Source organism: Cyprinus carpio, chromosome B3 (genome assembly GCF_018340385.1).
Source record: "Cyprinus carpio isolate SPL01 chromosome B3, ASM1834038v1, whole genome shotgun sequence".
Classification (NCBI taxonomy): Eukaryota; Metazoa; Chordata; class Actinopteri; order Cypriniformes; family Cyprinidae; genus Cyprinus; species Cyprinus carpio.
This window is the reverse complement of record NC_056599.1, coordinates 38,372,294-38,516,472: the sequence shown is the minus strand read 5'-3', so window position 1 is coordinate 38,516,472 and position 144,179 is coordinate 38,372,294. Positions and strand designations below refer to the sequence as shown.

Here is a 144,179-nt window from a genome sequence, read left to right as displayed (position 1 = left end):
ACCAAATAAGCAATATAAGAATGATTTCTAAAAGATGTATGAATGACACTGAAGAATGGAGTGAATGACATTTTAACTAAATTGTACATATAAAATAGACTAAAACACAATGATTTGAAAATTGTAATCGGTTATGTAATATGCTATATTGTAATATCATATATTCACGGTAATCATTGCAGCAAAGAAATGCCGCCGTCTTAATAACCCCAACACTTGTGGAACGGTAGTGTGGCGATGCAATTTCTATATAAACAGAAAGATGCATATGCGCGTGGTTGGTACTGCCATACCGTGAAACGTTTTCTCAGGTTGACGCTTCAATCATGCCACGGAGAGAGCCTGGCAGTCCTGGAGGAATGAGTGAGGCATATGAAAAAAAATACTCCACTCCACCTTCTCCACAGCTGCCGCAGGTTATCATGGTCAAAGGGCAACGCTCCCTTGTGAGGTGATATGTTACAATTCACACACATTTCTGAGTGCAACTGACTGCAAAGCAAATCTGCAATATGCACACAGTCAATGGCAAATTTTAGACATAAAACATGTATTTTCCAGCCATTTAATTTTTAATAAGGCATGCAAGGAAGATATTAAAAGTGGGTGGAATTTCGGAAATGACAAAAAAAGATGCCAGCAAAGCTTCTTACCACCAACAGAGCAAAGAGAATAAACCCCACAGCTCCACACATCTGCCCGACGGTCCATCATATTTTCTCCCTGTGAATAAAACAAAAAACACTAAGTACAGATAAGCACCGGCTGTTTTGTACAATATGAAATCTATGAAGACTTATACGTTAAATTAAAACTCTATGGTGCTTTTTTGCTCTAAGAGCTTTGTCCCTTACCCTGATTGACCTCAGGACATGCATAATGGGGTGATCTGCAGATACATAATGAGAGAGCATTAATATTTCATCGTCTTAATCCAGTATTAAAAGCACAAAAACACAAACTACTGACCCACAGCTGGTCTCCAGTAGACTGGTCCCCAACCTGTAGGGAGGCCATGCCAAAGTCAGCATCCTGATATTATTCTCTTATCATCCAGCAGGAGGGTTTTCAGGCTTAAGATCTCGTTTGAGACAAACAAAAAAAAATGTAATGACAACATTGTAATATAGTTTTGTGGATTGTAATATTTTTCCATATGTTATGAAACCAGAAGTATTTTTACAGAGTGAGAATAACCTATTTTTGTGTTTGCATACCCTGGCCAGAACCACGTAACAAGAATAAATCACAAGTTTTGTAACACATTTATTACACATGCTTCACTTTTTTTTCATCTGCATCATCACTCACTACGTTCAACAGTTTGGGGGTTGGTAAGATTTGTTAAATGTTTTGGGAAAAAGTCTCTTAACTGCTCACCGCACTGCTGCATTATTTGATCACAATACAGTCGGAAACAGTAATATTTTTAGACATAGAAATATGATTACAAATGAAATTTGGAATCTATTCTAAAATGTAAATTTATTCTTATGATGGCCAACGGGCTGATTTTCACAGCATCATTGCTACCCAGTCTGCAGTGCCACCATGACCTTCAGAAATCATTCAAATATGCTGATTTACTCTGCTCGAAGAAACATTTCTTATCTAATGTTGAAAACAGTTGTGCTGGGTTGTGCAAGTCAGCTTGGGGCTTCATAACTTGGGCCGCAAGTTGTCATCCCAACTCAACACATCCACAATAATCTACAGAATGCTGATTATGCACAAATATTATGAAAAAAATGTGCCTGTACAAAGAAGACTGTGTGTGCCGCCACATTAAATAGAAAAAAGTCAAAAAGAGACATCTACCATATAGAGTGACTTGTGACAGAAGCCAGAGCAGATATGATTTGTCTGAAGACCTTTTTCTAGCCTCTTTAAGGAGGCTCCAATCTGCCTATTCTTTAGCCAGGTAGTCAAACAGCTCCCCACCAGACTAGCATGTTCCCGCACTAGATACCTGAGAGAATGAGAAGACATTTATGAAACAAATGCACAGAGATAGATGTACACCATGAAAGGGACACACAATCACACCTCCAGACGAATGCAAGATGTAATAATAAGTCTAGACAAGACCGAGGGACAAGGCCAGACATGATTCTTCGATGTGTGGAGAAAACAGAGCAGTACTTACAAGATATTTGTTATTCTCTGTACACATCATGCAGTTTTAGGACATGAGGGTGCTTCTATTAGTTTAAAATAGCGATCTCTTCTCCACCTGCAGAACAACGGTGGGGAGAGCGAGGGAACTAACTGAATGAGAGTTGAATCGGGAAAACGGAACAACTTTGATGAAGGACATAACCGAGCAAAGATGATCACTTTCATTAGAAGTGAATTAAATATAGTCAATATATTTAACAAGAGTCTGACAATCAGACAGTAGACACAGACACAAATGGCTTCGCGGAAGAGTCTTGCATTTCTTTAGCCACAGAACATTAGGGCAGATGCAGCAAATACTGTGGTTAATAAAGCAGTGGAGTTTTATGCAGCTGCTGTGCTATGAAGAGTTACTGTAAATAAGAACATGCTGCGTAAGCAGGAGGTGACTGAGGAAAACTTGTGTAGAATTTTTAGACATTTCCGTTGTAAATTCATAGTACGCAAAACTTACTTTCATAAGAACAGACCTCTGATAGCTTTTCTCTGTTAACTATCTTTATGGCCACCTTCTGTCCTGTGATACAATGAACTCCTAACTTCACCAGACCCTGCAAGAGGAACACAGATGGTCATTCTTCACAGAAGCATTTAAAAGTGGACAACAATTAAAATCCAGATTAGACGTGCTTGTAAAAACTGAAAAGCAGACAGCATATGTCTGGCAACATTCAGACAGCACAATTTTAGGTAATCAATTCCCATTTACAAACCATTACCACCTGAAAAATGCAGCACTACCAAAAACACTACTGACTTACGCACAGTCCAAAAAAAATAGCATAAAAACACCAGTACATACTGCTCATATAGACCGTCTCATAAATCGTCTACTTCTTATATGTATGTAGATCTATATCATTCTTGTGAACATTCATATCCTATTTACAACAATGTACTAACAAACAGGATCTTAGTGGCCTTTGCATTCAGACCAGATCGGGTTGCAAGCCATTAATTATACCTTAAAACTAACTAGTATCTAGGTGTACATGACATTTGTTAATTAGGCTACTAGCAATCTAATAGTGATAGGAATTCTTTACATTTTAACTTTTTACACTAGTATACTACAGATACTCATTAGTCGCTTTACCTGTTTTCATTCTTACTGGTAACAAACTGCAATTTGTTGCAAATTCATCTTATAGTTACTAGTATCAAGTCAAGTTTTTCTAGTAGCTTAATGATTACACGACCTCGTATGTATTTAAGTTGTTACTTGTTTAAATTGAACTAAAGTAGCAGACTACAGTAGTCATTACCTACAACCCCTACAGCCTACAAAAAAAGAGTAACTGTATCTAGTGCAAAAAAATAAATGTTACAAACAGTTTGTAGTTTCTAGTTTTCATAATATCAAATAAAACTGCGAGAACAGATATAACTATTGGAAAAGTAACTGGTAAGAAACCTATTGAACAGTTACTTGTAAACCCTAATAGGTTTCCACTACAATGGAAAGTGACAAGTTGAACCACAGATTCAAGTAACAAATGACTTGTCTCTAATGGGATAGCAAAAGAGTAGCCTACTAGCAACCTTAAATAATTAAATAGATAGGCCAAGGAAAAGTACTAGCATCTAATGTACGTTAGTAAAGAAACTGAGTCACTATTAGACAACAAATTCAAGTACTAGTAACATATATATTAAGAAATAAAAAAAAAAACAGCTTGCAATCCCATTCAAGTTTCGAAACAGCACGAATGAATCACTGCCACTCATGACTCAAAAACGCCAGAAAGATGAAATAATCTTCCTTCATCAAACGCTGCCCTTACACTGTCACTTGGCCTGCGCGTGCCTCATTAATTTCATCAGCTGAAGCACCCACGTTATTGCCGAACCAGCCTTTCAATAGATTAGGCTACTTCTTTAATGAGACGCGCGAAGTAGAGCAGAATTTATTCTAATGCATTCACCAAAGAGGAAATGCTCTTACCTGTCTGGCCCTTCCCCAGCGTCTTCTCCAGTCGGTAGGGCCCGACGTACTGAGCTGCCTGACTCCCAGACAACTCCTTGCTGGACATTTCGTTCGACCGCGGTTTCGTTGTCTCAATATAAAGGGGGTAATCAGTGTATTCTCACAATGTATCCACTGGCGTCTGTCCTGCTCACGCAATAGCTCCGCCGTACAGACATCACAGACGGTGAGCGATGACACAGGGATGCTGAGGCGTGCTGTCAGTGCCGTGGCCTACTCCCAAACATCTGCCGTGACTCCTTAAACTTCGTGGAAACGGATCGGTAACATGTTCCTTTAGAAAATATCAAAAGTGAACAGAGAAATGCGTGTCCACCGAGCCTACACGCCAAACTGTAGCTGTTATTGCGATTTGCACGGCCTGTGGTTGCAGCTGCTGCTTGAAGAATGATGAGGGGACACGATTAAATCTGTCAGTATAAGGGAAGATACTAGGACTAGATCAGATAATAGCGGCGAACGACACTACAAATGATTATGATCATTAGGTATTAGGTAGCCTGGTTCAATCATCGGTTTATTTTCGAGCCGTTTTTTATCTTTAAAATAAATATTCGTGTAGCCTCCCGTTATTGTCAAACTGCAATTGACCTATTAGTATTAATAAAAACTTGGCCACATTTATTCTGCGAAAGAAACCGCGCATCCGGTTTGTGACACCTTACGCGTATTATTCTAAGTCCCTTTCTTTTGTCACTGACTCTTCACAATGATTCGTTTTGTTTTAATAAATGTTTGGATGCAAAGGATGAGCGTCCCGTGCCTGATATAAACTACGGTATCTTCCAGGCCTCACATCCGGAAATATGGGAGAACTGTACGGGAGAAAAAACAGCCACCCTTTCGGGAAAGAAAGCCTCTGCGTCTTCCGTCACATGAATCCGTCAATTAATCCAAGAGTGCATTGCGCTATTGCAAGCTATAGTGTTTGCGCAGAAATCCCTGGCTTTATTCGCGCGGAATACATTCCTGGTCAAAAAGCGAGCATCTTTAACTAGCGTAGGAGCGTCCTCTCCCTCTCCTCTCCCCTCCCTCGCTCGCGCTCGCGCTGGCTATGTGCGGCGCATCACAGCATCTCCTCGCTCTCTCCTCCCGTCGCCTCGGACACCGCGAGCGGAGTCATCCTCTCGAGCCGCCTGGCTTTAATCCGTTCGCTTCTCTTGCCTTGTGGCCGCGAGGATAGCAGTCCCTCTGTCAGCGGGGCCTTTCTCTGTTTTTTTAGCTCTCACTCGCCCTGTATTGCTTCTTCTCCCCCATCCGACACGAGCAGCATCAGCAATCCGGGTTCTGCACTGCTTGCGGCCCCTCCCTCACGCGATTCCCACTGAACATGCTCGTCATAGCCCCCCCACCCCACGTCCGCCCTCACGTTATTATTGAACCCATTATTGTCATTGGGCAGCATCTGTAAATTGTTTGATAAATACCGTACATATTTTCAGATAATTTGTTATCATAATATTTATGGATTTTTTTTGGAAAAAAAAAGACGGTCACAGGCTTGCAGGAATATCTTTGATGGGCCTAGTTGGGTTTTTGCATAGTAATTTTCATTCTTTTTACATTTTCATGTATGCATTTAGCAGACTTTTTAAAAAAAATTCCAGCTGTTTACACACATTTTCAAAACGGTGCCTCTTTTTTTCAAAACTTTACACACAAATCCAAGAACTGCACACACAAAATTCAGAATGCCTCACATCTCTTGCAAAATGAAGCACTGCATTCAAAATATCACAAACACATCTCAAAAGAAACATTTGCAAACACCTTTGCCATAATATTACGGGTTTTTTTTTTTTTTTTGCCATTGATAATACACAAAATCTTTACGTGTCACCACACTTTCTGAAACACTCAAACACCAGAACCACACACCAAATCTTCCAAAATCATACACTAATTCTCGGCCTTTGACTCAGTTTTCAATTCCATAAAACACTTTGTGCAAAACACAACACACAGCACACACACACACCATCATGGGGGAAGGTGGACCTAACGGTTGCCCACTGCTCCGGGTGTGTGTTCACTGCTGTGTGTGTGTGCACTTTGGATGGGTTAAAAGCAGAGCACGAATTCCGAGTATGGGTCACCATACTTGGCTGTATGTCACGTCACTTTCTCACTTTCTCATAATTCTTATTTTTCTCTAAAAATCTAACAGGATTTAATATTATGGCAAAGGTGTTTGCAAATGTTTGCTTTTGAGACGTGTGCAATTCTTGCATTTGTGTGTAAAGTTTTGAAAAAAAAGAGGCAATGTTTTGAAATGTGTGTAAGCAGTTGAAAAGAAATGTAATTCATGTTAGATTTTTGTGTATTTCACAGAGAATTGTATGTTGTGTTTTCCACAAAGTGTTTTATGAAATTAAAAAATGAGGCAAAGGCTAAGAATTAGTGTATGGTTTTGCAGATTTGGTGTGTGGTTCTGTTGTTGGAGTGTCAAATAAAGATTTTATTATTTTATTATAGTATAAAAACTGTAACCAAGCGACTTACAGGAACAGAATTCGTCAAAGATTCAACAGTTTTCAATGTCAGGCTTATTAGAAAGTTAGATTAGGGAGCAAGCTAGAGCAGAAAAGAAAAAAGAAATGAAAATGTAATGAAATTCACTTTTTGCCTACTTTCTATTGCTAAAATTAAAGCACCATCCCTGCAGTTTTATATTTGAACACAGGGTGGCAGAGACAAACACATAGGGCGTGTTCTGCAGGCAAGAAGTTATCGAAAAATCTCCCAACAATAAAATGTGCATTTATGTTGGGGTTTTATTTCTTAATCTCACCCAAAAACATAGGCATAGTGAAATACTGGGAGTATCTTTTATTTCAATCTGTATCAGGCAGTTTTTAGACAGCAGGGGGCGTTGCTTTAGAGTCTAGCTCGTTGAGCTCTTAACCCTATATTAGGCACGAACTGTTCATATATTACGTTAAAGTACCTATGTTATGTTAAGTTGAGTCATTACAAGATTACACGTCTGCTGATAAAATTCAGGGTTTCTAATTGTGTGTTTTCTGACAGAGATCAGCAGACAGAGGTGATTCCTGCAGATTCGCCTGGATATTCAACTCTCAGCACTTTCATATCGTCCCTCACGTGATGTTTTCAAACACATTCAGTGACCTTCATACATGCCTTTTGGAAAGTTTTGTAAAGTTATCCCCCTATTCCTACCTGTCTGGCAGCAGCACACCCTACTCCCTTTTATTTTCTTAGAGTCTTATGACAACCGAAATCTCTCCTCAGCATGGAGGAGGACGCAGGAGGATGTCGGCTGGAACTGTGGTAAAGCCAGGTGTAAGTATAAACAAGTGTAACAAGTGTAACAAGTCACGCATTTAGGTCGTAAAAATAAGGTAGCCTAATCAGTTTTATTTATTTTTCACATTTTACACTTTAAAATCATTTTAATTTGTGTTAGGCTACTCATATGCATGAAAACAACAAAGACATTTAGCCTATCTTAAATAAAGCAAAACCGTGAAAGGTGAGTGATTAGCCTTTTGTCTGTAAGCTATTTAGTAAACAGCGCCTTAAGATTACTGAAATAAGATTTAAGTAAACCCTTTAATAAACTATTTTACAACAGACTTTTTGCCACGTTTCACACTGAAGTCACAATTCCGGTATCATCTCGATTAGGGATTCTAAACCGTTTTTCACCAGACCTTTTTGACCAAAATTATTTACTTTAAGAGTTACTTTAATGTTCATGGTTCTGAAAAACAAAATAAAAGTCTGATTCTAAGTAGCTATTCTAAATTATTCTTTATTTAATTCTGAAACGTTATAATTTTATATTTTTATGATTTAATTAATGACTAGCTTTTCATCAACTCATGAACTCCCCAGTTTCCTTATGAACCCCCAGTGGTTCACCAACCTCAGTTTGGAAAATCTTTGTCCAATATTTCCCAGCCTACTTGCTCTGATATTGGTTGAGATTGTTGCATGATCTGATCACATTTGAGCAGTGATTCATGGAGACATCACCCAAAATTTTCTCTGCTTATGCAAGCGGTAAAATTTGGTGTGACAAGACTTTTGCATTGATAATTAGCTTGAATTTCTTGTTTTGTACTGCTTAAATGACACCAAACCAGCATGTGTGAGCGTAGTCCAAACCCTGGGGATTTTTATTCTTGGTTATAGAACAAGTCTTCACACTTCTAGCTTTGTTAATAGATCAGCTCATGAATGAGCATAAGATCTGATTGATTGACTGCTGATGAGACGAGTGCACTTGGTGATTTGGGTGGGTGTATTTGTGTGCCTCTTAACGAGTCAAAGTGAGGAGTTTAGAGTATTAGTGACACTGGAAAGCTTAATCTCCTACTTTACTTCACCTAAAACCCATTACAGAAGCCTACATAATCCTTGCCTACAGTCCACTTCACTGCATCCATCTTAACGTTTTGGACTTTGGTATATAAATAAAACCACAGGGGCTCATTAGAAGTCACTTTTGGCAAGACAGGATCTGCTAAGCAAGTTAATGAAAGCTGTTTTTAAGAGTTTACTTAAAAACCAAAACAAACATTGTCAATTTTTTTTTTTTTTTTAAATCTTTATTCCATTTGAAAGCATCATTTACATCAACTCTCAAACTGTCTACAGGTCAGATCAATACAATCAGCCACAAACGGGGAGGGGAGGTTGGTGGTTGGAGGAATCCATTTAAGCTTCACAGGAGGTAGAGAAGGGAAAAGACACAAATATGGTCTTCTGCTGCCAAACCCCAAACCCCATCATTGAGTCCAGTGCCATGAGCTGCAGGGAATGCTGGGAAGGTGGAGGACTCAGTGCAGTAAAACGCTAAAAACAAATAGAAATACAGAGAATCATACATTTCAAATGATAATGAAAAAATCATGCAGGCAGTCATAAAACAGAGCAGAACAAATGTGTTTAAGATTAAATTAAAAGCCAATCAACTGATAATATTAAGAATATTAAATATTTTTTCCAGTTGACATGGTTTCACTTGATACAACAACATAAACGTGTGGAGTGAATTAGTAATGAAATAACGCTGACTTTTTAAAAAAGGTTGACTATACTCTAAAATTAATTTTATCTAAAATAATCTAAAATCTAAAATAATTGTCAAGTTAACATAATTTTTAATAATTTTTGAAGTAACAAGGAAAACTTGACTTGAAATTTAAACAATATTGAATTTTTTAAAAATATGATTTAATATTATAGTCTATGTTGGACATTTATTCTTGCATACTTATTTTCCCCATTACATTTAGTTTAAATTTGGCATGATACAGTACTCATTAACTTATTTTTAACAAAACTAATTATTTCATGAAAACAGTTTATTCTTCAGCTAATCTAAAAATGAATATAAATATCAGCCAATTATCCATTCTCACCCATGACATGGAAATAATGTTTTTGTTGTTGTTGTTGTTGTTGTTATTTTTTTTTTTTTTTTTTAGATATGTGCATCCTAAATTATTAGACCATTCCCAGCTAATTTGAAATACCGATCAGTCAGCCATATTCACATATTTAGAAAAGAAAACATAGTACATAATGCATCTGCTGATCTTACATAAATAAAATGCTCATCTGACCAAGTAAAGGGGAATGAAGCAAGTGAATGTGCATTACTTTTCCTGCATGTTGAGCTCCTCATGACGCCTCAGCATTGCTCTTCACACAGGCAGCAAACGCCTCCATTAGCTCCTTACACGCTTCCTCACCATTCGCCTTTACACTGTAGCACACAGAAAACACGCTCATTACTCCAGCACACACACACACACACACACACTGATTCACATCAACATATCACATATACAACACAAAAATGCAGATTTGTCCCTCTGAAGCATGCAAGACTTCATGATCAATATAAAGGTTCTGTACCACACACTGTAAAGAAATTACGTAACTTTGGTTGTGTCTTTTGTTTCTGCAAAGTTGTATAAAATGTGCACTCATGAGAGGCTGGATCTGCTGCAACTGAATGAGACAGTATGTACGCATTTGTATGAGTGAGATTATTTTGAGCCTCTCTACACCAAACAACGGCAGACACTGACACACTGCATCAGAGTGATGGAGCGGAAAACAAGGGTAGGAATGACATCGCAAAGGGGGGAAAGAGATGCAAAGCGAGGGGAGGCGGATAAGCCAGCTGAACCAGTGAAAGATAGAGCCCTAGAATCACATGACAAAGCAAGCAGGTAATGGAAAAGAGACATGCCTCCTGCTAAAAGAGGGAGATGTCGTGACTTATGAGGAAAAGAGCCCCTCCCCCGGAGAGAAAATGATTTTAGTCTCCCTCCCCCACAGATCATCTGCTGCATCTCGCATGGTGACATAAGCATGCTCTTCCTCGCTTTCGGTTTTTTCTCAGAGAGTGGTGATGTAACACACAGCTGGTCAATTTTAATATAAAGCGCCTTATGCAGACTGATTCTGATGAGCCATGTGACGTTGGTGTAAGGATGTATGGGGGATTTCACTAGCCAAGGGCATTTTCCTCTTCATAGGCAGCCATTTTTAATACTAATACTTGATTCAGAGAGAAGACATGCAAAGGGAGAATGGCCCATTGTGAAGCACAAGACTTACTGACAAAAAACAATTAGGGTCAGATTATGTCTTTATCCTCATCAACCAATAATTAGAGATCAAAAAACCATTTCAACTGGAAAGCCACCCATGTTTTGTGCTCGAAGAAGAATGGTCCATTTAAAAAGCTAATTTGATTTCAGAATGTGTTGAATTTCTGGAAAACTGTGTCAAATGAACCAGAAAATGGGTGTTAAAGACCTTTTGATTTGAGAGACAAATGCTGAAACACTCTATATACGTGATGTAAAATTGGTGGCAAAAGCACAGCCATTTTAAAAGCTTTTTTTTTAGGGATAGTTCATCATTTACTCACTCACACCTTGTTCCCAAATTGTATGACTTTCTTTCTTCTGTGGAATATAAATTATTATTATTTTTTTTTTTATTTATTTTTTTTTTGAGAAAGAACTTTCTTTTTTGCCCATAAAATGGAAGTCAGAACTGTTTGGTTGCCAACATTCTTCCCTACGTTATCATTTGTGACCCTGGACCACAAAACCAGTCATAAGGGTCAATTTGTCTAAATTGAGATTTATACATGAAAGCTGAATAAATGAGCTTTCCAGTGATGTATGGTTTGTTATTATAGGACAATATTTGGCCGAAATACAACTATTTGAAAATCTGGAATCTGAAGGTGGAAAAAAAATCTAAAAATTGAGAAAATCACCTTTAAACTTGTCCAAATGAAGTTCTTAGCAGTGCATATTATTACTAATCAAAAATTAAGTTTTGATATATTTACAGTAGGAAATTTACAAAATATTCATGGAGCATGATCTTTACTTAATGTCCTAATGAATTTTTGGCATAAAAAAAAAAATCAATAATTTTGACCCATACAATGTATTTTTGGATATTGCTACAGATATACCCCAGCGACTTAAAGGGATGCTATTATGCTTTTTCACTTTGTCAACTTTAGTTAGTCTGTAATGTTGCTGTTTGAGTATAAAAAAGATCTGCAAAGTTACAAAGCTCAAAGTCCAATTCAAAAGGAGAAATTTAATTTAATAGAAATCACTTTTCAAAAACTACAACGGACGACTCGTTTGGATTACAATACATATTTTCCGGGATTTGTGATATCACATTATCGACGAATGGGACGAGACCTGGTTTTGTGATCCAGGGTCACATTTGTGTTCTGCAATAGAAATGGTTTGTAATGACATGAGTGTGAGTAAACAATGACAGAATAAATCGTAATAATAATAAAATATAGGTAAATTGGTCTTAAAATGTGCTACAGATGTGAATTAAATGAACCAAACCATAATTATTTGCCAGTCAAATATTGAAATCTGTCAGTCTTGGAGGTGTAAAATTAAAATGATACCAAAAAGCATCAGAAAAATAGGAAGGAGATGATCACCTTCCCTAAATGAAGACTGAATAATTCACATGATGGCCAGTCCTCCACATATATAATGCAAAAGGAAAAGGGCACGGCTCAGGAGTCCTCTGATCTTAAACACAACAAATAGGAAATAATTTTATTTGACCCAAAGAATAATTCAACTGGAATCTAATAAATACTGAATCCATATGGAATTGATTTATTTCCACATGGAGCTCCTGTAACAAAGCTATTCTATGTTGATAAAGCAGATGCTTTGTTTATTGATAGATTAAGTACACTGTTTACCCTGAGGGGGGCTTCTACAAAACTAGAACAATGCATTCCAACCACTACAAGAGCAGGCATGCTAACACAAATGAGAGGGAAAAATCAGCTAAAAGTGTAAAAGATTAACTTGTGATTTGCATTAACATTCTTGAAAGGACACCCTATAGGACACAATGGTGGTACGTTAACTCTGAGGATGATGTTCAGTCACAGACTTTGAAACAATACAAAATGGAGAACATCTCAAGGTCATAAGGTCACAAATTGTACACTGTTCACAACAAGCAGTCAGATGCATTCTCCCAGTGAATAACTGCTAGCTTGTGGGGTTAAACCTGTAACATTAATCCTATTCTGAGTTTAAAGCCCAAGCATGATGAATGAATCCCCATTTGTGGACTAGCATTACAAAAAAAAAAAAAAAAAAAGACAAGATGGCCACTGTGACATGCTTAGGCCAGGTGTAAAGTGATCCAGTGAATAGTACATGTCACACTATAATGGATGACACACACACACACACTTATGCACAACCATGTACGAAGGCACTATAATTACCAGTGTGGTGTATGTTACTTAAGGTCGCCTTCTGTAAGGTTAAACATTCAGCTAGTCAGCAACACATGCATGTTGCTGATCAAAATGGTCACAGAAAGGTCAATGACAACCTGACCTGCTAATAGCGTGTTAACTGTTAACAGTTCTGCCATTCTCCCAACAGTCTTCACCATGTCTGTCCTTGCAGCGTCCCAGCCTCGCTTTGTCATTTTAAGCAGTGACTGCTCATGTAAGAGGAAACTATTAATGTTTACAGATGAACCGTTTCTCCATTTTTCACTGCCCTCCCTCAAACCCATTTTGGCTTACAGTGGATTTTGTTGGTTTTATATCCGCTAAAGCAATGTCCCATCTACCAGAATGATTTAGATGTCTCTCTAATTAAAACACCTGATTCATCTCATCAGCTTGGTGATGTGTTGAACAGGGAGACATCTGAAATATCTTGCGAGGTGGGTCTCAAAGACTGGAGTTGAGAAGCACTGCTGTAAATGAATGTGACTGTGATGGCCAGTGCTTCAGATGAAACAGTGACACTTTATTCAACCAAATTCTCACCCCCACACACCCTTCCCCTATCTAGTCCTTGCACACCAAAGGTCAGCGTATGTGCAACCTTATCTCCTTTCTCAAGCTGCCCAGGCCTGTCGACACTACAAACACCAAAAGCAGCCAGCCTACATTTTTTTTGGGTGGGTGTGGGGATTAGGGTCAAAATACAGCTTGAGCAATGGCTGGTGTCAATGGTCAAAAGAGAGGGAACACATTGAAACCCTACATAGGAAGAAGGACAGCATATGCATACTGAATAAATGTTCATCACTGGCCACTGGCCACAATCTCCTTCATTTGCAGGATATAAAACCAGCAAAACCCATTAGTGGGAGGGCAGGGAAAACCGGTGAAAAGGTTCACCTGTAAACATCAGTGATTCCCTCTCATTTAAGTGGTCAAAACTCAAATATGACAAAGCGAGGCCAGGGAGGCTGCAGGGACAATAATGGCGAAGATTAAGAGAGGGAATCAGGGATGGTAGGACGAGCAAGAGGAAAAGCATGATGTAGACACATTCCCAACAGCCAATCAGCCGTGAGGAAGAACTGAAGTTGAAGAAAAACCCCAGAATGCTCTTAATGAGCGGCCCCACTGCTGCTGCCAACTCGCATCAAACTGACACCAATCAAACCATTTTAAAAAACTCACTAAGCTTAATTAAGTTTCATCTTATTAAAAACACTGGATCCCTCTACGCGAACCTTCCACCCCTTATTCGGCGCAAGATCCTTTCTTCCCTCCATTTTGGATCGCCATCACGATGCAGTGTTTACTCTGTGTATCAAAATTCTCTTGAATATCACCAATCTTAACTAATTAAGAACTATAATAAATCTATTAGGAAATAAATCCACATTTTGGAGTATGAGAATTTAAAAATTTTTAATTCGGTCTATAAAGAGTATTATGGACCATACATGACTGCTGCTCCAGTCACTTACCATTTGTCTAGATCTGCCTTGATGGCCACACAGGGGTGCTGGGACAGGGGTCTCGGCAGGAGCTGCAGTCTCTGAGTCCGACATGGTTCTGTGGCGTTGGTGTGATCCGTGCGCTCCTGTGGTTGCATGTGCAAGAGAAAAAGAGAGAATGGAGAGTTAGAGTTGTCAAGAGGGAGGGGTAGTGTACATAGTTCACAGGGGAGGAAGGAGGGGGGAACGTGAGAGGGTACATATGTACATGAGCAAGAGATCAAACAGTAATCGGGTTCAACCCTTACTCAGCAAAACAATAAATAAAAAAAATTTAAAACATAAAAAAATAAAAAACATTTTGAAAGTATGGCGCTTCATATGCAAAAAGCAAATAATTGTGTTTTTTTTCTGCACCTAAAGCAACAGTGTGTAATGAAGTGTGCTGAGCCAATGGAAAGTATGTAGAGTAACTTAACTTGCATTCGGACACAGAAAAGCTGCACTACTTCTTGTGTGATATCACGGACTGTGCATGGACGCCCACTAATGGCAACATGTTTTCATGACATGCTGCAATTTACACTTTTTCTTTCTTTGTTAATCATTTAAATTGCATCCAATTTCCCTTTTTTATTTTATTTTTTCTTAAAGATTTAAATGAATACAGCCAGGGTGTACACTAGAATAAATACAAAATAAATAAAATTCCTTCCCTTATTCCTTTATTCCTTTCCTTTCCAGCTTGTACTTATTTGAACAATGCCTGACACTTGGTATTTCAAGCACTTCCTGTGTCTGTTTGCCTCTTTAAGAAGAGTCGCTTTATGTATTCCCCAATTCTAGGTCGCTTTGGATAAAAGCATCTGCAAAATGACTAAAATTTAAATGTAAAATCGAGATATATGAATAAATGTAAAATGGTTAAACGAAAACATTTAAATTAACAAATTTTACAACTTTCTTCTTCTTCCTTTAAAATGAAAAACAAAAGGCTTACCCCCCCCCCCATTTACATTTATGTACACTAAATAGAAGTAGCAGATTAATTAATGAATTAAAAAGCGAATGCATTTTCATGCATGATTTTAAACAGTTAAAAGCATCACCACCAGCCACTTTAGAGCCCATCACATTGTAACATAACTTTCCCTTTAAACTTTGTTTTTATTGTGAATTGTGCACTACATTCACTAACCCATCCCTCTAAATGGATGTCATAATTAAAATTAGTGTTGTCAAACTATTAATCGTGATTAATTGCATCCAAAATAGGTTTGTTTCCACAATATATGTGTGTGTACTGTGTATATTTATTATGTATATATAAATACACACACATGCATGTATATATTTAAGAAAAATATGTTATGTTTATATATTAAATATATTTTATGTAATATAAATGATCTGAATATAAATATAAACGTCTGAACGTAATATAAACGTAAATATATGTCAATATTTTCTAAATATATACTGTATGTGAGTATCTTACAGTACACACACATATATTGTGGAAACAAAAATTTTTTATTTTGGATACGATTAATTGCGATTAATCATTTGACAGCACTAATGAAAATACAATAAGTTATTTCTATATGAATAAAGTTTCAATTTGAATTTAATTCCATCCCTCAGCTATATGGTGTGCAGACCAGTCTGACTATAAGCTTAATCAAGCAAATCCATTTGGCTTTTAAGAGTTTTGATGCCAGAAAGGGGGTCACATTTGAATCAATATTCAAAATAGTGGTCACTTCATAGGTTTTAATATAGTAACCTATTTACATGTAGGTTTTCGAGAGAAAACTGAATAAAAACAAGATGTCACAACATACTATTATTCGACGGCAGGTGAGAGTCTTTCATTGCTCACCGGCCCCTTCATCTGTTCTACCCCTTCACAAAGTCAAGGAGTCGTATATAAATCAGACACTTAACTTTAAAAAGCAATCGGTCTAATCCTTTCATTGTTGGTTAATGTAAATTAATTTACAGCTGGATGCATAATAATAAATTGAAATTCCGCGGGACGAAACGTATCCTAAGGTAACCTATGTGCATGTTTTATAGTTTTTTTATTTTAAATATTTGTTAGAATTGTTTTGTAACCTTTTTATTACTGCAGTTTATTTTTAGTGTTTTGTATTTTTATTTTTCCTCTTTTATGAACTTTTTATGCAAAATTATCCCTCTTTTTAAAATGCCTGTGTCATTAAAGTCCAATTCGTAAATGTACCTATCTTTGTATTACTTTTAAAACGTAGCCTATTCGATTGTGTCCGTGAGCATGTGGATCCGTTTAACTGAAACAAAAGCATAGTTGTTACTTTCTAAAGATCTGAAACTTTTGCGGATCTCTGCGTCGGTTACTTAAAAAGTTTGGCTAAGCCTACCTGTCTGTCTAAATCAAGATGTTACGCGATTAAAGCTGTAGGAGCAAATGACTGAAAGTAGCGCGCGCATCTGAAAATGACAGAGGTATTTAACGGTGTTGTGTAATATTCGGTTCCTGTGAAAAACTGTTCCCCTGGGTGGAGTTCACATGAATATTCATTAGTTCTCGTGTTGTGGGCGTGCCCTTGACACAACGCACAAACGAATGGAATTGAAAATATCAGTGCATGCTCCTCAAATCGCTACTTGTTTAATGGATTATTTTGAACAGGCAATGAAGTGTCAGTGTTACACATTAATTAGTATTAACTGCCACAGTGCCAAAACAATGCATAGTTTGTGTAATATGATAAATTGTCTGTAACGTTTTGTTAATGGATTACAGGCACACAGCAAAACAATCATAAGCTAATAACCTATCTTACCTAATAAAGTTTTTACTATTTGGTGTATTTAGCTTTTTATATATTTTTATATATTTTATTTGTGGTGCTTTATTTTTAATAGTTTGGTTTGATTACCCTACCTGGTTGTCATTGGAGACTAATACAGTTTGTATACAGCTATGCCTGAAACAAACCACTACAAATGTATCTGTGGCCTAATAAAGTTGGTGTGAGCATCCTGTGTCCTTCTTTCTTTAATCTATTTTTTTTTTTAAATAACCAGTTTTTACCAGCCTCCACAGACCCATCAGTATATTTTTTTAATTATTCTGAATATCAGGTAAAATTATAATTAAAGTCACACTAAATTCGCATTTACTTCTGTCACATATTTTCTCCTATTACTACTACTACGATTATTATTATATTTGATTTTTTTTTTTTTAGCAACATCAAAAGCTTTCCAAATAAGCCTGTTTGGGAATCACTTATCTCAAAAGAACTAATAGATTATAATATATTGAAGGTAGAAATCCACCCAAAAATGACTATTCTGTCATAATTTACTCACCTATTTGAAACCAGTATGAGCAAAAAAAAAAAAAAAAAATTAAAAGTATATTCTACAGAAGGAGTCATACAACACTGAAACAACATGAGAGTGGGTTAATTTTTATATGGTCAATTTTTATTTAAATGAACTGTTTCTTTAAAATGGACTTACACAATATGTCATATTAGCATAGCATATCACATTTTTCTTTATTGTATTTAGTTAACAGTCAAATACAGAGCTTAACAGTTTAGAGAATCTGAGAAAAAACTACTACTAATAAATACTATAATAATGAATAGCATATATAAGCATACATTGTGTCTGTTTTTTGACCATATGTTGCACTGAAAAAACACACCTCATCATGTCATGTTTAAGAATAGTGTGTGAAAACATCCAAACTTTCATGATCCATTGTGTTAATGTTTAACATTTGAACATCTTATTCAAAATTGTTTTTCACATTTTACAACTACTACATGCAATAAAACCCAAATGTTTTTTTGTCAGCCAAACTCTGTTCTCCTGTCTCCTTAATCAAAGTTAATTTAACAACACACTTTAATGTTGACAGTTCTCTGAGTTGGGTTAATAGTAACATGACATGCAGGTTAACAAATAACATGTTATCTTTATAGTAAGTGTTTTATTTTTACTGTTTAAAATTATGCTAAAAATGATATTGTAGATCACATAAATATTAGTTATATTCATTAAATGTTACTATGACAAGTACAGAAGTAATTGCTTTATGAATATAAATCAAATTGAAAAGACAAGGAAAGTTGTGTGAAAGTATGCATATGGAATGAAGCAATGCAAAATTAAGTGTCTGAGATATTTATTGGCACTCGATGAGAACAGTCTCCATGTATGTCCAGTTCATACAATGATCAACCTCTGTACCAGTGACTTAAACGCTCTCATCCATCTGAAACAGACAGTGACTTTTACATGATGATGAATATACGTGGAAACATTATAAAAGCAAATCAAAGCCATATTATAACATTGTTGATGATGAGACATATGATTTCTTATCTAAATGTAAAAATAATATTCTTGAAGTAGCTAAACACATCAAAAAATAAGAAACTATATTACCCAAGGTTAGCATAGGTTATTCGCTTATTGTTTTGCTGTGTGCCTGTAATCAATCAAGCAAAACAGCTTACAGACGATTTATCATATTATACAAACTGCATTGTTTTGACGCTGTTGCATTTACATTTACATTTCATTTAATCATTTAATCATTTAGCAGATGCTTTTATCCAAAGCGACTTACAAATGAGAACAATAGAAGCAATCAGATCAACAAGAGACAACAACGGTATACAAGTGCTATGACAAGTCTCAGTTAGTCTAGTACAGAACACGGTAGCCAGGGTTTTTTTTTTTTTTTTTTTTTTTAAGAATATGATAGACAAGAAAAGAAAAGGTAAGTACTAGTATTAGTTGATTAAGTGCAGGTGAAAAAAAATGAGTCTTTAGATGTTTTTTGAAAATGAGTAAAGACTCGGTTTTGTTCGAATTGAGATCGGGAGGTCATTCCACCAGCTGGGCGCAGTCCAGGAAAAAGTCTGTGAGAGTGATTTTGAGCCTCTTTGTGATGGCAACCACAAGGCGTCGTTCACTTGCAGAGCGCAAACTTCTGGAGGGCGCATAAGATTGAACTAATGAGCTTAGGTATGTTGGAGCCGTGACAGTGGTCGTCTTGTAGGCAAGCATCAGTACCTTGAATTTGATGCGAGCGGCTACTGGTAGCCAGTGTAACCTGATGAGGAGAGGAGTAACGTGAGCTGTTTTCAGCTCATTGAAGACAACCCTCGCTGCTGCATTCTGGATCAGTTGCAGAGGCTTGATAGTACATGCAGGATGGCCTGCCAGGAGAGCATTGCAATAGTCCAGTCTGGAGAGAACAAGACGCTTGGACAAGAAGTTGGGTGGCTTGCTCTGACAGGAAGGGTCTAATCTTCCTAAGTGTATAAGGCAAATCTGCAGGACCGGGGTCGTTGTAGCAATATGGTCTGTGAAGCTTAACTGATCATCCATCACAACTCTTAGGGTTTCTGGCTGTCCTGGAAGGAGTTATGGTTGACAAACCCAGCTGTACAGAGAAGTTGTGATGAAACGATGGGTTAGCTGGAACCACCAGCAGTTCAGTCTTAGTAAGGTTGAGCTGAAGGTGATGGTCATTCATCCAGCTAGAAATGTCACTCAGACAGGCTGAAATGCGAGCACCTACCGTCGGGTCATCGGGTTGTTGCAATGCTTCAATGCTTAACATTGACACTTCATTAACGGTTTCAAAATAATCCATTAAACAAGTAGCGATTTGAGGAGCATGCACTGATATTTTTCAGTTCCATTCATTTGCACGCTTGTTTCATGGGGAAGTTGTGGCCTGGTGGTTAGCGAGTTTGACTCCTAACCCTAAGGTTGTGGGTTTGAGTCTCTGGCCGGCAATACCATGACTGAGGTGCCCTTGAGCAAGGCACCAAACCCCCAAATGCTCCCCGGGCACCGCAGCATAAATGGCTGCCCACTGCTCTGGGGCTGTGTTCACGGTGTGTGTGTGTTCACTGCTGTGTGTGTGCACTTTAAAATGCAGAGCACATTTCTGAGTATGGGTCACATCACTTTTTCAATTTCACTTTTTTCAAGGACACGCCCACAACAAGGGAACTAATGATTATTCACGTAAACTCCACCCACGGGAACAGTTTTTCACAGGAACCGAATATTACACACAACCCCGTGACCTTCAGACAAGAACGTCCTGTTTTCTAAACAATCAACCCACATCCATATGCATTTGCACTGCTGCCAATGAGCTAAAGTGCAGATAATTAAATTAGCATAAAATGTCATGCAATTACTTTACCTGGATCTGCAGTCTGGAAAGTTCTGGCAAGATTTACCTGGAAAACAAAATAAATATATTTTTGAACTGGAACATGCATTACGTAGCAACTAGATCCACGCCTCCTTCTCCAGGAGACTTGAAGGAGGAGAAACGCCCTAATGCACATGCATACAATGCTATTCTCTCTGTAATGAGACTATAAGGTTGTTTATTGGATAAGTCGTCCTTATGACAGAGTTCTTATGACAGAGTTCTTATAGGAGTTGGTCAAATGAAATAATAAAAAGTAGGCTATAGGTTCGCTGAAACAGGCTGTATGTGAAATTTTGAAGTTCCCAAAATATAGAAAAATATATTAGAAATTTTGGAAAGACTAAAGACAATTTGAGGTAACAGAGTGAATCCTTACAAAAAGTAACTATGGTTCTACAAAAACCAAAAAAAAAAACATGCTAATCCATGGCAACCAAAAAAATGGTTTTGCTGTACTAACCATAGTTTAACCATGGTTTTTGTAGTGAGACGGTAATCAATACGCCAAAAACATGCTTACAACACTTTTACTACAAAAAAAGGTTAGTTCTCATACGGGAATGAATGAATGATAACACTATTACACAAAATGTTACAAACGTCCTGTTATTTCAAGGTCCTATAAGGTCACACACTGTAACTAACTAATAAGTCAGAAAACATTAAGGGAACGGGAAACTTTCATAAGAATTGGACTCAACCAGCACATTCAGATATAAATAAACAAGGAAAGAACAGAAAGAAACAAATAGGGTTAAAACGCTCTCAGTTCACAGCAGGTCATGACAAATGAGTGTTTCCTCATTGCTGGGGGAAGGGGCTCACAAGTGAAGACTTTTTTTAAATGGCATGTAGCTGTAAGAGCATAGAATGGGTACACATTTACGGTACACCTCCATAGAAAGGAAAAGAGCTGGAAAAATCAACTCGGACCCTTCACACCTGGCCAACTTTCTCTTTGAACTGGCGCTACAGTACCACCGGCCACTACTGAGCACCAAAACAGCTAGTTTATTACAAAAAAGGCCATTTCATTAGCTTAAATTCAGTTCAATTCAAGTTTATATGTATGTCTTCACTTTGCCTGTACCTTTTTTTCTGCACTGGAAGCTCCTGTCACCAAGACAAGTTCCTTGTGTGTGTGTGTGTGTGTGTGTGTGTGTGTGTGTGTGTGTGTGTGTGTGTGGTGTGTGTGTGTTGTGTGTGTGTGTGTGTGTGTGTGTGTGTGTGTGTGGTGTGTGTGTGTGTTTGTTTTTGTGACATATCAGGACACAACTTGTATAATGACATGGGATGACACAGGTATTACAAAAGTGAGGGTGACTTATGAGGACATAACCCATGTCCCCATTTTTCAAAACGCTTATAAACCATACAGTATTAGTTTTTTTTGAGAAAGTAAAAATGCACAAAGTTTCCTGTATGGGGTAGAGGTAGGTGTAGTGTTGGTGTAGGGCGATAGAATATACAGTTCGTACAGTATAAAAACCATTACGTCTATGGGATGTCCCCACTTTTCACAAAAACAAACGAGAGAGTGTGTGTGTGTGTGTGTGTGTGTGTGTGTGTGTGTGTGTGTGTGTGTGTGTGTGTAAATGCTCTTTCTGATTCTGATAGTGGTGCAGTCTATTAGAATCAATTTGTTTTTCCATTCAGAGACCCTAAAATAATTGCATCACGCCAAGAAAAAAAAAATTCATTAAACGTCACAAATATCATAGTTAAAAGAGAAAGACTGTTTTACATTTATTTAACTGGTACATCATCTGACTGTGTGATCATCATCTGATCATCTGAGTTTGTGCCTTCGTGTCCTGTATCTACTCAGACAGCTTATAAACATTGATCAGCCAAACCCTCACATCAATGTTTTTCATTAGTTCAGGATTTACCTAATACACCTGGAGTGCAAGATTTATTGCATATGAAAATGAGAGGCCCAAGAAGAGCAGGGCTATATAATGGGGAAGAAAAATAACAGAGAGCTCAAGAGAGACTGCAAAGATTCAACCGAGACCAGTTAAAACCAGTTAAAACCAGTTAAAATGACTCAAGGATCTCGACTGTGCTTTGCAGGTAAGCAAACCTTTGTCTTTCCCAGACTAACCTTTCCCTGCCACATTTTGCACTCTACTTCTCTTCCTTTACATTCCCTTTTCCATTTTCTGTTCATACTCACTGGACTTCAGATGACCCTAATGTTATTTTTGAATGGGTTTCTTTTTCTTTTTGCATTTCAGTGGCTGTTTGATGTGTGCATTTGTCTCCATCAATGGAGTTGGTCTGAATGATTTACTGGAGCGAGCCTCTCAACTTTCCGACAAACTTCACTCTCTCAGCACCTCTCTCACTAATGACCTGGTCAGTACCAAACACCCTGGTGTTGTATGCCCTCTCACCGGGTTATTTGCAATATGTGACTTTAGTTTTATCCAAGCAGGTATTTAATTCATTGATTTGATGTTGGTTGTTTAATATTAATGTTGCTTTCATCCACAGGATTCTCACTTTCCTCCAGTTGGAAGGGTAATGATGCCCCGTCCATCGATGTGCCACACATCCTCCCTTCAGGTTCCCAATGACAAAGACCAAGCCCTGAAAGTCCCGGTAAGAGCATGCTTTACTGCATCCATCCTCATCTCTATCAAATGTAAAAAAAATTCTCTTGCACTCTCAGAAAAAAAGTGTGACAGCTGTCACTCGAGTGATACCTTTTCAAAAGATATACTTGTAATATGTACACTTTAGCTATGTACCTTTAAGCAAAGTCATTTAAGACTAAAGGTAAGGATATTCTATAGTCTTTGCTTTAAGGTAACGATAAGGACCCTTTAAGTTCAAAGGTGTACCTTTTGAAAAGGTATCACCCCTGTAACAATTTTCATACTTATATTTTTGAGAGTGTGTTTCCAGCTTATTTTTCATTATTTTATTATTTAAACAATTTTATAATTACAAATATATATATATATATATATATATATATATATATATATATATATATATATATATAAAATTTAAATACAAATATAAATTTTTATCGTATACAAATGTATTATTAAATTGTTGTAACTGTAAATACTTTATATAAAACAAAATATACTAATATATTTAATTTTTAAAAAAATGAATATGTTTAAAAGATTTTTAAAGAAATGCAAGATTTCTGTTCGTCTATTGAATGTCCATACTACCAAAACTAAAATTTATAAAGATTTTTATTCACATATGAACAATAATCAAAACACATACATAGAGCACATTAAATATGATACATGTGAACTCAATTATACTTGCCTCTCTGACTCACTGGTTCTTGCAGAATCACAAGAATTCACTTTTGTGAAACCTCATTGGTTCGAAAGCCTTATGGACTTGGAACAAATGAATTTACTTTTTTATTTTATTTTTTTGGGTGAACCAACTAACCCTTTAATGTGCAGTGTCAAACTATGAGTAAACATTTCCTACTTGTGGTCACAATTGTAGTTAGAGAGCAAAACGGACCAGCAGTGAATGAAGTTTTATCTGATTGTTTGTGCAGGAGGATGAGTTGCTGTCTCTGGCTCGGTCTCTGCTGCTGGCGTGGTCTGATCCCCTCGCCCTTCTCTCCTCTGAGGCGTCCAGCCTGGCACATCCAGAACGCAACACCATTGACAGCAAAACCAAAGAGCTACAGGAAAACATCAACAGCCTGGGAGCAGGTCTGGAGCACGTCTTTTAACAAGGTGATTGCACTTAAAAGAACAGCTCACGGTGTGTATATTGTGAATGATGTTTGTAGGAGGGAAGTATGAAGTAAAACTAAATGATGTTTGGATAAAAACATTGAAAGAAATCTTTTTAAGCAGGGTTGGTTTATTCATTGTCCCTGTCTATGTTTTCTTCTCGACAGATGGACTCAACTTCAGACAACCTGTCCTCTCTTCCTTTTTACACCAACAGCCTCGGCCAGGATAAAACCTCCCGACTTGTCAATTTCCATTTCCTGCTGTCCTGTTTCCGCAGGGACTCCTCCCACAAAATTGACAGTTTTTCCTCAAAGTTCTCCGCTGCCGGGCAGCCAAGAAGAGACCTGAGATGTGTTAGAGAGGATATGCTGTCCAAATGCAAAACAGGCCCTTTATTTTTTGTTTCTAAGGTGTAGATTTTTGACTCACTTTCTTATATGCTTAAATAAATTTCATTGGACCAATACAAAGATAAAACAAATTAAACAAAAAGGCATTTAAATGGAATAAATTAAACATTTGTATGAAGAACACATGCCTACAATTTATTTGAATGTTTGACCAGCTTAACAACATTTGTATGTTAGGCAACCTAATTTTATTAAGGAATTTATGTTGTATCTTTAACCATACTTTTCTGTAATGCAATATTTAAAGCCCTGCAGCAATATCAATACATTTCTTTCAAGCAAATTTATATTGACTCTTACACTGAATACTTTATTTACACATGTGGATAAGACTTGCAAATCATTGTTAGGGGCCCAAGCACAGAAAGTGATTGAACCATGATGCTCTAAACCCAGGTCCCTCTGTATACTAGGTAGCACTATAATAAGGCCATTTACTTTGCAGTTCATAAACCTGCAACTTTAGGGACTAAAATCTGACTCAGACATTTGGCATGTCTAAACATTGCAAATATATAAGCCAAAGAAAATTAGCCTTCTTGTAATTAATAGTCTTATATCTTCTGAATGCAAAATTCAAAACTTGACACAAATACACATAGACCAGAGGACATTCTGAGGATGCACATCTGAACAGGTCATGTCAGATTCTGCCCATAAGGGGTGCTACAACTTGCAAGAATAGCATGTATTTCTGCAAACTGGTTTATCAAAACTTTTCTTATCAACTGAGATTCAAGACTGTTGAATTTGCAGTAAAGCACTTTATATTGAAAGAGATACAGGGCAATTAAATCACCTAATCATGCGCATATTGGTGCTTGGACCATGATGATTAAATTTTTTGTTGTTGTTGTTTTCCAAATTATTTTTCATTACATTTATTGTAGCAGTTGTGGTTGCATACAGATCATAATGAGATCAATATTTTGTTTTATAATGAGAAACAAGGAAATGTGATGTGAAGCACCAACATTTCCCCCATGTCATAAAAACCAATGAAATATAAAACACAAAACAAAGACCTGCTGAATCTATTGAGTTCCAGTGTATGGGGCTCTTGAGAAACCTGTGCCTGAGTCTGTGACATCTTCAGATGGAGGTGGAGCATCCAGTCAGAGTATAAATGTGCTGCTCAGTCATCAAGCACTTTCATTATAGCAGAAACAACAGAACACAGAGACTGAAAGGTACTGTTATATTTTTTGTAGAAAAAGCTATGAAGAACGTTGTAATGATAACTTACTTTACTTTGAATACTTTGTTCAGCAGCAGGCTACATGTTAATTTTGGCTTGCAAATATATTTGTTCTTTTTCTTTGTCAATGAAAGGCTGGATATGGAGGAGCTGACAATTATTCTGTTGGGAAAGCAAGGAGCAGGAAAGAGCGCATCAGGAAACACTCTTTTGGGCAAACATGCATTTCACACAGCGCCCAGCTCAGAGCGCGTCACTCGAGCCTGTTCAATGAGCATGTCCACTGTGGACAAGCAAAAAATCAAAGTGATTGACACTCCGGGATGGTGTGATTCTTCTCAGTTTGAGACTGAAATGAAGCAGGATATCATTGAATCCGTCAACATGTACAATCCACATGTGTTTCTCTTAGTGCTGACTACTGGAAGATTTACCAATGAAGAGATAACAACAGTCATGAATATCCTGAAGGAGTTTGGGGATGAAGTCATCAAATACATGATTGTGCTGTTCACCAAAGGGGATGAGCTGGAGGAGCCTATCGAAGACTACCTGAAAGAACTTCACTCAGAACTAGAGCAAATCATTAAGATATCTGGAGGAAGAGTTCATGTCTTTAACAACAGAAACGAAAAAGATTGCCAGCAAACCTCTTTACTTCTGAAGAAGATAAATGATCTGGTGAAGGAAAATAAAAATAAATGTTACACTGAATCTATGTATAACAAGAACAAGAAACAGTGTAGGAATGAAGCAGAGAATTCAGTGGCAGAAAATAGAAAAAGTCCTGCTGAAGATGAAAACAGAGATGATGACGATGACCAAGTGAGTATTTGTGATGCTGACCAAAAAGAAGAAAAAGGACAAACAATGATTGACAGAAAGGAGTTTGAAAAGGTAAAGGAGAAGGTGGATGAGCTCACTAAAACCATCCAAGACCAGCTGATGGCAGACATGAACAATCTGCGAATAAGAATGAACACGGTGCAATTTCTAGTGTTTACGAAAGCACATCACACACAAAAAGAATTTACAAAAAAAAATTAATTAAATCCTTATCCATTTAAAGTAATATGTTGCCTTACACAGAAGGGGATTTAGTGCAATGAAATTTGGCATCTTTCATCATTTACACAATTAAAAAAAAAAATACTACATTTAATTTTAAAAATCTGTCTATCCCATATGATCATGAGTTTCATCACAGATTCTGAGGATGGGTCCTATTTCAGTTGAAAATTAAACTATTATCTTGTGTATTACATTGTTCTTGTAAAAAAAAAAAAAAATAAATAAATGAACTGCATTGTCCAGATACTGAATTCTCATGTTTTTATTGCCTTATATTTTTTTCCAAATAATCCCTTAACAGACAATTCGAAAATGCACATTTATCAAACATTTCAGTTTATTGTCAGCTTAGTGCAAGAAACTAAATCAAAAACGCATCCTTAGTTTTCACTAAACACTAAGTGTTTCATGTAGCTAAACATTTATGCCCTTCGTCATACTATATTGTTAAACCATTTGTCTATAATTTAATCAAACTGATCTTTAATCAGTGAATCATTTGGTACATTTCTAGATTCAGATTTGGTTTGCAATTTCAAACAGATAACCTATAATTAAAATATTTTTTGTTACTAGCCAATTATCTCAGATGATACACTCACACAGTGTTCAAAGTTTGAACCCACTCAGCAATTATGATCATAGAGCAGGATAAAGTACATACATAGATTAAACCATCAGTGACTGCACTCTGAAAAATGCTGGGTTAAAAACAACCATTTCTGGATTACTTGGCAACCCACTGCTAGTTACTGTACAGAAGACATGCTGGGTTATTTTGGCCCAGCTGGTTGGGTTAAAAGTTTTTACCCAATATGTTGGTTGTTTTATTTAACTCAAATATTGTTTAAAATTAACTATATTGCTGGCTTAAAATGGGTTGGAAATTAAAAATCACACACAGAAATACTAGAAGCAACATCAAAAGGTATTTAATAATAAGCAAGAACACCCATGGAAAAAAATATGACAAATTGAATACAATTGAATACAATATTACATACATTTAAACTCGTTTAACAAGTATTTTAAAAATATTATTACAGATTTGGTCATGCTGTATTGGCAGGAAACTGTATTCTAGCAGTGTTATATCTTTATCACACCTTTGCTCTGGATACAGGAATCAATAGTACATCAAAATAATTTTTTTAAAACATTGCACAAAACAATTCAGAGAGACAATTCAGGGAAATTGGAAAGAGAAGTGATCCTGATAACTCATTTAAACTTTGTAACCAAATGCAATAATTATCATTAAATTGATTTAAATATGAGTGCAATAATCATGCAGGCAATAAAAGGGGCAAATTTCCTTAAGATAATGGTGTGATTTCACTTATATGACACTGGACAACATCTGATAACAATAATTATATGTATTATTTCATATTATGATTTTTTCACTTATTTCATATTATTTTTCTTTTAGAAAACATTATTGCAGTTTCTCAAAATCACTGATGTGGGGAAAAAAATCATATTACAAAACATGTACATAAACACTCAAAAAGCATAAGCTTATTTACAAATGAAACATTTCAGAATGTGTCATAGAATAACAATAACAAGAAGTTTTATAAGCTTCTGTTCACTAAACATTGTTCTTATTTGTGAGAACATAAAAATGGTCAACAACATAATGTCATAATGTGTCATCTGAAAGGTAATGTTCCGTGTGTATGTGTCTAACTGGAATTCCCTAAATTATGTGGACCTATAATGTACCAGTCATTTTTATCTTTGTGGGGACTCTTTTTGGTCACCGTGATCATGAACATTTTTGAAAATCTAAGTTGATACAGTATAAAAATCATTATTTATATATGTCCCCATAAAGCATAGAAACCATTGTGTGTGTGTGTGTGTGTGTGAAAGAGAGAGAGAGAGAGAGAGAGAGAGGGAAACTTATTTCTTTAGGTGGGTGCAGGTGCAGACGAGGTGCAGGTCCTTTTGGTTGAACCTTAATGGCCCAGGCATACCTGGTTCTCAGAATTCGTACTCCTCGCAACAGCCCCTCCCTGGCCAATTCCTCTGGAGTTGGATGTTGTTTTTCATATGGTTGGCACCCTCTGGCACCCGCTTCCCAATCTTTGGAACCTACATGTGTGGGTCCTGGATGGGTCATGGAAGGTTTAGGTACCTTTCCACCTCAGGTGGTAGCTACCATCACTTCAGCTAGGGCCTCCTCTACCAGACACGCCTAAGCTCTGAAGTGGAACCTATTCATTGCTTGGTGTTCTTCACGTCGTGAAGACCCCTGGAGATGCCCGATCAGGTCAGTGCTTTCCTTTCTTCAGGGAGGATTGGAACGAAGGGCTGTCTCCTTCCACCCTGAAGGTCTATGTGGCCGCCATTGCGGCTGACGGTAAGGTCATCAGGTTCCTGAGAGGGGCCAGGAGGCTCAATCCGCCTCGCCCTAATCAAGTTCCCTCTTGGGACCTTGCAGTGGTTCTCTCTGCACTGCATAGGGGTCACTTCGAACCCTTGCTCTCAGTAGAGCTAAAGTTTTAAAGAGCTAAAGTTTTAAAATTGCACTCCTGACAGCTTTAGCTCCGGTTTAAGAGGGTCGGGGACTTGCAAGCATTTTCATTTGACGAAGCATGTTTGGAATTCGGGCCAGTCAGCTCTCATGTTATCTTGAGATGCCGGCCCTGGTACCTGCACAAAGTTCCCACCGCTCTTATTAGAGATCAGGTGGTGGACTTGCAAGCACTGCCCCTGGAGGAGTTTGTTGTATTAATAGTCCTCTTCCTTTTATACACCCATTATAAAAAGTATCATCCTGATAACTCTTCAGACCTAGATGTTGACATTTATTACTGCTTATCATGATATGGTGAACTTTGCAACCAACCCCAATCATCATTTACTGTAAATCAAGTTATTCCAGTTTATCTTTCCATAAGATAACGTTACCCCCCCCCCCCCCCCCCATGAGATATACTGTAAATGAGTAAACAATAAATATAACACCTTTCAGTCTTGCTATAATAGTCTATGTTTGTTGAATCATGAAATAAGTCAGGAATCTGGTTTTGAATGAAAAGGTATGCATAAATATATTTATTAATCATTTATTTTTAAAAATGGCTCACTATTTGGCGGGCATTGCATTAAAATCACCCTTTTTATTCATGGATTTATTACTGCTTGTCATGATTTATAATACATTTGTAAATTAGTTCATAAACACCAAAAACACCTTAAAGGAGACTTTAATGTGTTACTGCATTATATTTATTTTGTTTCTGTTGTACATGAGCACACATAACCCAACACACACATACACAGGTAAACACTCATTTAACATATAAGCACACATAAGTCACTGCAATCATTCAAAAACACACATTGACATTCATGGTAGCTTGTATTATTTTTATAACCAATTTATAGGGTTTATACCCTAAGCCTAACCTGCATTCAAATCTTTCTGCATTATTATTATGAATTTTCAATAGAAGCTATCATCATGTCATATAGTGAATTTTACAACCAAATATCATTAATGAAAGAAAAATATCATTACATTGATGTAAACATGAGGGCAATAAGAATGTTGGCACTAAATCTAACCCCACACTAAAAGTCAATCAAGTTAAAAGAGAATGCCATGAATTAACGTATCAGACACTGACAAGAGTAAATAACAAATAATAAAAGGTGGATTACATTGTTTTCACATTATTTTTCCTTTAGAGCTAATTTTAGCAATTTCCTACATTTTTTTTTTATTTCAAAATCACACTTGTGAAACTTTTTTTTTTTTTACATAGCATGAACATCTACATACAAACCTGCATCTCTTACTTCTTGTGTAGAAATTTGCTAAACACGCATTGGTTTGGGTTTTGTTGGCTTTCAGTTTTTAGTTGAAACAATAATCTGTCAAACTGCCAAGATAGGGGCTGGAACAAGGAAGCCCTTATAAGCGCTCTTATAGTGTCTCTCCTGAATACTCTTGTTCTAGGTCTCTGTTAAACTGAGCCAAGATGAGTGCACAGCTCTCAGGTATGTAACAGATGTTTATATATATATATATATATATATATATATATATATATATATATATATTTTTGTGTTTGTGTGTGTGTGTGTGTGTGTGTGTGTGTGCGCGCGTGTGTATATATATATATATATATATATATATATATATATGTGCGCGTGTGTGTATATATTACACATTATGAGTTGTTGTTTTTATTTTTGATCTTATCCATTAATGCCTCACATTAATAATCTGATACTGTAATATTGTAATGTTATATTCTCTTTAATAAGTATTTAGTCCATTAAATGTTTAGGAATTGTTTTATTTTCCTGTCACTGCTGTAAAGGTCTATCATTTTATCTAAATAAAAATACATACTAAAAAGTATATTATATTAGTATAAGTATATTATTAATATTTTATTACATACTTGTTATTTTATTTGATACAACTGCATTTTATTTCTTGATCTATATAGCACAAGAAATTAGGATTGTCCTTATTGGCAAAACAGGCGTAGGGAAAAGTGCCACTGGTAACTCCATCCTTGGAAGAGATCATTTTCACAAAGCAGCAAGCTCTAAGTCTGTGACAAAGCAATGCAGTGTGGCCACCACTGTTTTTGATGGAAAAACAATCAAAGTTTTGGACACTCCAGGCTGGTGTGACACAGAGCTCTCTGAGGCTGAGCTCACACAGGCCATAGTGAAATGCATCGACATGTCATACCCTGGTCCCCATGTCTTTCTTTTCATCCTGGCGATTGGCAATCGTTTCACAAACGAAGAGAAGCAAACAGTCCAGCAGATTCAGGAGATCTTTGGGGAAGGAGCTACAAGATACACATTGATTTTATTCACAAAGGGGGATGCCCTGGAGGACACAACTTTTGAGGACTATCTGAGAGGGGCTACAGCAGATCTCAAAGCCTTAATTGACAAATGTGGTGGCAGATGCCATGTTTTCAACAATAAAGATAGAAACTATTTACAAGTGTCCAAACTCCTTAAAAAGATCCAAGACATGGTTCAGGACAATGGTGGTGGATGCTACACCAACACAACATACCAGCTACTGGAGCAATATAAGAAAAGAGAAGCTAAGCTACAACAGAAAGCTGAAGCTACTAGAAAGGAAATGAAAGCCAGAGAGCCTGAGTTTCAAAGATTGATTAAACTCATAGAACTGGAGCAGCAGTGCCAAAGCTTGAGAGAAACACAGCTGCATGAACAGCTGACAAAGCAAAACCACATGATAGTTACTATGCTAGAGCACATGCAAACTGAAAGAAACGAGAGGAGACAAGAGGTAGAAAGGACACAGAAAGCATTAAGTGGCCAGGCTGCAGAACATCAAAAATTGATGGAGCTAGAGAGGCAAAAACAGAGAGAAGAGCAGTTAAAACATCAGCAGTACATGGAGAATGAGGAGATAAAGAGAAAAAATGAAGAGTCCCAGCATAGACAGAGAACGGAGAAGGAGTGGCAGAGGTTAGAAAAAGAGAAGCAGGAAATGTCAAAAAGATATGAAAAAACAATTCTTCAGCTGGAACAACAGAAACAGATGAGAGACACTGAAATGCTAGAATTGTTGAAGGAAAAAATGAGAGAAAAAAACGAAAACCTGTATTATTTCATAAAAACCTCTACTTAGACAATATTATGAAGCGTCTTATGTTTCAAAGACTATTGAAAATTATTTCAAGTTTTAAAAATGTAATTGTAAATATTCTTATGCAATAAATCTGAATAGTTCAGATGTCAAATGTTTTTACAAGATCTGCCACCTAATAAATGCATACAATTTTAAAAGAGACATTCCTCATGAAAATTGATGTTGATTCACATATATTTTGGGGGTTGTCAGGACACTAACCACATAATTATATATATATATATATACATATATATATATATATATATGTGTATATATATGTGTGTGTGTGTGTGTATTAAGATTACCTTATCTTTTCAGATAGATCTAGATACAGCTAGTTAACTACTCTAAATCAATCAGACTATGAAAAAGTTCCTGCGGTGCAAAAGGCCCTAATAAGGACCGAGTCACAAGAAAACTCTTGCATGCAACTGAAAGTGAATTACACATTAGACTTTTATTATTTTATTTGCAAACAGACCCAGAAACATATTCAGAATGGTGAAGGGAAAAAAAATCATTTTATGATGCCCTAATGGAGATTATAAGAAATCCACATGCTGATAGAGATTCTGAGAAGTCCATGTATTTAAATTAAACCCAAGTGTTGTTGAGAGATTCTGAGAAGTCACGTACTCAGAATGTGTTCTATTCATAATGATAAGTTTCATTTCAAAAGTTAAAAATTAATATTTCATGGTAAGGATCTGTCTCATATATATATATATATTAACAGGTTTCATTTTTATATTCAAAAATGTTTTTGGTAAACTTTATGGTATTTTTGATATGTAATTTTCACAGTATTTCTAACTGCGTAGTCAGCTGAGTCTGTTTTTGCATATGAAGTTGAACTGCATGTATTGTTCTTTTGTATCAATATTTCTTAGAATTATCAGTATGATACTTTGAATCTAAAAGAGGAAGAAGTCCAAAATCGAGACATTGACTAGACTATTTTTAAAGGTCAGGTGTTGTTAGTGATAGCCAGATGACGACTTATGTCTAGAACAACAGTATATAAGATAGACTCTGCAAAATAGAATAGGGTTTTTTGACTTTCTGAGACTCTGGTCTCTCTATCTTTTCAGCTCACTTCCTCTTCTTTGGCTTCACGTCGACAACTCTTAGACTCAGACTTAGAACTCTTACAGGTTTTTATTCAAATTCAGATACCTTGAAATTCAGATACTTTGATACTTCAATATTTTAATATTTTAATACTTAATACTTTGGTACTTTTGATTCAAACAGAATAATTATTTATGTTTTAATTACAATTGTATTAATGTTTTGATTAATACTGGTTGGGTTCAATCCATCATAAATGGATTGTTATTAAAAATGTACATTCATTGGATTTGCATTTTCTATATTTGAAGGTTGTTATTATTATCCAGAACTTCATTTCCAAGTTATGATTTGTGGTTTCTGTTCTCTATATTCTTTTTTAATAAATTTACATATTATTACACCTTGACCGTCTGAATTGGATTAAATTTTGCATCAATGCTTTTTTACATTTTGAGTGTGTGTTTTGTGGTTTAAGAAAAAGCTTATTTCACACTAAAATTTGTATATTGGCAGTTTCTAAACATTTGGTGGTTTTGGATAACTTCAATAAATAAGTTGCTGGAAGTTCCAATGTGATGAGAAGCTACCACAAAACATGGGAAAAAAAAAAAAACTAAATACTATATATATATATATATATATATACACATCATATATATATATATATCCTACTGAAACCATTAATAATTGTAATGAAAGATATTACAGCACAGTTGGATATACTATTTTTACTTGCAATATGTGTGTAAAAATGGCACTCCCATTCGTAGTATCCATTCATTATATCTCATTTGCATATTAACATGTTCTTGGGGTAACGTAATGAAAAGAATTGTAATAATGTAATAACTTGGCAACAATACAACAAACAACTTGAAAGCCTAAGTGCTAATTACAAAATATTACACGTATTTCCATAAGAGTATTACAATTGATAATTTGGTCAATGTCAGTCATTTTTTAAAGACCCAAGTAGAGGGAGTTTTAATGGTTAAACCATAGTCTAACATTTGGCATCTCTAAAATTCTTAAAACTGACACATGTATGATCTCAGTGCAATTCCCTAAAATATAACGTTCTCTACAGAGGACATACAAATGCAGTAGCTGGTTAGTCTATTGAGAAGTCAGTTTGCATTTTTGGTCATTGAAAAACCACGCAGATTCAATTTACGGTTTTTATTTAAAATAAAAAGGGGGGGGTCTATGGTGCCAAACAAACAAACAAACAAACAAAAAAAATACTTCCTAGTGGACAAATAATCCAAACCAGTGCTAGACACAAGGCATGTGAACTTGCACCCCTCGACAATAACAGTACTACACAACAGCAACACATATGAGAGATGATCACAATATGAAACAAATGTGAAGTTACTCAAACACAGGATAAGCATCACCTTCAATAAAAGCACTCAAATGGAAAATGTAGTCTGAAGGTTTTCCTCCATGGAATTAAATTGTAGTTCTGGGTCTGAGAAACTTAGTTTTAAGTGCTTATAGTGCAAAAGAGCAGCAGATAAGCTTAAACTAAATGGTCATGAAGATTCCTCCTATATGACATTAAAAAGATCAACGGATCTAAAATGGTGCTCATTAACACCACCTATGAGTTGCACAAGAGATTGCTATGCGGTCTCATCCATAACATGATAATATCCTCTGATTAAGTTATTGTAACAAGTTTAAGAAAAAAAAAAAACTAACAGATGAGGACATGGGAGCCCTACATGAATTAAAACTGTTACTCCACAGAAGACAAACTGCACATAAAGGAGGCGCCCTCTACTGATGGTCCAAAACAACTTCCTCCAAGTACAGAACAAATAAAAAAAACAATATGGGCTCATTCAGCTACTACTGGGCAGAGCGCCTGTCCACAGTTAAACCTGACAAGTTTTACCTACATAGAAGATGCTGTCTTAACCAGATGGAATATCAAAACATATGGCTGCTTTGCATTTTTTACAGTGACCAACACAGACATGTCGGCATGGCAGGGAAAAGAAAAAAAAGATACATGGCAGACATGTCAGACACAGACAACCAGGCAAAAGAGAGCAGTTGCACATGTGTACATGCATAAACCTAAGGGATTTCATCCAAGATGGTGCACCTAAAATTTGGAAAAAAAAAAAAAGCAAGGCAAAAAAAAAATAAAAAACCTTGTTTTGCCATGTTTAGTCCCGTTGGGCACATTTTTAAAGAAAAGGAGAAGAAGTCAGACAATATTCTGTAAAACAGAATCTCTAAAAATGTCCATCATGCACAGTTTGGAATAATGTACACGGTTTCATACACACAAGCGTGAACTGCTCTCCGAGATGCCTCTCACACACTTTTGCTAAAGAAATCTAGCGCATCCTGTACTCTGACGTCTTAGACACCTCACAAAGTTGACCCTTGAAGTCGATGTCGACGTTGAAGTCCAGGTCTCTCTGCAAAACAGGGGGAAAATTATATTACTATTTAATTATGAAATATCCTCTTAATGGTCAGGAATGTTATCCCTGTATAGTTCTGTGGAACCATACCAACATTCTCTTATTAACTTGGGACATTCAACAGGTCGAATTTTAAAATGAAGACTACAGCTTAACAAGAAGAATAAATTCTTAAATACCGAAATATAAAAGGTTTAATTATAGCTTTAAAATAGCACAGCACTTGCTGGAGAAGAAAACAAACAAACAACCAACAACACACCTCTAAAAGAAAGAAAATCTTAGGCAAAATTTTAACAGTAGAGTAGGCATATTTTTAAAACTTATTTCAATATAATGCAGAATTATTTAATATACACATTTCTCTTTAAACTTTCATGTAAGAATCTATTCTAAAAGTGATCGTTTATAATATTAAGTGCAGATGGGGCTTACATTATTCTTGATGTTGGGTTTCATGCTGATGGTGCCAAAGATCTCTTCTCCGGTCTTCACAGTCAGATAGTCATCAAGGTAGAACACAGTCTGCTTCCAATGAGTGTAAGGAGACTCTGGGCCTAAAGGATAAATGCACTTTGTTTTCCAAGGGTTCATTTATAACTTAAATTGTGGTAGAGAGAGGGGGAAAACAAAGACAGCACTCACTAGTAGAGAAGCCTGTCCTTCTTGTGGCAGCGAGTGAACTCAATGTTGAAGTAGGTTACCAGCGCATGAATGTAGTCATTCCTTTTCACCTGCAGGCAGAAAGGTGACGTGAAGGACAAGTCCTCGATCTTCACTGTGTAGATGTCCACCTCCTAATGAACCGAGAGAATTGGTAAGGTTGAATAAGCAAGCATGAATAAATGAATACATGCATGCATGTATGTATGTATGTATGCATGCATGCATGTATCTGTGTGTCTGTGTGTGTGTGTATGCATGCACACATACACATATATACATATACATATATATATACATATACATATACATACATACATACATACATACATATATATATATATACACACATATATATACACACATATATATACACACATATATATATATAAAAAATAAAAATTTGAAAGCACACTTTTGTGGAGTAAACTACACCTTAATGAGGCAGGCAGTACTAACAAGCTGTTTGGGGTCAACAACATCCACTAGTGGTTCCTTAATGGCCACTTCCTTGATACAGGACATATCAAAGCCATAAACATTCTCCCACCCTGAAAATGCAAAACACAAAACAAATGAAATGGTGCCCAGACACAGCAGAAAAGACCCCAAATGCATTCAGAAATTGACACGTACAGTGAATTTTGTAGTCCTTGTACTGTCGGTCCTCAATGGCAGTGACGTAGAGCGTGGCTCTGTCAGGGAAAATCAGGCCATCAGGTTTCTGAAAAAGAAAACAAATGGGCAACATGAGCATTAAATCAAATAGTGAATAGTTATAGTGAATAGCTTCAATGCTTTAAAAGGACATTAGCATACACCCACCAGCCATTTGTCTCTTGCATAAATGACAGTGTTAAGCATGGACTCGTAGAAGAGACAGTAGCCCATCCACTCTGAGATGATTATGTCTACCTTTTCCACGGGAAGCTCAACCTCTTCCACTTTGCCCTTAATGATGGTAACGACTGGACAAGGAAGATGAGGTTACACAGGTATTTGAGGTACACAACTCATAATACAGTAAGTTCAGTTCAAAAGAATCACAGATGTGGTGTGTGCAAATGAGGTCTGTATACAATAAGGAAGCCAAGAGCTATGAGAAGTTCTTACTGTGATCCAACTTGTTGGCCTTCACAATCTTCACAGCATAGTCTGATATACTGCTGCACTCAATCTGGGGAACGAATGACAAAAGAATGCAAAATCAGACAAAAGCACAGCATGAGCACCTTGACAGGACGGGCAAGAGCCCACATTTAAACTAAACCAGTCGGTATCCATAACAAAAACTCAGCTGCTGAAAGCAATGAGGTGACATTTACATAAACAGGCAGGATTTACACTCACTCCAATAACTTTCTTGGCCCCAGCTTTGGCTGCAAACATACAAAGGATGCCGGTTCCACTTCCCACATCCAGCACCACCTTATCCTTGAAGAGATGCTTGTTGTGGAACATGGAGTTTCTGTACGTCAGAGTACGAACTTCATCCTTTAGCATCTCCTGTGGACACAGAGGGGGTTTACATTAGTCACAGATATGAAGACGTTTAATTGTACCGCTCCTCATGGATAAACAAGACCTTACCTCGTGAATGCCAAAGTGTGCATAGGAATCGAAGTAGTAGTCTTTGGAGGTCATGTCTTCTGCTGCAGGTTTTGCAGAGCTCTCTCCCTGGGACAACCTAAAAAAAAAAAAAAAAAGAAGAAATCAAATTATACACAGAGGAAAAAAAGCACGAGCTTCTACATTCTATGTTGCATAAAATTTTGAAAAGTTGTCGTAAGACCCAAAACCCAGCTAGACCTGATTTTAACAAAGGACAAAACTTGTTTCGGTCACGCATGACTCATTTTACCGAATCAAATAAAAGATTCAATAAGTGCTAGCCACAAAAGAATCGCTTGTCACCTAACTTACTGTACCAAAAGGATGTAGTTAAAGATTCACTGTACGAAGAACGAGTCTTTTTGGTAAATGGATTCAAAAGATTCAAGCCACCGTGACCAATCAAAACCCGTCACTATTACTATTAACAGAGCTTGTGCGGACTCAAGACCAGCATTGCCTCTTTAAAAGCAGTTTAGACGATTCAAGGCGGGTAAAACCGGGATATAAATAAACGAGTTTTCTCACACACACAACATTAAAATTTATTAGAGAGAGAAAAGTCGCGTTTAAAATAATTCGCCTTTTAAATTAGAAAAAATCTTTAAATAGCGTCCTCTGAAGCGTTAATTTAAATAAATGCGGGCAACAACGTGGTTGAGAAAAAACGACTGAATTAATTGGACCACACCGCAAACTATAGCAATCAGCTCACTAATAACTAATTAGGCGTGGTTTGGTGAACAAAGCTGTAAAAAAGTAGCAAGCACATCCCATGCGGTCTGCACCCAACAATAAGTGACTGAAGCGCGCCGCCAGCGTGCTCTGAACGACCCTCGTGGAAACGAACGAGGAGCTAGCTAACAGGACTCTTATACCACTGAATCCAACTCCATTATACATCAAGTGGTTACACGTAACAATTTAAAAACTCGGACCTAACTCGTTTTAGCCTATTAGCAATAGCAGACACGTGATGCTAAATGAATGAAATATTCGCGGCAGGCTAAAATGGATGCTCAAGATGCGCGAGTGCGCACATTTCCAGCCACCTGATAACGACATACGCAGCACAACACAGCCGTTCAACGACTAAAGCGTCGGAGCTAGGAGGTAATAAATAAAGCTGGTATGTTGAGTCTAACTCTCGCAAATAGCTTTGTGGCCTCGGATGTGTGCCAGCCGATATGGCCTTGAGTAACTCAAGCTTACCTCCATTGTGTCCGCTGTCTCCGCCCCATTTCGGTAAAACTGGATTGTGAGACGACTGCAGCACAGCTCATGTAAAACCCACTTGTTTTGCTCCGCCCCTTCGCCTTCACTGAATGATTTGATTGGACGACAATCACGGGATTTACGGTAGGCCCCGCCCACTTTCTTGCGGCTCTCCGTCATAGGCTCAACTTCACTGCGTTTGTCCGCTGTTTTGAAGCCGTGGCTTTCATTGGACCAAAACTGCAGCGCGATTACTGATTTATTCTTTCACACAAGTTTTATGTTACACGTTATTGAGAATCATGATTTCGTTGTTTTCAGGTAGGCTTGTAGTCTCAGCCTCAGATGTCACGCCCACGGACCGTTAGCTGAACGTCTGATGCATATGAGACACAAAAGTGAAACACTTCAGGAGTGTCGAAGTCTTCATCGGATTGGTTGAACTCTACAGGATTTAGGGAGACGTGTGGTAGACAGACAGACAGCTAGGTAGATAGATAGATAGATAGACAGACAGACAGACAGCTGGGTAGGTAGGCAGGCACACAGACAGCTAGGTAGATAGATAGATAGATAGATAGATAGACAGACAGACAGACAGCTAGGTAGATAGATAGATATATAGATAGATAGATAGACAGACAGACAGCTGGGTAGGTAGGCAGGCACACAGACAGCTAGGTAGATAGATAGATAGATAGACAGACAGACAGACAGCTAGGTAGATAGATAGATAGATAGATAGATAGACAGACAGACAGACAGACAGACAGACAGACAGCTGGGTAGGTAGGCAGGCACACAGACAGCTAGGTAGGTAGATAGATAGATAGATAGATAGATAGATAGATAGATAGATAGATAGATAGATAGATAGATAGGTAGACAGACAGACAGACAGACAGCTAGGTAGATAGATAGATAGATAGATAGATAGATAGATAGATAGATAGATAGACAGACAGACAGACAGCTAGGTAGATAGATAGATAGATAGATAGATAGACAGACAGACAGACAGATAGACAGCTAGGTAGGTAGGTAGATAGACAGATAGATAGATAGATAGAATAGATAGATAGATAGATAGATGATAGATAGATAGATAGATAGATGAGACAGACAGCTGGGTAGGTAGGCAGGCACACAGGACAGCTAGATAGATAGATAGATAGATAGATAGACCGACAGACAGACAGCTAGGTAGATAGATAGACAGACAAGACAGACAGACAGATGGGAGATAGATAGATAGATAGATAGATAGATAGATAGATAGATAGATAGAGATAGACAGATAGACAGACAGCTGGGTAGGTAGGCAGGCACACAGACAGCTAGTAGGTAGATAGATAGATAGATAGACAGACAGACAGATAGACCAGACAGACAGCTAGGATAGATAGATAGATAGACAGATAGACAGATAGATAGATAGATAGACAGACAGACAGACAGACAGACAGGTAGATAGGTAGTAGGGCTGTGCAATTAATCGCATTCGATTGTCGTGCGCATCTTGTCAGTAAAGACGGTCCCGTGATTAGTATTAAATCAGAATCACCTGCTTTCAGATGGAGTGGCTTTCACTACACAGAGCCGTATTTCAGTGACAATTAGGCAAAATCGCCCTCATAATCGCAAATGAATCACATTCGATTTGTCAGTGAACTACGGCTCAGTGTAATGAAAGCCGCCCAATCTGAAAGCAGGTGATGCTGATTTAGTACTAATCACGGGACCGTCTTTACTGACAAGATGCGCACGACAATCGAATGCGATTAATTGCACAGCCCTAATAGTTAGGTAGGTCGATAGATACGATAGATAGATAGATAGGCAGGCAGGCAGGCAGACAGACAGCAGGACAGACAGCAGACAGGCAGGCAGACAGACAGACAGGCAGGCAGACAGACAGACAGACAGGTAGGTAGACAGACAGGCAGGCAGGCAGACAGACAGGTAGGCAGACAGACAGGCAGGCAGACAGACAGGCAGACAAACAGACAGACAGGCAGACAGACAGACAGACAGGTAGGCAGACAGACAGACAGACAGGCAGGCAGGCAGACAGACAGGTAGGTAGACAGGCAGGCAGGCAGACAGACAGACAGACAGGTAGGCAGACAGACAGACAGGTAGGTAGGTAGACAGACAGACAGACAGGCAGGCAGGCAGACAGACAGACCAGGTAGGTAGGTAGGTAGAAAGACAGACAGTAGTGGCAGACAGACAGACAGACAGACAGGTAGGCAGACAGAATAGAAGGCAGGCAGGACAGAGAGAATGTAGGCAGGACAGACAGACTAGACAGACAGGTAGGTAGACCGGACAGAAGGGTAGGTAGGTAGATAGATAGATAGATAGGAGATAGATAGATAGATAGATAGACAGACAGACAGTGACAGACAGACAGACAGGACAGACACAGCTGGGTAGGTAGGCAGTGCACACAGACCAGCTAGGTAGGTAGCTGGCTAGGTAGATAGATAGATAGATAGATAGACAGACAGACAGACAGATAGATAGATTCATGACAGAAAGATAGGTAGATAGATATATAGAATAGTCGATAGATAGTAGATAGATAGAACAGGCACGACAGCTGGTGTAGTTAGTAGATTCGATAGATAGATCGCTAGATAGATAGATAGATAGATAGATAGATAGACTAGAAGACAGACACAGTGGGTAGGTAGGCAGGCACACAGACAGCCTAGGTAGTAGATAGAGAGCTAGATAGATAGATATGTAGATAGATAGACAAACAGACAGAACAGCTAGGTAGCTAGATAGATAGATAGATAGATAGATAGATAGAAGAGATAGATAGGATGATAGATAGATAGATAGATAGATCGGACAGACAGACCAGACAGACAAGACGAACCCGCAGGTAGTAGGTCGAAGTGGCTGTGCAAATTAATCACATTTTCGCTGTTCGTTAGCGCAATCTTGTCAGGTAGTAAGACGGTCCGGATTCGTATTAATATAGCATTCAGCATCACCTGCGTTCAGATGGAGCGCTTTTACTACACAGAGCCGATTTCACGGACAATTAGGCAAAATCGCCCTAATAATCACAGATTGATCGAATCTGCACGATTGGTCAGTTGAAACTACGGCTCTGTGTAGTCTGAAAGACAGCTCCATCTGAAAGGCAGGGTGATTTCGTGATTTATACTATACACGGGACCGTCTTTACTGTGTCAAGATGCGCCACGACAATCGTAATGCGCGTATTAATTGCACAGCCCAAATAGTTAGACCGGTAGACGAGTGCGAGAGATAGATCAGACAGACAGGCAGGCAGGGCAGGCAGACAGACAGACCGGACAGGACAGAGACAGACAGGTAGACAGACAGACAGGTAGACAGGTAGACCGACAGGCAGGCAGGGCAGACAGACAGGTAGGTAGACAGGTGACAAGACAGGCAGGCAGACAGACAGCAGGAGGCAGACAGAACAGACAGACAGAACAGGTAGGTAGGTAGGGCAGACAGACAGACAGGACAGACAGTGTAGCAGACAGACAGACAGACAGTAGGTAGACAGACAGACAGGTAGGTAGACAGGCAGGCAGGCAGACAGACAGACAGCAGACAGATGTGGTAGCAGACAGACAGATGACAGGTAGGTCAGACAGACAGACAGGTAGGCAGGTAGACAGACAGACAGACAGACAGGGAAAAACAGGCAGGCAGACAGACAGACAGACTGTAGGCAGACAGACAGACAGACAGACATGTAGGCAGACAGACAGACAGGCAGGCAGACAGACAGACATGTAGGCAGACAGACAGGCAGACAGACAGACAGGTAGGTAGACAGACAGACAGTAGGCAGGACAGACAGGACAGACAGCAGACATGTAGGCAGCAGACAGACAGGCAGGCAGAACAGGACCGACAGTAGGCAGACAGACAGGCGACAGACAGGTAGGTAGACAGACAGGACGGTAGGCAGACAGACCGACAGACAGGTAGGCAGACAGACAGACAGACAGACAAAAGAAGGTAGGTAGACCAGACATACAGACAGACAGGGAGGTAGACAGACAGACAGACAGACAGACAGGGTAGGTAGAAGACAGCCAGACAGACAGACAGATTGATAAATAGAGTATTGATCAAACTTAAAACGGGGGTAAGAATGAACAGTAGCACATTACATAACTCCCCAAATTAAAGCCTCTCCTCGTGTCTCCCTCAAACACATTATATACATTCCTTTTCTTCTTTTTTTTCCCTGTGGAAGATGAGAAGATTATTTTTTTATAAAAATATTCCAGTGATTTTTTCTTACAAATCATAATCAGTGTTTGAACCACAAACATTTCTTGACAATATCTTTCTGTTTATGTATTTTATTTATTTTTTGTAAGAAGTCATCATACAGTTTGGAAGGACAACGGTGAGTAAATGGTGTCAGAATTAGTTTATTTTTACTTTTTGAATGAAACACAACTATCCTTTTAAATCAAAACGCCACACTATGCAAAAGCCTATTTGAGTTGCTACCATATATATCAATTGTCGTATAAAGGAAGATAGCCCTTTCGAAAGAATAGGTGTTGCAATTTATTGATAGATTGTATGAGGGGGTTTACACGTTTATTGAGACTGATGTCAAAATCAAATATATCAATTTCGGGGGAAATTTTACTTAATTAGTTGCACAGAAAACTGACAGGTGCCATCTTGCTCTGTTACTAAGTAATAATAACCTTACCTGGGATAAGAACCCCCCCAAAGGTAAATCTGATTTTTGTAGCAATATAGAAATACATTTGATTTCATCTTTAATAAATATTTGAAACGAGCCTGCTGTGATGGGCAGGGTTATCCATACAGGGGTTTTTCCCAAATCAGCTCCCAGCTTCCCTGTGATGCCTAGGGAAGTGTTTTAAAAATGGGATGGATGGCAGACAAAAAGGTGTCATGGAAAAATACAAAATTACATTCTATATACGTTATGCATAGCGCGGCAGTGTGTGTAGATTTTTTTGACAAACAAACAGATATTCGATTTATTTTCTGATCTCTTTGCAAACGATTCAACCCACCATTCAAATACATTTTTGACATAAAAAACAGAAACAGGAAACGATTAGACAAGCACAAGTATTGTATGATTATATGTGATTATCCCCTTCCACCAATCAATATCACACTATTTCAAATATCAGTTTTATAAAAGGATGAAAACCAGTCGTCAGATTTTAATTTAGTGTAATTTACAACCTCTCTTTTAGCAAACTATCACCCATTCCCACATACTTGCACTTTGATACTTTCCAAACATTGTCTATCGTTTTCACTTCAAGCCAATAAAATGGATATAAAATGCAACTGAGTATGAAACAGGACAAATTGTTGTACTGAATGACAGTAAAATAGCCAATCAGAGCAGGCGGAGAAGCGGGGCTAGAGGCGGGACTGTGGGGGGGAGGAAGCGCTTGGAGCGAGCTCAGCGCCCGTTCTGTCACGAGCTCCGTCGGGGTACAGCGACCGAGCGAAAAGTCTCGCACATTACTAACGACTAAATACAGCCCAGGGCTATCTTTTCTCCCGAGACAGGTCTGTCAGAGTAGTTCGACAGCAAGCAGGATTCACCGTTGTCCTATCGCTGTTATTTGGGTGATGTATTCTAACATTTGATAGAGCTAGCCAGCTCGCTAGCTTTTTGGCTAGCTTGCCGTGCGTGACTCACAGTCAGAGAGGTATCACTTGTTATTTTAACACCATCCATCGACATATAGGAGCGTAATCATAAACTAAATACAACACGTTGGCTTGTTTTTCATTAGTCAGTGCCGCGACGTAAGCGTAACGTTACGCCTTGTATCGTTTTCCCATTGACGAGAGTTCACGGGATTGAATGAATTAACGTTAGCCAAAGGAAACAGCAGTCGCGCTGACTCCCCAGCTTCTCTCTCACCCACTGCACTCACCTCCTCTTTTTTTGTGTGATTTGCTGGTGCTTATAGTTTAATTCAGGACTAGACTGGAGTCCGTGTTAGTTAACTTAGCCCGCTAGTTAGCACTGTGCATTTGAACCCAAACCGCCGCTTGTTAAACCTGCACCTCTGAACATCTGAAAGTCGTTTGTTTCGCGTTGAAGCCGGCTTGAAGAGAAAAACGAGCAAACATGCCGGCCGTGTCGAAGGGAGACGGAATGCGAGGATTAGCTGTGTTCATCTCGGACATCAGAAACTGTAAGTGTCCCTGTCACACTCAAACACCATTAGTCATTTTCTTCGGCGAACAGCTGTGCTGAACTCTTCCTATATACGCCCAAAACTGAATCAAAGGGCTTCTGCTTTGCTCCGTGATGCCTTTTAGCCAGAATGAAAGGTTAAGTTTTGTTTGTTTGTTGTTTGTCTGTTGGGTGTTTGTGGGCGGGGTGAGTGATGGTGATGGGGCGGTTTAGTTTTGGTTCCGGTGGTTTCTGCTTTGCTCCGTGATAAATCGATAGGCCGGCCGCCGAAGACGTGTCAGACCGTGTGTTTCACTGCAGATGGTGTATCCAGCATGACTTGTGTCTGTTGTTCTTGTCACCTTGACTAGCTGGATAGCGGTTGATATCGCTGCTCGCCAAGAGGACTGGATTTGTTTTTGTTTATAATCCAGTTATCAAGCTGTCGCCTTGAGCTCAGCGTTATAGGAGGGTCATCTGTGTCTGTAGTCTTCTGATTCCGCCTCTTCTGTGCCTCCAACTTTACCTCTTGAATCTTAAAAGGCTTTCTCTTTCTTTCTGGTAGGAGTTTGAGTTCCTAGTAATTGTGGAGTGGCTTCAAATAAGATTGATATTCGTGAACTTCTGTTGAACGCCTGAGAGTGTTAAAACGTGCATAATTCCAATTCGAGGGTAACTTTTTGGGATCAGTTTTGTGATGTTGGTGATTGCAATGAGAGTGAACTGGTGTGGCCCATCTTCTGGACTGGGAGTCCTGTGGGTTTGGCCTGTGTGTATTTGTTACGTTCTCGTAGATGTAGGGGTGGGGTAACGAGGAAAAAATAAACATAAATTTGGTTGGTGTGAGTGAGTACCAGTCCCCTGCCCAGCACAACAGACACGTTAAATTTCAAAATCAAGTATTTAATTTACAGAATTTCCAAATGTAGTATGTATCTTCATCATAATTTGTGTTCAGGGAAACCTGTGTGAGATTGCTGTTTTACTGGCATGCTGGCTTTTTCTGGACGTAATCTCCTCATTGTCCACATTTTAATTTTAGAGCCCGTTGCATAAAAATGCATGGCTTATATACTAAAGTGGGTACGTGCATGTTTTTAGGAAGATGATGTTCTCTCTAGGGGTGTTTTACCATGATCTGACATTAATTCACTCTTAGCAATGTGGTGCTTCCCAATACCTCAAAACATGCTGTGATACAATTTGATTAGATTCAGGGACATGTGATCAGTATATCAATATTACAATGTTATGTGCCTATTTCACATAACCCGTTACATTTTTGTTTATTTGACAAATGCAAACAAAATATAACAGACATTTAATTGGAATTGTATTCATTTTGTTGGATCTTGTATTAAATGTTTATGAGATCAAACGTGAATTGATATATTATTATGTTGATTTTCATTTTTGGCTTTCAATCTTTAGTGTCAGCTCTGCATTGGCTTGTGCAATGAGAGTCTTCTGATCGCTCCAAACTGGTAAAAGTTTATTACGACAGGAGACAACAAAATCAAGTATCTTAAAACTGCTTGGGGGGAACCTGTTTTGTAACAAAAAAATAAAGACCATTTCAAAAAGAAAAGTTTTTACAACTTATCAAACATTCGATGACTGCTCAATTGCAATTTAACATAACTCTCAAATATTATACAAGTTTAAAAATATAATATAAATTTTAATGCATTGCCTCAATGCCGCCATATCATTAGTAATTTTTGATTGTTTGGTCCACTGTCATTGGTTTTTAATTTTACACCTTGGCCTATTGCTCAAGCATTTTGAATTCAGCATGTTTTTGTGTCTGTCTGTCTTGCTCTACGCTTTTGTTTAGCTCATAAACAAATTAATAAATAGTAAATACATTATTTACTATATTATGGAATTTGTGGTGTTGCCCAGTTTGCAGTGTTAAGTCATGAATCAATTCCACTCAATTCATTAATTCATTCATTGGTATTCTCTATATTGTACAGATGCTTGTCACTGTCTGCCACTCATTTAAATGAGCTCTTTTCCGACGATACCATTTCACCACCGCATCAGCACGTATGAGCTTGAAGAACCCAGCCACAAATTGTCAATAAGTAATTAACAAAAGAAATGTGACCATGCAATGTCTGTGCCTCTGATATTCTGGCAGATATTTGCTTCTGAGGCCTACCCATCGTAAGAAACAACCCACCATAAGATTATGCTCATTGACGGCCTGAGGTCAGTCCCTTTTTTGGTAAAGGGTTTGTGCAATCATTTCTGCATGTCACCTGGAAACCACTTTTGTGAGTGTGTTTAGTACCCTACACAGTCTGTATACATCCCCTTTATGATGCTTTTACCCCGCTCAGTGATCTTTTATTCATCATCATATATGCAGAGAAAGCCCCCCCCCCCCCCCCCCGATGCACTGGAACCAGATTGATGGTTTACTGCAAGCTTTTCCACACACCCAATCCAGCCATTCGACAGCTTGAACCTTAAGTTGGTTAACTTCCTACAGTTTTACCTAAATCATAGTAATGATGTTGACCCCGCTGCTTTTGCAGCTATGTTCCGGTTACTTTTGTGGGAATGAGCGTATATTCCTGTAAAAAAAAAAAGCTAATTCAGTCCTTCATTGCTTCCATAATTGCAACATTTGTGAAATCCGAAATTGGTGCATCTTATATAACCATGGTCCCTTTTAACTTAGTTTTCCTTCACATCGTTTACCTAACAACATAGTGTGAGTCATTTTGTGTCCTCCTGCAGTCAATAAACAATGCAGCACCAATAAAAGCATGTGTGTATGGTCAAAGTTATTTGACTTGTGCAAAGAAAATATCTTTTTTGTAAGAACCCTGGTATTGACTCAGGAAGCTCATAGAACTATATTACACTATTTTTCCACCAAATAGCACTTATTATGCAAAGCTGTTCAACATAACAAGCCGTTTACAAGTTTTTTTTTTTTTCCTTCTAGCATTCTCATGTGTCAGCAGTCACTAAGAATGTCATCAGATCCTTTCCTGAAAAGTGCGTATACAAAGCAGCGTGACAATTCATCCATTGTGCATGAGTACCATTGCAGCAAATAAGAAATCTGATGGTTTACCCAAGTGTGATTGATGGAGGGAGCACAAGAATGGTGCCACCTGTATGTTTGGTTGGTGTAGTGGCGGTGGATGAGAGAAAACATTGAATAAATAATGAGCTGTGCAAAATTGTGGTGGATTTTGGATACATAGTTTGCAAGCAAAATGAATTTTTATCATGCATGGGTGCAAAGCAGTGAAGTGTAATGTTTGTATTGTGTGGTTTGGTTTTGCTAGACCTTTGTGAAAACCTTTTTTAAACACATTGGCACTTGATCTTTATCCTGTTAACCCCCCATACCCCTGAAAAATTGTGTTGCTATTTCCTCCGTCTTTCCTGGTTTCCTGTCCTCTTCATTTATTGTTTATCTGCTCCTTTGGGCCCTCCTTTTATTTCTTTCTCAATGTAAAACACCAACCTTTCATAATAGTGACCATTCACACACCATAACATAAGTGTTAATTTGAATATTTTTTTTTTTTTTTTTTTTTTTTTTAGTTATGACATCTAAGACTGTTTTAAGATTCCTGATTTGGATGATTATTAAAATCCTTGAAACTCCATTTATAGATTGTTAAAGATGGCATTAGGAATTTTGACACATATAACTTTTTAAATATAGTTTTATACAAGAGTAATTGAATGTGAAAATAAGGAGCAAGAGAAATATGCCTATTTTTTCATGCCTAACGAGCTCACAGTCTGTGGTAATGCAAATCGTTATCTCCATTTGAGGCAGGATATCAACAGCAGCCGGGCATTTTTTGGTCAGCTTGTGTTGTCTCCTGCTGTGTTCAGATCACCCAGTGATAATCAGTTGCTCTGCAGTGTTTAGTTGAAATCCTGTTTTTTATTTCTACTCCTCCGGTCAGAGTAAGGAGGCTGAGATCAAAGCGCATAAATAAAGAGTTGGCCAACATCCGCTCAAAATTTAAAGGAGACAAGGCTTTGGATGGATACAGCAAGAAGAAGTATGTGTGCAATCTGCTGTTCATCATTGTCCTTTTGGGCCATGATATTTGACTTCGGCCACTGGAGGCTTTCAACCTGCTCAGCTATCCAACAAGGTACACTGCGCAGAAACAGATTGTGAGTGGAACCCTCTCAAATATCCTGCCTCGTGTCAATGTGTATTAAATCATAAATGAGTGTTTTTTGTTGTTTGTTTGTTTGTTTTGTACTTTTAACACTGGGACTTTGTGTAAGCATGTATTTGTGTGATAGATTTATTGCACACTTTACTGGTGCTCACACGCCAGATTATTACAGTTTTGGTCAGTGAAGTGTCGATTTATTTCTTCCTGGCATTCATATGGCACTCACAATGCATTGACGGGTTAATAAGCCAACATATGGAGTTTTGAACAATGCATATACATGAACATATTATAGTTTGTAAAGCCTTTTACACTCTTATGTTATCTGACACTCCTCATGAGTTTCACGCCATGACAAGATATCACAAATGAACATCAGCAGAGGCTAAATGTTTTCAGATTTTTCATTCTTTTGCATAGAGACATGGATTGTAATTATAGGGCAAATGGTATGCAGGATTTTGACCACACACTGTTTGAAACAAACCGATCCAGTGTGCAGTGTTAACAGCCTCTGAGGTGTATCTGTCAATATAAACTGCCATTTAAAGTTTGGGGATTTTTTTAAAGAATTTTAGGATTTAGCAAGGATGCATTAAATTAATCAAAAGTGACAGAAAATATATTTATAATGTTAAAAAAGATTTCGGTTATATGTAAATGATGTTTTATTGAACTATCAATTTGTTAAAAAAGATTTCGGTTAAAAATATTGAGCTGTTTTCAACATTGATAATAATAAGAACATGTTTATTGAGCAGCATATCAGCACATTAGAATGATTTCTGAAGGGATTCCGTGATCACGTGTGTCTGAAGACTGGAGTAATGGCTAAAGGAAATTCAGCTTTCTCATCACAGGATCATGAATTGTATCTTTTTTAAACCTAAAAACTTCATATTTCAAAATATTACTGCATTTTTTGATCAAATAAATGCAGCCTAGTTGCGGAATAAAGAGACTTCTTTCAAATTTTTTTTCACAAAATCTTACTGAGCCCAAACTTTTGATCATTAGTGTTGCAAAAGTATCTGAATTTTATTACTCTGCAGTTTTACCCTTGTGAAAGTTGTCTTTTCTAGATGTGCACATCTAATGAGCGTGGCCCTAGTGAGTAAGTGTCAGCACCAGATGTGTTTTTAGCTTTTGTCAGAGGCTTAGTGGCACTCCATGCCATGTAGACCTACCTGAGGTCTAATTATCTCCTGCTGATCAAACACCCACTCAAGCAGCCACGCAGCTCTCCACAGGGTACCACTGACAGAAGCAGGGCTGAATCTGGGCAATCGGCGCATGTTTTCAGTACAAAAGGACACAAAAACTGAGGGCCATTTTGAATCCGCTTATCATTTTCCTTGAAAAGGAAAAGCATTAAAATAACATTTACAATGCAAACTAGACAACAACAGTTTGTTGTCACTAAACTCCACATGGCCTTCTCATTTGCTCTTGGATAATGCTGTACAATGAAGGAGATTTATGTAGCACGAATTGTGGAATTTTTTATGAAATTGGGGCAAGGGTTTGCGGGGGACACCACGATCTCTTGCTCACTGTTGCAGTTTTAAACACTGCCATAAACTAAGAAATAAGTTGCAGGTATTGGGCAGGGTCTTGTTAGCCCTTTGTTAAAGTCCTTTTCGCTGCAAAAGACGTTGTAGTATAATGACTGAAGAATGTGGTGAGGTCACCACGTTTTGACCACCTCCCATACGGGTCAAATACATTCAATTTACAAAATTCCCGTTGCCTGTGAGCCCAGCCCAAAAATTCAGCAAAGGTTCTTCACTCAAATCAACACCAATTCCTTATATAGAACTATAACTAAACCGTTTCAACCACAGAGTCTTTATTCTGTGTATTCTTTTAAATACGACTTATAAGCACGTTTTAAAATGGATTCCAAACCTTATTTAGGTCACAGAGCGGCCTGCTGTGTGGGTACGATGTGGTTGCTCTCAAACTAAAAAATGAGTCACAGCCTACAGCTAAACCTTTTCAACGCATTCCATTAGCCAGAAAATTTCCATTGCTCTTCTGTTACATGAGTACTCTGCTATGTCTTGGGTGCTCTAAATTTTTGCTGCACACAGGGTTTTTTCCTGTTTTTTATTTTTTTTTATATACCAAACATACAGGCACACCCACAAAACAACCGAACTAAAAAAAAAAAATGAGCAAAAGGCTCTATAAGTTAGAATATAGGTAGGTACCGATACATGACAGAGAAAGAAAAATGAAAATACAAAGCTAAACATCATCCAGAAACAGACAGTCAAAGGTTTTTTAAGGCTTAAAAAATCTAAGCCAAGTCTTCCAGATTGGACGTTTGTATCCTTGATAAATTCAGTGAACTGTAATCATGGAGTTGCGATACTGAATGGAGCAAATGATTGAATTTGCTAGATGATTGTAGTAGAAATCAGATGATGTCTGATCATCTCTTGCAAGACACATTCCTTCCAAACCTCCAGACTTTAAAAGCACTTACAACATCACGATGCAGCGAGAGTGGAAAAGAAGCAATTGCAGGCAATGAGGGAGACACATTAGCTCAGCAAGCGGGGGAAATATCTCTCTCGTGGTTTAGTGCTTAATCCACAGAGCTCGCAGGGCTGCCGCTCTGAGCCTGTTTGAAGATGGACGGTTTCTTTTAGTGACGTGTCTTCATTTCAGATTTATTCATACACTCCATTTGGCCTGAGTCAGCATCAAAAACAGAGATTGTAACCATCAGCTTTCTTTTCTCCCTTCCTCTTTTCTGTGCTCCAGGGTTATCTGTCATCTCTGTGCTGGTGAACATACAGGTGAACTGATCAGGCTGATTAACAATGCCATCAAGACACGACCTGTCCAGCCGGAAACCCCACCTTCATGTGTCTGGCTCTGCACTGCATCGCCAACGTGGCAGCAGAGAGATGGCCGAGGCATTCGCCGGAAGAGATTCCCCCGCATCCCTTGTGGTGGGTGAGCAACTTTGGGTCTGGAAGGATTGAGTGAGAGGCCAAAAGTTATGAATTCCGGTAAGGATTTAGAGTGAAGGAACTTGCATGAGGGGAGAAAAAGAGGATTAATAAAAAAGGAATGTGTGTAGTTGTGGTGTGTCAAGTAAGTGAAAATGAAATTATGCTTCTTGTGTTCCGTATTGAGATTATGATTTGGATTTTTTTTGCCAGTTATATCCTATAAGTTATACTCTATATATATATATAACTTTGCTATACTCTCGCAAGTCACTATAGGCGAAACCATTGTGTTTGTTTTTTTTTTTTTTTTTTTTTAAGCAAAAGTCAATTTTCAGAATTTGTGCTATTTTGCTTTCATAACTTGTTTTCTTTTAAACTAGTGGAAATAAAACATCCAAAATACACATTTAATTATTTAGTTCATACACACACATACATTTTATTCCTAAAAATATGTTGCAAATATTTTTTTTGTCTGGCTGTTGTCAGTATTTTCTCATTCATGGAGTGAAAAAGATATCTAAAATCCCCTCTGTAAAAGCTCTTATATTTTTTTCGCGAAATGAAAAGTTTGAACTTGGCTTTATCCATTCTTTACTGTTTACTGTAATTAATAAATGTAGTGTCTTTGCCTTAATTGTTTGAGCAGAAGCATGTGCTGATGGAGTTGGCTGAGTAGTTCCTATGTAATGACAGGGACACGATGGACAGTGTTTAAAAACAGTCAGCTGCTCTCTGTCTGCTCCGTCTGTATAAGACCTCCCCAGAACTTGGTGCTCATGGGAGAATGGACCTCTAGAGTGGTCTTTGCACCTGCTCAATGACCAGCACATGGTGAGTCTGGCACATAGAAACCACCACCTCATGATGTCATACAACATAACTGGTGATGTATGTAAGATATGCACCAACTTATGGTCATCATAGATTTTTTTGAGGTTTTTTGCATCTTAAAAGGGTTCTTACTGATTTCTGAATCTGTTTCTTTCTCAGGGTGTGGTCACTGCTGCGATCTCCCTGATCACCTGTCTCATCCAGAAGAATACCTGATGAGTTTCAAGACCTGTGTGTCGCTTGCTGTGTCACGGACTCAGCAGGGTGAGTGAGGTGGTGTTTGTGTGTGTTCTACGTATGTGGTTTATTTGTGGCCTAAAGGCAGCTTTCTCATAGTTGTGTAGCAGGTTTTTTTCTTTTGAGCTTGCAATGTTTTGCCACTTAAAAAATTCACTTGACCGCAATTTTATGAAATGTTCAATTCTTTTGCAGCCCCAAGATTTCATGTGTTCTTGTCTTTGATTCGTTCTTGTTTTTCTTCCATTCTCAGATTGTGTCTTCAGCCTCCACTGACCTGCAGGACTACACCTACTACCTTCGTTCCTGCTCCATGGTTTGTCCTGCAAGCTGCTGCGACTTCTGCAGTGCTACCACCGCCTGAGGCCCGGTGCCGTGAAGGGACGGCTGGTGGAGTGTCTGGAAACTATCCTCAACAAAGCCAAAGAGCCACCCAAATCCAAGAAGGTTCAGCACGCGAAGCAATGCCAAGAATGGCCATCCTATTTGAAGCCATTTCTTTCTCATCATCATCCACTATGACAGGTGCCCGTTGCCTCCATGTTCTCTCCCAAACCTTAGAAACTCACACATCAACTAAAAACGCACAAGATCATTTTAAGGAACAATTTTTGTACAAATGGATTCATATATATCTTCAAATGATTTATATAGGAATATGTTCTTTTTTGTGTATTTCTTAAATAATCGCTTTGTTTAAATGAATCAGATAGGGTATTTCAATGATTTTTTATGTATTACTTTAAAATTAAAAAAGCATTTATATGTTGTGTTCAAACTCTGTTTCACAACAGCGAAGGCCGAATCTTTCTTGTGCGGGCATGTAACCAGCTGGGGCATTCTTACAGCATAGAGAGACCAAACCTGCGTTACCTGGCCCTGGGAAAGCAGTGCACCCGTGCCAGCTCCGAGTTTTCCCATGAGGCATTAAAACGCACATAGAGACGGTCATTAATGCTCTGAAGGTAAGTGGATAGATTCTGCATTCTTACAAAATAAGATCTCTCTTTTTTTCGCAGCAAATAAAAAAGGCTTTTTAATTTGCTGATTCATCACTTTTGTTATTCATGGACACTGTTTATATTATTTAATTCTGTTTTTTCTTTGCTGGCAGACTGAGAGGGATGCTCAGCGTGCGTCAGAGAGCTGCAGACTGCCTCTATGCCTAATGTGTGACCGCAGTAATGCCAAGCAGACTTGTCGCTGAGATGCTGAGGCTACCTGGAGACAGCCGACTACTCCATCAGAGAGGAAATGGTGCGTCTCTCTTCCTCTCTTTCCATGGCTCTTTAGACACAGGTCGTTGTTTTAATGTTGTTTTAAACTGCTGTGTCTGTAGGTACTGAAGTGGCCATCCCTGGCAGGAGGAAATATGCAGTACGACTACCTCCTCCTGGTATGTGGATACCATTCTGACACCTAATCGCAGTGCTGGCGATTGCCGTCTAATTCGACTCGAGCAGAACCCCACCTCAAGTGTCGTATAACCCAGGTACACGCGTCATCCAGGTATCGTCATCAACCGTAAGACGATTGTGCAGGGATATGCAGCCAAGACCAGTCCTTTGCGAGGTACAATGACCACCAGAATGTTCCAATAGTCACTTCTTATACACTTCAGCCAATTGCCTTTCCACCCTCATTTACCATACTTTGTGCAAACTCTCTGTTTGTTTTTTTCCTTCCACAGGCTTTGCAGGCTCCAGCTTGTCCTGCCGAACATGGTACAAAGGTTGGCGGCTACTCTCCTGGGCGACTGAGTTTGAGGCAAACCCCCACCCTATTGCTGGGTGATCCTCGTTCCAGGTGAGTTCTTGTATTAGTGTTTTCGACATCTCCCCTTCCTCACCCCCCTTTGAGGACGAGTCGCGTTTTTAAAATCTATATTGCTGTACAGACACCTGCTGTTCTTCTCTTTCGTTTTTTTACTCTTTTCTTTCATCTTTCCTATAATGTGAAATTCATCAAATGGTTCCCCACTCATCCCACCTCTGTTTCGTCCATCTCACTCGTCCTTTGGTTCAGTTAACAAGTTTGCTCCATACTCTAAGTTTTCACCTGTGTTCAGTCCCCACACGTGCCCTGCTGCTTTCTTTGCCTATATTAAGCGTTCATTAATCTGTTCCGGAGACGAAGAGCACCATTCAGGAACGTGCTGCGCTCTGACAGACCAGCCAGGATCAGGAACAGTGATGTCGAGCTGCAGCAGAGAGCTCTGTGGAGTATCTCAAACTGTCCTCGATCGCCAAGTCAATGATGTACTAGTGAGATCACGGCTCGTTTGCACGAACACTTTGTTGATTTGTTTCTCACCATCTTATTTGAATAAACTCATTCCTGTGGTCACTGTGTGTAACTGTAGGCCACAGTGCTCGAGGGGAGATGCCTCCATTCCCAGAGAGAGAGTCGTTCCATCCTGGCCAAGCTGAACAAAAGAAGAAGGGACCAGGAAGCCGTGTCTGTGAACGGCTCGAGGAGGGAACGAGAGACGGAGGCAGAACTCAATGGAGGGGAGAGAGAGGAGGGGGACAGCTCTGCCATTGCTGCATCTAATGCTGTGAGAAACATAAACAAATATGGATAAAACTATGAAATTTTTATATCGGCACTGCGGTCAAACGTTTGGGTGTGTGCAGGATTTTATTTTTTTTTTTCAGCAAGGATGGTTTGGTTAAATTGATCAAAATAGACAATGTATAGTTTTACAAAAGATTTATTGTTAAAATAAATTGTTGTTCATGTTAAAAAGATTCAGCATATTAGAATTTATTCTGAACGGATCATGGTGACACTGAAGACTGCGATGTTTTCTTTTTGGCTTTTTCCATCATAAGAGATGAAATTTGTTTTAAAATATATGTCCAAATAGAAAAAGTTTTGTTTTTAAAATTGTATTTATTTTCACAAGATAGACGGTCCTTTTTTTTCGCATTCAAAATTGTCCTTTTTTTCCTTTCATATTTGTCATCCTATCCTATTAAAACTCCATGCTACGGATGCAGAAAACGCCAAAATATCGAAAACCTGATCTTAATTTTTATGACAGACGAAAGTTTCGGGGGCAGTTTTGTGTGCAATGACCTTAATATTTATAGTAGTAGTTGTGTTCACAATAATATAGTATTTATGATTCAAAATGAAAATGAATCTTGTTGTGAGCGTAACAGAACTTCTTACAAAAACATAAAAAAAAAAATCTTATTGACCCCAGACTTTTTAAATGGTAAAGTATAGCAATACCCTTTGGCTATAAACATTGGGTGTGGTCCACTTTGGCAGCTTACATACATCATCGTTGGTCCAAGAACCACCTACAGAAGTCAAAGAAACGGGCCTGTCTGACTGATATTAAGGGGATTAGTTCACCCTAAAAATGAACTTGCCCAATATAGCACGTAATAATAGACTGTGGTATGATCAAAATGGCTCTGCCCAACTAAACAAGCATAGACATTACTCAAAAAAAAAAACACCAACATACGCCTTCTATCTGTGACTGCTCCATCCGCCCTACCCCGAGTTTTTAAAACTGAGTGACACCCAGAGGTTTTTCCGAACAATAACCGGCACGTGGGGTGTGGAAAAACATTCGTTAAACTCTGGGCAAAAAATGTTTTTCAGATGGATATCAACCCAGTACCCTTGTTAGATATGACTTTATTCTTGTCAGCGACGGGGGCTCATGCAGATTTGGAGAACAGGCAGCTCTTATCAGTTTTGTAGGCAAGATGCCATCAGATGGTCAGTGCATGTACTGTGGGCAGTCTGTGGGCTGAAAGCTGAGACTGAGACTAGTACGTGGCAGACTTCAGGCCGTTGGGGCCATGCACACATGTTTGCATGTACAGGGAAGTGAGTCAGCAAATACAGCACAATCCCTAAGAAACACCCACCCACTGAACACATCCTGATTCCCAGTGCTTTCTGACTAGACATTCAGCTCTTTTTATCATGTCTTTATTAAACCAAAATCCAATGCTTTGTAATGAACGCTCTCTTTCTTTTAGGCTACTCCGTCCCCGTCTGCCGATCTGCTGGGGCTCCGCGCGGGTCCCCCTGTACTGCCGCCGCTCCCAGCGCAGGCAGCTTATTGGTTGATGTTTTCTCAGAGGCTGGCGTCAATGATGATGGCTTTCCTGAGGTAATAAGGATCCGGTTCATTAGCATCCTATTTTCAGTCCATTGTGCATTTATTGCTCTTACTTAACTGAAGTGAAGTGCACTAATATTTTAAACATGTTCAGAGCTTGTATATACGTCTGTCAGGCTTCTGCTCTTCTGTCGTTTGATTTCATACTGTTATGTTCGTTCTTCTTGTCTTCTTCTTTGTGTGTTGTGTAATCTTGTGTCCTTTATCTTGCTGTGTATGTGACTGTCTTTTTTTTTTTTTTTTTTTCTCTTTCCCTCCCTTTTCCACCTCCCTTTTTTTTGGTGGTGTGGTGCGCGCACATGTTTGTGTGTATGCGTGAACATATGTGCGTCTCATGTCCTTTGCTTTCATTGGACGATGGCAGAGAATCTGGGAACCCCCCCCACTGAAAGCTCTGACTCCCTATTGGCTGAGGGTCCTGGTGACTCTGAGTAAGGGGCCAGTGGTAGACTCACAGTGTCAATGTTTACAGCAAAACTTATCGACAATCAATAGTCATATATAATGCTTAACTTTTTGGTTATTTATAGATGTTGTTGTGTTATTGTGTTCTTTTTTTTCCGTTTGTGTCTGTGGAGTATTTTCTGTTTGTGTGCTGTGTGGTGTTATTAATTGCTAACATTTTATTGGCCGCAGATGTAATGCCGGTACTAACCTCTGCCTTTGTCTCTTTCTCTCCTTTCTCGCTTTGGCTTCACTCTGCACTTCTTCTCTTCTGGCTCACCACTTTCTAATATCTTTAATCTGTTTTAACAACCATCTGTGCCTTTCCACACTTAACACTTTCTCACCCTCTCTCTTCATCTCCTGGGGTCGCTCTCCTCTCTCTGCATCCCTTGCTTTCGGTCTCTCAGCTCTGCTCCCCCCTCTGTGGTCTCTGAAGATCCTGCTCCTCCTCTGCCCTGAGTCAAACGAACTGCTCAACAAGTAAGAGCTCACTCGCCCACTTCACTCCCTCCACTCAGTCAAACAACCATCACCCACATCCCTTTCTCAGATTGTTTCTTTGCTTCTCTTGTATTGGAAGACAGAATGCAAAAATGTAGTTTAAAAATAACCACAGAACAAATGTTGTTGTTGTTTTTTATATTACTGTTAATCTTAAGCATGTAGAGTGGGAACTGCTAATCAATATTTTGTCAAGTATACACTAAAAGTCAGGGTGGATCAGTAAGATTTTTTTATTACTTAAAAAAAAATATTTTTTTTATTACTACTGGTTGTGGTGGAGATTCTAAGAAATACCCCCCCCCCACATTGGTGATAGAGATTCTGAGAAGAAGTCCACATATTTAAATTAACACCCAAGTGTTGTTGAGAGATTCTGAGAAGTCACACATTCAAAATGACCTGAAGCCATGTATTCAAAATGTGTTCTATTCATAATGATATAGTTTCATTTCAAAAGTTAAAAATTATATATTTCATGGTAAAGGATCTGTCTCATAATATATATATATATATATATATATATTAGGAGTTTGCACGACTACTAGATTTCTGCTAGTCGATTACTTATTTTAAAAATACTCGAGTTACTCGACTACTCGTGGTTCATGCTGTAAATGAATAGAACATGAAAATAGTTTTTATCAATAAACGTTTATTAATTAACTATTAATTAATTGCCTAATACAACATTTACATAACATACTGTATGTAAACTGTCAAAACTTTATAATTATGGACAATACATATTTTAATTTTCATGGTAACCAGTATTTGTATCTGTAACAGTCACAAAATTATTAGTATCTGGTTTTTAGGATAAAACCATGTGTCTTACAGTTACTTGATAAGACCGTCATGACTATCTTTTTTTCCCGTTGTTATCACTGAACAAATATGCTGCGTTAAAGTAAAATAATTATTAATTTCAAAAATAAATTATCATATAAGCAGAAACGTCATGACAAACGTTTTAGTGATCATTTGAACACGACTGAATGAATACAAGGCGCACATTTTCATTACGCAGAATTCTCTAAGCGAGTCTTTTTGAACTTACTAAACAAATGTGGATGTGCCACGCAAACCAGCCAAAAAATAAAGAAGTCAAACATAGAAAATTTATCTGTATGTAAGTTGATTATTAGCCTATTCTTTAGAGAGAACTGGTTTTGGTTTTGCGGAGAGACTGCTGCGCGCAACGCGGCTGTTTGATTGGTGCTGCGCGCTGTGGGTTATTCCATTCATTCATGTATCATTTCGTATAGCTTATGGTTGTAAATCATTGCCTTTTAAATATATACAAATAATAGATCGTGTATGATGTAGTATTATAGGTGATATTACTCTTGTCAAGCTCTTATTTCTGAGAGATGCACGGAGAGGCAATGTGCGGTGTTTGATTTGTGCTCTTTTCGTTCATAAAATTTATATTCATTCACTTCAAACACTCATTATTGCGTGACTTTAGGGTCTGTGTATAATATTGCGCTGATCCCTTGGCTCAACTGTTATCTAGCAAACAGCAGAGTGTGCCAGCCTCAGCCCGAATATTCAGGCAGAATTTATTCCTTATCCGTTATTCATTTTTTTAAGCCATTATCCGTGCCATTTCTGCTTCGGGCACACCCCTAATTATTAAATTACATATTTTAATTTTACATGTAACATAGAGAAAGTTGATAGAAATTTAACAGCTACACGCAATATGTAATCCTACAATTTGCATTGGTAGGTAAACTGTGCATGCATTATGGGTTTAATGCATGCTCGAGTAGTCGATTGTTTTCGACAGCGCCGACTAGTGGTTAAAGTAGTCGATTCACTCGACTACTCGACTAGTCGGTGCAACCCCTAATAAATATATATATATATATATAATATATATACTATATATATATATATATATATAGATATATATATATATATATATATATATTAACAGGCATTTCATTTTTATATTCAAAAAATGTTTTTGGTAAAACTTTGTGGTATATTGCATATGTAATTTCACAGTATTTCTAACTGCGTAGTCAGCTGAGTATGTTTTTTTGCATATGAAGTTGAACTGCACGTATTGTTCTTTTGTATCAATTTTTAGAATTATCAGTATGATACTTTGAATCTAAAAAGAGGAAGAAGTCCAAAATCGAGACATTGACTAGATTATTTTTAAAGGAACACTCCGACTTTTTGGGACTTTAGCTTATTCACAGTATCCCCAGAGTTAGATAAGTCCATACATACCTTTTTCATTTCTGTGTGTTTTTTTATTTGACGGATGTGTTATTTGAAGTGTTATTTGACGCACCCACCGCCTAGCCTAGCTTAGCACAAAGACTGGATGTAAATGGATAATGGGTAGCATAGTAATCCAATAAGTGACAAAATAATGCAAACATTTTCCTATTTACATGTTGTGATCTGTGTAGTCACAGCGTGTACAAATAACAAGGCTATATGAGACAGAGACCATTTTTAATCGTATAAAACTGGGAACTATATTCTCACTAGGCGTAGGAGCACAGCTAACGTTCTTGGGCGGAGTGATTAGCAAAACAAACATGACTCAACTAGCTAGAGTTGACGTGTGCATATTTTGTGTATGACACACTGTATGCAATGGCTATAACTACAATTTCATTGGAACTATGAATGATCATTATAACAAAAATCACTTACTTGGTGGACAGCTGACCATTAGGTTCACATCGGCATGGGGACTTTCTTCCAGTTGATCTTGTCACAATGGGAAAAAAAAAAACGACAACTGCCGGGTGTATTAGGGCAGAGAGAAATCTTCCGTCCGTGGTAGTGGACTCAAATATTTTGATTGTCATCAAAGCCTTGACATGATGGCAATACCCGATCCCATTCATTACAACACAGGCACTCGGTTTCTGGTCCGGCATAGGTTGGCATGTTACACATTTACACCACCAAGTCCGTGTTCGTTGTCTGATTCTCCCTTCGAACATCAATCGGGCCTGCTTCGGGCATCTTGTCTTACAAGCTTCCAAAGTTTGTAACTCCTCGTCTGTGTATTCTGGCTCAAAACCCAAATGGTTCTGGATCTTGGTGTGATACACAGGTAAAGTTAAAATTCCTCTGAGTCTGACAATTCCTCAAAGTCAGCCATGATCACCGAGTCACGTCGAGGCAGTTAGTCACATTTGTTTTTGTTTACGGAACCATCAAAGGCAGTCCTCATGGCGTCTCATGTGCTGCGCTAATCACTCCGCCCAATAACGTTGCTGTGATCATACGCTAGTGAGAATATAGATTCCCAGTATACGGTTATACGCTTAAAAATGGTCTCTCTGTCTCATATAGCCTTGTTATTTGTACAACGCTGTGACTACACAGATCACAACATGTAAATAGGAAAATGTGTGCATTATTTTTGTCACTTATTGGGATTACTATGCTACCATTATCTCATTTACATCAGTCTTTGTGCTAAGCTAGGCTAGCGGGGGGTGCGTCAAATAACACTTCAAATAACACATCCGTCAAATAAAAACACACAGAAATGAAAGGTATGTATGGACTTATCTAACTCTGGGGGATACTGTGAATAAGCTAAAGTCCCAAAAGTCGGAGTGTTCCTTTAAAAGGTCAGGTGTTATTAGTGATAGCCCAGATGACGACTTATGTATGGGAACAAACAGTATATAAGATAGACTCTGCAAAATAGAGTAGGTTTGACTTTCTGAGACTCTGGTCTCTCTATCTTTTCAGCCCCACTTCCTTTTCTTTGGCTTCACTCTATTGACTCAGACTTAGAACTCTTACAGGTTTTTATTCAAATTCAGATACCTTGAAACTCTTCAGATACTGCAAAGGTGATATTTTGATACTGATACTTCAATATTTTAATACTTCATACTTTTGGGTATTTTTTGATTTAAAACAGATAACTGTTCATGGTTTTTTACTTACAGTTTTACTAATGGTTTTCATTAATACTAGTTGGAGGGGGTTCAATCCATCATAAATGGATTGTTTATTAAAAATGTAATAACATTTAGATTTACATGTTCTATATTTGAAGGTTATATTATTATCAAGAACTTTTATTTCCAAGTTATGATTTGTGGTTTCTGTTCTCTATAATTCTTTTTTAATAAATTTACATATTATTACACCTTGACCAGTAATGAATTGGATTAACATTTTGCATCAACTACTAAGAGGGGGGGGGGGGGTTTTATTTACTTTATTATAGTATTCACTAATTCAGAAGTGATTGAAAGATATTTTATTAGTGTTAGAAAATATTCTATTTTAAATGCTGTTCTTTTTTATGTACCTCTATTCATCAAAGAATGTTTTTCAGCGGTGTGATAATCAGATATGTTTCTTGAGCATCAAATCAGCATGTTTGAATGATTTCTGAAGGATCATGTGACACTGAAGACTGGAGTAATGACTGCTCTGAAAATGTTGTCAAAGGTTTAAAAGACTTTTTTAAAACCTAAAATGCAGCAGCCAGTTAGTTTTAAATTGTCATATTTCACTGTATATTTGGATCAAATTAAATGGCAGCATCGGTGAGCACTTCTTTTCTGAAACATTGAAAAAAAGTCTTTAGACCCCAAACTTTTGAACGCCTAGCGGATGTGCAGAGAAAATTATTTATTTATTTAATGTTGGGAAATGCTGTCTTATATTCTGTTATTTTGACAGCTCAGATTTATAATCTCTATTATGACTATTAATTATGGTGACCAAAATATACATTTAAATACAAAAAATGTTGTCAAATGAAAGTCCACTCACTCAAAATCTCTATACATCTATGAAACCCATAGCCTGTGTCTGCTTTTTGCCCTACTACTGTTAGATGTCCCGCATAAGCTTCAATGGCTATATTTGCGCTAATCACTAGTTTCAAGGCTCCAATTTACTTATTTTTAATATTTTTATGAGATGAGACCATGGCACTACATGGTAGACAGTGGTCGGGAGCATTGAGGTCTTTTTTTTTGGCTTAAGCTTAAGCTTCAGGTTACAGTCTCATTGTCTCTGTTGTCACCCTCTCAGCACCCAGCCTCCGCTCAGTGTCTTATGCTGCATTCACTTTGCTTCCTCGGATGGTTGCCCTTAAGGCCAAGTCATTGTTCCTAGATGTGTTGAGTTTGCATTTGCTTTACGTGCCTGTTAGAGTGAATAATTGCTAAATTTTTAACTTAACCGAGTCCCTTAGCATGGACAGAAACTAATTGGATCCTTTACTAACACTGCTGGTAATTACCAGTTTTACTAATGGTCACAAAATCCCATTATAGATCAAATAAAAATTTGAAAGTGAGTTTTCCAGGTGAATTTGCCCAGTGGGCGGCTCATGTTTTTGATTTTTCTGACCCCATTTTCAAAACCCATTACAAAACCAGTACCATTTCTGGCTGTCCCTGCATGTTTGTCTGCCTCACACACACTCTTATCTCTTGCCCTCCAGGTTTGTTTGCAAGAACAATGGAAGTTCTGTTTGAGAATCAGCTGCTACAGATCGGCATAAAATCTGAATATCGCCAGAACCTGGGTGAGTCACAACATCTTGCAAAATTGTAATTGCATCATCTAGAGTCCATGTCAGCAGACTTCTGGACTATGTCTTCAAGTTTACTCTATTTTAACCTGCGTTTTCCGATAGACTGTACGCTTCAGCATACACGATTTTAGCAGTTTCTGCTCAAAATTTTTATCCTGTTGTTTAAGCATTATAAAAACCTGAGAGGAATATTACAGTGTTAAAATTTGACTGGATATTCCAAAATGCTTGTGGGTTAAAGACGAGATGTCTTATTTTAGTGCCTACATAAAATGTCATTTACAAAAGTTACTTCATATAAATAGATAACATATTTAATGCAAAAAAGTGTCTACTTTAATGTTTGAAATACAAACTTTTATGAAATGAAAATGTCAAAATTATTTAATGTCATCTAATAATTTATGCCTGACAAGATTTTTTTGGTGTATGAGCTATTGTTACACTGAGGAATGACATTTTTAGTGGGTGTCTCCTGTATGAATAGTCATTAATTTTGTTCATGCTCAGGAAAAAGAAATAAAATTAAACAGGACAGATTCTAATCTACAGTTTAAAGCTGTATTTAAACTTTTGATGCTCAAAACATCTTTAGGTTTTGGTCTGTTGTCTCTCCTCACAGGGCGGATGTATCTGTTTCTATGGCAATAAGAACGTCAGTTGCAGTTTGTAACTTTCAACGACCACAGTCACCTGTCCATGAGAGCTACAGTCTCATATCTTCACACATCCACACAGGGAACTCATGTTCCATTCTAGCATTACATACATGGATGTAATTTTTGTTCATTCTTGCTTACATTGTTTTTTTTTTTTGTGTGCGTTATTTGTGTGAGTTGGTTTGTTTTTTGTTAGAAGGAGGTGCTTCTCAGTGCAGCAGGTCATCAACATGAGTGTCTGACTGACTTCAGTGATGCACCACTCTCAACATCAAATTCAGGTAACAGATGCATGCAATTTAAATGGTTTATGCCATGAGTCAGCATGCACTCTGAGATTTACTTAGCCTGCTGTGTTTTTTTCAGGTATGGCGGAGCTCTCCAGAATCTCACCCTCAAGCTGCCTGTTACATAAACAAAGTTCTTCCAGCCCACAGAGATGGCATCACACGCCTTCTTTCAGCGCTGGAAACAGCTCAGCCTGTGAGTGTTTGTGTGTACACAGAAGACAAATTACTGTATACATGCATCACAAACTGTTCTCTGAATGAGAAACATGTTAAATTCCCTTCTCACAGGCCTCAGCAGGAAGCACAGAGAGATCTTCAAGGCCAAAACCATGCCATGAGACACTGAAGTGCTCAAAGCAAAGGTGGGTTTACACAACCTCATACCAACTTTGTAATGCCATACTGGCCGGCTGTGTACTAGGGATCGACCGATATGCATTTTTCAGGGGGCGATGCCGATACCGATTATTACAGATCAAGGAGACCGATAACCATATTTTGAAACTGATATGTGTGACATAGTGTAAAAATGAAAATTGAATGTCAAAATTAAGAATAAAAAAGGCCTCTGACAAAGGACTCTCTTTAAATTATTTAAAACACATCTTTAATTCTGAGAACTGTTCATAATAAAAACATTAATATTAATAATAACAAACAAACATAAAAGTGCTGGGAGCAGCACCATCAGCAGCATTACTGTAAACTAAGTAAACTTAAGCAAATTTAAACACGCAAACAAATGAACAAATAAGGGAAAATAAATGTAATCTATATATATAATAGTTTGTTGTGGTGGTGTGTGATGTGTGTGTTAATAATTTAGCATTTTTTATTTGCAAACCAGAATTGCATTAACAAATCACACACAACCCATATTGTAATATGTTTTCTTATTTTTATTTTTTAAGACGTTTGTTTATCAACGGGCGATACAAACTAGGAAGTATACAGGACAGCGTCATCCAGAAACATGCAATGTGAAGATTATTGACAATTTACGTTATTAGCATAGGGATATTAGCAGGGTGCGATTTTGTGAAATAAACAGAGTTGGGGGGATGAGACTTTTGAAAAATTTATGAAATGTTTTTAATACGACGGAAATTGTATTTAAAGTGTGATCTCAGGTTTAATAAAAACATTGTAAGCCTACGTTAGGACCTATTAAGTGTAATAGGTTTTAATGTCCATGGTTGATTCAAAAAACAAATTACATCAAAATTAAAGCGAGGCAAAAGCAGAGAACACAACGGAGCTTTTTGAAACTCCGAATCAGTTAAACCATTGGTTTTTCGCAAAATGATTCACTGTTTTCGATGCGCTTCAATCGGATCGTTTTTGGATCGCGATCGCGAATCATTTTGATTCAGATCTGGGACGTCAGAGCGGGTTTTTTGCATGATGTTTGCATGATGTTATAAGGTATTCAACGCAGAGAGAGGCAGGGAGGCATAGACCCCAGAAGGGGGGAAATCCCCCCCCACCATCCCCCCCGGCAAATCGCACCCTGGTTATTAGTCAAAATGAGAGAGAGCGCGGCCGCGGAGATAACTAAATCGGGAATAGGGAGCTCAGGCGTCGCGTCAGGGCGTCAGAGCTCGCGGATTGATGCCCTTTAAGCTCTTCAAAAATTGCATAATTGGTAATTCTGAATCTGTATGATAAATTATTTTGCAATCATGTTGAGAAATAAAAGCAAATTTTTTCTCCAAATATGCGCAATGATTTTGGAATAAGAGCCCTAACGGAGAACGGACGCTGTTCAGTGAAGCATAGTGAACAAACACAAAAAAAAAAAAAAAAAACCGGGGCAGCAGGACGTGAGTGAATTCATTTGTGTTGATAATCTATTCACAATATAACGTTCAAGTTGGTCCGAATGGTGAGGAGAGAAGTAGGTTTTAGGTTTCACTATCTCAGCACTGATGTGATGATCCGTTAAAGCATATCACTGAATATGAAGGACATTGACCGCGAATTCCACAGTATAATAACTGAACTGGGCTATGTCATCATAAAATAGATTATATATTAGGTGTTTTGCAACTTGCATGTGTAGTGGCTTTATTGCAACAGCGTAAAGCGAACGTTTACTGCATTCTTTACCTCGAGAAGATAACTGATTGCATGTGTGTATGATGATCACTGCGAAGCAAGCTCCTGTGCTTTCGGTGTGAGAGCGGAACATTTTTCCAGCCGACAGCCGTATTTGTATTGGCCAGGCTAGGTGACTCCCAAACAAAACATCGACGGAACGAATGCGCGGCGGCTTAGTCTAGGCCACAGAGCGGTGCCGCTCTGACTGAGGTGGCTGGATCAGTCTAGCCAGATCGCGCCATTTCAAAATAAAATGGTTTGTTACGGCGAATCGGTTTTTGAAAATGGCCGCGATTCCGATAACCAAATAAAAAGCTTAAAATATCTCGCGCCGATAATCGGGCCACGCCGATAATCGGTTCGAACCCCCTACACTGTGTACTGTACACTATACTAATACGTACGCTGGCTTCTGTATTTAATAGCAGGTAAAACAAGTAGCATTTCAAAACAGTAGTCACGCCACAATTGTCACAAGAACCTTGACATTTACGTTTAAAATTCAATGTCAGGTTAATAAAACATTTAGCATTTTTAATTAGTTGTATGAAAATGTCTTAATATCAATCAAGGTGAGTCAGGAATAGATGATGGCATCTTAATTTAGGGTTCGTTCTTCACAGGAAAATAGATGATCAGGTCAATTGCAATTGCATTTTGGGATACAATCTCAGTTTATTTTGCACTATCTGCTACACATTTTGAAATATGTTGAGATTATCCTGGTTATCTGGTGGCTAGTTTGTCTCTTTTTGGCCAATGAATCACAGCTCAAAATAAGGGGTTTGCATGGGAAAAAATCACTGAAAAAATAAATGAACTGATACCTGAACTATCTAGTCATATAACAAAATCCTAATAGGAACTCTTTCCTGCAGACCCGTGCATGCCTAAATGTATACAGACTCCAAAAAACTCTAGCACTGGGGACCAACAGATATGAGGAAATTGTCTGTTTATTTTTAATGTGTTTTGTCATCGCTGACATGATTTTTGTGACTCATAGTATCTACATGCTGCATCAGTGTCTTTTTCCATCTGCTTTACAATAGGTGGCATCCAGTATGTAAGGTGCAATATTAACATGATATTTCATTGTTTTAAATCTATGGTAATCGCTGATGATGCCTGTCTATTGGGCACATCCCCTATACTGGAATAAGTAATGTTCATGATGCAGCAAGGTTTTAATTAGAAGAAGACTTTAATTTATAGCCATGCAGTTTAGAGGGGGGAATGTCAGTCTGTAGAATTTTATGGACAAGATTAGCCCACTTCATTTGATTCTCATTCTGCTGTCTATTCTTTTTCATCTTTGCCATTCACCCATCTGTCTCATAGTTACTGGGATAGGGGCATGTCCTCTCATTGGAGAATGTGGGTATCCGAACCCAGAGAAACTGGTGTGTGCCTAGGTGATCCCAACCAAGGCCCAGCACGGGGGTTCTCTGTGAGACTCCGAGCCCAACGCACAAGCCTCAGGTATGAACAGGACATTCATTTAAACAAACATGTAATCCCTATTACACAATCAGAAGGGCAAAAAGGGGGGGGGGGGGGGAACAAAAAACAACACAGAAAATGCCACAAGCATCCGCAAAAGTCCCTCCATTGCCTGCTATGGCGAGCACAGACAAAAAAAAAAATCACTTTACCCCACCCAAAACCCTCCAAGTCAGTTTATTGCAGCTTACTGGTTGTTTTGCGTTGTCTGGGTGTCTCTGTGCATTGCTGATGGCAACTCAAGTCTGTGGATCAACATGTAACCACATTCATCCCTGCCACCCCGTTCAACTCAAACCACCTCCCAGCCTCAACTCCCTCCTTCTCTTGTGATTCACCTCCATGTCTGGTAGTTAAACCCAGTTGATGTGGCGTGACAGCAGCGTCCGTTCTCTTTGTAGCTCGGGAGTTTTCCTTTTGGGGGCCCCATTGTGCACGTTTACATTTAGTCTCTGTTATCGGCAGTAAGGATCAACACCGCATTGCACACGCAGAATGAGCGTCGATATGCACAAACTGATGCGTCGTGCCTCAGTGTGTTGTTGGGGGGCGGTGTACACTGTTGGTACCGCTCGTTTACTTCTCGTCTGTGTCTCTCAGATGTACCGGTGAACCGTGCGGCAGCAGTAAGGACACTGTCTCCAAGCGTCTTTGTGAGCTGCTGGCATAAACAGTTCTAGAAAGTGGAGCCGAGGACTAGCCCACACTAGAACCGACACCCAACCAGACAAGCGTTCCTGAGAGAACCCCAGCATAAAAGAATCTACAAAACGCCATTCATGGCATAAGGAAAAAGTATCTGCAGCCCTCTGGCAGCCATATTACGACTGTCCTTCTGATCATGATTATTTTACTGTTGTTATCATCCAGCGTGGCCTTTCTTGTTTTTAATGGTGGGTACCTGTGTGTTAGCAATGGAGCGGAAAAGGAAAGCGGGGGCGGTGTGGCATGGGTTTTTTTCGTTACATGTGTGAAAGAGTCATGGTGATATGGGCCGTTCTCCAGTTCCGGACTGTTCAACGATATCCCACCTCCTGTGCTTGTGTGGACTAGGTTGTGTGTGTGGTGTGTGTGTGTGGGTTTATGGGGGGAGGGAGAAAAGCAGGTCTTCTCTCTCCCGGATTATCCAAAAAGTTTCCAACCGCAAAAAACTGCACATTTTAGCTGTTTCTTTTGGAACAGTCCCTATTAAGACTATTAGGGCAAGACAATGAAAACACAATTCTCATTCTACCTACTGCTAACGGGACTTCCCTAAAAGAGGCCAGATCACTAACCCCCACTGCTTTGCTATCTCCTATTCCGCCTCAACTGAAAGTGGTCCAATCCAAGCCAGTGGTGTACAGAGAATATAACAAATAAAAAAAGAAGAGATTCCACCTGCATTTCAGTTTATCGCACCATACAGGCGTTCCTTTCCGGTGTAGATCAAATGAAAACAAGGGCCCAGTGCACTTTTATGAGGCTTTGAGAGGGGAAGGCTTGTATAGGTCCCACACCCTTATTTCCTGTTCTTGTGTCCTATTATTCAGTCACTCTACCGGACCACCATATCTGGAAAATGTGTAATTAAATAAAAAAATCTCGACTATATAAATATATATATATACAACCATGTTAATGATTACCCTGCATGGATGCATTTGGTCTGTCTCTTTCTTGTTTTTTGATAGTGGTAGATTGTCAGTGTGTTTTGTATGGCTTTCTTTAAATGGTCTAATTTTTTTTGCTGTGTTTTTGGGACATTCCCTTCTGTACTACGATGAATGGGCATCATAAGTTTCAGGTTATTCGTACAGTGTTAAAAGAAAGGGTGAGGAACTAGGATCAGAAAGAGGAAATGACGCAGAGGGAGGGTCATGTCCACTATGTGTGTGCAAGCTAAATTCTTCTTGTTCTGCCATGAAGAGTGCCACTGTTGTGGCCCTTCATTTATAAGGCTGTTTTTTATTAGTTATTATTGTTTAAAAACAAATCTTCCATCACAGTATTTACTGAAGTGAATAGTAGATAGTGTTTACCTCATTTACTAAATCCTTTCACAACACACACACACACCCTAATAACCTTTGAGTGGTGGTAGTGGCCACAGCTTGAGAACCTATTTTCTTTTGCAGCGATAAAACCGGCGGAAAGCACTTATTTTGTGTGAAGTCATCACAGGGCAACGCAGTTTTACAAGCATTATTAGGCTTAGGAGGACGGGGGCCTTAAAGGGGAGCGCGCCCCTGTGGACCAAATCAGCTGCCAACTGTCAGGTCAGTACAGGGATTATTACGATTTTGGTCACGCATGTTTGCGTGAGCGAAAGTGTTTGGTGGTGTATCTGTGTGTCAATGTGGAAAAATATAATAGATTTATGCGGAAATTGTTAATAGTCAAAAGCTGGGGGTCACGATTCCCTCGATGCAGTGAGCGTTACTGGGACAATAGTCATCATAGTTGATTAGAGTCACAGTCATGGCGTGCGTGGTGTTTGTTGTGTGTCGTCTATATGCGTATCCGATGCTAATGCACGGCCCGGTGTATCGCTGTTCAACCATCGTCAGATCCCTGTGTTAGATTAAATTTACTCTGTACTGCATATGTGAAAGTAAAAGCATTATGCCAATCTACTAGAACCAGGGTTGTTTTCGTTTTTGTGTGTGTGGTAGGGAGGGGCACGGAGATTCATGTGGCCTACAGCCTGAATCTCACACATGCACCAAGCACCAATATAGGTCCTTTACCCTTTTGGTCTCAGCACAAGGTATAGGCCAACGACATCTCTAAGATGTTAAAAGTGCGGCATTGACATTGGGTTTAAAAATGTAACATAACGCGTAATATGAAAAAAAAAAAAAAGCAAAAAAAATGTTTACCAGCCGTGACAACCATTTCATTCTGATTTAGAAATTAGTTGTTTTTTTTTTGTTCTCTTTTTGGATTATACAGCTAACCAGAACTTGTATGTGGTGGGTGTCAATTTTAATAGAAAATACAATATACATGTTCTTCTTCTGTTATTTGTTTACACAGTGTACACTCATATTTCCTGCACACCATTAAGATGATATATTCTTTACTGTGAAAAAATATAAATTAATATCAAGTTCATGATTAGGTGGGCTTAATCTACTCCAGGAAGCCACATTGATGTGTGCCCCTGGACACAAAACCAAAGTCAATTTTTTTTAAATTGCAATTTATGTATCATCTGGAAGAATAATACTAGCTTAAGTCTTCCGTTGATGTATGGTTGTTAGGATAGGACAGGATTTGGTCGAGATAACAACTATTGTGAAAATCTGGAATCTAGGGGGAGCAATAAAAAAATTATGTATATACTATTGAGTCATGAAATCGCCTTTAAATTAAATACATTTGTGTCTCAAATGAAGTCCTTAATCAATGCATATTATTGAATCCAAAAATTAAAGTTTTTGAATATATTTATTGATCACGAAATGTACTAACATATTTTCATGGAACATGATCTTTAACTAATAATATCCTAATGAGTTTTTGAGAGAAAACCCCACCCTCGTTTGCATAGTTTTGACCCATCGCAAATGTTTTTGTTGGCTATTGCTACAATGTAAACTGTAGCTTTTATGATTTACTGGTTTGTGCTCCAGGGTGGGTCACATATGCAGGATTTTCAAGATGTGCTTTTTGCAAGTTTCTTTCTTTTTCAATTTTCATTCCATCAAAGAAAATGGAAGTTTTCTTGTTATCTTCAGATTTAAGTTTCTGTTAAAAAGAATAATGCAAAACCTATCAATTTTGGTAAGCCCAGGTGTGGTATAGCAATAATACAGCTTATAAATTAGCCTGACATTTAAGTTTTTAGTCTGTTGCAATTGAGGTTTTTGTGTTTTTGCAGCTCTTTGATTGAGCGAGATATAAAAGGAAATAAAAAAAAATATTGCCAAGTCATGACAAATAACAAATGACAGTCAGTGGAACAGAAATAGAATGTAATGTACAGTTATTTAATATAGTATACGCACATGATCCACGCCAGCAGTAGTAACATGTTGTGATCCAGTGAAACTAAGCGTTCTGCAATAATCTATATTGTGTTTACAGGAGAAGCCGCTGCTCGCATGGGACTGAATTGCATCACGAGTTGGATAGACAACAAAAACCTCTGTACAAGGAGAGAAGAGTCTAGTTGACGGATGCCAACACTCCCGATTTGCAAATGTTTCCCCCTGGCCCGGCTGAAAAAAGGCTACAGAGGAAAAACGAAAAACGAATCATCTACAATAAAAAATGCCCAGGGTCTTCAGGGCAAACTGGTGTATGGCGAACACCAACAGAGGCGTTGCCCGCGTGCACGTTCAAAGAGCAGGCCCCTGCTCGCCGATGGCTTGAAATGACATCACATTTAGAATTGAACTACTATATCTTAGCTTCCGGAAACTGGATGACCCTCATCTTTTTTCCTCCCTCGGCCGCAGGTATAGAAATCATACAACAACAACATAATGTTAGAGACGTCAGACAGAGTCGCGTAGACCAGGAACAGCACGGTGAGCCTCAATAGCTAACCGAGAAGAGGAGTGAGAGATCAGGTATCGGATTATCATTCAGACAGATAGCAGATTTCACGAGAGTCATGCTTGCTCTGTTTGTGCTATTTATGTGCTATTTCAACCGGCACCCAGAAGCAGTTCGTGGGACTTTTTTCAACCTTTTTTTGATTGCCTACGGCAACTCTGGAGCATATCCATAACTGACACTAAAACTGGTGAGTACAAGCTTTCTAGTTTGTTGGACGAAGACTAAATGTATATACAATTTTTTATAAATGCAATTCGTGAAAACTTTTAGGGATGACATAATTAGCCTGGAATTTAGGACTCAGGATGGTGTGTTTATTGCGTAATGGACTAAGGCCAGTAATTTTCAGTGTATTTTTCTACCAATAGTTTTCGATTATGAATATTTAAGAAGACTATTTCTTTAAAAATAAGAGTGGGTATCTACTAAGGGACAGTCAGTCCGAGCGGCCACCGGTGGTTAGTATTATGCCGCCTATCTACCTTGGTGCCAGAAGACTGACGTTACGCAGGTATATTTACAATTCTCTAATTTTTCCTCAGCTGAAGAGTACATAATCCTCCCTAAACCATATTAAAATTGGCATATGCTACGTAAGTTAGTTTTTTGCATATGTTATTTGCTACAGAGTTTGTTACTCGTCAGTGTTTTGCAGAAAAAGAAGTGTCGTTCTCATACCTCTCAACCCGTATTCGTACATCCATCAGGATGGTTTGTCCGACCGGAGGCATTCAGACTGGTTAAATGAGTGAGCCGATGTGCCCACCCAGCTTCATTTCGGCACCCACCCCTCACGATACCAGAGTCACCCTCCGTATCCCAATAGACGACTCTCCTGCGGGATGACCTGCTTCATTGGATCCCTCAGGCGTTGCTCTTCATTGGTGAGGGACCCGGAATCCCCCTGCTTACATCAGCCTGCATTTGCATCACATCATTAATACTTCTAGCATCGATGCACAGAGCTGTGGCTATGGAAATTGATTTGTTTCGTCTGTGCAAAAACAATATGATGCTAATTTAAAATGGAGAATTATTTTTATACATCTGGTAGAAAAATGTGGGTTCTAGGTGTCATTGCATGTATAATATTTTTAATAAAACAAATGAACTGTTTCAGATGGGGCCATGTCATGTGGCTGCTCAGTCCTGGTCCACTGTGCTGCAGGAATCTCTCGGTCTCCAGCACTTGCTGTGGCCTACGTCATGTATAGCCTGAAAATGGATCTGGATCATGCATACAGGTAATGTGCATATGTTGTTTTGTTTTACTTCTGCTGCCATTTTCTGTGTAAAAAAAAAAAAAAAAAAAAAAAAAAAAAACCTGACTTTTTGCATCAAAAAATTCTGAGATAGAAAGGGTAAAAAATGAAAAGATTTGGTTCTTTTTTTACTTTTCTTTTTTATTTTTGGCCTTCATGTTTTTTTTTTTTTTTTTATTTTTTTTTTCATTTTATTAATGCGAGTTCAAATAAGCTAATCATGATCTGACCCGTTTCTTTGGTTTGTGAAAACGCAGACCCACTTTTTTCCCCGAACTTTAACTTCTTGGGGAGCTGCGCTCTTCCGGGGGAAAGCTGCCCTTAAAGAAAATAACAAAAACCTTCCCCGCAGTCAGTCAAACTTGGGGATACTGCCTACACCCCCAAATGAAAAAACAGCAGCGTTTCCACTGGCCTGAAAATAACCTGAACCTTCAAAAAACGGACAAAAACGTTTTATTAAGGTCAAGGAGGACTCCGAGAAGGGCACCGGGAAAAAAACCCCAAAAAAATGGCAATTTTCGACCGGCCAACGCTGGGGGTTTAAAAGGGCAAGTTTACCTTATCTCTTTCAACAAGCTCGGGCGTCCTCTCCGCCCCCAATCAACAAAGACCAGTCAACATCCACTCGACACACGATGCCAAATCCAAACTCCCAACCTACTTCCTTTCAGATTCCGTCCTACGGAGAAACCAAAAACCCCTTACTCTTTCCCTAACCCTTTGAGTCTTTTTTCCTCGACTCCCAGGAGGGTCTTCAGAACCCTGGCTCAGAAAAAGCATTCCCCAGTTGACCAGTCGGGGCTTAGATGGCCGGGCAGAGACAAATGGACCATAAAATCAAATCCAAGAGGCCAAAAAAGGGCAAACGGTTTATCATGAAAGCTTCAAAAAACTCAACTCTAAAAACCCACAAAGAAAAAGAAAAAAACTGCCACTGACCCCAAGCAATATGGAGCCACAAAAAAAAACCAGGACCATTCAAACAAAATCACAGAGGCAGACAAGGGGACCAGTGGTATTGAAACCCCCCTCCCCCGGGACTTTTGGGGAGGGGTTTACTGTGGTTTGAAGCAGTGGGGGGTAGGGTTTTGGAGCCAGAGCCCCTTTCTCCAGTCATCTACAGTCAACAAAATACTGGACTGGGGCAACGCTGCTGTTGGGGGTCCTACTTGGCCCCCGTTAAAATGGACAGCTCTTTGCCGTACGATGTTGAAAAAGACTGGGTAGAACGCACTATTTAAAAATACAGGTTAAACAAGGGTGTACACTGGACTAATAAATAAAATAAATGAACTAGGCTGAAAAAACATATTTAAAAGTGGTAATGCCCCCCTTTTTATTTAAAGAAAATTGCATGTTTCTCCAAGTCTATTTACAAACCCCGCATCGTGGGCTGGTGAAATGACGAACTCTTCAAGAACAAGTGTGTTTTTTCATAAATACACACCGCCTGTACTTTATTTTTGAAAAAAACTGTAAATTGTTTTTTATAAGGGGGATTTTTCAGGGGGAATTTTTAAAAAATAAATTGTATTGAAAACTGTTCAATAAAGACAATTATTTTATTCTGCCCCATTGTCTTAACATTTAATTTTTTATTTCATTTTAGCGTCAAAATTTGATAATTATAAAAAAATGTTTTAAAAGACAAAATTTCACTGTATCAATAGGGGAATGGTTTTTGTTCCCTCTTAAAGGGAAAAGCTCCCCAAAAAATTTAAATTTCGAAAATTTTTTCTCCGGCCCTCCTAGAGTAATAGTTTGTTTCTTCATTTGGGAAAAGATTTGGGAATTACATTTCATCACTTGTTTCCCAATGGACTTTTTTCAGTGAAATCTTCAAACTATCCACAGGGCTCCCATCAACATTTAACTCTTTTGAAGGAAAACCTGGTTTTTGTAATAATGCTTCATCTTCAATTTTTTCCTATTTGCTGGGTCCCCCTATTTAGTCAGAGCACAGTGAATAAATTGCCACACCCAGTTTTTTTACCTCATAAAACATTCGTATGGGCTGATGGTGTGGATTTTGTGAGTTTTTATAGCTGTTTGGACTCTCTTCTGACGGCACCCATTCACGCCAAACCCCCATTGTAAACAAGTGTGCAATGTTAAGTTTTCCCAAACGTTGGGAAGAAAAAAACCCCCCCCTCTCTAACTCGGGGTGGCCTGAGGTGGTGCATTTTCAGCTTTTTTCATTTTTGGGTGAGCTATTTTTTAAAAAAACCATTAGTGAATTACATTTATACTTTTATTTTTTTTTTTGCGGAAATTTTGCAAACCTCTACAAATTACTCCCCCCTGGTTTGTCCCCAAAAAAAGATAAGGTTTTTCCTCAGAAATGTTGGAAGGGAGACAGCTGGGGGGTGTCCTAAAAACTTTGTCTACACTGGAGTTTGTCCATCCCGGAGATTTTCGTTTTAAACAACCGTATCCAGCATCCCCCACGATTATCTATCCAACATCGGTTTTTATTATAAAAAATTGCTATTATTATTATTATTATTAATATTAATAGTAATTTGTTATTATAGCCAAGTATCACCAAGTATCACAAAAGAATTACGGGAAAAGAATTTGAAACAAATGTTAAAGTACTAAAAGGGAAAAATCACCAGTTATGAATACATTTCATATGTTCATTTTTTGACCCCCAAAATATTTTATTTAGCTACATATCGTGTTATTTTTTGTTTTTTGCCCTTTTTAAATCTATTTGGAAGCTAAATAAAATCACAAGCTGAATAAAAATGACCAATGAATCCTGAATTAACGCTCAATGTAAACATCCACTGTAACGAAAGGAAACCAGGCCCTTGTCCAAATATGGGAAAGCTTCGCCGAATCACACATTTATCATATAGCCTGCTCCTACGCGGAATGCAAGCGAAATAACAGCAGAATCACTCATCGATCCTGCGCATCAGCCATTAGAACTCTCCGAGGCTCACCGATTACGAAATCATGCGTTCGATGAAAAAAAACAACGCCTAAAGCCCCGCCCACTTCAGGCGAACGTACAGAACCCCGGCAGAGACGAAAAAGTTGCCCCTGGTCTTGAAAAAAAGCATCGGGAAACAAGAGAGACTCCAGAAATCACCAGAAAGATCCAAGGGCGGACATCCATTTAAACCTGGAATTCGATTTTTATCTCCCTAAGCAGATGGCTTGTATCGGCTTGTACAAAGGAGAGTTTGTAGGCCCAAAACTTACGGATTCGCCTATTAAAGTTGTCAGAGTTTTCCGCGGGTTGGGAGTGGAATAAGTTGACTTTTGAGTTTGCTAACTTGCCACCAGAAGGCTAATTTACTCAGGCGGTGCGGGAAAGGTAATCGGCGATCACTGTCCCAGACCAGCACGGTATTTGTTTTTTTTCCTTCGCGTTATCAGTCGCACAACATTGTTCTGTAAGTTTAACCTGAGATTGGATTGTGATCATACTCGATCAAATCTAACAATGTATCCCACTGTACGGTTTTTCAACGATCCAGGGCCTTTCAGGCTACGGTCTTAAATCTTTATGCTCGTGGAGCACTATTCCATTTAAAACAGTTTCCAGTCGAATAAGAAGACCCAAGTTCGCGTTTTATAACCTAATGTTTCATATTTCCAGGGAATTACGACCATGTCAAATGAAGAAGATATAAGTTGGTGGTCGTGGGCGGTGGAGGTGTGGGGAAAAGCGCCCTCACTATTCCAGTTCATTCAGGTGAGGTGTCGTTTTGAGGACTTTGTATGAAATAATTTGTATTTATGGCGTAACATTGGGCAAATGCGCTGTATGAGTGTAAGTATTTACTGTGAGGGGTGTTATGCAGAGTTGTAGAGTTCTGGTACGGTTGGAACACTCACGCATGTTCCTTCATGTTAAAGCCTCGTTAAGGGCTGGTGAACAGCAAAATGTTTTTTTGTTTGTTTTCTTTTTAACAGTCATACTTTGTGTCGGACTATGAGCCCAGCCATTGAAGACTCGGCGTACACTAAAATCTGCACCGTGGATGGAAAGGGGCCGATTGGAGCAGTATGTTGGAATGAATGTGTTCTTTATAGGACGGACAATGAGTGTTAAAAACTCCACAGGTTAACCTCAAGAAGGGAGATTTTTGGTCAGAGGTGCATCAGTATGCTTCATTGCTGACTGAGGGTTCACGCCCCAGGTTTTGTTTTGACTTGCTGTCAGTTAGAGAATACCCCTGCCGTCTGTGCCTAAAGCAAAGTTTGCGTGTCAGTCAGTTATGGTTGCATTTGGGCACCACAAAATGTAACTTGTTTGTGTGGATGAGCTAATCTTTCATGGTACCCTTTATTAATTTGGTTTGTGTGTCGTTCGCCTGTTCATTAGTCCTGGACACAGCAGAGGCCAGACCACAGAGAAGAGTTCGGAGCGATGAAGAGAGCCTTACATGCGCTCGGAGAGGGTTTCTTGGGTGTTCTATGCGTTGATCTTAATGGCAGTGGCAGGTAGGTGTTTTCCAGAGTGGGCTTGTGTCTGTTGGTGCATGAGAGAGGCAGGGGAATAGATGGTTCCTAACCCTCTGTGTGACGGGAACAGAGGGAGATTATTATTGTATGTGGCCATGTGGGTGTTTCAAAAATAAACCACCGAATGTGTCTGTGATGAGAATAAGAGTGCTGTGAGGTGCTCATGTGATCAGGTGAACCTCACCAGCTGAACTGAGGCCTATTTGCGTGGCGCGTCAAAAGGTAAGAAGTTTCTTTACAGAGGTGACTTGGACTGCTAACTGGTATCATTGTAAAAAACATTAAATGCCGTTACAGTTCTAGGCACTGTCTTTGTTATTGAAGTTTGGTAACGCAGTTTGTATGTTTAATGATGGTGAGTGTTAGAATTTGGCGTTATCACACTTTAAACTAAATTGTTATGAATGTAATTTGCCATTTGTTTTTAGTTTCTGAGGTGTTCAGTTTTTTTTTACGAGTGGTTTTCAATAATTAGTCTTTTTTTTTCTGTCAGGGAAACGAAAATCTTCCGTCATTTTTTTGTCAGCAGTAATAACCACTCAGAAAAGAGAATTTATTTTTAATATTTATCAATTGTAATTTTAATTTTACAGGCTACTATCCCCAAGATCAGATTCAATTATAATGACATTCTATGATCTCTGTATGATGTTATATTATTTTGTCCTGTTTGTAGAGCCAAAATCCTGTCACTCTAATGAACACTTTCTTTTCTGTTTCAGTTATGATGAAATTCAGAAATTTCACACTCAGATATTGCGGGTGATAGGATCGAGATGACTTTCCTATGGTTCTTGTTGGCAACAAATCAGATCTTGACCAGCAGAGAGTTTATAGCGTTTCCCTGTTGCACAAATTACTGCAATTTTGATGGCAAACCCCTAAATAGGCTGCCAATTCATATGTATGTGTTTTCCAACTAGATCTCAAAGAGATGAGGGCCATAATGGTTTTTGCCCGAGAAACAACAGGATCTACTATATGGAATCATCAGCTAAGAAACCGACAAACAATGTGGAGGACGCCTTCATGGAGGTTGTGCGAGCAATTAAGGTATTTGGAATAAGACATTCAGCACTTCTTTCTAGGAGTTTGACTATGTTATTGCACTGTGATAAAGTCGCATTACCGTCTGTCTTCAGGGAGTTTCAGGAGACAGAAAGTCCACCACTCCTGCTAATCAGCGAGGGAAGCAGAAGAGTGGTGGCTGTCCCCACCCTGCTCTGGCTGCCTCTGCACTGTTGCCTAGGAGACTGAAGCCCTCCTCCGCCTGGTGTATATGTCTACGGTGTGTGTGTGTATGTGTGTGGCACTGTATGCATCAGTGTTTTGGTAAAAACTTTTACAGTATGTATATGTAAGAACTGGTTTCCTAGAAGAAACTAGGCAATATCAAATGAGAGCGAACCGTGAATCTGTTGGAAGAAGCGAGGAGTCTTATTTAGATCCACATGTTTTATTTAGTGCCTTGTAAAATCATGCTCTTGATTTTAGATTCCAAGCCACAGTATTTGTTTATTTCCACCCCGCGGTATTATGGATCGCAGACTGATTGTGTGCCCGCGAAGAGATTAAAAAAAAATCACCACTGAGGGAGGTGTGGTGAACAGTATGACAATGTATATTTAAACAAGCACATAGCGAACATAAGTTAGCACAATAAAGCTTTGATGGTTCTCATCATATGTCATATATTGGGTTACTTACTCAAAAAGATAAGTCAGACAGTATTTATTGGCCCAGTGCTCTGTTCAAGTCTGTCTTCTCTCGGGGAGATTCATCGAGTCAGTGAGACTGCACTGAAATGAAAGCTGCTCTAGTCTACACCTTGCATCCATCAGTGGCAAGAATATATACAGCCAGCTTGTTTTCATTAATCTCTTCCTGATGATAAAACAAGGTCCAGTATCTGCAATGCTAGTATTCATACAAACCAAAGGCTGTGTGTACATGTTTGCACACCTAGCTTTGTCATGATGAATAGTTATCTTATGTAGTTAAACACTAAAATGGACAAATCGTGTGGTTTTATTTTCTCTTCTTGGGATTATTTTTGATCTCGTTTTTCTTTTGTTTTAGTTTCCATTTGGATGTCTTTTTTGAAGGTACTTCTATTTGTGCATATATGCAGAATAAGGCAGTCTGTCTCCAGGTTCAATGCGTGTTATTGTATATGACATGCTTGGGATTTTTTGTAACCTTTTGTTCAGTGGACAGTGATAAAAAAAAAGTCATACAGAGGAATTGCTAAATGAATTTACTAACAAAGCATGATATTAATTGTTTTTGTTAGAGAGTGAGTCACTCTGTAAAAATGGGTAGGCAGCTGGATTTAGGGTGAGAAAAACAAGACTAGGTGCTTTTCATATGGTATACTTGTCTCCAGAGGGAGTGGCTACATGCTTACAGCCTTTAATCAAAGGGACGCGGATGGTTTTTATTTTCAAACTGTGACAAATTCTAATTTGGAGATCAGGTTTGTCCAGCTGCAGAAAATAAGAACAAAGCACTATTTAATTTAGAGAAATGTTAAACAGAATTACACAATGCCAAGTAACAGGATGATTCTCAGTCATTTCATTTCAATATAATTTCATGTCAAGTATGATTATTTCAGTTTATTTTTTTTTTTTTTTATTTAAGCTGTGTTTTTGTTGGCTCTGGAGAAATATCCGAGACACCATTATCTTCAAATTTTGTATCTAGATCACTTACAATATTCTTTTGTACACAAATAAAACATGTCTTAAACCATTTCTTGTAAGACTTTATGGGTGAATGGTTTATTGTTGAGTGATTCATTTTAAAAGTATTCATAACAGTTTTCACACATAACGTTTTCGGATTTGGCTTCAGATAATTTAAACTGAGGAATGAGGAAGTAATTGTTAAAGTAATGCAATTTTATTTTTTAATTTTTTATTTATTATTGAAGTTTAATGTTTTGTTTTTTTTCCTACAGACGATTTAGCTGCATATCAATTTTATTCATCTCTATTTGTAATTCACACTCTACTCTCATAAGAGTCAGATAAGAGAACTACCCTGCGCATTACAAGCAATTGTTGCTAAATGATTCCCATATGTGAGACAGGGAACATTTCCAGTCTCTGGGAGGGAATCAACAGCAAGGCGAGATTCTGAATTTACTGACTTATGAAATATTAGCAGCATGGCGTCGTTTTCTCATACAATTCGAGTGTGATAACGTTATGAACGCACTGACAGATTCCTCACGTTTTAACGATAATATAAAACAAATATCACATCTTTATGACTGACTTTCGTTAATTAAGAGCTGTTGTCAGGTCGGCTCTTGCTGATAAGGAAAGGGGTCTATACATACCTATCTTTGAAAAGGAAGGTTGATCCAGTCAAGGCGCATTTGAAACCGGAAGCTATTGAAGATGCACTGGGGAGCGTTGTTTGTTTGTTAAATGCAGATGATGAATGGCATTTTAAATTTTTTAAAACTGAGATATATACAGCACCTATTGCACGTAGATACAGCACTAAAACTTACTGATACTAATGGTTTTTCGTAAGGGGGGCGATTAAAGCACCTTTGTTTATAGAGGTGTTCAGGAAGGTCACCGAACTCCGTCGCCTTCCCAACTGCCCCCCTCCTACAAATCCCTCGCGGCCTGTGAACTTTGTCCCACACTGGTTTGTCTCGTCCCCGATGCTTTAAGATAGTCGCTGTGCTGTGAACACAGTGAATCTTTTTTTTATAATATATAAGGTGAGAATTTCAATTAAAACACCAAACATTGAAATTTCGAACTGTTTAGCTATAGCCATCATTTACCAGCAGCAAGGCAGGAATCTCTGTAAAAATCTGAAGTATTTTTCTTTTGAAGTTCCCTTCTACTGAGCACAAAGAGTGTCAAGGTAAGCGGCGGTGACCCATGTCGGTTTTTCTTTAGACGCAGTTTTGCGTTCTACTTCTGGCCCTACTTCGTCGTGCGTTTTTGTGCTACAGATTGTTGTTCTAAATGAATGGGCAATAGGCACTATTTAACTTTATTTAAAAATACAAAATATTGAGTCATTCCCCGTGTTGCACACAATTTTGTCTCTGTGTGTCCATTTCATTTGCATGTGTTGAAACTACTATTAAACGGATATATATATTTTTTTTGTTAAATGTAAATAAATAATATTTGCTATTGAGTAGTGAATGACAGATAGAGGACCGCAAAAAGTATTCTGTATTATTCAATATTTTTGTCTATCTTTTTTATTTTTATTAATCGTCTATATGGATTATCACAACATAGCCTGTTAAGCTTGTAATTTTTTTTATATTTATTTGAACAGTACAATGCCTGGGGTTTTCAGTGTATGTTTTCCAGTTGATATCCCTGCTGCATCTGTTTGGGCAGAGTTATCCTACAATAGACAAATGATGGTAAATAATAAACTTTTAAAACACTTTTTAATATCCAGTGTTTATGAAATTCTTGGTTTTTTTTCTTTTATTGTTCTAACTGTTTTAGTATTAGGTGGGGTTTTTTGGTTGGTTTTCCTCCCATGCACTTATTCAATTAAACCTCTGAGCTCGTTTACATTAACTTTTAGATGCATGGAAACATTGTTTGTTTTATTTACTCTGAATGCAACATAATGAATAGTTTATATCTTTATATTTTATTTATTAAATTCTTTTTATTTTTTAACTGTATGTTTGTGGTTAGCTGTCCTTTCATTACCATATTGGTCTCCTGTACTCAAGTGGTAGAGCATCTGCGTTAACAAGATCGCAAGTTGGGGGTTCGATTTCCCTGGAACACCTGATTAGTAAAAATGATAGCCTGAAGCCCTGTAAGTCCTTTGGATAAAAGCCGTCTGGCTAAATCATAAATTTTAAATTTAATTTAATTAATAGTGCTACTGTTCCCTGTGTACTTAAAGTATGTTTGTGGTATGAAGCCTGATTTCTCATTAGGACTTCATTTCCTCTGGTTTCCTCAGTGTTCTAGAGGAGTCAGCAGGTTCGTTTCTCTCACGTAAACATGTTGAACATTGGGATGTTGAGTTATGGTGCCTGCCAATCTACCAGAGAGAATGCATGGGGAAATATGTTCATATGAAGAGGCCGAGAGAGTGTTTTAAGATTGACAACACACGGTAAGAAAAAGAGTGTAATACAAAGAAAGTGAACACAACGGAAGGCTTTCTAGCCACTATTTGATGCGAATGCAAAAAAAGCATGTTTATGTACAGTTACTCGTGCTAATTATTTGTTTTTCCAACAAGGCCAGTTTTGGGAGACTAGTGTTCGCATCATGGTAAGGTTGTTGTTTTTTTTAATTAACCCTTTAAACCCTAGGTGAGGGGTTAAGTGAGACACCTCATCCACAAAAATTTCAAATCCTATATGCTAAGGCAACTAACAAGCGCGGAGCCGCTCCCTCTAAACAGGGTGTACCGCAGTCGGACGCCCCCTCCATGAAAAATCACTTCATTTTTTTTTTTTAAACCACGGCCTTGATCAACAAAAATGGCTACATTTGACAAGCCTCAGAGGTCTGACTTTACAATGTAATGCCACTTTGATTACTCCCAAGTATGCAGATTTATTTGCTGCTCCATTCCAAAACAAAAAAAATCATAATTTACAAATATACATAAAAATTATTTAGAGCATATTCTCCTGATTACAAATCCTGATAATCCGTCATCTATATATAAAGATTTTCCTTATGAAACAAAAAAAAAAATATAATAATAAGTAGCAAAAAAAATCTGTTGGCAATTTTTTTCCCCCCCCCCGTAATTCATGTAACATACATATTCTATATCATAGAAAATGGCAGTCATTATTTGCAGAAAAATCTCTATTTAAAAAAAAAAACTCACCATCATTCATTTTCAGATCTAAAGATATCTCTCATAAAAGCGTAACACATAAAAGATTAGGACATGTGCGTAGCACAAAAAGAGTTGCAGTCCCCTTGGCCCTTTTCGGCTCGTAACTAAGAAAACATGCATAGGCTAGATCGTTGAAAACCGCAACGAATTATTTTCAGAAACTTCCCCCATTAAAAATGACCTAAATCCATCGATCAAGCGAAAGATTTCGTTCATAGAGTCTATAACACATTAAACCGACAGACGCACTGAGGCACAGCAACGAAAATAACTCTAATGCAGAATGTTCGTTTTTATTCGTAAACTTTACGAAACCTGCATAGATCTTGAAACTTCATGCATATTTGTCTCCTGCATAAATAGCCCCGAGTTAACATAATCCGCTCGATGAGATCCAAAGATATTGCTCATATTTCATACCCTAAAACCCAACAACGCAGCAGATAAACAACTGTATTTTACATTGCGCTTTTATTTGTAACTTCCTGAAACACGCCATAGCATAAAAATTGCACGTCCTTGTCCGCGTCGACGTGCCATACCACGTGCCAAACACTATCTGCAGCATCCAGGGCATGTTGCTGGTGTAACCGCTGTACCATGACAAAAGCCGAAGAAAAAGCGGCTCGTCGAGAATCATCTATGACTGCGGCAAAATAACTATCACATCATTATTGTAAAACGTACAAAAGATAAACACCGGAACAGGAGAAGATTGGGCATTCATTCCCTCTCCACAAGGGACTTGTACCACGGCAGATTAACATTGTTGTTGCGGACAACTACTGATGTATCATGGCATGTAGTATAAAAATGAAAAGACACTTGTTCTTTGCTTTGTTTTTTATTTTATATACAGAAGGTGTAAACATTAAAATATACTTAAAAGTGCACATAAACACACAAAACGCAAGCACATGCGGAGGTAGGCATGGTAGCAGACCAATCGTCCGCGTAAATGACGCGCTGGTTAGATTTTTGGAGAGGTGCACGTCAGCCTACGGCGAAGCTACGCTGCTACGCACAACCCGTATTTAGACGCATGAAGTATAAATTTGGGCTTACTAGTGCTGCCCAGTTTCTAAACGGGTGTCCCGCCGAAGCGGGGGCGCCCCCTATTAAGAAAAAAAAACGTTTTTTTTTCCAAAATCCATTCTTGATCAACCCAAAATGGTGTCATTGGAAACCTTTGGAGTCTGACCTTTTTAATGCATTGCCACTTTGATTAACGCCTAAGTAGTGCTGACTTATTTGCGAATAATAGAAAAATATGTTTTCATAGTTTATGAAAAATGTTTTTGTGCCATTTCTCTAATCTGTCAACACATCCTACAGCGCAACAGTTATGGTTCAATGTCCATTTGAAAGGTCTCATGGAGTGAAGAAACGTATAATGTTTGGGGCTGTGATAAACTTTAGTGAGGCTTACTTCAATTCAAACAACATTTCCAACTGTCAAGGGCTAAGAGAACAGAGCTACCTTTGGTTTAACAAATGCTGTAACTTTTGATTACTTCAATAATAGCACCATAAAAATTTTAAGCCATACAGCACACATGTTGGGAAAACTCCACCAAAGAACTTTTTTCTTCCTACTTATTTCTTTCATAAGATATTTAAATTGTCACATAGTATTTAGAAATTTCCCTTACCACACTACTTTATTCTTACATTTATCACCTATTTCTTCAACAAGAAAATATTTGAATGCAAAATTTTCTTTCCCTAAAGATATAGAAACGTTCCCATCAGACGTACCTACCGTGTTGACCTCTCCCTTGCTCACGTTCTTGGAGTCATGATTCAGTTATTTGTTTTTGTGTATGGCCATCAGAAAACAACAATTTTTTAAATCCCTTCCGTGAAGTCAAAAATGCTCTCTTGTTCCAAAATACAGTACTTTTGGATACTTTATGCTAATCACCACAAGCTGAGACAAAATACATCCTAACATGCGGGGTAACATCATCAAAAAAAGAATGGTCCCACCGTTATTTTTGTCCTGAATATTGAATGGCAAATAAGACAGATATGAAATTTTCTCTTGAGCACTCAAATTTTTCTTACATTTTTATCCATTTTATTTCTCAGCATGAGATTGTTCCCAAAATGAATAAATTTTCTCTACTGACAGTAACAAAAAGTTTTCTATCAACGATACCACCTTTAATCTCCTTGCTACACTTTTCTGTACTGTTATGAGTCATATTTTTGTGTTGTCACTCATCAGCTTTAAACTTCATGGGTAACATGCCCCTCAGGGCTTAAAGGGTTAATCATGTATTTTCCAGTTTTATTTATTAAGATAATGGACATTGAACCATTTGGAATAATTTTCAATACAGAACTTACAACGTCGTCTCATTGTTAGTTTTATTTGGACTGAAGCAGCAGCCTTCACTCTTAAATGGTAGTTCTATGGCACGGCTAGTATTTTAAGATTGAATGTCTAGCTACTGTCATCATAGCATAAGCGAATGCAAACTCACAAATAGGTCTTAGGTATTTATGTTATTCTCAGACCTATACCTTGGATGATAACCCAGTATTTTCAAGATTGTACCAAAAGAAAACAGATATGAATAAATAAACATTAAAATGTTATTGTGTGTTTGATATTATGACCTTCTTTTTCCTGCAAGTCTTCACCCCCAGTGGAATGTGGTCGGTTTTGGTACTGCATTGTGGCTATTGTCGTAACAGCGATTATAGGCCACTGTTTTGGGCATTTACTGCTACAAGAACAGAGTCAAATTCAAGAGGGGGCAGGTACGTGCATGCAATCCATAACCACAAGCTATATATATGCCCCTTTATGCAGCAATATCCCACTATTTGTTTTTTTTTCTGCATCTTTTCCCCCCAAAGGTTTGGGTTCCTGTACGGATGGGTGTGGAATTGGCAGCCACAATCCGAGTCCTGCCCTTGTCTAACAGGGCTCCAGCTCTCTCCCCTCGTACAATGAGGCTCTGGGCCACAAAGCGGCCACACGATGCACCTCCAACCCCGTTACCTGGGTAGAGCACTTGAATGCCTTGTTTGTACATCGAACAAAAGCATGCAGGACTGCCATGAAATATATTTTGGCGGCATTTTCACAATATGTATCTTGCTTTTTAACAGGCTGAATTCAACCGAGCCCCTCAAACTCAAGAAAAGAGGAAGACAAAGACATGAGATGTTGTTGTTGGTTTTAAATGGGGGTGTTGGGGGATACATCTTTTACTGGGTTTAAAGGGCAAGCTTCAGTGCTTCAGTCATAGATAATGTATTAGACTTTATGCTACTGTTTCACAGGTAACCCGAGTTTTATATCTTTGGAATTGTTTTTGCTACTATCATCATGGAACACAGTTTCAGTGAATGCTGTCCAATATTTTCATGAATCAGATTGGTTCCTATTTTTTAAAGAGTTGTTTATAGTTTTATCAAATGAAATGTAATTTTTCATTATTTAATAAAAATAAAATAAAATGAGCCAACTTGACATCTGATTGCTACTTTCCCTGGTGAAGTCGAATCCATTATTTAGTGCTGTGAGATGGTCACTCATGTTTCAGTGTCCAGTGCGCGCCTCTGTGCACAGACCAGACGAGAGGAGAACGTCCATACCTCGTAGCCTCGCTGTTACAAGGCGGCACGACGCACGAGACTTCCAGACAGACTGCTATGTGTGAATTGGACAAGCGAGTCGGCCAGAGGGGGCGTGTGTGAGAGAGGGTTTATGTGTGACCTGTTAGTCCACTCTTAAATGGCGTCTTCTTGGCTAAATACCTGAAAAGAGCGATTTGAAATCCCGTGCGTTGGTAACATTTAATGTGATGCATTGAAGCATGACACTGGTCCCTTGCCTAATTCTTTATACCTTCGGCGGATTTTATGAACCTAACAAGACACTACTTTGTATTCGGAACAGGAGGCTACCTATACGCCCGCGAATATATGTATCCATGAGTCCATATTTGTGGCCAACAGCTTGCATCAAAAGAAACCGCAACGCTCGTTTGACTACTATTTATAGAGACCTATTATCTCACCGATAATTTTTGTGAATGCATACCAACAAACTAAGGAAAATAGGCTACAATCAAGCACGTGTCGTGGGTGTACCAAGCAGGGCATCAGAATTAGACGTGCATGCATCCACCGCGTTGGCTGTTTTCTGCTACGAAGGACAATAGGCAACGAGATATATAAGAAGAGGGCAAAAGCGGGGAGGGGAGGAAGAAACCGGATTTTTTTTGTGGTGGCGGTGGTTGGTGTAAATACTTACTTCACCCCCCCTCCCCGACTCCCCTCTGTATCCTCCATCTCCCCCTCCTCCCTTCTCCCCTCCATTTCCTCTCCCCCTCTGTGCTGTATCCGATTCTTGGGACTTGCTTGTGAAACGAGGAACGGATAAACAACATGAGCGCAGAGGAAGGACCCACGGGGAATATATGTTTTTAGAATTTAGGAAATACCCCTCCCTCCCCTTCCCCCTGTCTACTCGCCATCTTCTCCCTTGTCTCTTCTTTAAATGGAATAGAAATTTCCGGCCAGGATTCGGTGATCTGGGCCTGGAACGGGATTAGTGTACGAGAGATCGGCGAAGGCAGGGAATGGGCGCCCGTTCAATGTAAACTTCTCCCAATGCACTGGATCACAAATATGCTCGCTGCTGTAACAATAAGCCCAGCCGACGGACGCCAATGCAATGCAGCTTCCCACTCTCCGCCTAAGTGCTGTGCTCATCATACCACTGACGCGTTACATTGTCGCTGCTCAACGAACAGCCATCAGTATTGTCTTTCTGAGGGAGGAAGGGTGTGCCCCTTGAAAATGCAGGAATGCGATTGTAGAGTTAATGCGTGATACGAAGGTAACTGAGACAAAAAAGGGTGGAGAGGGGCGAAAAGGGTGGGATGGGATGATGTTGCTAGCTAGAGCTTTCTAGCGTTTATCACAAATGAAAAATCAAAACCTTCTGCACTTGGGGCGCCCGACCGGAACATTGCCCTGCCGTACTTTAATACACGCTAATATCGGCTTAGTGATAATGCGGGACAACAAACGCCCCGTTGACACAGCGTTATCCTTGGAGGCAACCAATTAGAACATTCACAGTTTTGGGGATGAACTGGTCGCTACTATGTATGCGCTCGTCTCTGTAGCTAACGCGTATTTGTCAGTTAAATCGACTAGGTTTATTTTCGGAATGTACATTTTGTTTAAATTAAGAAAAATATGTAGATTCCACTTGAACGTTAAAATGACTAACTCAGGTTTTACCGTTCAATTTGCAGTCAACAAGTATTATTCATTTACACATGTCACAAACACCACTGGCTGATATATTTAAACGTCTGTATGACAACTCTGCTGACTACTTCTATATGAAGAAAAAAAAAAACGTTGCGTAGCCTATCGTTATCTTCTACCGAGAAAGACCATATCTGTTGTTTGAGGATACTGTCGTTTTAACTCGTCTCTTGCAACGTACCACATAGGTGTATGGTCCTCATGAAATTAAAACAGCGTGACCGAGACGTTCACACAGTAAACATAACGTAAGAAACGCCACTGCAACGTATTGCAACTCCACCAACAAAAAGAACATCAATAACAATACAGCATCACAGCTCAAAGCTGTAACTCTCAACTACTCGTCAATAAAATATCCAAGAGATTTCGAAAAACTATAAAATTCTACAATTGACCCTCACAAACATAAGTTTTTTAAATACATGGAACTACCCATTCCGCTCTGCTGGGGACATTAGGCTTGCTCAAAAGGGTTGATACTTTTAAGGAATGTTGCATTGCAAGAATTTAAATAGCGGTAAAATATACTGTGCTGCTACCTTAAAACGGACTGTTACGGCGTCGTGGCTCTACGTTAGGACGCGTCCACTATTTTCGCGGCCTACTTACATTTCAAAGGCCAACCGCTATGTCGTTATCATCGCCGGGAACCAAACCAATCAATCTTAGCAGCTTCCACCACGAGAGCGCGCGTGCAATCATTCTTGGTGGCTTAGCCCCTCTTGTTGCAATTTATGTATCAGTCGGACACTTCATTTGGGTGCCACTCACCTACAGCATACTTTACCCTATTGTTTAATGGGCACGGGAAGTGAATGTACAAGTTTGAATTATTTATGAATCATTTAGGGTGTATGATGAAATATGGTGGATCAGGCAACTATTCGTTGTCTTCGTAGACTTCTTTTCTTCTTCTTTCTGTTTAAAAAAAATTAATCATGTAGGTTGTATTTAATGATTATATATTATTATTATTTATTATTATTATTATTATTTCAACTGATGCAAAAGTCTTGGTGCCTGTTTGGTTGTCTGTGTCATACAGGTGTACAAGAAGTCTTATCATTTGTGCATTGCAACACCTTGGAGTGGCTCCTTTTTTCTCTTACATGACAGGACCACATAGTGCTATTCTTCTGAGTCAATCACCCGAACGTGTGGAAACCCCTGGGTGTTGTAGGTAGGGGAATTCCAACCGCACTCCTAAAAAAGGATCACAATGCGTGTGTGGTCACGTTTGTTATTCTGCGATACTGCTCCCATATCCTGGGCTGACTCTTAGCAAGCGAAGAGGAATCGTTCTATTTTCTGTCGGAATCTTGAATATTGTGTTTCTGACTCGAGAGCTCGCTGTAGACTCATCGGCAGATTGATAAATACCAGACTCTTAATGAGAGTTCAGCTTATGATGATTTACAAGCTTCAGTGGCTGCTCTCTGCTGCATGGCGGAAAAGCTCCCCAGCTGAATAAATGAAATAAAACGCTTTTGTAAAGTGAGCTTCTCCCTTGTAGTTTTTCCGAAAAATTGCTTTCCTTACCTGCTTCTGCTATTGAATGAATATTAGATAGTGAGACTGCGGCTTTGGTCATTGGAAAGCACTATTATGCAATGATAAACCTGAGAAGTGGTAAAAAAAAATTAGCATAAAAATAAAATGACACAAGTGTCTTGTGGACCCCACACGTGGCAAATATTGGATCGTGTTTCATGTGTTATATTAAATTAGATAAACAGAATAACATTTGTCCAGTCACTGTGGCTAATCGAGACTTCTTCGCACTGAATTTTTGGTCGTGAGACGGACAAGGCATTCTTCCTGATGGCAAGGTTCACCAGGCCCGGTGTCCTTCTTAGGGCAGCATACACCAGCACGACACATCTGCACGGCTCTATGGAGATTATGGCTGTGACTGAGTTCCCCATGCGGGGCTGTAAAAAACATTGCACCTGTTGGGGGGGGGGAGGCTATGTACTTGGCTCCATTCTGTACATGGAATTTCAATCAAGCTTCTAATTTAACCCACCCTTTTGTTTTTTCGATTTCCTTCCATGTTTGTTATTTTATTTTCAACCGTTTCACCTTTTCCCTATAGTCCTTTTTTCCCTCCATTGTCAAATTCTGCTTAATCACTCAAGACAGCCAATGGCAAGGAGTGGGGTTTAACAGGAGGAATTGATGACTGAAGGTGTCAGACGACCAGCATGATGAAAAAAAGTGAGAAAGGAGAGGAAGTAATTACTGGAACTGTAAAATAGTTGTAGTAGTGTGAACGAAAGTATAAAATCAAAAACTATATTATATAATATGATGCATGGTTTTAAAAAAAATACTTAAATTGAATTTAGTCCCCTCCTGTTTTTTCTTGGTAATTAATTAGATCTTATAATTTAAACAAAGAAAATGTATTTGTTGTAGGTCCCTTTAAAAAAGCAAAAATCAAATAACAAATCTTTTGCTCATCCTGCGGTTGTTAAATTCAGTAGAAAGATAACCACTTCTCTTTCCCTACCTATCGTGACATTCATATCCCATGTGAAATGGCTTTATCGAATGATAAAAAATGTTGGAACACGGGACTTGTTTCTGTAATTGGTAATTGATTGGATTGTTGGACGTTGTTGTTTGGCTAATTGGCTAATTGCTCTTGCAATCTCATATGAGTGACAGGTGCTGAAGGGATGACTTCTTGTCCACCCTCATCCAGTGCCCACTTGATCATAGAGAATAACTGCTGTTGTGAGGTGGAAGGGGAAGGAAGTTCATTGTTATGATTAAAAATTACTGAGTGCAATATGATTTTAAAAATAGATTGCATGGGGTAAATCATGTCTAATAAACCATCTGCAATATTCCCTAGAATAAAATAAGCAAATACGACATTCTGCATTTCTACTCTGACTTGTTTTCTGATGATATAATTTGTAATAAAAGTAATATTTAGAAAAAGCCACCAAAAGTTTTGTCGTCACCAACCCCCCATACTTTTGACCCAACTGTTTGTACAATATCCTTATTTACTTATTTCTGTCAGTTCATCATCGATTCCTGATCGTCCTGCTTGCCTCTTTGGGATTAAAGCCAATTCTGCTAACCTTATCAAACCCTCACATTACCAGATGAAACTGCTTGCTTTGTTGGCACAGCAATAATATTTCATGTACATGGATCTCACATTTGAGAGAGAATACTGATTGCTATGATTCATTATTATTTATGATGATAAGACATTCAGATGCAGGAGAACCTCTGCTTGTCGGGATCATCATAATATTTTACAGTTTATTTTTTATTTAAAAATGATCAGATCCCATCCATTTCATCAACTTGATGGTCCCTTTTTTTTTAATGCTATGTGCACCTTTTTCCCCATGGTAGCAACATAAAAAAAAATACTATGGACCTTAACAGTTTTTAAAGCAGTGACTCAGCTTAGCTAACAATGCTTGCCTTTTTTTCTGCATAACTGAAATGATCCCCAGAAGGTCGGTATCAACAGACAGTAGTAAAACATCCATAAGGGTAATTTTGTCCATGGCAACTGTATACATTATGTAATTATTCAGGGAAAGGTACAATCAGTGAAAGCAGTTGGCAGCCCGGGATGTGCTCTCTCTACTCATGCATTTTAACTGTTAACACCCCAGTTCATTAGCCTTTATCCAGTTACTTACGTGGAGTCTTCGTGTGCCTCCAGATGGGTGTTTTTAAAAGAGATGGACATGCCTCTCCAGATGGAACCCCCGCAGGATTGGACATCAGAGTTGTCCTTGTGTCACAATTTATTTAGGTCTTTTGAGATACACGTATTCCGGTGACATATTGAGCCCGGGAGTCCTATTTAATGGAGTTGACAATAAAATCTAGTCTTGCGTCCTGTCGGGCCTGAATTGGGAAGTAAATGTATGACGCTGTGGCATATAGATTGTACCGATTTCTTTATATCAATGCTTCGAATACTACAGTACAAACCACTCGCAGATGTAGGTTGAATACGGTCTTTCTTAATAGGTTTAAAATAGATTTTTTCTGGTCACTCCACTGCTTCTGTTGATGACACCCACACCCACCCCCCTCCCCACGCGCTCACTCTTCTGTGGTGCCCTGTGGCTTCCCACTCCTGGTCTCAGAGTGAGAGGGATCAGACTAACTGAGCTGGACTCACACTACGAGCCTGTTGAGGATGGAGGTGAAGGGTGTTCCAAGGCAATTCAGTCAGTGGAGGGGTTTTTTATATATCATGAGCGCGTCTGTGTCCTTACATGCAGCAACATCCTACACTGCCATTGTCAACTGAACTGGCCACTCTCTATGAAACGAACAACACGAACAGTCTGGCAAGCACTATGCAAAAGACATTGATTGGCCGGCCAACCAGCCATATCGTGGCCATCAAAATGCTGAGCTACACTCGGTATCACATTGCACACCTTGAAGCGTAAGCTCTGTACTGTGGGTGACGAGTAAAAAACAATAAAATAAAATAGAAAGATTTATCAAATTGTTTTTGTCATTCATAAGTTGCAATCGATGAGTTCATCATATTGCCTAATTTATAGAGAAGAGGAGGCATATTGAGAATGGCTGATAATATTTTGTTGGTGTGATGATGGTTGTCGCATAGTGTGTCAAAATCAGATCCTGCTGGCTTTGTTGGAAGGAGGATGTGGAAGTGAGTAGGCTGATTAAAGAGCTAATCTTTGTGGGTGGCTATGGGGCAAAGGTATATGCCAGCTGTGGTCAAACTGATATCTCTATACAGCTTTCAGTATGAGTATAAGCCCCAACACAGACTTTTTCCCACTGTCTGAACAGCGGGATGAACAATGAATCCATCCCAATGTCACATGGCTGATGTTTGATACAATACAGGGAGTTCTTGTCTTTAGTCCGTCAAAATTCCTTTTAAAAGGAAGAAACCAGTGGTTTTGAATGGTTTTAGCAAGTAACGAAACACACACACAAAACAGTGTTTTTATATTGTATTGTAACAGTAAATTTGCTGTTAGAAAATTAATAATTTAGTGCTTATTTAAATTAGAATATTAGTGGAATTTTTAAATACTGAAACCCTTTATGGTTAATTGATCCAAGTACATTACAAACCACCTATTAAATTTAGCAACAAACAGTTGAACCAAATCCATGGTAATACATCAAAATTCCATTCCCAACCTACATGATTTTTATTCAGTTTGATTGCCTTATTAAAAAGTCACACACACCCCCACACACACACAACACCAACACACCACACCCACACACACACACACACCACCCACAAACACACACATATATATATATATAATTATATAATATATATATATATATATATATGTAGAGATTATAAATATATATATACACACACACACACCTTATATTATATAGGATATTGTGTGGTGTGTGTTGCATTGTGTAATGTTTTTTCTGTAAAAAAAAAAAAAAAGTAAATGTTTTCAGCAGTATTGACCATTTCACCCTTCGTAACATTCTCTTATGGTTATGATTGATGCTGATGCCAAATTTTTACATTATTCATAAGAACTGTACACAATACTTTGTTATTGTGTCTGTTTGCTTCTGTAAACATTCCCTCGGCATTTGAATCCTCTGTTTTTTCCCTTTTGGTTTATGGGAAGCTCCAGATCCTCCCATCCAGACTCAGACTCCTCCACCGTCCAACCTTATTGCCAACACCACAACCGCTCTGCAAGGATATGCAACAATCATCATCCCAGGCACCTCGGACAAGGCGGAGACATGGGGCACAGGAAGAGCTTAGGTACGGTTCCAACAAAATTAAGTATTATTACTGGAAACCCTCTGTTGTTTCATCCAGCTTTTTGAGTATAATGGTGACCAAAAGCGCATACAAAAACTATTTCGTCAGAAATTCTCTTTGATTGATCCTGCACTGTTAGACTTTATTTTAATAATCATCTTTTCACAGGCTTCAGGCTTTTTGAATAATGGACTACATCATGCCATCCCTCAGTGCCAATGCCTTCAGTTTAGGCTTGACTCTGCTTTGGAATCCCGAGGTGCTCAGCGCACCCCCCTCTTGCCTCTTCCCTTCTTTCCCATTTCGCACCCCCTCTTGGCAAACTGGTTCGTGTGGTGAGTTATTGAATAGAGAATTATCTAATTAAAACACAGAAATATATCATAAATAATCTATAGAATCACCACTTCCTAACTGCTGATCATTTTTTCCTTGTTTCTCTTGCTTTTCTCTCTCTGTTGCTGTGCACTGCACACTCAAGCCCTGCAGAGCTTTCCATTTCGTGGTGCAACACTACTGGCTCTGTGGCTCATTTCCCTCTTCCTCTGCTCTGTCGGCATATCATCACCCATGGCATCCTTCTCAGGCGCTCTTTTTCCCTGGAGTGACCACCCATCATATCTCTGCAGGACAACCGCTACCTTCATTCCTACTTCCAACGGTCCCTTTTGTCACCACATTATCCTTTGCTACACATTAAAAACACCCCTCCAGTCAGTCTTGGCTTTGGAAAACCGTCTTCTGGCTCACAGAGTGGGGACTTTGCTTCATATAGAGAGCCCACAAGAGAAGCGCCCTAGTGCTCCTCCACCACAAGCACCCTTCACCCACCTCAACCGCATTTACACCTCAGTTTAACTGCTTTCCCTCACACCTGCATGATCAGTCCTCTCACTCTACAATTCCTTCCTAAACATTTTTTTCTTCTGCAGTGCCCCTCAACCAACCACAGTCCGCAGTAAAGAGCCATCCCCAGGCAAGACGTGTGATCAGCACTACCCCGAATACCTTCTCCTGGCCATTCTCAACTATCCTCTTCCAATCCTCTTCCACCCCTCATGCCCCTACACACACTATCTAGTTGTGGTTGCATCAGGATAACAGCAGATATCCCATCAATCGTCATGGTTTTCCCTATAAACTGTGCCCCTGGGTTAGCAGAGCCCATCAATCTGACCCCAAACCCTCCCACGATCCGGCAGGTATATCGTCCTATTATCCCGCCCCCTGTACCCCCCTCGTCTTCAGTCTCCTCCTCAGCCTGGCTCGGGTGGTGGTATTGGGGAAACCATGGAAAGAGTTCCAGTCAAGTAAGTGTCTACTCTCCTTCCTCTGGCTCTTCCTCATCTCGAACCCCTCCCCACTCCTCCTTCAGCTTCTTCCACCTCCCTCTCTTTTTCCCCTCCTCTGCCTCTAATCCTAATTCTCATCCAGTACCTCCTCTGCACCCTCAAGCAGCAACCACCACCCCAGTCAGCACCACAACCCCCGCCACCTCCACCACCAACAGTATCATCCTCTGCTACGCAGCAGCAGCCACCCAAACCTTGCCTGCTACATATGGCTCTCCAGTTGCTCCTGTCCAAGCCAACTGCGGCCTTCCTGGTCAGACCCCACCACAGCAACAGTCGTATTCCCCAGCCGGCCCCCCCACCTCTCACTTGCCCCAGCCATATGGAGGATTCAGTTCTCCACAGGCTCAGGATCTTGGGTCCACCTTGGGGGTCAGAAAGCTTATGGAAATCTTGAGCTAGGGGGCGTTCATTTTCAGCTGAGGGGGTCTATGGTTCGGGATTCAGGATATGGATCTTTGCCCCATCTCTCGGAGGGGCAGGAGTCCCTCAATGGGCTATGGTGGTACAGGACATTCACCTGCACTTATGGTGTCTGGGGGGGTACCGGTTAAAACCCAGCAGTACCACTGGATCTGGAGCAGGTAGTTCAGAAGTGTGGGGGTGGTTCAGGTGGTGGTATGCTAGTGTAGCAAGTGGTGGAGGATCATACCACCCCCCGGGATTCCAGCCCTTCACCGTAAAGTATTCTGGAATAATTCGCCCAGGTCTGCACTCCCCCCTGCCCCAACTCGCCCTGCACAATCACCTGGAGGAAAGGGGGCAACAAGTACCTATCCTCAGTTCTTTTTCCCCACATTCCCTGGCTTCTCCACAAGGTACTCAACACAAGGGGGCCCCCCAGCAAACACAGTCTTATCACACAACACCGCCAAAATCTAAGTCTGATTCTGATATGCTTGGGGTAGAAAGATCTCAAAAGAGGACGAAGAAGATGAGGTGACTTTTTGATTCAGCACTTATTGCACTCACGAGTCCAGCACCCAATCCCTCCCAGCATCATTCTCAACAAGCTCAGCAAGTAGCCTCACAACAACCGCAGTCCCAGTCCATTTCCCAGAGTAGAGATGGAGGGAAGTCTCTCTCTGCATATGAACTGAACAAGGCATCTGAAGAACGAAATCATCTACAAGGGGCCCATTCAACCAAAAAACCACCAAAAATGTGGCTTCGTTCCCGGCTGGCTCTTGGTCCAGGCACAGGTTTAGAAAACCCATTTGGGAGATGTTCTGAAAAAGCAGGGACAAAGTCGGATAGAGTGCTTGCTGGGTTTGGGTTATTGGGGGACGAGGCGCGGGTTGATTTTTTTGTCTCATCCCTCTTCCCCATGGCCCCAATGACCCCTAGGTTCAGGGGTTCACTATGGCAGAGGAGCCCCTTTAAACCCCCTAAATCAAACACACAACATCACCCCCCCTCACCCATCCACCTCGCAACACCCCCAGCTTCACAGCACTCTCCCCCCCCATTAAATTTTCCCCAAATCACATATAGATCTTAAAAAAGGGCTCAGGATCCTTCAGAATTACCCTACCCCAAAAAGACCCCAAACCCTTGCACCCACCCAACAGCCCCCAGCCCCCCCCGGGGGACTAATGGATTCCCCAAACCCTCTCCATCTCCGAAAACCTCCCACCTCACCTTCTCCAGTCTGTCCTTCCCCAACCCCCAAAACCAACAAGATGGACAACCAACAGACCTCCCCCACAGCAACAACAACCCCCAAATTGAGTCAAAAAGCCATGTTTGGGACCAAATGGGGGATTGGGGTACGGGTTTTGGGAGGGGTAACACTCGGGCCACGGGCCTCTCAATTTCAACTCCACCCTCCACCCCCAAACTATGGGGTCCATTTTGGGCCCTGAGGTCAGCAAACCAAAGCCAGTCAAGTCAAATTCTTTTTTTCCCCCACAGAACATCCCCTAGAGAATCTCCTCCCAGGACAAACATGGGGAAGGGGCCCGGGGGCCCACTGATAGAGTTGGGGGCAGATGGGACACTGCTGATCATCCCCAGAAAACAGAAACCAACAAAAGGATGTCCTACACCATCACCCCCACCCCCTCTCAAAAAACAACACAGAGCTTCATGATTTTTTGTCCAAACCGATTTGAGCATGTAAACCCCCCTCTCATTTGATCATAGGGCCCCTCACACCCATCCCCCCCCCTTTCATTCCCACCCAAATCAGCCACAGGCACATTTCCCCACCATAAACATCCTCACCGGGCACCCTCCCCCAAATGCAACCAGCTTCGGGACCTCCAAAAGCCCCAGTCCCCCAGCCCGGGGAACAAAGCCACAGCTCACACAGCCACAGCTGGATCCCCCAAAAAGGGGAAAATCAATATCCCACTGGTACCCCCTGGGGAAAAAAACCGCTCAGAACCAGGGTCAGGGGCCAAAGAGCAAAACCGAGGTTCATGCCACTGACATCCATTTTTTTTCCCCCGGATTTCTTCCCCAAAGTGGGGATCTTTCCTTTTTCCGGGGAAATGGAGGATATTTTTTGGCTCTGGGGACTACAAGACAAGTTGTGCGGGAGGAGGGGGAAAGGGCAGGAAAAGGGGGGGTCAGGATGGTGGGGCCAGAGGGCACGGAACATTCCCAAATGGTTTGGATGCAGTTAAACTCCCGGTGGTGGGGGAAAAGGGGGTTTACAAAATGACATGATGGGCCATCATGGTGATCGGGGGTTGGGGGCTTGACCCAATTTAACACCTTTGACCACCCCCTTAAACCCCGGGAACCCCCATCCACTGAAACACAGAAAAACTAGGCTTAATTCGGGGTTTTCAGGGCCCCCGGGCCCTTTGGGTTTGGGCGGGCAGGGGACACGAGTGGACGGAACTGGAAACAAAAAAATGGGCTCGGGCGGGTTGTAGGTAGTGGTCCTGGCACGGGCGGGGCTCCCCTTAAACCAATCTTTGTTCCTCTAGACCAAAAAAACTTTTGAAAACAAGTCATTTCACCCCCCTTAAACGGGAAAGCGGAAAAAAAAAAAAAAAAAAAAACCCCAAAATTCCCAATCACGGGTAAGAAGAACTAGGGGCTAAAAGAATATGAATTTGAGGATGTTTAAAAGGAAAAAAGGGGCGGGTGTTCCCTGACATCCTTTTAAAAACAGCAGACTTTTGGCGATTGCTTCCGGGATCTTTTTCTCTTTTGGGCGGGAATCTGGAAGTGGTTCAGGAGTTGGCATTTTTAACCCCTTTTAAAGGGGTTTATTTAGATTTCTGAAACCCCCCCTCAGGGTACCCTTTTCCCTTGGGCCCTTTCCCCCTTTCCACAGCTGCTCCCACATGGGGGCCCAAAAAAAGGGGGGAGGAAACCCCCCAAAACCCTTTTAAACGTAAAGGGTCCACCCAAGGGACCCGGGGGGGGGTAGGCCCACGATTGGGCCTCTCCCCGAGCCTCCTTATTGCAGGAAAAATAAAAAATTTGGGACCTGGTGGGAGACTAGAAGGGGCCGGGGGCCCCGGGGAAGAGGGCGGGGAAGGAAGGATGTTTCAAAATGCTAGAAAGGGCACAGAGACATAACAAGGGGGCAGAACAAAACAACAACAACACCTCACCTCCCATCATAAACCCAAAGTTACAACAGCACGGGCACCACCATCTACAGCAACACCCACCAAAACAATAAGGGCACCAACGGGCAGCCCCTTACATGTACAAAAACTTCTCAACACCATCAACAGCAACCCCTATCAACAACTTCCACGGGGCATCAGCCCCCCAAAAAAAAAAAAAATACCGGGAACCCCATAAAACCCAAATAAAAAAAAAGGGTTGGGGTTAGATTTGAAACCAAGGGGAAGAATTATGTTTGGGGGAAGGGTGGGACCCCTTTAAACTGAACAAATGAAAAAACATGTTTGATTAAAAAACATAAGTAATTAATTAATTTTTTTCCTTACCAGTTTTAAGTTTCCTTTTCCTTTCCCCATGCCCTCATCTGACTCCCTACTGAGGACAGAACCCCCTTTGTCCAGTACAGACCCTGTTTTGTCTGGGTTGGTCGAGGATCTGCACCATCTTTTTCTTTTTGAGCCCAGGACCCACTACAATTTAAAAGACATGAACAGAAATGATATGAGCTGTGGTCAGGGGGAAAAAATGAACAGAAACCCCAAAAGGTGAGTTTCCCGCTTTCAAAAAAGTTTAGTGAAAGTTGGGAAAATTTTCCCGAAAAAAATTTAAATAACCCCGGATGGGTTTTAAGTAAAAAGTAGAGGGGAAATGGCAATCTTTTGGTTTTGCCCTTTTAGAATATTATTTGTTGCAATATCTGTAACCCCCTTTCATAATCCTTAGAAAGATAGGTTTGGGGTCTTTAAAAAACTTTGGGGATAAAGATCCACCATAAAATCAGTTCTTTAAATCTCACTTTTTGGGAAAACCTATGTTCCAAAAACATAACAAACAAAGTGCTTTTTTCATATAGGATCTTTTTTATGTCCTCCGGATTACCTGGGGAGATTTAGACAAAGTTTTGGGAGGTCAGATATTTTGTGGAAAACCTGCCAGGGCCTTGTTGGCAGCTGTGATAGATTAAATTTAACCAAAGCCAAAAAGCTTTCCCAAAATTTGTTCTTTTTTAGTTAAACTGTTCTTTTTTCTTGAAAAAGTTTTTAGGGGGCCTTTTAAAATTGATTTTTTCAAACATATTTTGTCATTTTTGTTTATCTTTTGCATTGCCAAAGTTCCACAATATTATTCAGGTAAGGGGGTTGGTGGGGAAGGGGGCATGTGAAACCGTTTTGATTTATAAATTTCAAAAAGGGTTGTCACTTACTGGCAGCGACCAAGGGGTCACTATATAAATGATCAGCAACCCGATAGGATCTTTCCCCAAAAACAGAAAAATCTAATGATGACGAAAAGGTTTGATGTAATTTAAAACTATACATGTCAAATCACAAATGTTTTTTCCTGAATGGGGAAATAAACACTGCTGTAACATTATGAAACGGTTGTCAGACCAAAAAAATGTTTTTTAAAGGGGGGAAGATTCAGGTAACTCCCAAAAAACATTTTTTTTAAAGGTTTAAAACAAATGATGGCCCCCCCCCCATATTTTAAATTGCACTTATGGAAATGTCCCTCTGTTGCCCCGGGAACAGGTTTTGCCTCAGGAAAAAAGGGGGGAAGAGCCATCTAGGGTTTTATGGGTAATATGTGCGATTTTTTTTATGTATGTAAAGTGCAATGTTTTTGATTTTTTTATCTGTGATGTCCTGGGATGGAGACATGGATGAAACCTTTAAATAACCCTTGGGGGGGGGGGGGGGTGGTCTACGCCAGGGAAACTTTCCGGGCCTAAATCCTTCAATTTTATGGGTATATCCATTTTTCCCGGTTTTAATTCTGATAAAAAAACAAAAAACCCCCACATATTTTGACCAAAAGACCCATTACTAAATTATACATAAAATGGGATTTTGGGTTTTTTTCACACTCAATTATTCTACAGAGGAAGGCATTGTTCCTTTAGTGTATGGGACTTTTGGGCCCCTAGAGGGAGCAAACTCAAAGACTAAGATGATTGGGGAGGGCCCCCTTTATTACTGAGTTCTTAAAAAAAGGGAATAAAAGAAAGGGAGAGGGGTTGGGTAGGGGGGGCTGTTTCTAAGGTTTCTGATTCATATGTAACCGCCTGGAAACCACCCCGGTTTTTCAGTAAGGTGTTTTACCCTCCTTGAGTCCCTAACGAAGAGAGTGGGACCAAAAGATGAATAATATAAAAAATGTTTAAACAAAAAAATACATTTTTTTTACAAATTTTTCATTGATTTTTAAGCTGTTTTCTGGTTGGGTCTTCCTTTTTTTTTTCCCTTTTTTTTTAAAAAAAAACTTGCCTTGTGCATAAACATTTTAATGCTGATTGCTTTTTATTGCTTGTATTTTGCCATCTTCAAATTTTCCCCACCTCTTGGGTCGCAGATGGAGGAGAAATCTTAGAGCTGAAGTCGGGTTTTATTAAATTCCCTTTTTTGGATTTCTTTTTAAAAAAGGGAAAAAAGCAGGGCCCGGGGACTGAAACTCCACCTGTGGATGGGTGGGGACACCACAGATTCCTTTTTTCATTAAAAGGGGGGCCTCCCCCCCTTATCCCCCACAACCACCCCTCCCCCCACCCTCCCCTTTTGGGGAGAACCAGGGTGATGGGAAACCTGGGGCTCAGTAACTGTCCCCCCCCCTGTAAAAAAACTTTTACGAAAGGGGGGCTCAAAAGGGGAAACCCTTGGGGCCCCCCGCCCTTTGTTCTCCCTCAGATTTCCAGGAAGAAATGGCCGGGGGGAAAAACCAGGACCCTGCAGAAGAAACATCTCATCTGGCCATTTCTGGGCCCCCATGACAACGCCCCACAGCTGCCATTTTCCCCCTCCTCCTTCCACAACCATCCCCCCAGGGCCAAAACCCCCCAAAAAGTGGGGTTTCTAAAACACCCCCCTCCCCCTCCCAAACCTGAGTCTGTCCCCTTGCCCCCGAACCTGAGAAAAGGATAAACACGCCACAGGGCTGGGTTCATCCACCGGCCCAACCCAAAACTTTAGAGGGGGGAAAAAACCCCGCTGAAGGTAAAAAATACCCAAAAGGGGCCAAAGGGGTAAAATTTCAATCAAAAAGAAAAAAACCTTTCCTTAAACGGGAAACCCCTTGGAAAAAAAGGAAAACCAGTTTCTGGACCCCGGTTTATTCTTTCTTTTCCTCTTTCTCCCAAAAACCTTTTTTTCCTCCCGCCCCTTTTGGCCTCCTCCTTCCCCCCCCCTGTTCCCCTCCCTTTTTTCCCCCCCCAACTCAAAGGGGAAAAGGTTTTTACAACGCCCCCCCGCCGCCCCCGCAAAAAAAAGCCACCAATGCATGCGGTTTTCCCCTTCCCAGCCCTTCGGGCGGCGGGGGGGGCTGCTCCCCCCCCCCCCTCCCCACGTGGGGGGGGGGGGTCCCCCCACCCCACCCCCCCGCCCCCCGCCCCATTTTAGAAAACAAGGAAATTACCATGGAAAGGGCGGGAAGACTCCTCCGGTGAAAAACGGACCTCCACACTTTCCCCCCACCTCCCCACCCCCCCCGAAGATGCCCCGATCGCCAGATCACTTCACTGCACCCATAAGAACCAATGCCATCGGAGAGAGAGCAGACGGATGACAGGAGAGTGGGGGGGGAGGGGATCTTTCAGAGAGAGGATGAACTTGCAGACTGGAAGATATTGGTACTCTTAAGGCAAAATCCCCATTTTTTTTTTTTTTTTTAGTAGTAGCATATTATTCAGAATGAATATGTAGATTTTTGCGGGATAGTACCACCTTCATGTCATTTTAGTCCTTCTAATCAATTTCTTCTGTGAACATACAAGAAGATAATTTGAAGAATGCTTATAATTAAACAGTTTCATTCCCTTTGATTTCTATGTATTATGTTCAAAAATTCTAATGAGCAATGGAAACCAAACTCTTTGGTTACCAACATTCTTAAAATTGTTCCTATTTTTACATTTATAAGAAAAAATGCCATACATGGAGCCATGAAGGTGAGTAATGGATGACAATTATAATTTTTTGGATGGACTATCCTTTTAATAAACTGAAGTACTTACTAAAGCAGAAATAGTGATAGATATTTTCCCTCCTTTGTTGCAATGTACATATGTAAATTGAAACAGATTGTGAAAAGAAAAAAAGGAGTATGGTAGGGGACTTGATTCTGTCTATATTAGGGGGTGTGTATCCCACTTCTGGAAAGTTACTGACCGGCAGAGTTCAAGGTTTAAACCTCAATCAAATACATCTGAATCTGCTAATCAAAATGTTCTAGAGTTAGCAGAAACTTATAGACAGTGTTTGAAACATGGTTGGAGCTGAGGTCTGCAGAATGGTAGCTCTCCAGAAGCAGGGTTGGAATCCAGTGGTCTGTTGCTTGTTTGAATCTTGAGATTTGAGTGTTACAGTGAAAAAATTAATGCTTAGGTTGATTATGGGCGCTTGGGGTTAAGCAGAGATAAATGATTGGAAAAAACTGTGGAAGGTCAGTGTGTCAAAAAATGAAGCTTGTGCATAGATGAATCGTTCTATCAGATCGGCATACATTTACAAAATAGATGAATAATGAATTTTATTTAATGCCAATTTTAACTAGATGCTCAATTCTCATGGCTTTTCTCAGCTGGTGACTGCAGGCCGGACGAGCAGCCTCAATCCTGGAGGGTCAGAAAGCTCTGCTGCAGAAGTTTGCTCCTGGAAATCAAAGATGGACAGCGGCAGTTTTGTGCTACCAGTAATGTGAGTGTGTGTTTTTGTATTTGATAAGAATTAATAAGCATGCATTGGATGGCTTGCTTGAAAATGTAACACTAAAACCACCTCCTTACCTCATGCTCTCTGTCCTCACCTGTCACTCTTTAAGCAGTATTTGGGCTACTTTGGAGATGCAAAAATGCGTTATCAGCGTTTATATGTCAAATTCTTGGAGAATGTAAATAAAAGGATTATGTCCCTGTGTGCTCAGCGGAGAACCTGGCACATCGGCCCAGTCTCACACTGAGGTAATTTCACCTTAAATGCACTTCTGGAGCTACTGTGGTCCTGTGCTATATTGCTGTTAATACAGTAGTTACTCTCAATCAAAGAGTTCTGTGATCATTTACTCACCCTCATGCTTCTAAAACCTAAATGCTGTTGCTTTTTCAGTGGACCGCAGAATTTTTGAAGAATCTTCAAACAGCTTGTTTCATAAAAGAGCAGTTCACAGTGGCCTATGTGTGTCAAAAAAAAAGAAAAAGAAAACAAAAAAACACTAAAAAAAAGCACCAGAAAATGTAGTCCGGGGGGGGGAAGGAAGGGGGGAGGCGGGGAACAGGGAAGAAAGGGAAGAAAAAAGGGAAAAGGGGGGAGAAGGGAGAAAAGGGGGGAGGGGAAGGAGAGAAATCTAGGAGAGAAAAGGAGAAAAGAGAGAGGAAAAGGAGAGAGAGAAACTTGAAAAGCAAAAAGAAGAGAGGGAGAAACAAAAAGAAAGGGAAAGAGAGAAGGAAAGGGAAAAACAAAGAGAGAAAGAAAGGGAAAAGGAAAAACAAAAGGAGAAGGAGAGAGAGAGGCAAAGAGAAAAGGAGAAAGAGAAGGAAAGGGAAAAACAACGAGAGAAGGAGAGGGAGAAAGAGCGAGAGAAGGAAAAGAAGCTCCAAGAGCGACAAACTCAAGAGAAGCTGGAGAGGAGAACGTGCGTTGTGGGAGCGGGGGAGGGTCAAGAGGAGAAGAGAGTGGGAGAGTAGCGAGGGTTGGCAGGACGAGGAGCAGACCTGTAAAAGTAAAGGAACAGAACCTCCACCTAAAAGAGAGGAAAGAGGTGGCTTAAAGAAATGCCCTCTTCTTCTGATTCAGACTCCTCCCCCTGACTCCTACCCAGAGTGAGGATGAAGGTGTGTATAAGCTTGCTTATGTGTGTGTGCAGTATACTGTCTGTCGTGGGTTTTCTTGAAATATTATGCAAAACTAGCAGCAGCTTCATTTAGTGTAACTTCAGTTTGGGGTAGCTTAAGATTTTTTTTAATGTTTTTGAAAAGAAGTTTCTTATCCATTTATTTGATCAATAATACAGTAAAAAGCATTTTGTATTAATATGCATTGTTGTATATTATGCAAGATTATTGGTGCTCACAAAATATTACTTTCGTTGATATTTTTATGGAAACCATGGAAATTTTTTTTCAGGATTTTTGATAAACACAAGGTAAAAAAAGTAACTGTCTACAACACTGCCACATTTTGACAATGTATTACATCCTCGCTGAACAAAATAATTCTGTTCTTCCAAAAAATTTAAGTAAAAATCTTACTGACCACAAACTTTTTAAATAGTGGTACCATTTGAAGTCCCATTTTAAAAAACATGATTTGTAAATATGGTAATCTTTTTCCAAGATACCACTATATATATATATATATATATATATATATATATATATATATATATATATTAGTACCATTCATTATTTTACAGTAGTTCCAACACAGTATTTCTATATATGGTTTGTCATGGCACTCAAAACCAGCATACTAGCAACGGCAAACTACTGTTAAATTTTACATATAGTAAAAATTTTATTGCTACAACCTGTCTATAAACCAGCACACTGTATGAGATGATGAACACTGAATTTAGTTCATTTTTGCATTTCTTGCCTTTGTGGAGCCAAAACTAAGTTGCTGAAAGTGTGTGAGAGTACTGTATTTTCTGGTGTTTGCCAGCCAAAGTGTTTTACATCTGTTCTATCCTCAGTATCAACACCGAGTGAGGATGAACAGTCGGGCCATGAGAGAGAGATGTTCCGCGGTTATGTAGAGATGCTGGTCAGCACTGCTCTGGACCTCGGACATGATCAAGCTCTTGAGGACACCAACGGTAAGTGCACATCATTAGGTTCAATACAAAGTGCATGTGCAGAGGATACGGGAGAGAGAGGATGGAGAGAATAATGAAAGGGAGTTTAATAAAAGTAAAGGAGGCAGAGAGAGAAGGACAATGAATGTGAGGCTGGAAAAAACTAATGAGGAAGCAAAAGATGCTTAGAAAAGAGGGAGTGGAAAGTCACAGTGACTAATGAAGGCTGTTAATTCAAGTTCCATTAAATTAAGTTTTAAGGCTGCATTGATGTCATCTTTCCCAAGCCTAAAAGCAAAAAGATATCTGAAAAAGCGAACATATTGTAGCAGTTATTAAAACCTGTGCCTATGCATAAATCATCCTAACACTATTTTAAAAGCACGCAGTTTGCTGAATTCTTTTGTTGGTAAATCTTGCTGTTCAAATAAGTTACCATTTTTTAGATAAAAATTAATACTTTTGTTCAGCAAAGTGCAGCTAATTGATCAAAAGTGACTGTCATATGGCAACAAATTCATAAGTGCATTTTTTTTAAAAACTACTGTACATTGTAAAATAATTCAAAAAAGGAAAATATACCGTTTTCCAGAAAAAACATAGTAGTGTTTTCAGGGATTTCTTTCAAAATCGAAAAAAACAAAACAAAAAAAAACTTTTTTTTAAACAAACCCACCCCCAAAAACTTTGAACGAATAAAATATTTATAGTTCAATCATGAACAACTCTCTGAAAGAGTTTAGCATTGGTGATAGATCTGACATTGTTAATGGCTTTGGGTCTAGGTGGAATAGATCTGCTATGCTGTGTTGCTTGAATTGCTGGCTGCGTGTTGGGTATTGCTTGTAGTTGTAAGATTATTGTTACTGCTGCACGCAAGTACAGGAACTTGCTACTGCCCATGTAACGGCGAATAGGTGGGTGCCGTTGAGTATTTAAAGACACTGCTGCTGCACCAAAATAGCTATAAAAATAACCCATAGCAGATCCTAAAGGATGGAGATGGGAGGTGGATGGGTTCAGAGAAACTCGAAAGAGGGCTGCAGGAATCTCAAAGTGCATGCTAGCCAGCCATTGTATAAATCAAGGCGATAAGCTAATTGGCTTGATATGCGCATGAACCAATCAGATATTGTGCCAAGTCGTTTTAACTCTTGAATATCATCAGTTACATTAACAACCGTCAGCCTGCGCCATCCTAGAGTTTCATGACTGAACATTATGTTAAGTTATTTATCACATTGCAGGACCATTGTAAAATGAACTAGTGAAAAATGGTAAAGATGCATATATTCTATAATCATTTAAAGTGAATCTTAAGTAATCGGGTTTTTTTTGTAATTACTCAATTACCAATGCTTACCAATGGCTCTCCCCTTTTGTCCTCAAGATGAGCTCTATCTCCACACCCAGAGAAAGATTGACAGTTATCCTCAACGAACAGAAACCGAGGCTGTTAAGGAAGTGATCCACATGAGTTGTCCAGCATCAGGTGACATTGGCTGTCAGTGATAAACAAATGCACTTCCTATTGAGTACTCCTAGACATCTTGATTGTGTTTTAGAGGACAAACATCGTCCGGGCAGTCTCTGCACTCTCCTTCCGTCCATTCTGTGAGGAGGCAATGCACATGTTCCCTTCAATGGACAGCAGACCCCTAGACTCCTGGAGCGGTTACAGTGCACCTGGTGGGACGAGAGTTATGCACCGCAAAACCCTCAACGAGGCTAAAAAGGAGCCTTCCCAAAAAGCAGGTATGTTGCATCCACCAATGGTTTTACTCACATAATTAATACCATTCAGCTAATAAAACGTATTTGGGCACTTTAGCCATACCTAGCAAATATTATGTTGTTTAATATATAGGGGTTATAACGACTGCATCGATCATCAATGCACTAACTATATGATATATCAATTCAATAACATAAAAATCTCTCCTCTATATTTTTTATATAAGAAGAAGATACCCTATATGACTTGTTTGAACTGTAAAACTAGCGTTTGCAGTTTTGAGTTTAATACAAATGGTAACTGCGTTGTGTAAAATGAATAATCGGCTATGATCAATCAGTAGGTCCCCTAAATCTAATCAAATTGTAATTGTATACGCAGGCATGGTTTGAGGTATCTGCCAATAGTGTATTGCTGGGTAAGAAGAATTGAGTTTCAGAGTGTATCATGACGAAAACTGTAATTTGACCTCACTATTTACCTTTATTGCTATATGACAACACAGAAAAAAAAACAACAGGCAATTGTTTTAAAGAAAGACAGTTACAATTAAATTTTTTTTTAAATCATGGTTTTTACATGATTAGTTATTAAATGTTGTTGTTGTTTGTGATGATTAAACGATTGTGATTTTATTAGAGTATCATTGCAAAAATGACTCCTAAAAAGCACCATTGTTGTTTGCAGATTGGGCAATTTTGATTTGATGGATTTGTGGATATAATGCAATGAAAAAGGAATTTGAAAAATGAGAAGGAGATTGGAAAATTGTTTTAAAATATTTTTGTCCCATAATAAAAGTCAGTTGCGTCCAGAACAAACTCGAGCCCCTTTGTGACTTTCATTTTTTTTTTTTTTCAGAAATGTTCCTTTTGTTTGTGTTCAAACATGAAAGAACGTTGTCATACCAGGTTTACTTTGCTTCCGGGAACCCACTCTTTAAGTGGCTCAAAAGCTTTTTGTGGTCATTGAATTCCAATAATACATCTGTCTTGAAATCTCTGAGCTCTCTTTTTCTTCACTTGCTAAGCCCATCTCTCTGTCTGCTTGCCAGGACCTGAAGCTGTCAACAGAGACTTGTCGAATATACAGTCTCTATCACTCTCTCCATCACTACAAATATCACACATTTCTGCACTGTAAAAAAGAGGTATGAGGAAATATAAGCTCATTTGAGAAATGCAACACTGTATCCGTGTATTAGCATGTAAAAACCCTCGCCTGTCTTTCTCTCTCCTCAGGCTGGATAGCATAGAACAGGCAGCTGAGGAGGATCCGGTCCAGGAGGAGGTGGTTCAGCAGTGCATGGCCAACCAGGGCTGGCTAGAGACTCTGTTCAATTCCCTTCATTGAACTGCTGACCGCTCAGCACCAGGCTTAAGATTCAGCTGTCGACGTTCCACAAGCACGTCCTGTTTGGAGAAGGGAGAAACTCTCTCTCGCAAACAAAACCGGTGCACCTCCTAGGTTGCAGGAAAATTAGGATTTTCCTTTGCCCGAATGTTGTAAGAGCCACTGGCGGTTTAAGCTGTTGCATTTTACATCAAAAGTTTTTTTAAAGCTTTCATTACCTCTCTCTTCATTTTGTGTCAGCTCCCTGCGACGGGAAGCCACAGGAGGGGAGGTATTGAAAACAAAAAACAAAAGACGCGGAGAATGTGTAAAGACCAGTTGTCAGCACAGAGCGAATATAAAGATAGTGCCAAAGGGGAACAGGGTTGATAAAACCCTTGCCCACAACTGGTCAGCAAGGGTTTTGGCAGCAGAGAAGTGAGCTTTGAAGCTTATGGTACAGCACACTCTTCATATAAATATGTATTATGACACAATTCAGGGATTTGTATTCTTTATACCTTGGACATGATACATGGTTACTCGACAAAGCGGCGGGCGGTTTTGCAATTATATTTTGAATAATAATGCTCATGTTATGAGGGTGTACATGAAATGGTCACCCGTAATCTCCATTCTCTTCCTGGGTCCCTAAGCTGGTTGACATGGCGGACAGGATGCGGACAAAAAGAAGCTGGGGTCAAAAGTAGTATGGTAGTTCCTTTTTTTGTTCAAAAATAGAGCAAAAGGAAGAAAAAGATTTAAAATAAAAATAAATCAAAAAAACAAAACATTTCTGTTTTTGTTCTTAAAAAAGAAAATGCCACGGAAAAAGAGGCTGTATTTGTTCGCTTTTCTCAAAGTAAAAACGCAAACACAACATCTCGTGTCACGTCCGCCCCGACACTTTAGTACGTAACGTATATTTAGACTATGTTAGCAGATGCGATTGCATACCCCCCCCTGGTGCTTACGCTTTTTTGTTTTTTTTTAATCTGTTGGTTGTTTACTATGATACTATTATTGTTATTATTATATTATTTTGGAGGGTGTCGTTGCTTTATTCTCTCTTCTGTAAATATTGGACAGTTGCTTCCAGTCTATCTCTCTCTCTACCGGTCACTCATCTGTACATGAATCCTCCTGTATTTGACAAACGCAATAAAAAGAAACGAAAAATCGAGTTTATGAAAAATGATGCATTTTCACACAAGCGACGGCCTTGGAATTTGTTTTCTCTCACTCGCTCAGTTTATTTGTCATAGACATATTTGCTGATACTTTGTACGGGTAGGAATGATATACGGGAGTGGAAATGCATTGGAAACTCAAGCATGTACAGTCAAAAAACTAACCTGCTCTAAATATTATACTTAGGTTCAAAGCTTTCTAACCATCTAATAGAATGAAAACGTTTCTGAGGATGTATTTTTATCCCGGCTTCTCGGCGCAGATTCATCAGGCAGTTCTCTCTTCAAGGTAAATATTCCATTCCCCTGCTAGAGCGCTAAAAAGGAAGATACAGTCGGATCCAGACTTCCTGTTGTAAACCATCGGTAACACAAACCATGAACACACCCAGCAGCATGTTCCAGCAGTGTTTGTGTCTGTTTCTAATAGAGTGTGATGGCTGGTCTCTCTTTGTCTCTTTCTTATGTTCTCTCTTTGCATTTCCGTGACTGATTCATGATCCGCAGTTTCTTAGAAGCATTCGTAGAACTCTTTGGGCCAAGAGTTATCCTCACTACATGAAGTTTGGACATTTCTCCCGCTATTGCGTGTAGGCGACATCGTTCTTTAGATTCTATAATGATTTTCTTGCCTGCCTTTATTTTGTTCCTTTCCACACAGCAGTACACGAGCTGCGTTAATTCTGTTTTCTGTCTCAGTAGTAATTTCTGTTTACATACACCAACTGATGAAATTGAAACAATAGATTATTTCCTTATTATAAGTTATATGGCTTTTTAGTTGCGATATCCTTAATACTGTTTCAGTGCTATATCAGTCACCTTAGTCTAAACCATCTTGCACCTGTCTTTCATTAATCATCATCATCATCTTGTCATTACTGTTCTTGTTTCACTATCATCTTCCTCCTCCTCCTCCTCATCCTGAACAGCGATGTGCCTGCGTCTGGCCACAAAGCGGTGCCAGCCCTGCCTGTCCGTTGTCACTCCCCATTGGCTGAAGTGATTTTTGTTCCCTCGAGAGGGGTGTGGTGTAGCTGATAAATAATGATGAAACAATATATCAATATACATAACAGATAGCATTTTTGAAGGGGTCACCTATGTCACTACACATAGTCTGAACAGGAAAATCAGTGATGTTTTTACCAAATTCTGGTGGATCTCTCTGACACACACACATACCGTGAGAGTTTGTTGAACATATTTATGGAGTCTGAGCTGCCTACGCCTCTTCTCTGTCTCAGTCATTTCTTCCATTGGTAGCAGGCTGTCAATCTCCAACGTCCCGTCACAAGTTTAATCCGTCCTTGGGCCCTGTCTGTACTCCTCCGTGTCTGAGGCAGCGCGCTGGAGTACTGCGGTCAAAAGGACCCCGTGCCTGCCAGCGCCCCGGCCCTTGCCGAGATTCTACACACACGCACGATTTGCCCACCTTATGCTCAAGCTGAAGATTGAAAGGTATGCAAACAGAAGGTGTTTAATTACTGATTATAGTAGGCGTCGCACACAAGGTGACTCCTATTTTATATGCGTATGATGGGGTGCCGCGCCACACACTTTTTCACAGCGCCGTCACACTTTCCCAGTATCGCTCCCCCCTTTATTTTTATTGACCCACCCTCTGTATTTCCTTGTGGGTGTTATGTCATCTCGGCACGCACTCTTTTTCTGTCACGGGTCTTGGTAAATGGCCGGAATATTTCTCAAGATCTTTTAATGTTTTTACGTGGGGGCATTCAGGCTAATGGTTAGAAGAGTCCGGACTGTAAACTTTGTACGAGAGACAAATGTCTTACGGGTTAAAACGGACATTGAGGTGAGTAATTAATTGACAAATTTTCTTTCAGAATTTTTGGTTGTGGGGAAACCTTGAATTTTTTTTGGCCTGCAAAATATGGTCACCCAGAGCACTTGCAGTTTCAATTATAGGCATGAGCATACTCATGAATATGACCTACATCATTCGAGTATCATGTAGTATAAATATGCAATAATCAAGTGCACTTTACATGGGTCAGTAGATGTAGTCTATGGTGTCCCCCCCCCCTACCAAGTTTTCGAGCTTACAGCGAAGCACAAGAGAAGCACAGCAGCACAGTGTTTGATATCAAGGTGGTCGACTGGTCACTAAGTTCGCACTACAGTTTTGCTTCACTCAGTGTGTTTCCCCACCTCCAGGGCTTATCTCAACGTCTTCAGGTGGAGGCAGGATCTGTTCAAAAAAATAGCACAGGATCAGGCTCCTGGTGCACAGCACATGAGAATTACAAGTATCCTATATGTTGTGTCAAATTTAATGTTTCAAGTTTTTAGAGTGTCCAAAAGTTATACTTACCTATACTCACACCAAGGATGCTAATTGCCAGGATAACCAATAACTATACAGTTTTTAGTAATCATTCTAATTCTATGAGTCCATACCACCGGGCTAACTGATAACGGAACAATAGTTAAATCACTTTTAGAATGAATTTTCCAGCTGATATTATAATAAAAACTTTACCACCAAAACAGACAACATAACAGCAGCATATTCTTATAATAAGTTAATGCTAAGTAATTATTGTATAGTTATCTTTTAAAGCTATCGTTCTTGGTGTTGAACAGTTTGAAACACACTAGAAATGGTGTTGTGTGACAATGTTTACACATTGTATTTTGAGGGTGGTGCGTATGTACTGCTGTCTGAGATAGTGCCTAGTTTCTTGTGTGCTTTGCTGCTCTGCAGTCAACAGGGTTAACACGTGGAGCCACACTTTTCCTTCAGCAGGGCCCTGATAATTCACATAAAAGAATTCTATAATGAAATAACATTGTACAAATTAAAAATATTTAGGCATAAATTTTCTATATATATATGCAGATGCTCCTATATATAAGCAGAGGGCTACAGCAGCAGAAGAACCACACCAGGTGCCGGCTCCTGTCAGCTAAGAACAGGAACCGGAGGCACAGATTCAACAGGCTCACCACAACTGGACAATTATAAGATTGAGTCTCAATTTTACGCACATCAGAAGGTAGGGTCAGAATTTGGCGTTAAAGAACTGCAAGCTTGGATTCCATCCTGCCTTTGTCTCAACGGTTTCAGGCTTGGTGGTGGTGGTAATGGTGCAGGGAGATATTTTCTTGGCACACTTTGGGCCCTCTTAGTACCAACTTTCGAGCATCGCTAAACGCCACAGTCTACCTGAGTTTTGTTGCTGACCATGTCCATCCCTTTATGACTACAGTGTACCCATCTTCTTGATGGCTACTTTCCCAGCAGGATAATGCACTATGTTACAAAAGATCAAATCATCTCAGACTGGTTTCTTGAATATGACAAATGAGTTCACTATACTCAAATAACCTCCACAGTCACCAGACCCCACCTAATAGAGCAGATTTGTGATGTGTGGAACGGAGATTCGCGATCATGGATGTGCAGCCAACAAATCTGCAGCATGTTCCAAGGAAGAAAAAGTTATGAACAACATGAAGGTGTGTAAATGATGAATGAAGGTGTGTAGTGGATAGCAGAACATCCAGGCACTGCAGAGGGAGCTTGAGCACGCTCTCACTGTGTGCCCGTGGATATTCAGCACAGAAGAGCAGGAAACCAATAGGACGAGACCTCCCCAAGACTCACAGTGGTTTGATTCTTACTCACCCTGTAGCTCCTCTTTCTATCGCCTCCCCACAGGGCACTCTAGTAGACAGTGACGAGGACTGCAGCTAGGTGACGATACAAATCTGCAGCCTTCCTGTGGTGAAGGGAGAACCAAACATTGACAGTAAAAATAGATTTCTTAACAGAGGCCCGGCCCCTGTTATGGTATGCTTGTTTGTTCTCCTTCTATACATACATATATATGTGTGTGTGTGTGTGTGGGTAATCAAATTAAGAATTCTTTTCCATGCCTTATTCATTCATTCATTCATTCATTCATTAAATCCATTTACTTAATATCTTATGAACGTTTACAAAAGGGGGTTACATCTGAATATTTTCACACACGCACAGATCTGATTGATTTCTTTCTCAAATTGCATTGACTGCTCCAAAATATGAGACACCAATGTTTTAGGAGTTTAGGACACAGAAGAGGGTGCATGTTTATTTGATTTTGCTTATTTCCTATTTGGGCTTGTGTATATGCTTTGTTTTTAAATTAACTGTTTTTCCACGGCATTGTTAGGTGCCTGGTTATCTGCACGTAAAGATTTGATTTCAAAAACAGTATCATAGCTATTGAACTATATTTTTTTATGATTTTAAATCTGTATTTAACTCCTCAGAAGTATATCAAAGTAAAGAGATATGATAAAGTCTGATTTGTGATGGCTGTGCTTTAAAATTAAATTATTAGAATCTTAATTGAAAGTCTGACAGGCAATCAGTGTTGAAAGTGCTACTGTAAGGTTAACCCTGTCTGCTTTAAATGCTTAAAAAATGGTTAAGAGTTTAGAAAAAAATAAAAAATAAAATTAAAAAAAATTGAAAAGCAATTAAAAGTAATCAAAATGTAATCAGTTACATTACTTTAACAAAGTAATTGAGATGCTCTATTACATTTGAAAAGGGTAACTCTTGTCATCTGTAGCCCACCACATTTCCTTCCCAACACTCATTTTGGCTTTATTAGAAAAATCTTGTTTTTATCTCCCTACATGATAATGTACAGGGCCTTAGAGCTTTTCATATTTAAAATATTTTATATATATTTTAAAGTTTTTTTAATGACACCATCCGTGAAAGTGATATCATTTTTTGGGGTTGGAACCACAGCATCAGTTGGGTATTAGCATTTGAATTATTACGTGTGATGATATGTGAAGTTTTGCGCTGTTTGATGGTTTGTTCAATTCCATTCTGCTCATATAAAAAAATTAACAGTTATCTTTATGTTTGATCATGCATAATTTCGGTAAGTGCGAAAAATAAATATATCAGCCATAAAACAATGGCTTAGCTCCTTAGCTCTTTATGCGTCAATTCCTCTTTAATAATTTTGTAATTCTGTAATACTGTGTAAATAGAGTTAATGATGGGAACACCCAGCTGCGGTCATTAAGGGTTAAAGAAATAGCCACAGGGAAAAAAGGCAGGATTTTACCTCATCTACTCCTGTCTGTGCACACACTGTAGGTGGCTAATGCTGAACAGGGTCTTGAGAAACCTCAAGGGCGCGCTGGAGTCACCCTCCCTACACACAGGGGGGTGCTGTGAGGTCAGTCAGCACCTTCATGTGTTTCACCCCAGCATTACTTCCAAACACTGTTCCAGAGCAGCAGTCATCAGCATAATACCACGCTGCGCTCCTGACATTGCGAAGAGCTAACTACAGAATGAGTCTCTTGAAATGCCCACAGAAAAGAAACAGGCAGTTTTAGGTTCTCCCTAACACAATGGTCTACGCTGATACTGCAGGGGTCCTCTAACTGTTGTTTTATTTCAAATGAATTGTTTTATAAAATTTGCATTATGCAAAAAATAAGCACATTTGAAAACAGAATTCAAAAAGCTAAAAGATAACCGCTTCTATCAAGCAAGCTTCACTTTAGAATACTGTTTCTCATTGTTAATGAATAACTACACAGAAACACATGACTAATGCATTATTAATTTTGTAGAAAGCAACTACCTAACAAGAAACTCTTGATTTAACGATTTAAAGTAAGTATAGTGCCTGTGCCGGGAAACTGGCAGTTCTTTATTAGCTACCCATTGGGTAAGGTCTACTATTTTTTCATACATCCACTACTAAGAACTACTGTATAAAGCATGTTCATAATTCATGTGAATTGTGCATACTGTATAAGCGGGAATGCCTAAATTGAAGATCATGTTAACCCACTGGTAATGACTCTAGTATAAGCAAAACCTTCTAAAGGAACTACTGATTACTCAGTATTCTATAGTGAAAAGCATCACAACTCCTTGATATTGACTGACATCGTAAGCTTTTTGAGATACATGAAAGGTATTGGATAGTAGTGACTAAAGTGTTGGCCCCTACACCCTTCTGAAAAAATGACTCATTATTTGGATAAGTATTCTAAAGTGACGATCACAGTAACCCACTAATAATGATTTAAGTGTTACCAAATCTCGCAAAATGAATACTTACAGAACCCTCAAGAGCTTGCAATGATTCAGGTCATTACTAGGGAGTTTTCATGATCTTCACTTTAGAATACTGATCCAAATAACTTGTAATTCATTCTGAAGAACTCGGTAGTACTTGAGTCATTACTAGTGGGTTACCATGAACTTCACTTTAGAATTAATTATACATTATGTATTTTTCAATTTGAACCTGTATACAGTATTTTCTAAGTAGTTCTAAGGAGGTATGAAAAAACAGTAGTTACTGATTAGTTAATAGTAAACCCATCATATCCGACTAAGCACTATTACGTAATAATTCCATAATCAGAGTTTTTGTTAGATACTGGGTAGTTAACTAGAGTGCTAATATTGCTTCCCTCATTTGTTCTCTTAGTTATTCATTAATGCTGGAAAAGAAATTCAAGGTGTTACCAAAATATTTAATGGGGAGTCCGGGCTCCATCTTTCTGTCCACCAAGAAGTCATTACCCTGAAAAATGGTACTCCAACAACCCAATAAACTTTGAAAAAATTTATGTATCACTAACAATACCTAATTCCATATTTGTATCATTGATTATTACCTGGGGGAGCCTATCCTAAGCTCAGGCAGTAAAGCATCAACAGAAAGGAAGTCGCAGTTCATAAACTGACCACTTGGAGGTGAGGAGAATGTGTACCATCTTTAAGTCTCTCAACAGGTCATGGAGTAACCTGGTGAAGAAGAAAAAAGCGTGAGAGAATGAGAGAGTGAGTTTTCTATAACGATATTGAAATATATATTGACACCGTACTTGGCAAATGCTTCACATGTAACAATTTGAGCCCACACCTCAGATGCTGGCTCTTCTTGTGCTTTCAGGCTATGTAGATGACATTGCACAAAGCCTTCATCGCCTCTTCCTCCAGACCTCTCCATGATCATATTTCTCCTCCCTCTCCTCATTCTTTTCCACTCTAGCATCTTTCTTCCCTCTTGTCAACAGTCCACAGACCCCATCTTTCCTCCATTTTTTTTTGGCAGTCATTTGTGTTTCTCTCCCAATATTACAGTTAGATGTCACATTCACAGGACTGCAAGCCTCCTTCCTGCCCAAAAGGGTTTTCAGCACAGGCTAGAGAGACACAGACTGAATCATCTCCCTCCCTGTAACAGTTGTTGTTGTGTACTGCTGCCATTATTATCCAGACATGTTTTCTCTCTCATTCTCAGGAGTGATGTCACTGTGGGAGCCCCACTCAGCCTCCTCTTCTTCAGGCCAGGTAAGCAGGGTGGAGATGCCCCTGAGTCGAGCAAGGAGTTAGAATGGCGTAGTCTGTGATCAGGGGAGACAAGGCCTTTGATCACGTGAGATAATTGCAGAGTTCGCAGACACACCCCCAAAACCCCTGGCTGCAGCCGCAGCAATGAACCAGATCAGAGCGCAGCTGCATCTGGAAGAGACAGAGAGGAAAAAGATGGAAAGGTTTGAATTTTTAGCATTGTATTTGATGGGAATATATAATCAAACACAACATGGCCAAACACATGTGGACAAGCTTTCTAATTTTAGTTACGGTTTGAATGTAAGGAACTGAAATTCAACTATAATATTTAACGATAGATAGAGAGACAGACAGACAGACAGACAGACAGACAGACAGATAGATAGATAGAGAGACAGACAGACAGACAGACAGAAGAAAGGGCAGATAGACAGAAGAGACAGACAGAAGACAGACAGAGACAGACAGATGATAGACAGAAAGAAGACAGACAGAAAACAGACAACAGAAGACAGAGAAAGACAGGAGACAGCGAGATAAGACAAGACAGACAGATACATAGAAGAAAACAGACAGAAGACAGACAGAAAAGGAGAGAACAGACAGACAGACAACAGACAGACAGATAGATAGATAGAAGAATAGATAGACAGAGACAGACAGATAGACAGACGACAGAAAAGACAGAGAAAGAAAAGAACAGACAGACCAGACAGACAGATAGGGAATAGAACAGACAGACAACAGATAGATAGACAACAGACAGACAGACAGAACGAGACGACAGACAGACAGACAGAAGAAACAGACAGACAGACAGACAGGACAGACAGACAGACAGAGACAGAAGATAAGATAGAAGAAAGACAGACAGAAGAAGACAGACAGACAGACAGAAATAACAGAGCAGATAGACAGACAGACAGACAGACAGACAGACAGATAGACAGACAGCCAGATAGACAGACAGCCAAATAGACAGATAGACAGACAGACAGACAGACAGATAGATAGATAGATAGAAAAGATAGAAGAAATGATAGATAGACAGACGACAGACAGACAGACGAGACAGACAGACAGAAGATAGATAATAGAATAAAACAGAAGAAGACAGATTAGTGATAAAAAGAAAAGACAGACAGACAGAGACAGACAGAACAGAGACAGACAGATAGAAGATAGACAGACAGGACAGACAGCAGAGATAGACAGAAGACAGGACAGACAGACAGATAGATACGAAGACAGACAGACAAAGACAGAAGACAGACAGATAGAAGAAAATAGACAGACAGACAGACAGCAGACAGAAGATAAAAGAGAAAATAGAAGGAAGCAGAGAAGACAGATAGAAGACAGACAGACAGACAGAGACAGACGACAGATAGAAGACCCGATAGACAGATAGAGACAGACAGAACAGACAGACAAGACAGACAAAACAGACAGAAAGAAGATAGATAGAAGACAGAAGAAGATAGATAGATAGACAGATAGAAGAATAGAAGATAGATAGATAGACAACAGACAGACGAAGAGACAGAAGACAGACAGACAGATAGAAAAGACAGCAGAAGACAGACAGATAGACAGATAGAAGACAACAGACAGACAGACAGACAGACAGATAGACAGAGACAGACAGACAGACAGACAGACAGACAGATAGACAGCCAGCCAGATAGACAGACAGACAGACAGACAGACAGACAGACAGACAGACAGACTGCCAGGAAGAAAACTCTTCAATTTTGAATTTGTAAAATTAACTAGAATATATGGATATGGTGCTGGATTGTGCTTTTGGACACATTTTAATGAAAAAAGTTAAAAAGAAGAAGTTGTGAAAAAAAGTTTAGGAAAGAAGTTTGACTCACCCTCCGCAGAACAAGATCGGGATCCTCATTCTTATCAGAGTCAACATCTGAGTCAGAGTCTGGAACATACTCTTCACTTTATTTCTGCGGAACTGAGTGGAGAAGAACAAACATTCACAAGAGACAAGAGAAAGAGAGGTACAAGCAAACAACAACAAATCATATAAGCTTTTTGCATAATGAGAGGTGAATGAAAAGAATGAAGTCAGTGCTTGCCCTTCAAACACAAGAGTCAGATTTAAACCATGGTCTGCTTCATTACATATATAAACAACAGAACATTGAAGCTCACTGAAGACCATTAAAGGCTTTGGGTACAATCCTTCAACACAGAGGAGAGATTACATTAGCTTTAATTTATAAAAGCTTTGTGAGCCCGGGCATCACGAAGAGGGTAACAGTGTAAATGGCTCTTGTGAATGCATGAGAACCAATAAGTTATCTTTTGGACACACAACACAATAATTGGTGCTTAGTAACAACAAAATAATGAGCTCAATAGAGTTTACAGGCACATCTGACACAGACGCTCGGGGTATCGGTATGTACAGGGGCCATAGGGTGAGATAGACGGTGATTATATTAGTTTCAGATTACACACCTCTCTCGTTTTTCTTCCCCACAGATGTTTCGCTCCCTTCTTTATTTATCTACAGCAAATACCTGCTCTTTTTCTGTAGGTCATGTGAAAGATTTACCTCTTCCAGCTCTCTTTGCTGTTCTCAGTTCAGCCAAGAATAATAAGTATGTGACAAAAAGAGAGAAATCATGATTAAAAACATGCTTGTGATTATTATATTACACCGAATGAATGAGATGAGGGTGGAGTGAGGGATAAAGATAAGTGAAGGTGGATGAGTGAGATTTACATTATTAGCTGTGTTAATCCAAGCCATGTGTGCCCTCGGGTTGAGGGCAGACAGATAAACACTGAAACACTAGCACAGACTTTAGAATTTACCTTTCTTCTCTCTCTTTCCTCTACATCAAAAAAGAAACATTGCGAGTTCTGTGAAAACCAAAGGGAGAATTAAAAGATGAAATATATGAGCGGCAGAATTTGAAGGCTCTGCAAATGCTAGACACATTAAAACTTCACCACACTGCAGAAATTGTAAAATGACTGGATAAGTAATGAGAAACACCCTTCAGGTTTACCCCAGTTCTGTTGTCATGGAAACTGCTAATATCTGAGTGTTGTAGAAGTAGTAGTAGATTCTAAGTTTTTTTTTTTCTTCTGGCACAGTGACCATATTAAGCACAGTATTAATCTTATTATATTTAATTAAATTCAGCATTGTGCTTGAAATTGTATTTACCTAGTGTTGTAATCAACCAGATGTATTTGAACATTGTCCTGGTCGCCTTGTTTGATAAACTGGATAATCTTCTCCACGTCCACAGGCATACCTAATAATTAATAATCAACCAAATATAAAATGTTCGTTTTTGTGAAGAATATTTCAAAAAAAATACTGATATTACCTTATTCAATATTAGAGACACATACATATTTCTGCACTTACCCTCTGTGGTTTTAAAAAGCACAGATTTTAAAAATGTGATGCGTTTTCTTGCAAACGGCATGTGTTTAGTGTCTCTGTCTTCATATGTTCCTCTTTGTAATCTGACAGGCCTCAGATTTAGCTTCGAGTTTTCCTAAACTAATCCCACCCATCCTCTCTCACTCGTTCACAACACTGCAAATAAAACTACGTCGTGCATTTGGTCCTGTCTGTGGGCACAGGTTTGCTGTATTGTGTTCTTCCTTTTTTAATCATGTAAAAATAATACTTCTTACTGCAAGAGTTATCCTCAGAACATGAGCACTAATTAGTGAGAAAGCCAATAGGACCAGACAATAGGCACCCAAAAAAAAAAGCTTGTGCAGCTATGCTGGCATTCAGACAACACTGAGAAAAAGACAGAGAGATGAAAGCAGCACCGGTTTTTATAAAGCTTAATAGGGGTAATTAAACAAATTGGGGGTCAGGAAGAGAAAGGCTGGGATGACTGAGGTGAGCTGATAGGGGTAATTATTTGTACTGATTGAAGGTGATGCCACTGGAGGCTAGTTATTCAGGTAGCTCATACTGATGGACCTCATAAAACCGCAGAGTCCGGCTTAGAAATTGAGATTACAAGAGGAAAGAGACACAACCCAGCACACAAAGCCACAACTTTCACTCTCTCACAGAACACAATCTCACCGGATAAAGATGCTATTTTGCGTCTCGCGATCCGGTTAAGTTTCCTCGTGGCGAGAAATGCACAGATCGGGATTGCTCCTGCTGTTCCCCTGTGCGCTGGCTTCTGGTGACGCGCCAGCAGCGCCCGCGGAGTCAGCGCCGTGGGGATCCAGCTCGTGCAAGCGCTGCCGCCCGTCTGTGGTGACAAAGTAGTCTCTTCATCGCGCCCGCCAGGCGTGCCATGGAGAGCACGCCTCCGGTGAGTCTGGCTGGCGAACCGCGTCTTCTCGGTGATGCCGCATTCCAGCCACCTTTATAGCAAGGAGAACGCGAAGGTAATTTCGTTCTCGTCCACTTCTTGATCTAAATTAAGTTTCAGTGTAGTCGCCGCGTGAAAGGAAACCAGCCTGATGCAAAAACGGTTACCGGGCAAAAAAGGAAAGTTTCAGTCGAAATATCTTCTACCACCACCGTATAGCCAACCCGCGTGTGGCTTTTAAGAGGTTAAGCAGCTATAATCTAAGAGAGTAGAAGAAAAATAAATTATAAATTAAACTATTATTGGTAATTAAATTTATCACCATTTTAACAGAGTAATCTAAAAACATTTTTGAGTAAATGTTTTTTTAAAACATACCAATATTTGTAAATGCCTTTTCATCTATAACCCCTCCCCTCACCTAAAAATGTCATAACTTTGATCACCATTTAACTTACTGTTGTATCATTAACTTGGATCAAATCACCATTTACCTAATTACATGTTTGTATGACTTTCCTTCTTTGCACATAATGAAAATTGTTATTTTAAGTTCAGTAGAAGACAGACATCAAATTACTGCCTGATAATGAACATGAGCTAGCGTACATTTCTGAATAGTTTTTTTCATTTTTTTGGTGACCCGGTTTGGGGGGCCCCCGGGGGGTTTTGGGGATCAAGGCCCTTCGGGTTTCCATTGGAAAGGGCCCCCGTGTGAAAGGGGCTCCTACACAGCCTGGCCGAGCCATTTCATTAAGAACCTTTCATTGAAGGGTTCATTTGCGTTTCTGCTTTAATTTCGTAATTACAGTGGATGCTCCTCTGCCCTGGCTCTCTTGTGCGAAAGGGCTTGGTCGAAGCGGCGGAAAAAGGGAAACCCCCTTGTTTGGTCAAAGCTCTCTACGGTGGGGCAAAGAACCTTTCCTATCTGGTTCCCAATCTTTCGGGTAAGTAAGACACTTAGAATCCGGTGTTTTTAAAATTGCTTTGTAAATAAAGCTAATTTGAGAAACTAGTTAGGAAAAAGAACATTTTTGGCAATAATTATACCTTTAGTGTTTTAAAAACATATTGGGGGTTATAAATTAACACACTACACATAAAAACTAAAAATTCTTAAAGTTGTTTAATCCCTTTTGTTTCCCTTTATCTATAACCCCTTCTCCAACTACAAGAAATTTACTTTTTAGTTTTAGTCAAGCAAGAAAACAGAAAAGGGCCTGAAATTGAGCCATAGGGCGTAAACCATTTTTACAAGTAGCATTTTAACCCCTGTATTTAAGTCAGAAAAGGGACATCATAGGTGAAATACAAAGCCTAGAGACTTTAATTTTTGTAGCGAATTTAATTTAATTAAAAAGTTTATAAATTACAGCTAGCTAAATTTTTGACTAGGGTACCTTTAACCCACCAAACCTCCCGGTATCACTCTTTATGAATTAAAGTGCAATGGGGCTTTCCATCTGAATGCTTTGGAGAAAATGGAAATTTTGTGATTAATTAATTAAATTAAATTAAAATTCAGTTTTCAACAGGCTCATGATGAGGAAAAGGTCCCCTTTCTGCGGCAGACTGGAGCAGCTGCTCAGAGTGGAGAGAGAGGCACTGTTGCAAAAGAGGCATTGTAGAGCAGTGCTGTCATTTCTACTGTGACTATTTCGACCTGGAGAATTACTGTAAAACCCCTAGAGAGTCTGCTGCATGCACTTCACCGGAGTAATAAGCATTATTTAAACACTGCAGGTCTGGGATATGGTAGGCCTATTCGGATGATACCAACCTAATTAGAACAGCAGTGAATGAAGGATCACTTGAAATCTTACATAATGTGCATGTTTGTGATTAAAATGTTTTCATATATTAAAAAATAATCTGACTGTTTTTGTTTGTGTGCACAAGACAAAAGATGTAATAGCAACACCAAGGAGATGGTTTGATTCCCCGGGAATGCATGATCTGAAAAAATGTTAGGTCTACCTTCAATGCAACGTAGGCTATGCATAAAAAATAAAGTGCATAAAAAATTGAAAGCATTATTGAAAACAATACAAATGTTCATGACAAAAAAAGGACACAAAGCAAAATGTTTTCAAGATGTTGTAACAATAATTGAATGGTTAGAATTAACCATCATGAAAGCTCAAACAAAAACCTAGCATCATTCGGTTGCATTTAAAGACCAAATTTAAAATCAAATACTGTATTATTAAACTAATAATTTCAAAATCACTTGAGTATCAGAATCAAACAATCACCATATATTAGACCAGCAAGAATCAACTACATGACATTTATTAATTAATATAAATGTTAATGCAATTTGATCATTTAATCCTACCCGCCGCCACAGAAATAGTCTTTGATGAAAAACATCATTTCCCATAAGCCCATGCCGGCAGTTTCACCAAAGGGGAACCAAAATGGCGGAATCGGATGGGAAGGGCCTCTTATGTTGTTTCTTTAAGAAAAATGTTTCGTGCCTCTGCATGTCGTTTTAAAGTACACAAAACACTGTGGCGGGTTTTAGCAGCTCATCACTTTGGGATTCATCACCGGCTCTTCTCTGCACTATGAAGGTAAAACGGCTCTCATAGCTTGTCAAACTTAGCTAGCCAGCTAACCTTCGGGGCGACAAATTGTAGGCTTTAAATTATTACTGCTAGTGCAAGAAGGTTGCTTAAAATGAAGCACAGATGAGAAATGCAGATAGTGATCTCAGTGCATTCAGAATGAGACGTACAGTGTAGTATTGGTGGTTATTAAATGACAGATAACAAGTGAGCACACAGGCAAACACTGCAGTGGAGCACGTACTTGATCGCATCGTCTCTAGCATCATCTAACATCAGTTTCATTCACTGCACACGGTCAGTGCTGCTGTCACTGGGTCAAGAAGCGAAGGCTCAGGGTTGAGCGTCAACACAGATCAAGCGTTCTCATCAGTTCACTCGAGTAATCAAGTTCCCCTGAGATAGCTCTTCAAGTTAAAGACAGAGATTTAATGCAGAAGTAGTGTCCTCTCGTCTCTCAGGTATGGTTATCATAGCGGGTGAAGCCTCATTATTTCTCCAGACTTCTTTTTTTCCATATCTCTTTTATTTCATTAACACATTTTCGTTTCTTCTTTTGTTTATATTTAACATATACATTGATTAATTTCCACATGTATCAATTTTTTTCTTCAATTTTTTTTCCTTTCATCCTTTTTATATTTTATATCTATTTTCTCATCTTCACCTTTTTATCATACTAATATTATATATATATACTTTTATTACAATTAGATTAATATTCACTAGTTCAGCCATTCACATCTGGCTCTCCCCTCACTTCTTAATATTCCTTAATGTTTCCCTTCTTTCTTTTCTTATTTTTATTTCACCCTTCTTAACCCATCTTCCATTATTACTATTATTAATTTTACTTCTAAATCAAACAAACATACACACAAACAACATACAACTATACCTTAGACTTTCTTAATATTTTTTCTCAAGAGACAATATACCTCTTATTATTATCCTATTAAGATTTGTGTTAACCTTATTTATTCAATCTTTCATATTTTGTAAACAGTTCTGTTAACACCTGCTTTTTCTGTCTTTAATTTACCAGCTTTGAAATCGGTGCCCTTTGAATAAGTTTCTTGTATGGGCTGCTGTTTTTTACTTCCTCTGAGCCTGTGTTTCTCCTTCTTGTCTCTCATCTCAGCTCACAAACCTCGAGTACCTGGACTGGTAAGGTGCTTAATCTTCATCACATACGTTTCAAAGTTTGGAGGGCAATACTAGCACCAAAAGTTTGACTTAGTTTTTTGCCTTTTTGTTTTACTTGTACGGGGATGTGAAGTGTGTTATCTCCACAGGATATACTTGTCGATTGCTGTGGTTGACAGCTGTGTATTAACAAAATTGTCTTTGAAAGGTGGGCTGGACTAGAAAGGGGAAAAGCATTTTAACATTTTAAATCAAAGATTTGTTATTACCACAGCTGGTTCCATTAGAACCTGTCGAATTCAAGTCAAGTCATACCTTATTTATGTAGCAGCCTTTACACAATACAGATTAGTTTTTGTCAAAACAAAACCAAATCCGACCCACTGTCAATATCATTTTCGTACTTGACATTTTAAAAAAACAACCTCCGATTTTTCGCCCCAAGCGGTCAACAAAGATATGACTGTGATTGGCTCCGTGACCTCCTCTTTCAACCGAGCCGCTCATCTGTGGTGACGAGGTTGAAGCGATGACAGGCGTAGCCACTCCCAGTCATATCTGTTGAGCGTTGACACAATGACCCATCGGACCCGTCGTTTTTGAGAATCTGCTCACATCACTCAAATGTTAGCGTGAAAATTGCCATTTATAATAAAAATGTCTATACCAATTGGGTAATCGCTATGTCAGAACTTTTTGAACAACCTAATAGAATGTGTCAACAGCAGTTTAAAAACATGAAAACAGCTATGTTAAACATGAAAATAGTGGTGTCAGGTAATGCAGGAGGACAATAGTGTGTCAGTAATTGCAGGAGGATGATAGTAAACATTACATTTTTTCAAGCTCAGCTCCTCTTCCAGTAGTTGTCTGTGCAATCTAAGCATGAGGTTACAAATACAGGTCAGATTTAATAATTTTATATTTTTTTTTTCCGATATTCCTGGTGATTTCAGGAGTTGAATTTTTAGCATGTATTAGCCTCCAGGTCACACATGTATCGCTTCATAAATCGTTCTAATATTCTGATTTGCTGCTCGCAAAACATGTATTATTATGTTGGAAAACAGGCTGAGCAGAATGTTGTTCCAGGTTTCTTTTCTTATGAAGAAGAGTCCAGAAGATCAGCATTTATTATCTGAATTAGAAATCATTGTAACATTATAAAATGTCTCAGATCTTTATCTCAAAATGTAAAGCATCCTTGCTAAATAAAAGTATTAATTTTCAAATACCCCACCCTGATTCTTTGGATGCTTTGCTAATTCATCAAAGAATCCCAGAAAAAAAAGTACTCTTACTGTTGTAAATATTGATAATAATAAATGTTTTCTTGGAGTGCAGAGCAAATCATCATAGTAGAAATGATTTCTGAGGATTCATGTGACACTGAAGCCTGGCATAATGATGCTGAAAATTCATACCCCCTTTTGATCACAGATAAATTACAATTTTAAAATATATGTGAAGATAGACAGCAGTTATTTTAAATAGAAATATTTCAATCGTCACTGCTCGAAAAACGTTTGGACTGGTATGTAGGGCTGATTACATTTACATTATAGTCCTTAGCCAAGAGCATCGTGCTTTATCCAAAGCGACTTACAAATAATTATTCTCATAGAATTGAAACCATATGTAATTCAGCAAGGAAAACAGTATGAAAGTTCTCTCCGGTTGCTGCAACAGAACAAAAAAAAATGATCAACAACAAAATCATGTTGCTGGATAAGACGGCCTTCTGAAAATGCAAATGATTCCTCTGTACGTCAGGAGATGGCGCTTTGAGACCCATAGACCTAGCGGTTTCCTCCCCCTTTCCCTCCTCCCCCCCCCCCCCCCCCCCCCTTTCTTTTCCCACCCGATAATGGCGGTAATCAAGAGATCAAATTAAAATGTCATGAACTTTTTCCGAAGACCAGTCGGTTCCCTTTCAAGACACATTCATATAAACAACACCCTCGCCGCGTTTTGAATTTTGAAACGTGGTATTGCTCATTAGGGGTGGAAGGTAACCGGTGTGTGTAAAAAAAAATTTAAAACCGTAACGGTTCTCTCCACGACACGGTCGGGGGCACAACGCTAAGGACTGCTGCGGTTCAACTTAAATCTGACAACTCATCTGTAATATGGTTTCTTATAAATAACCACGTAAAAAAAAACAGTGTTCGGCAATTTGTATGTTTTCTGTTGTTGGATGCAACATTCTGGCTTCCCAATACATTACAACAACAGCGGATGGAAAAAAAAAAACAAAAAAAACCTGGACAAACCATCCCTCAAACCGTCTCGTTTCAATACGAATGACATATGCTGGAATATGAGCAGTCATTCATCAACCCGGGTGCTGATCAGACGTTGTGCAGGTGAGACCTAACATCACACATTGAATATCTCTGCGTTTAAGCTACACTCAGTTCTAAAGCACTTTGCCAGTTTAAAAAACCTTTAAGAGACAGAGGGACCGGAACGCAAGGCCACGGACGCCGCAGTGAGGAAGATTTGTGCATGTGCTCATCCGAAGCACGCAAACCTGTGTCCTCAGAACACCGCGCAAATATGTAAGCTCTCCTCTGAAGTATTTGTGTTTGAATTTACAAATTCACATAAAAATTATGTCAAATAAAATATCCATCTTGGTATAGTTATCCCTATAGCAGATATAGCCGGCTGAACGTACTGGGTCAGTGCATTCTCTTAAAGTGACAGTCTTAATATAAGCAAAACGCAACAACAAAGAAATCACGTCACCGCTCTTGATTGAATAGCTTTTGTAACTATACTAAAGATCCATCTATAATTTATAGAGTCAAATATGCAATGCTGTTTTACATTTGAATTACTTTATTTAATTTCTGTACCTTAAACTAATGATAGACCTACCTAAAAAAACAAATTTTATTTGTATCTTTACTCTACTGTATTTATTTGTATTGTTGTTTGTAGTTAAAAAAAACAACTTTTTTTATTTGATTTATTTGAATGTAATAGTTTTTTCCATAAACATAGCACATACCGAACTGTAACCGAAACCGTGACCCTAAAACCATGATACACCGAAACCGAACCACGGAAAATTGGAACCGACCCCCCACCGTTGAAAAACCGTTCAGTGCTCATGTTTATTCACGAAGTCAACACCCCAATAAACCAATGTATGGGAAACCACTGCTAATGTATATTGAAATATCGGAAATGTGTGTAAAAACAATATCACCATTATTGAAAAAAATTATATTATGATACATATTAACTATTGAATTTTTGTCCATGTCCTAATCAAATCAAACAAAATCTGTCAAAAAAAAACCTTTGCCATTTCATTGTTGTCCATACTTCATGGTGTATTTCATTGGTGCATATCTGTATGGGAGAATAATCAGATTATTTTTTTTTTTTTATTTTTTCTTCTGTATTGAAGTTGTTATTTGTCTGAATATTTGTAATTTAATATTTATAAATGTGTATTTTTGCTTTGGCACCTTAACACTTAAAAAGGTCAAAAATAAAATTTGCAATCATTTTTTTATTTTTTTTTGTCTCCACAGGGACATATGAAAATGTCAACAGTGCAAGTAATATTCTGAAATACTGGCTTAACAGGGTCAGCTGGAAAAATAGGTTTATTGTTGAGGCCTGTTTGGGTTGTTAAGACGTGTGTTACTGACAAACTATAAACTCATATTTTTTTCTTCTTTCTTTAGGTGACTTTGAGTGTGGATGCTAACAGCAGAAGTGAAAGTAGAGAATGGCGCATCTCTTGCTTTGCTCCAATTGACCATGTGTTACCCCCAAATCTTGGTTACCAGAAGCCAGGTAGGTTCAAGTCCATAGCTTGCCTAATGTAATGTAAATAGTACTAGTACTGTGTGATCAAACTAATACCATTTTTTTTCATTGTCTTTCTTAGGTCCTTCTTAAATGGAAATTTTCACTTCCCACCTTCTTTAAGGAAAAAGATAGTTTCTATAGACAGTTTTTTTTTTTTTTTTTTTGCCTTCAGGCTCTTTTTCTGGATGTTTACTTCAACTGTAAATTCAAGCCCTCGGGACAAATGCAACCGGCCTCTCTTCGTTCAAAAACGCTGATGGCAATCATAGAGATGGCCAAAAGCCCTCTCCCCTTTCATCACCTTTCCAACTCACCCATCATCTCCTTCGTCTGCTCCTCCCTCTTTCCCCCCCTCCTCCTCCTCGTCGTCATCTCCTGGTGGAATGGGTACAAACTACCATGAGGAATGAGGACAGAGGCACCATGCTGGAGACAGCAGGGTCAGCAAAGGAACTTGGAGACTTTGTGTCATCCCCCTTCGTCATCTTTGTTTTGCCATCCATCATCGATGCCGTGGTGCAACGTTCTTCTTCTAATCCCTCACTTCTGTCCTCCATCTTCATCTTTCACACATCCATGCAATGATGGACAGAGGGAGAGTTTTAGAGAATGAGATATACGACCCCGGTTTCCAAACAAACCCAACAGAAGGCGAGGTGGGAGAGAGATCGGGTCATCCACTGAGGACGAGGAGGAAGAGGTTGATACATAGATATCCGTTTGAGCCAACAGGTTTCTCCAGTCTCTGAAACAGAGGAGGATAAAAAGTGTTGGATGAGGAGAATGAAGGATGGAAGCAGCATTAATAGTGAAAGGAAATGTTGCGAAAGCTGACAGAGCCGTGGAAATGTGGGAACAACCTGCTGGCACAGAGCGGGGTCCCCCCCTCCAGATTCGTCATGAAATTGATGCTCCATCTTCAGTGTTCAGTAATGTACCTTTAGAACTCAACAGCAGCGATCCATCAAAGATAGAATAAGGGAACAGGGAAAAAATCAAAGAGAACGGGGAACAGACTCTGAGCACTCTGAGATAGAAGAAGGAGAAGAGATAGTGGGTGCCAATGAAAGAGGAAGGGACGAGTGATTGGCTGAAGGGAGGGAGGTGTTGCTGCTTCCATCCTCTCAGGCAGTCCCCTCGTTATCTTCAAGGAACGCCGGTGTCCACAAAACGGGGGGTGAGAGGCTCTTCACCGGTTGTTTAGAGGGAGATGGGATTTTGTCCATCTGTCCGTGCTGAGGGAAGATGGGAGAGGGAACCAGTGGCCTTACTGTGTGTGTCGGAGATTTAAGACGAAAACTGACAAGTAGAACATGGAAAGAGAGTGTTCAGATCCTGCCCTTCTTCTCTGCATCCATAATCACACCGCCACCTGTTTCCTGTTTTTTGCCTTTGCCCTCTCCTTCCTTTCCCAATTCCTCCACCTCTATCCCACTGAGTAAAAGCAAGGAGTCTCAAATCCTCCAAGAGTTCAAAGGACAAGGGATAGACGCACGCGGAAAGAAGGGGCAGATAAGGAAAAGAGGAAAAAAGGAAAGAATAAAAGGAGTCAGGTGAAGGTAAAGAGAAAGCACAGAGATGTGGAGACCGATGAAAAAGTAGTGTAAAAGAGAACCAAAGACAAAGATAGGGGATAGAGGGAGAAGTAGCCAAAGTGATAGTCACAAGAGGAAAAAGATATACGCAGGGATGCACTCCAGAACATTCCTTCTCCTCCCCTCCCACTCCCATTCCCAGAAAACGCAAAAAACAGCCGTCACATACACCACACAGTCCTCAGATCCTGGTCCGCAGTTCACTCTGAGGATCGCACACAAAGATAGAGACCGAGATAAAGAGAGGTGAGAAAGATTGCGAGAGTGGGTACCATTAAAGAGACCGTTATAATGGGACCTTTGGCGCTAGAGATGATAACAGATAGAGAGCGAGACAGAGAACTCCAGAAGCAGAGATTGAACGAAGGAGAGATAGGGATATAAGATATCAGGGAGTTCCCCCATCAGGCAAGTGATGTCCCGCGAGAGAGGGCATTACAAAAGAGGAGCCGAGGAAGTCAGTGACATTAGAGACCGAGAGAAAGAGATGGTTATGAAGAAAGAGATCTATGACAGGGACAGGAGACTAGCAGATATTAGACCTGTTGTAGAAAACCCCCGTCCAGTTCAGGAATCTCACTTGGCTCGTGATCTTTTTTTTTTTGCGATCAAACGTACCATCCACCGTTACCACCACTACACACAACCACCACAAGTTACCGAGGATCAACCACCCCTAGCCAACTTTGCTTCCCGCATGACCCATCCCAGAGCTCAAGACAAACATCGTAAGAAGGAAGAAGAAACGAAGGAGACGATCAGATGATAAGGAGAGAACCATATGAGGAGCACAGGAGCAGATCCCCGGCCCACCTCGCCTCAACAGCCTGCCTCCGTTAATCATGGAATATGAATCTGACCGTCTCTGCGGATCGTCCGGAGATAGACTGCTTTCTCCTTAGATGGAGCTAAAAAGACACTGGTATTCAGACTACCCCCCTTCACTAGAGGACTCACTCACTACTTCCTTCCTCCTCCTGAGACCCCCTTTACCCTTTCAGACCCAGTCCAAAATTAAATCCGAAACACCCAAAACATAGCCGACATCCATCTGAAGAAGAATCCCCAGATCTAGCAAGAACAGTTTTGGTCCGTCTGAAGCCACCCTCCTCCTCTTATTTCCTCATCACTAGACCAAAAAAAAACATCCAAAAAGTCAAAACCTTCTTGTCATCTCTCATCCTCATAATGCCACCGCTCTTTTCTTCTTTCTGCATCCCTCAGGGTGCAACCCCACCACCCTCCCCTTCTCCAGCCCACACGAGCGTCCCTCATCCACTACTAAACCGTAGGACGGAAAAACCGGTAAGGAGAAAAATATGGACGAAGGATGCCTGGCGTTCTGGCAGGTCCAAGGAAGCTCAGTGGTTGGTACCAGAAAGGGTAAAAGGGGCCTCCAATCTAAAAGTCTCTGTTCTAGTGCGTTGAGGTGTTTAGTAGCAACACTGTGAACTCTGGGAAGCTGGGGGGGCCTTGACCTGCCTTGGACCTGGTGGTGTTGTTAAGTAGGAGCTTCAAGGGTCCTCAGGTTTGTTGGGTGGTTCGATTGCTGGTGGTTTTCCGCCAGAGACAAATGAGAGCCGATCCCACCATTTCTTAAGGCCCGGCTCAGAGACAACTGACCCTTCCAGGGAGAGGCCAAAGACCCCAAGCAAAACTGGGAAAACCACGCAACATACTCAGGGCCTCTCATCATCAAACAAATCCGAGTGTGAGCTGAGTCAAACGAAGGCCAAGCCAAAGCTGGTTCTGGGCTAGCTACGTCCGACATCTATCTTCATCTGCCTCTTCCCCTACTTCCTCATTGGCAGCGAAAACGGTAGAAGGAGGCCTGTGAAAGAAGCCCATAGAGACAGGGATAAAATGTGGATGGAAGGTGATTCTAAAGGGTGTTAATAGTAACATTGTAGCACGGTTGGTGGTGGTTGGCACGGGCAGTTAGCCAACAGAAATGCAGCCTTTTGGTTGGTGGTGGATTCCCAAACCATCCAGTCCCTTCCTCCAAGCTCATGCGCTGGTCCCCACTTTCCCTCCTACCTCTTCAATCATCCTACCTCACTTCCCTCCATCAGCAAGTATTCTTTCTCTCCCATCCTCTTCACCACAGCACCATCACACTCTCCCCGGTGTTCTTTGCCTCCATCTCGAGATACTAAGAGAGTCATATCACCCAGACTCTCAAACTGTATGATAAGTAGCTATGCAGACACCAGAAGCCCTCGTTCACTCTGGGAGGAGAGGGCCCTGTCCGTCATCCACAAAGCCCTTGTCTCTACACACCCTCGGAAAGTCCCCTACCAGGCCCTACCCGGATCTGCTGTTCAAATTACGCAGATCAGGGTGTGATACCATATCTCCAGTCCCACTTCCAGTGCTAAAAAACCACTCCCACCAGATTAATCAAGAAGGCTCCACCACCATGCCTCCTACAATTCAACTGCTTTGGTGGTCAGCCTCCATCTCTCATTGCCAGTGCTCCTCCTGGGCAAATGACCCCTTCCAAACTCTCTTCAATCCTCCTCTTCGTCAGTGTCCCTCATCTTCAATTAACAATCAGCCACCACCCGACACTCCGCCTCCACCAAACCTAACCCTGGAGTCCTACACACCGGAGTGGAACTGCACTGCCTGGAGGTGTTTTAGCACTGTGATTGTTCAATACATGACTTTAGTTTAAGTAATTCACTTTCGACATGCATATTTAATTTTATAGTGGGATCAGAAGTCATGTTCTGCTGTTAAAATCTCTTTTCCCAGGCTGCCCAGCGCTCCTCCTCCTTCAAAATGGTAGGGGCCAATAATAGCCAGCAGAGTCCAAAGCACAAGACAGTTTCATCCAGGCCACAAGGTCAGGTAAAACCTGTGATATTATTAAGAGGTGGTCAGCGATTACAACTTTTTCGGCTCCACTTATTTTACATTTATATGAATGCAAATTCAGGAGACATGGAAATGGGAAAGCTCATATGATAGTCAGTTTTCCATCTGTTTCAATTTCTTTCTCTGTGAATTCTGATCTGGAAATTTCATATGTGTAAATGTGTGCCAATAGAAGATCGATATGTCCCCACCATGACCTCCTAGCTCATTAAAAGACAGCAAAGTTTAAAACCTCGCAGGATTGCAGTGTTACAAAATAAAAAGTTGAGTACTTGTGCATTTTAAAAAATCTGATTCCGCGTTGCAAGTGTCTGATTTTTTTTTTGTTTTTTCACATGTATTTTAAAGTCTTCTAGTGTGACTGCCTGTTTAATTATTATTTTTAATTCATGTTGTTTTGTTTTTCCTTATTTCTGCTCATTGATTAAATGGCACTGTGGGCCCAAGGAAAAATAATTTATGTATCAGCTGTTTTACAAGCAGCTCTTAACACAAAGGCTTAAAGTCTAGCTGATTGACATATTCAATTGCTATTGGTTGGGAATTAAATTAATTACTAACATAAAAGTGTAATAAAATTGTAATATTCTCCCCTTTCATTTTACACAGATTCTCTCTCAGGCCAATCAGAACCAGTCACAGCCACATCCCTCCTTTTTATCATGCCTCATCTGTCCTCATTCTCACAGTTCCCCTCCAACTCCATCCATCAAACGCTCCACCCCCAGGACCCCACTCCTGCCCCATTTTCTATTTCTCCAACAGCCGTCTGTCGCCATTGGTTGGGCTGCACCAAAACTCGCTCTTCACACTTACACCCTGGGACCTCTCAATGGGTGGAGGCTGTGCTAAACACTCCACCGCCTCCATCGCCAGTGGGAACTGACAGGGTGCCAACAGGGGGGAGTGGAAATGGGTGCTGGGATAATGAACGTAAAGACCCTGACAAAGGTATCATCAGCACTTCATTTAAAGCATTGTTTGCTCATCCCTACTTTGTATCTTCACAGTCATTTCACATCAGGGCCCGTAGATCTTGTAGGAACCAAGCATAGAATTCCTTTCAATCTATACATTTCTATAATAATCTGTAATTAGGTCTGTCAAAAAGAAAAAAAACCTGTATGGCTTGGTGCAGAAGTAAAATCGTTTAACAACAATTTAAGGGTGCTTTTGAAATTGAATCCACTTTAAAGTCCAATTTGCCCCAGTGAAAATGCGAACGGGGAAAAAAAAAAGAAAAAATATTATGGTTTGTAATTCTAAGTTCAGTTCTATTGGCAGCAGGTTGTGGGCCACAACCTTAATTTAAAAACACCATTCAAGGACAAAAGATCTTGGCTTGATAATTAATAGTTTCCTTGCGATCTCAGTTGTTACTATAATGACAAATTATTATTATAATTTTTTGGGTGGGGGGATTGGAACCCTATCTATAACAAACCAAATCTAAATCAATTACCTTTTGGTTAGTTATCTGAAGAAGCTCCACAACCCAGGAGAGGGCAGTAGAGGAAGTCAAATTGTCGCATCAAGCCTATAACTACCAGCGTAAAGGACATCAACAAGAAGACCATACAAGGATATCTTACGGAAAGCGGTGCACAAGGTAAATAAACATAACTTCAAGCTACAAGCCTTGATTCGTGGCAACACAACACAGTGCTCTAATAAATATTGAGACAGATCATAGACTAAATCTGTGTCTTTTTAAACCCTCACAGATATTAGTCCAAAAGCCGAACAGTGTGAAATAAACCCAGTTAAAAAGTGAGTACCTGGTCAAAAGCTTTATGTTCCAGAGGTACAAGTATTATCAGAAAGCACGGCCGCAAGATGGACGAAGGAGGAAAAAGAGGACAGAGAGCTCGTGCCTCAAGGGCAATTCCTCAACATGATTGGACAAAGACTGTTTATTTTTCTCTCCATCTCCATCTGGTCAAACAAGGTTTCACAAAAATCCTCCTCCCCTGCACGTGTTTTTTTTTTTTTTGGCCCACCATGAGCTATTGAGTGACAAGTTTTCTTTGTTATATTGCTCTGTTCCCCCTATGTGTTTGTGACATCAATGTAAACTTGCGGAGTACTCCCACCCTCCTTCCCGTTTCTACCTTCTCCCCTTGTCTCTTGCTATAAATATCCTTGAATAGAGATATGTATGTAAATATAGACAATTGTGTTATTATATAGAGGTAATACTGAAGTATACACTCGAGAGGGAGAGGTAAAGATGGAACACACTTTCTTACAACATTATGTTCAACATGTATATACTTCTTAAGTACAAAATCTACATGGGTGTTCTTTCCCTTTTCCTATCTTCCTCCTCATCTCTCCCTTTCAGAGAAGGTGTGCACAACATTTGACAATAGTCAATCTATATTACACTATTATTTACCAATATGAGGTTTTTGAGTGTGAAAGATAATGAATGAAAGAGCCCGGAGAACAAGAGATTTCACATTCGCCTTCATATTTTGCTTTAACCATTAGTAGATTGCAAGTGCAACCTGATTTCTTCTGGGCAGGTGTCCAGAGAGCATTCCATTTGTAGAGGTGCTACCTCGATGACACTCTTTCAGATTCTGAGAATACCCATCGGGAACGGAGGATATTTATCCCGGTTTTCCACTCTCATAGGACAGTGATTGTGTATATACAATGGGACAGAATTTAGTTTGATGACTTATTTTTGTTTACTTTCACAATTATAAACAGCCGCAAATTCCTCTACAAAATGTCCTAGCTAGGAGAATTTGTGTTTAACCCCCCCATCTAGCTTCACATGATAAAATACTTTAGTTTGGCCGGTCAACAGTCAATGGAAGAGGTAACAGGTGTGTATTATGAATGGTTGCGATAAAAATGCCTGCGCTGTGAGATTTTCATTTGTACTTGAGAAAACTGGTCGTCAATTTTGAAGGTCCTGAAGAGATCAACTTTCAAGTTGCCCTTCCAAAGGTAGACTCTGACTCTTTTCTTAAAATCAAACAATCAGTTTTCAGTTTAAAGCCTCTAGAAGCAAAAAGCATGAGTTTAAACAATCATTGTTGTGATTTGTTTATTTCTTCCTAATTTTAGGCGTACATATGATTTATCTATAGTCTTCGCCGTTGATTACTGAGTTATAAAAATGAAAACCTTATACTAGCACAAAGATGTTACAGTTTCCCACCTTAAGTTGTTATGCAGTAGATGAGTGACTTTACACCAAGTATGCAAACAAACAGACAAATGTGCACATTTATAACAAATCACATATTTTGCAATGTAACTACCTCCAAGTATAATACTGTAAGAAGAAAAAAAAAAAAGATAAAGTCCTGGCAAGGAAATTATCAGCACATTTCCAGTTTAACCATAAATTTTCATTTAACCATAAAACAATGTGTATGTGTAAATGTAATTCAAAATATGGGTAAAAAATTTTTGGCACTGAAAATTCCTTCATGTTCACAATACTATGGGCCATATTTTTACAGACTTTTTTCTTAAGTACAATGTTCAAGTGTAGCTAGTGGTGGGTTCTTCTTTATACTAGAGATTAGGAGACTAAACATCAATGACATCAATTGTTAGAAATGTAAAAATAATAATAAACGGGTGAAAGCTTCATGATCAGCTCAGGGCAAAACAAGGACTTTCTAAGGTAGTATTGAAATGTTTAATACTTCAACTGTTCGATACAGATTTTACTAAAAGTTACCATGAAGATAATGTACACCATTCGTTTAAATTTACGTTTGCATTTAAGAAAAAAAAAACAACAACAAGTCATTAGATACATTAATCTATTTACCGTTAATCATGTCTTATTTTGACTGCATAAAATCTTAAAAGTTGGTCTTATACTGTGAAAGTACACCAAGTTAACACTTATTTGAAGAGGTTGATGGGCGTTTGTAAGGACTGTGTCGGTTCGTAATGTAGATAAAAGGGGTACGTTTTAATCCTAAATATAATGCATCATTATTTTGAATGAGGGATTTATATACTCCTCAGCCATCACCATATTACAGCCTCCACCCTACTGATCGTGCGGCGGGCAGCCACATGAAGACCAGTCGTGCACTCACACACACACAGCTACAGGTGAAGAGGAGAGAGAAAGATCGAGACGTATCATGGATGGGGATTATTAGTTAGAAAGGAGGGGGAACTAACAAAGTTAAGAAGGCCATGGATTGACAAGGGCTAGTGGAGGGAATGTGGCGGGACACCGGGGGATATAATCTTGCCTTAAGTACCATAGAGACGTGACCGGTGACCACAGAAAGAGTCGGGACCTCAGTTTTGATGTCTTTTGCTTTTTTTTAACAGTATATTGGTCTATTACCTTTGTTGCAGTATATCCCTTTCTTATATGGTGGTGGATGCAAAATGGTTATTTGCAAAAGTGATGTGAACTTTCACACCCTCTTCATCCACGCATTGACTTGGTGCATTTCAGTTGGGCCGTACCAATATAATAATGATTTCATAATAAATTTTAAAATGAATCTAGGCAGTCCTGTTATTCAGAACACGTTAATATTCCCATTCATAATGGGTTTATATAATGGATCAAACTGCTAACTTAACTTTAAAGATTACAAAAATAGTCATTGTTTAAATCACAAACAAATTACAGGCATTTTATTAAATGTTCGATCCAGTCTTATGAAAATATCCTGGCGATATTACATATGTAATAGCATAATAATATATATTATGTAATATCCAGGCAGAGTCTGCTTAAAGATAGAGGTAAAAGAGCAGGCTGTCTGGTGCAGTCTCAACAACCTGGGCTAGAACATGCTCAAAACAGTGGAGATGATTGCGTGGACTTCAGGAGAAGACCCGGCTCTCCCTCCACTCACCATCCTGAACAGCACTGTGGCACAGTGGAGTAATTCAGGTTCCTGGGCACACTGCATCTCTCAGGACCCTGAACTGGGACACTCCACATAGACTCTATTGCTAAAGGCCCAACAGAGGGTTGTATACTTCCCGCTTAGCCTGCCACCCAGTTGGCACTTGATTGAGTCATTGGAGTCTGTTCTGTGTTTATACTACAACTGTCTGGTTTTTGGTTCAGCTACCAAATCAAACAGCAAGAAGACTACAGTGGACAGTCAGGACACTGCTGAGAAGGGATTAGCGGTTGAAACCCTGCCCAACCCCAAAACTTGAAAATCTCTGGGTGAGGAGAAAGGGCTAAGAAAAGTACCTTGGGGCCCCCTCACAACAGAGTCCACTCTCTCTTCCAACTGCTGCCCCCTCTGGTCTGAGCTACCAGCCAGCACACCGTCTACCAGTACAGCAGGCACAAAAAAGCTCAGCCTTTTTCCTGCTGTGTCTGTCTTCAGCCTAAACAATTCAAATGTCCATAACTAGCCTATACATTTTCCATCATGCAGCTGACATTCTTATATTTATACATAGAATTCCAAAGTTATAAACTGCACCCTTGTAAAATATAGCATATCTGTGTAAATTCATTTTTAACAATTACATTTGTGTTCTACACTTTTTAAGTCTATATAGTGCATTATTTAATTTTTACAGTTTTTCTTATTAGTGTTATATATTCCATCTCTACTGTGTTATACCTAGGCTATGCATGTCTGCACTATGTCTTTGTGCTTTCTTCTGCACTGTCGTCAGGTCAAATTCCTTGTGTGTGTGCCTTAACATATTTTCTTTCTGACTTCTGTTTTTTTTTTTTTTTTTTTGTTTGGGGGAGGGTCTTTATTTTGGGGTCTTTGTTTCTGTACTTTTAATTTCTAACTAAATTTCATTCTTCTTTCTAGAGAGAGTACCCTACCCCTATATATACTGGGGGAAAATTAATGAATATTTGAATCTTTACAGGTGATTATTTATTTAGGCTACTTCCTGGAGCTCAAACTAGAAGTTCAGATCAAACCAGCATAACTGGCCCAATGCTCAGGAGAAATGGCATCTTAAGGTCAATAGTATTTTCAGAAAGGAACACGCCTGGGGACGTGAAAAGCGGGAAAACCTTTTTCTGATAAACGAAGCGGTCTGGTTTTTAACAGCCTACTTAAAGAAAGTAATACAGCGGGAGGTAATTAGTATTAATCATCACAGCAAACGGTGTAAACTTATCAATGTCTTTGGTTTATAAATCACAGGTTATCTGCAAATTTGGAAACTCTCTCTTATCATACTATTCTTCTACTGCTCTTATCAAGGCCATATCTGTTTCTCTTCCCCTGCCCTCACCGCTCTGGCTGTTTGTTATTTTAATTCAACAGCGCAGGGAGCTTCGCGAGCTCGTGCTGGAATCTGTCTTTATACAGTCTCCATGGCTGGGAGAATGCGTCCAGAGGAAACCGTAGCGTGGGCGGGGCTTTCAAAGTCACGGATTCCAGAAAAATTTTCATTAAATATCTCGGGAATCCGGCTGATGGCAAACTAGAGCGTAATTGGATCTATGACTCCCATGGATCTCTCATATTTGAAGAATAATTGATCCCCAATAAGACGGACAGATGATCAAAATGAAGAAAATCGAGAAGAAGACCCCGACAGGAGTAGGAGGAGAGAGAGAAAAATCCAGAAAAAGACCAGGTGTGTTTGATACATTATTAAAATAATGTTATAAAAGTCACCCTAAGTATTTTCTCAGTACGGAAGTAAGATGGCCGTTTTTTATTGTTCATGCTTTTTCAAGTTGGTTAAATTTTATTTAGCAATTGCGTTAAAACGAGGTGGCTTTCCATACCGGCACATGTACAAAGCGCTAATTTCTATTTAGGGGAGACACGTAATACTATGGGATATGAGGCTGTAACTGTAGACACTGCAAAAAAACAAAAAAAAAAAACACCGGCGTCCCGGAGTCACGAGGATTTTGTGAGTGCAGGTTTATGCACCTGTAAGAAGCTGAATGACAAAACGTTTCCCCAGTGCTTTCTTTCCGTGTTTCCATACCGTACTCAGATATTGTCTTGCACCGCTGCGTATTTGTTTAGTAGGCTGGACGCTTTTTATCCAGTGGACTTCGAGGACAAGCAGTAGCAATTTATCAAAGTCAAGGGGAGTCCCGCTGCTACCCCTAATAGAATTTCAACAAGTCTCCACCGCTTAATATGTAACATGTAATAGGATATGTGTCTTAAATATCAACAATTGTAAGCTACTGCAAATGTAATGACTGTTTTTAAAAAACCGGCCCTTTCCAGTCAGGTGGGATGGATTGTCTCCTGATGTTTCTTGATGGAATTCATATGTAATGATTAACCAACTTTAAAGCCCTATTAAAGTATAAGCCTTGTTTAACCAAGGGTTGTGCACTTCTCAGTGTAACAAGGATTAAGAGTTAGACCTTTTATACATATACGTACATATATTATAATACCTAAACACACATTTGTAGGTCCTATAAGATGTTTACACTTTAAGATATGCGAGTAGCTATATTTATGTGTTCTGGTATTAGTTAGATGTGCACTATGATTGCTATCTTTCAAATAATTGTCGCAAACAATGCTACAATATAATAAGCCATTCAGAAAGTCATTACCATGCATGCAATAGACAATGTCATACATTATAAAAATATAATTAAATACAAAATTTACACCTTGTTATGAGGAGAATTAAATTGAAAAATAGAACCAATCAAGGTGAGGTTCTGGAGGAGGAAAGATAGCATGTTCAAAGTGGACCCCTTGTCAAATTTACTAGAGCTAGTATATATTTTGTGTTATGCAGACTTGTCATCGACATTAAAAAGAACAATTACCAGCTCTTATGTTGGAGATTAAACAAAACTATGCGGGAGCTTGTAAGTGAAAATACGAGTTGACCATATGTTTCGTTTAATTTTTAGCAACCTAGAAAGATAAGAAAGTCTTTCTTTTTGC

At 39.3% G+C, this 144,179-nt stretch overlaps 3 protein-coding genes, 2 long non-coding RNA genes and 7 pseudogenes across 5 annotated transcripts; 8 read left to right on the top strand and 4 right to left on the bottom strand.

The window, feature by feature from the left end:
* Positions 1 to 324: 324 nt before the first annotated feature.
* LOC122136836 lies at positions 325 to 1,031 on the bottom strand (annotated as a pseudogene).
* A 7,708-nt stretch (positions 1,032 to 8,739) lies between these two features.
* On the bottom strand, positions 8,740 to 14,611 carry LOC109058817. Its single transcript, XR_002012500.2, has 3 exons — positions 14,456 to 14,611; positions 9,800 to 9,905; positions 8,740 to 8,989 (listed from the first exon to the last, which is right to left on the bottom strand). It is a non-coding gene; the product is annotated as an uncharacterized LOC109058817 (long non-coding RNA).
* An 8,297-nt stretch (positions 14,612 to 22,908) lies between these two features.
* Positions 22,909 to 25,100, top strand: LOC109058812 (prolactin). The gene is made up of 4 exons (XM_042720965.1): positions 22,909 to 23,033; positions 23,172 to 23,279; positions 24,217 to 24,387; positions 24,568 to 25,100. Exons 1-4 carry the CDS (start codon positions 22,923 to 22,925, stop codon positions 24,817 to 24,819), a joined length of 642 nt encoding a protein of 213 aa, XP_042576899.1. The 5' UTR covers positions 22,909 to 22,922; the 3' UTR covers positions 24,820 to 25,100.
* Positions 25,101 to 25,408: 308 nt separating this feature from the next.
* On the top strand, positions 25,409 to 27,328 carry LOC109058793 (GTPase IMAP family member 4-like). The gene is made up of 2 exons (XM_019075991.2): positions 25,409 to 26,003; positions 26,146 to 27,328. The coding sequence occupies exon 2, from the start codon at positions 26,153 to 26,155 to the stop codon at positions 27,056 to 27,058; it is 906 nt and encodes a 301-aa protein (XP_018931536.2). The 5' UTR covers positions 25,409 to 26,003; positions 26,146 to 26,152; the 3' UTR covers positions 27,059 to 27,328.
* A 3,722-nt stretch (positions 27,329 to 31,050) lies between these two features.
* LOC122136904 (GTPase IMAP family member 4-like) lies at positions 31,051 to 32,889 on the top strand. The gene is made up of 2 exons (XM_042721488.1): positions 31,051 to 31,096; positions 31,555 to 32,889. The coding sequence occupies exons 1-2, from the start codon at positions 31,078 to 31,080 to the stop codon at positions 32,727 to 32,729; spliced, it is 1,194 nt and encodes a 397-aa protein (XP_042577422.1). The 5' UTR covers positions 31,051 to 31,077; the 3' UTR covers positions 32,730 to 32,889.
* A 2,081-nt stretch (positions 32,890 to 34,970) lies between these two features.
* On the bottom strand, positions 34,971 to 39,919 carry LOC109048504 (annotated as a pseudogene).
* Positions 39,920 to 45,704: 5,785 nt separating this feature from the next.
* On the top strand, positions 45,705 to 70,031 carry LOC109048494 (annotated as a pseudogene).
* Positions 70,032 to 78,621: 8,590 nt separating this feature from the next.
* On the top strand, positions 78,622 to 96,606 carry LOC122136835 (annotated as a pseudogene).
* Positions 96,607 to 97,730: 1,124 nt separating this feature from the next.
* Positions 97,731 to 111,423, top strand: LOC122136834 (annotated as a pseudogene).
* An 11,766-nt stretch (positions 111,424 to 123,189) lies between these two features.
* Positions 123,190 to 123,864, bottom strand: LOC122136903. The gene is made up of 3 exons (XR_006154390.1): positions 123,637 to 123,864; positions 123,362 to 123,535; positions 123,190 to 123,245 (listed from the first exon to the last, which is right to left on the bottom strand). It is a non-coding gene; the product is annotated as an uncharacterized LOC122136903 (long non-coding RNA).
* An 8,365-nt stretch (positions 123,865 to 132,229) lies between these two features.
* Positions 132,230 to 133,437, top strand: LOC122136833 (annotated as a pseudogene).
* A 3,462-nt stretch (positions 133,438 to 136,899) lies between these two features.
* On the top strand, positions 136,900 to 138,203 carry LOC122136832 (annotated as a pseudogene).
* Positions 138,204 to 144,179: the final 5,976 nt, after the last annotated feature.

Excerpts from the sequence above, each read along its gene's own strand:
- LOC109058812 (XM_042720965.1), top strand. The coding sequence starts at position 22,923 with ATGTGTGCATTTGTCTCCATCAATGGAGTTGGTCTGAATGATTTACTG. Across the intron at positions 23,034-23,171 it reads CCTCTCTCACTAATGACCTG|GATTCTCACTTTCCTCCAGT; the intron begins GTCAGTACCAAA and ends TTTCATCCACAG. Across the intron at positions 23,280-24,216 it reads ACCAAGCCCTGAAAGTCCCG|GAGGATGAGTTGCTGTCTCT; the intron begins GTAAGAGCATGC and ends TTGTTTGTGCAG.
- LOC109058793 (XM_019075991.2), top strand. The coding sequence starts at position 26,153 with ATGGAGGAGCTGACAATTATTCTGTTGGGAAAGCAAGGAGCAGGAAAG.